General features: G+C 44.9%; 1 protein-coding gene and 1 pseudogene across 1 annotated transcript; both read left to right on the forward strand.

Annotated features, from left to right (window-relative positions):
• Positions 1 to 8,781: 8,781 nt before the first annotated feature.
• Positions 8,782 to 62,763, forward strand: LOC126188816 (WAS/WASL-interacting protein family member 3-like). Its single transcript, XM_049930429.1, has 2 exons — positions 8,782 to 8,982; positions 62,491 to 62,763. The coding sequence occupies exons 1-2, from the start codon at positions 8,782 to 8,784 to the stop codon at positions 62,761 to 62,763; spliced, it is 474 nt and encodes a 157-aa protein (XP_049786386.1).
• Positions 62,346 to 62,463, forward strand: LOC126189760 (5S ribosomal RNA; annotated as a pseudogene).
• Positions 62,764 to 144,179: the final 81,416 nt, after the last annotated feature.

Below are 144,179 nucleotides of genomic sequence, written 5' to 3' on the forward strand. Positions count from 1 at the left end.
AGTCTCGGTCCGGCACACAGTTTTAATCTGCCAGGAAGTTTCACCCCATAGGATCCTTGCACAACTATCGTAGGAAGATAGATCTTCAGTCACACACATGTTACAAATGAAATACCTTAATTAAGAAACTAAACCTGAACGTAATTGGAAAGTACTGAAACAAAAAGAATTCCCGTCAATTACACACTCGCTTAGTCACATTCTAAAGAAGTCTGTTCGTAACCATAGCGGTAAGTGAAACAGAGACAGTGGTGAGAGCGTACTACAATTTTGTAGCGACTGGACAAAAAGCACCCCTAAAATCCAACAAATTACTGTGCCTAATAGAGTGTAGAAAACCACTGATATTCAAAAAAGCTTACAGTCGTCTCAGAATGATAAATATAGATCCTGTATTGTTTCCAAGGCAATCTTGTACCATTCTTCCTGATAAACAATGGCAACTTCAGGTAATGATGATAGAGGTGGATAGCAATCATTCATCCTCCTCTCCAAAACACGTCACAGATCTCAAGACTATGGAGATCTGGTGAGTGTGGTGGCCAAGGGAGCTGCAAACAATTCATGCTCGTCCTTACAAACCCTGTCCTGGAGGAAGAGAGCTGTGTGAACAGGGGCTCTGCCATCTCGGAAAACAGCTTCGCTACTGGGGATTAAACTCTGTACCATGGGATATATGAAGGGCTTATTTCAATAGTGGTACAAGTCCATTACCTCTACTTTTCTGTCTATAATGCTTCTGAAATTAATTATCCAAACAAACGGAAAGGAAGGTTCATCTCTAGCAAGAAGCCATATGCTTGAATATTTCTGGTATCTCAACTGCAGATTTTTCAGCGCTCATTTAACTTTAGGACTCTGTATCCCAAAACGAGCAAAAATGGACTTGTACCACTATTGAAACGAACCCTTCATATCTGATCATCGAAAATGGCCTCATAATGCTTGGCAGTAATGGACCTTTGAATTTCACGATATCGCTTCCCAAATCATCAACGAACTCCCGCCATATTTCACCCATGGGACATGTACTGGTCCAGAAGTTGGAAACTGTAGCAACAAGACTTATCCAACGATTGACTTTATTCCACTGCTCTATAGAGCACGTCTTATGACCCTTGTTGAATGTTTTCCAATTATGGTCTGGGAATTTCAGATCGCCCTGATATTCACTGCTTATGTAGTTCCCTTCGTGTTACTTTGATGCTGTTAGGGGTCGCAACTGCGACATTTAGTTTTGCAGTGACTTTTTCGGCTGTCGTCCCCTTATTTTTCATCACAGTTGCCTTCAGTGAGCGTCCGTCATGATCTCTCAACACACATTTTCGTCAGTGTAGTGACTTAGCAGTTGATGTTTTCCACTTTCACTGTTAACGGTGTAAATATTCGATAAGGTGCGCCCTGAAACAGCAACACATCGGCTCCCTTGGTTACGGAAGCACCCACCACAAGTTTGCCCAGGTGCGAAGTCAGGTAACTCAGGCGTAATGCATTCACAGCGACACAGAAGAATGTTCTGACGACGACTGACGCTTGCAACTTTTAAAGACAATTCACAGCTGCCGCTTGTGTTTGTGGTCAAATACGACAGCGCAACCAGAAAGCTTGGGTACCAAGTGCACATGGGTGAAACATGCATTTCTAGCGGTTTTTCCATATGTTTGTCCAACCCCTGCATATCGTGTAAATTATGTCGTTGTCATAGTTGTGAGAGCTTGTTGGTTTTATGATTTTCAAATAAACAGAACTATTTAGGAACTTCCCAGTTTTTTGCAGAGAATGTTTCTCTAATCCTGTATTGGGTTTCCAGAAATGTGCACTATAAGTTCAAAAAATCATAATTTCAAAATCATTAGAGACAGAGAACCGTGGTTTGTTGTAATCATCCCTCTAAGCTTTTTTTCCTTTGCCCTTTGTTGCAGAATTTATTTGTTGTGCATCAAAATAGCGACAGACCAATAGAAGACGTGATGTATCATTTGGCGTGCAGGATCCAAATCCATGACGAGGGTACTGTGGAATTACACTCCTGGAAATGGAAAAAAGAACACATTGACACCGGTGTGTCAGACCCACCATACTTGCACCGGACACTGCGAGAGGGCTGTACAAGCAATGATCACACGCACGGCACAGCGGACACACCAGGAACCGCGGTGTTGGCCGTCGAATGGCGCTAGCTGCGCAGCATTTGTGCACCGCCGCCGTCAGTGTCAGCCAGTTTGCCGTGGCATACGGAGCTCCATCGCAGTCTTTAACACTGGTAGCAAGCCGCGACAGCGTGGACGTGAACCGTATGTGCAGTTGACGGACTTTGAGCGAGGGCGTATAGTGGGCATGGGGGAGGCCGGGTGGACGTACCGCCGAATTGCTCAACACGTGGGGCGTGAGGTCTCCACAGTACATCGATGTTGTCGCCAGTGGTCGGCGGAAGGTGCACGTGCCCGTCGATCTGGGACCGGACCGCAGCGACGCACGGATGCACGCCAAGACCGTAGGATCCTACGCAGTGCCGTAGGGGACCGCACCGCCACTTCCCAGCAAATTAGGGACACTGTTGCTCCTGGGGTATCGGCGAGGACCATTCGCAACCGTCTCCATGAAGCTGGGCTACGGTCCCGCACACCGTTAGGCCGTCTTCCGCTCACGCCCCAACATCGTGCAGCCCGCCTCCAGTGGTGTCGCGACAGGCGTGAATGGAGGGACGAATGGAGACGTGTCGTCTTCAGCGATGAGAGTCGCTTCTGCCTTGGTGCCAATGATGGTCGTATGCGTGTTTGGCGCCGTGCAGGTGAGCGCCACAATCAGGACTGCATACGACCGAGGCACACAGGGCCAACACCCGGCATCATGGTGTGGGGAGCGATCTCCTACACTGGCCGTACACCACTGGTGATCGTCGAGGGGACACTGAATAGTGCACGGTACATCCAAACCGTCATCGAACCCATCGTTCTACCATTCCTAGACCGGCAAGGGAACTTGCTGTTCCAACAGGACAATGCACGTCTGCATGTATCCCGTGCCACCCAACGTGCTCTAGAAGGTGTAAGTCAACTACCCTGGCCAGCAAGATCTCCGGATCTGTCCCCCATTGAGCATGTTTGGGACTGGATGAAGCGTCGTCTCACGCGGTCTGCACGTCCAGCACGAACGCTGGTCCAACTGAGGCGCCAGGTGGAAATGGCATGGCAAGCCGTTCCACAGGACTACATCCAGCATCTCTACGATCGTCTCCATGGGAGAATAGCAGCCTGCATTGCTGCGAAAGGTGGATATACACTGTACTAGTGCCGACATTGTGCATGCTGTGTTGCCTGTGTCTATGTGCCTGTGGTTCTGTCAGTGTGATCATGTGATGTATCTGACCCCAGGAATGTGTCAATAAAGTTTCCCCTTCCTGGGACAATGAATTCACGGTGTTCTTATTTCAATTTCCAGGAGTGTATGTTGATTTGTTTTGTGAATATTATTTGTATTTATACGCTGGGTCTGGCCTAGGGAAAACTATGCTATCGAACGAATACATCGATAGGTCGTGTAGAGAACAAAAGTGTTTAGGATCTTTGGTAGCGTTAACTCTGTCGCGTGGAGCGCGGGAAGAGGGAGAGTTTGGCTGGAGTAGCGAGTGGAGCAGGTGTGTTGTGTGACGCTCCCGCGAGTTGCCGCGCTTTCGCGGTTGGCAGCATGTAATTGCGCTCGACATGCTACGATAGTTTCTGACACGGTGTCGCGGACGGGAAGCATTAGCTGGCGCACATCAAGAGCCCGTTTCGCCTGGTGACCGTGTCGAGAAGAAGGCACGGCAACATCCAGCTTCTGCAACAGCGACGGCCGACAATGAGTGACTGTCGCCACCTCCTCGATCGACGGCTTCAAACCTTCAATCAAGCAACAATGAAGACTGGAAGCACGTAAAGTTTTAGAACTGTATGGTAGACCTCAGCTTTTCAAACTGATCCATTTTCATAACTAATGATAGCAATGTAGCATGAACCTTTGTTGCTCATTGTCCCAATTGCATTACCAAGCAGGGTCCCTTCCTTTTCCTGAATGAACCCGAGTGTCGTTGAAATTCAAACGCCAGCATCATTCGATTTCACTGCTTTAATTTCAAAGTTCAGTTAAGGTATTCATAGCTGGCTACAATATTTAGATTACACAGTCACAAATTAAGAGTGCGAGTTTTGTTACCGTATTTTAGCTTACCTGTGACTGCAGCTCATCTTGGTACGTACTAAATTTTACTATTGTTAATTGTTCAGAATCATTTAATTCAAGTTCAAAGTTAAATCTCTTATTTCTAAATTGCGTAGATTCAAGTAGCTTTCGAAATGATTGTTGAGGTAGTCCAAGACTAACCGTATTTTACTGAATTTCCATGTGCTTCAGAAAGAAAGCTCACTATTAACTTCAGTCACTAAATTAACTTTCGATTTTCCGGTTTTATTAATTCTTTTGCTAAATTAAGTCAGAGTGTAGCGAAATTTATTACTTCTGACAAACTTTCAGTTTTCACACTACACGTGTCAACCTTCAGTTACCACGCTTCTAGTGATAATTATATGTGTAATAACCTTTCTTTTTCAGTTACTATAGTAATTGTCCATAGGACTGGCGACCATAATTTCCCCCAAATCTCAAATATCTAATTACCGCTAGTTAATTGTTAACGTAACGGCCGCAAATTTACTTTCTTTATTAACTTTACCCCTTTTCAAAATTAATTTCCACCAGTTTCATTTGCATTTTTCCTTTCATTTAGATGTAACCCTTTCCTCCCTCTTTACCGACAAATTAACTTCGGTGACGATTGCTTTTCCCAAATTTCCATTAGGTACACGCGGTTTAATTTTTCAGTGTCATTAAGGTCGATAAGTGAGGGGGAGGTTACACCCTGCATATCGTGTAAATTATGTCGTTGCCATAGTTGTGAGAGCTTGTTGGTTTTATGATTCTCAAATAAACATAACTATTTAGGAACTTCCCAGTTTTTTGCAGAGAATGTTTCTCTAATCCTGTATTGGGTTTCCAGAAATGTGCACTATAAGTTCAAAAAATCATAATTTCAAAATCATTAGAGACAGAGAACCGTGGTTTATTGTAATCATCCCTCTAAGCTTTTTTTCCTTTGCCCTTTGTTGCAGAATTTCTTTGTTGTGCATAAAAACAGCGACAGACCAATAGAAGACGTGATGTATCATTTGGCGTGCAGGATCCAAATCCATGACGAGGGTACTGTGTAATTATCTACACCAAAATGGGAGGACACCACTGTCAAAAACAAGCATAATGAGGTGGTTCAAAAACTTTAAAGATACAGCCAGTGTCAAAGAGCTTCCTCGAAGTGGACGTCGCCTGTGTCTTTTGTACGAGTTAAAAGAGAGTAAGCTGCATTTCAACGCAGCCACCAGAAGACACATACGAATCTGACCCTGTGAGATGTGCTGAACGACATGTTTCCCGAGAAAAATCAATGGGTCGTGATGGTCCCATCAGTTGGTCCACGTGCTCTGCCGATGTTACGTGATTAGCCTTACTTATGTGGAGTTACGTATTGTGTATGTACACAATCCAGTCAATGACATTTCTGCCCTTTGTGCGCGAACCAATGAAGCAATCAGAACTGTTGATGCTGCAGTGCTGGGCAAAAGTCGAATATCACACACAGTAAGACTCATTTGAAAGCGTTGTGTTAACAATTGTGACAGGAAAAATATTACCTGCTAATGAACTACCATGTACTTCAGAAGAGTAACAAAACATGAAGGTCCAGGAGGTGCAGAGATCAACCTTCTGTAGGATGTATGTATTACACTTCACAAAACGGACATTATCGATATCCAAGATGTTCAGAACAAACCGTTAGCTTACAACATAAACACCGAATCTAAAATGGCGAACTCCTTGGGAGTTACAAATCGTGTGGAACGTTCAACTATGTATCCACTCTTAAAGCAAGTATATACGGGGTGTGGCAAATAAAAGAGGGCCGGACGAATGGATACGATTGGACGTGAATGTATGCATATAAACGCACCCCGTGAGGCGTAGACCACGTGTACGCCTGGCCCGTAATCCACACCGGTTAAGAGTGTAGTGCGGGCTGCGTCAGTCAGAGTGGAGCAGCGCAGAGGGGATGATGGTACTCACAGTGGAACAGCAGGTGTTCGTTGTGAAAATTAGGTGACAACAAAGTCGTGGAAACTGCCTAGTCGATTGTTTGCTGAGAAATTTAGTAGTGTCGAAGTGCCAGCAAAGAGTGGCATGCGACACTTAGTCCGAAAATGGAGTCAGACAGGATTTGTTTTGAACAAGTCAGAAAGCATTCTGAAACGTGCCCGCACACCAGAAATTTTGAGTGCAGAAAATGCTTGAGAGTCCTACCCAATGAACCCAACGCCTTTCGCAAGAGACTGGCATATCACGTCGGTCATGCGGACGAATACTCCACCTGGACCTGCACGTGCATCCCTACAGAATGTCTGGTCGCGGCCCTAGCTATCTACCCAGGTCACCCGAACTGAGCTTGCAGCTTAAAATCACATACAGAAAAGGTCTGTATATGACGTAGGAATAACAGTACACTCTTTAAAAAACCTATTACACAGAATATATTTTATTAAAAAAGGAGGGCCAAAATTTAATAGAAAATAACAGTAAAAACCAATTAAAAGTTAAAAACAATTTTTGTAAGACGAGAATCCGCCGCCCCTTAACATCCGCCGTCCTAGGCAGCTGCCTAGTCTGCCTGGGCCTACAGGGTGTTTCAAAAATGACCGGTATATTTGAAACGGCAATAAAAACTAAACGAGCAGCGATAGAAATACACCGTTTGTTGCAATATGCTTGGGACAACAGTACATTTTCAGGCGGACAAACTTTCGAAATTACAGTAGTTACAATTTTCAACAACAGATGGCGCTGCAAGTGATGTGAAAGATATAGAAGACAACACAGTCTGTGGGTACGCCATTCTGTACGTCGTCTTTCTGCTGTAAGCGTGTGCTGTTCACAACGTGCAAGTGTGCTGTAGACAACATGGTTTGTTCCTTAGAACAGAGGATTTTTCTGGTGTTGGAATTCCACCGCCTAGAACACAGTGTTGTTGCAACAAGACGAAGTTTTCAACGGAGGTTTAATGTAACCAAAGGACCGAAAAGCGATACAAAGAAGGATCTGTTTGAAAAATTTCAACGGACTGGGAACGTGACGGATGAACATGCTGGAAAGGTAGGGCGACCGCGTACGGCAACCACAGAGGGTAACGCGCAGCTAGTGCAGCAGGTGATCCGACAGCGGCCTCGGGTTTCCGTTCGCCGTGTTGCAGCTGCGGTCCAAATGACGCCAACGTCCACGTATCGTCTCATGCGCCAGAGTTTACACCTCTATCCATACAAAATTCAAACGCGGCAACCCCTCAGCGCCGCTACCATTGCTGCACGAGAGACATTCGCTAACGATATAGTGCACAGGATTGATGACGGCGATATGCATGTGGGCAGCATTTGGTTTACTGACGAAGCTTATTTTTACCTGGACGGCTTCATCAATAAACAGAACTGGCGCATATGGGGAACCGAAAAGCCCCATGTTGCAGTCCCATCGTCCCTGCATCCTCAAAAAGTACTGGTCTGGGCCGCCATTTCTTCCAAAGAAATCATTGGCCCATTTTTCAGATCCGAAAAGATTTCTGCATCACACTATCTGGACATTCTTCGTGAATTTGTGGCGGTACAAACTGCCTTAGACGACACTGCGAACACCTCGTGGTTTATGCAAGATGGTGCCCGGCCACATCGCACGGCCGACGTCTTTAATTTCCTGAATGAATATTTCGATGATCGTGTGATTGCTTTGGGCTATCCGAAACGTACAGGAGGCGGCGTGGATTGGCCTCCCTATTCGCCAGACATGAACCCCTGTGACTCCTTTCTGTGGGGACACTTGAAAGACCAGGTGTACCGCCAGAATCCAGAAACAATTGAACAGCTGAAGCAGTACATCTCATATGCATGTGAAGCCATTCCGCCAGACACGTTGTCAAAGGTTTCGGGTAATTTCATTCAGAGACTACGCCATATTATTGGTACGCATGGTGGATATGTGGAAAATATCGTACTATAGAGTTTCCCAGACCGCAGCGCCATCTGTTGTTGAAAATTGTAACTGCTGTAATTTCGAAAGTTTGTCTGCCTGAAAATGTACTGTTGTCCCAAGCATATTGCAACAAACGGTGTATTTCTATCGCTGCTCGTTTAGTTTTTATTGCCGTTTCAAATATACCGGTCATTTTTGAAACACCCTGTAAATACGCCTCTGCCTGAGAGCGGGTACCGAAAAAGTAATGGTACCAGAGTTAGTGAGACAGCATATTCACAATTGAGAATATTACACTAAACAGACCACATAATGAAGTATGACGCGGCTTTCTGTCCTTCTTAAAACATAGACAAAATTCCTAATCAGAAGGGCGCCTTGTGCCCACTGATATACAGAACTTGAACACAAAGTCGCGCACTGCAATGTCAAGCATATAAGTGAGACACTTGTTCCAACCCAAGTCGAAACTATTTGCATGCAAACACAACGCTCACCTTTGAATGCACTGAAGTGTTGCATGTTCTCCACCATAAAAATCCATCAGTCTTGTGTTGCGAAACAACCACAGCTCGCAGGTAGTACAGCCACCGCCTGGCGTCTCCACATGATCTGTCCAACCGCACACAAATAACGCCTCTACTAATGGACCGTATTCGCCAACCGTACTTTATGGCTATCATGGCCAGCCCCTTCCAAGTCTCAATGTGTCGACGATCAAACGACAACTGCGTGTCCATCAGCCAGAGCGAAGACGCACAGTCAGCACTACTCTTCCCTCGAAGGGAGACAACAATGGACCAGCCAGAGAAGGCACTCCCAGACAAGCTCCTCGTAGAGAAGGCACTGGAGGACGGGGCTCCCCCTGAGACTCCCCTCTCAGTAGGGCCGTGGGCGACCCTTCATTCCGACTCGGGCTGTTGATGAAGTATCAAAAAAAATGGCTCTTAGCACTATGGGACTCACCATATTAGGTCATAAGTCCCCTAGAACTTAGAACTACTTAAACCTAACTAACCTAAGGACATCACACACACCCATGCCCGAGGCAGGATTCGAACCTGCGACCGTTGCAGTCCCGCGGTTCCGGACTGCAGCGCCAGAACCGCTAGACCACCGCGGCCGGCGATGAAGTATCGGCGATAGCTTTTTCCCCAACGTATCGATGTAACGATATCAAAATGGCAATATGGAGTGCCAGTATTTTTATTTTACATTATAATTTTTGGCAGTTTTCGGTAAATATATGAAATCGTTCTTTTGAAATTGTAGTAGAACATAATTTTACTCTCACTGTGTGAAGGAGCCTTACTACTTTTTGAGCCCCCACCATATCCAGTCTTTCTCTTTGTGTGAAGTAAATATAGGTGGCACAGACAAGCAGTCCGACTGCACTGGGGGCTGGCGATGTGAGTTGAATACCAAGATATCCGAAGTGGAGAAATAGCACACCAGTCGCATTAAAAAACAATTTTTACGCAACTAGTGTGATATTTCTTCACACTGGCATTCTTCAAAATGCAAAATGACAAGATTGGTTTTTGCGGTGGGCGGAGACCTGTGAGGAAATATGCTGACGTAATCGGCGCTCGGCGACGCCAACAGGAGCGGCAACGTTTAACTCCACCACGAAATTTCGACACTACAGCTGCTACGTCACAGACGTTTAGAGAAATGAGAAAACAGGTAAGTAGGCATGAAGTGTTCCAGGCAAATCCGATGTGTGACGAAATCTAGCGGTGGACCCGTCGGACGTCTTTCACTGCGCCACTTACGTGTAGTTACCGTTGTTAGAAAAGTGGTGATCGCCAAGTGTGAACGTGCATCGTTTTCCTTTCTATTCGTGCTCTAAGTGGGATAAGCAGGTAGCTAGCTTGTTGATGTATAGAATACCTAATAATAAGCCAATACTTAAATATACAGATCTATAACCGGCAGTATATTTACGAAATGCAGCCGATATTTTTATAGGCCGATACTTCGATACTTTGTGACCTGATATATTGATACATCGATACTTTTCTCCATATACCGATGGCTGAAAATGATATTTCTTAAATATGGATGTATGGGATACCCGATATTTTTAAAAATGTCAACAGACGTAATAGCGACTCGACCGCTTTGCTGTTTCGAGCGCGGGCGCAGATCTTCGCCTATCGGTAGCGGACCGGCTCACGCAGCACCTTAAGAACAAATTTTTCTTCTTCCATACATTAGACAGCAATACAAATTAAATTTATTGCACTGGGAGCAATACGACATTCTATCATCGTTTAATTACAAGGCAATTTCCACGATAATTACGCTGGCCTCCCTCTTTTACAATTACAGAGGGGTTTATTTTCGCGATAGCCATAAGTCTTCAGAATAGCATTTACAATCGAAATGAAGAACTGTATGTGACTGGCATATTTTTAGGAGCGAGGGACATTATCAGCACCCTTTCAACTTTTTTGCGTTACAGGGATTTGAAATATTAGTAATTCAGTACCATTGAGAAACTGAACAACAAGCTGATTAAATGCAGCTGAAGGCAAGCAAAACTAAGATTCTTCGTTTCCGCAAAGTCCACATAGACATAACGGCGGAGACGTGATGCGAGGTTGTATTAAGAGATTCTGTGTCTGCACCACTGCTCCAGAAGCTATGTGACGGTGTGTCGCTGTGGATACTACTGGATCACTAGCTGATATTCCCTTCCCTGTCCCATTTGCGAATGGCGCGTAGGAAGAATGATTGTCGGTAAGCTTCTGTGTTTAATTTCTCGAATCTTATTGTTATGGCCCTTCGGCAAGCTTTATGAAAAAGAAAGTAGCACGTTGACAGAATGTGTCCAGACCTAATCCGTCAGAATTCCAGTGGTAAACCTCTCCGTGAAGCACAACGCCTGTCTTGCAGCGCGTGCCACTGGGGTTTGCTGAGCGTCAGCGTAACGTTCTCCCGTGACTTCAGGATCCAGTGACGATATGGGCCGCTCTTTGTTCGATCTTATCTAGCTCTTTTACTAGTCCTACCTGGCAAGAGTCCCAAACTGATGAATCGGTCGAACTGTGTGTTATGTAAGCCCCTTTTTCGTAGGTGAGTCACATTTCTTTAAGATTTTTACTATGAATCTCAGTCTAACATCTACTTTTCCTACTGTTAGGTTTATTTTGTCATTCCACTTAAGGTCGCCCCGGATGATTACTTTAAGATATTTTACTATAGATACTGCTTCCAGCAATTTGTGATCGATAATATAGTTGTACAATAGTAGATTTTTGGTCCTATGTACTTACATCCAGGGTCAACTTCCAGTCTCTGCACCATTCATCCATCCTCTGCAGGTTGTCCTGCAAATAACTACAGTGTTCTGGAGTTACTGCCTTGATAACCGCATCACCTGCGGCAACGCTTATTGAGCTTCAAACGTTTCCTGATGGATCATGTATATATATTTACGTAGCTCGTGAACATTTACTTTCAGATATATGCACATGCTAAGCACTCCGGAGGACGTCGCATACTAGAACCTTGAATTTTTGCATAATACCAGTTGATTCATTTACAAGCTTCAAATCTGTTCTAATTGTATATTCTCCTTCGAGAGTTAATTCTTGCACATTTATTTTTTGACATCTGATAAGACAATGTTGATATGCCTATTCTGATTTAATTTAGTGTACTACAACATAATTGAATTTTTTGAAAACGTATTCGGAATACATTTAGAATAATTGCTCAGATGGTACGACACTGCTTAGCGCTCCGGATAGTTATCAATGTCTACGTCCGACAGTCGTCTAGCTTTACATACTCATCTATGTCAAACTGCATACAACTGGTAGAATCGGATAACTTTTTGTTATTTGTATCTTGTAGCTTCTTCGTATTCACCCAGTCAAAGGATTTCTCTGTACAAATGAGTGCTATGTAAGACCTCCGTTTGAGTTATCTTTATAAAATTTTCTTTCATCAGAAACGTGAAAACATTCTGTATGCCAATTTAAATGTCGTCCATTTATTCCTTAATTCTGCTGTGTATAGCTTGATAACCTCCTTGCGACAGGCAAATTTCCAGGAACTTGAATGCCACTGTAACCTTTCTCATTTAATGGTTAATGTATATGCAAAATAGCTTTCCCAAACCAGTGCCGATAACGCGGTGGGCGAGGGGACAATGGTAGTGGTGGGGGATCTATTGTGAATGACGATCATCGCACGATAGGGCACAGTAGGGGAGCAAATTTGATTCTGGTGCAGTCTGCATTGTCGCCAAATTTATCCAATATGGTGGCTCTCTTGGGTGATCGACCCCACCTCCTGTCCCTGGGATGTGTATGAGGAAATGCTACTGTTAAATTGATATGGAAATTAATTAAAATGATATGCAAATTAATTAAATTATACAAGTTCAAAATGTTGGGAAATTCTAAATCCCCACCTCCTCTCCCTGGGCTGCAGATCTGGCAATGCCGCAGTTCATTTGATATTCGGAGAAATTAAATCGATATGCTAATTAATTTAATGAATTATGCAAATTAATCGAATTCAAAATGGCGAGAAATATGAAAATGGTGGGACTTTGAAAAAGAGTGGAATATTAAAAAAACAGTGATAATTTCAGATTTTGGTACCCTAGTTCAAAATACCACAACCAGAGGGCGCTGCTGGACTCTCCCCTTTCCCACTTCCCCTCCCTGACTTTCTCATTAGTGAATTGATGGGAAAAAGACTTAGTGTCTGCTGAGCTGCTGGAGTGGGCGGACGTAAGTCTTTGCTTTGTTGTATGTGCGATATGTGCAGTGGATGAGATTTTGGTAGGTTTGGAGAAGTTTAACAGGTATATATTAGCTGTAATCATACATCTGAGAACTGCATCCATAGCTCCCTGCATGATGCTTGGAAAGCACAAAAACTGTTTGAGTGTAAGAAGTAGAATACATTTCATCAAATAATGATGATGCAGCAAGATGGATTGAAGCTACATTCTGCCACTCCTGCTGATAGATGTCTGTGATAGAACTGTCGACCTTTCCTGAATATTCCAGTCAAAGTGCAAGAGGTGAGATGCTCATCCACTCCAGTGTAGTCATCTTGTTCAAAAAGTGTTCAGTTGAGGAAATGATGTTGACAAGCAGGAAGTATTTCCGTAAGTGTACTACATGTAAGCAGGCAGCTGAGGACTACATCGATAGCTCCCTTCATGAGAACTGGAAAGAAAGATAATGGATGAATATGTGAAAAATACGTTTCAGCAAATAATGGTGATGCATTGTGATGAGTTGAAGATACATTTCCCAATTCATGCTGATAGACGCTTGTGCTGGAACTGTCAATCTTTTTGAAATGTCCTATCAGTATGTCTAGGAGACAAATGCGTGTTCTTCACCAACAGTTGTACATCGATGAGCTACTTGAAAAATCTATCACAGAGGGAGCTTGAGTCACAATTTACTCCCCCCACCTCTTCCCTCAAGAACCATCAGGAATGCAGCATTCCCTCCTCCCCGACCCGAAAGTTGGCAGAAGCTAATAGGGATGTAGGAATGCCACAACTGGTGATGCTATGATTACAACATTGGTGATATAACGCGAATGCAGTACACCACCAGTCTCAGTCAGTGGAGTAGTAGTCATGAAGCGTCACAAATACCAGTAGGAGCCAGGAACATCCAGTGCTTCTCAGCAACAGAACAGGAAGAAGTGGCAAAGTAAGTACTCACCGTATGTCTTTCATACTATTACCAAAACTAGAGGTTCTTTGTCAAGTTCCATTTCTTTGTTCAACTCCATTTCCTTATCTGCAGATGCTTATTGTGTTTCTTCTCCATTGTTCGGTGGTCTCCTCTGTGTCTGTACACACTCCAGTGTGTATGAACTGGTAGTGGCCTCCATCATGCCTGGACTGGCAGCAACCTCCAGCGTTTCTGAACTGGCAGTAATCTACCATGTTGGTAGCTCTAGTGACCTCCCACTTGTCAGGATCTGGAGTGCTGTGGGACCCTGTAGCACACTTGGTCAGCGTGTGGGATCAGGACAACGAGTTGCTTTTTTTTTTTTATCCCACTCATCGATTTAGACAACAAGCTAGCCCTGAATCTCTGGAAAAGTGTGCCATTGGTCCACCACCCCATGGTGCAGGTCAGTATTGGCCTCCAACATACATACCATCTCAGAATATTCCAGTGTTGCTGCAAGGACTGGATCCTTGAGAAGCTGCCGATTATTCCCAGGGATGTAATGGTATTCAATTCAAGATATAATTTAACAGCTAGAGGTTCAAAGGGTTTAAAATTGGTGTAGAAGCATCAGTGGACAGTAACTGGCACGTCATATTAGAGATCGAAAATACACTGAGAAGTATTAAAGTGTGGTTTACGGATTTGTAATGGGATGAAGAGTGTAAAGCAGAGCCCTACAACAGTCAACATATTGCCACACAGTAAAATCTACTCCGTCCTCCTCAAGATATTTTCTGTGTGTGTCTAATGCTATATATAATTTCGCTGTACGATGGCGCTGCACTCATACTTATATTGGGCAACTGGTCTATTTATTTAAAGCACTCCACCATTACAAACTTGGTTGGTCTACTGTTGGTGCTATCTGTTGTGCTGGAAAGACTGAACAGATGGTTGCTTTTGTTCAAATTATATATAAAGACGTAGTGAACTATCTCCATTCATATGGTGTACACGTGGATGATGTAGAACAATACATAAACACATTGCCGAAAGAGGAAGGTAAAGAACTACTCGTCACTTTGAGAGAAATACATGGTCAATTCTGTGCATACAAGAAAGCTTTATTTGCCAAATTCTGTAGCTGTGTGAAGAAAGAGACAATTGATTTAGTTGATGGTATGCACCCTGTGTATGACTATTGAATAATATGTATACTATAGCAGAGAGTGTTTTATTTTTTCTATACCTCTCTTATTAATGCTACTGTTTTCAGTATTTTCAGTGCAGTGTCTAGAATACTGCAGCAGCAACAATCTGTCTGAATCAAGAAAACCTATTGCACACCAATACCTGATGGAGTCAGTATCCTGGCAAGGTGGGTGAAGCATCAAAACTTTGTTGTAAGCCACTGATCCTGTGACGATGAGGAATAAGACCATAAGAAAGAGGAGAATGGGTTACTCCGCCCTGGTAATATACTGACGATAATTGTAGGTCCATCCAGTTGCAGCAAGAAGAATGTTCTCATGACACTGCTAACACACCCAGATGGAGTCCGATTTGAACATGTATGCTTGTTCTCAGGAACTCTGTTTCAGCCCAAGTACCAGTTACTGCCAAAGATACTACATGGTGTTGATGGTGTAACATACATGATATTAAGTCAAACCAGTGAAATTCCACCAGTGGAAAAAGTAAAGCAAAACATCATGTTTGATGATGTTGGTGTGGAAAACCAGGGTCAACCTCTAGGATATTTCTGTTTTGGTCGTCATATGGGTGTTGATGTGTTTCATTAGAGTCAAATATATTCCATAATCTTAAATCAGGGATGATGCAAAGCTATTATAGCCTTCAAACAAGACAATTTGAATTAAAAACACATTTACCAAGTACATGTATGAACTGATATGTTATTCAATGAATTTGTAAAGATATGTGGGGATTGCTGGAATCACATAGTACAGATATCTTGTTATTGGTAAAACAAGAAAACTGAATGATTGTAGATACAGTCACAACTTCCAGGATTTTCTGTATACAGGGTGAAGAAAAATTGACGCCTTCGGACTTCGCAGCTCGGTTCCTCACATACTAGCAATACAAAAATGCCTGTCACAAAATTTCGTCCTGTGCATGCTTCTGGCCGTAAATGGATGTTAAAGACTGGCTATATTGTACACTGTAATCACATGTGGAGCAACTACCTATGACATCAAATAACAACAGTGCTGTGCTGTTGGTGAGCAACTTTTGCTCTTATCTCTTGACTCACTGATGGACTTTCACTTTGTGGCAGCGTCTATGCTGAACTTCCTCGAGACGTGAGCGGGCTAAGCAGATGTTGTGCAGAGGCCAGAAGACGCTAGGCATGCTTTGACGAGTTCCTAATGTGAATCTTTCCCCGGTGTGAAATGGTATGTTATTGGAAGTGGCTGCCTGTGTACATGGCGAGAAAAGAAAGAGAGAGAGAGACAGACAGACAGACAGAGCGAGAGAGACATGAAAGCAAGAGATGGGAGAAATGGGCTTCTCTTGAAGATTATTCTAGATTTTAAGATGACATTTTTCCATACTGACTTGTCGTGATTTATTTTGGTAAGACGTTTTATGTTATAACAGTGTGACCTACGTGATTATGATTCAGTGGGGCAGATTTCTCTTTAGCAACTGCGCTTAGAATGAAATCGGTTTTAGCCTTTTTTAGCCAGTCGGTATTTCATTCACCAAATATAATTTACATTTCCCTTGCCTTTTCAAACGTTTATCACAGAAATGGTGTTTGCATGACACCACTAAGTTCAGCAGGTGTTTCCAGTTACCTTAATCGGATTGAGCAATGTAAGACTTCATACTGAAGTACTAATTTTATCAGACATTCAAGCGGGCAAGCGTGAGATGTAGCACAGTGCCTACGTGGAGGAGGAGGAGGAGAGGGAGGAGATTAGTGTTTAACGTCCCGTCGACAACGAGGTCATTAGAGACGGAGCACAAGCTCGGGTTAGGGAAGGATGGGGAAGGAAGTCGGTCGTGCCCTTTCTAAGGAACCATCCCGGCATTTGCCTGAAGCGATTTAGGGAAATCACGGAAAACCTAAATCAGAATGGCCGGACGCGGGATTGAAGCCTACGTGGAAATAATTAAACTAAATATTCTAGTGCCTAATCAAAATCAGCTTTTTCAGTCAAAACCATTTCTACTCGCAGTAGATCTTCACAGAAGACCCCTCTTTGAGTTAGTCAATTATTTTCAGATCAGTGACGGCAAGTTACTTCGAGAGCTTCGAGAAGTCACCTACTCGACATTTTATTTGCTGAGTTTACGATGCTATTGTGCTGAGAGGTCATTTCAACGAAATATTGAAATTTCATACATGAAATTATAGATTTTGTTTTTCTTTCTTATCAGTCAAATATGAAATATCATTAGGGGGATTCAAGTTCGAATCAGCAACGGGAAGGTTGACAAACAGTCAGTACTAAATTATTACAGATATTAAACTGAAAGCCACCCACAGTTCTTGCCTGTATAAGTACTGGCTGTTAGTTCATTGGTGGGTCAGACTTTCGGCCTATAAAACAAGGTTTTTTAGTAGCGGTGAGCTTCCTATTGAATAAATGGAGTACCTAGCATTCACTGACTACCCGTGAGTGCTAAGTAGTCCAGAAGAATTGAGTGAATCTAGCCCTATTTTAAAGGAAAATGCGCAACGAAATCGAAATACAACACTTCAGATCCACCGATCAGCGACTCAACTTCATTCACTGCTTTCAAGCAAATTTCCCTTACGGGTTGTACGACGTTAGTGATCACAGGACGCGGGATGGCGTCCTAGTATGCACTCTGGTGAATAGGTTCAAGAAAGGAAGCGTACTTCTGATCTGAAATATGGAACACATACAAAATTCTAGAACTGCGGTTCCATAAGGAAAAACTGTATTTATCATAACTATTCACCTGAGAGTAGTCTGGGTGCGGAGCACAACGTAGACGGTCATACACGCAAAGTCTCAGACATTCAGAGAATGACCGAATATACACTACTGCCCATTAAAATTGATATACCACGAAGATGACGTGCTACAGACGCGAAATTTAACCGCCAGGAAGAAGATGCTGTGATATGAAAATAATTAGCTTTTCAGAGCATTCTCACAAGGTTGACGCCGGTGGTGACACCTACAACTTGCTGACATGAGGAAAGTATCGAACCGATTTCTCATACACAAACACCAGTTGACCGGCGTTGCCTGGTGAAACGTGATGCCTCGTGTAAGGAGGAGGAATGCGTACCATCACGTTTCCGACTTTGATAAAGGTCGGATTGTAGCCTATCGCGATTGCGGTTTATCGTATCGCCTGCTCGCGTTGGTCGACATCCAATGACTGTTAGCAGAATACGGAATCGGTGGATTCAGGAGGGCAATACGGAACGCCGAGTTGCATCCCAACGGCCTAGTATCACTAGCAGTCGAGATGACATGCATCTTATCCACATGGCTGTAACGGATCGTGCAGCCACGTCTCGATCCCTGAGTCAACAGATCGGCACGTTTGCAAGACAACAACCATCTGCACGAACAGTTCGACGACGTTTGCAGCAGCATGGACAGTCAGCTCAGAGACCATGCCTGTGGCTACCCTTGACGATGCATCACAGACAGGAGCGCCTCAACGACGAACCCGGGTGCACGAAAGGCAAAACGTCATTTTTTCGGATGAATCCAAGTTCTGTTTACAGCATCATGATGGTCGCATCCGCGTTTGGCGACATCGCGGTGAACGCATATTGGAAATGCGTATTCGTCATCGCCATATTGGCGTATCACCAGGCAAGACGGTATGGGGTGCCATTGGTTACATGTCTCGGTCACCTCTTGTTCGTGTCCGCAACTCGTGGTCGGGCGGTAGCGTTCTCGCTTCCCGCACCCGGGTTCCCGGGTTCGATTCCCGGCAGAGTCAGGGATTTTCTCTGCCTCGTGGTGACTGGGTGTTGTGTGATGTCCTTAGGTTAGTTAGGTTTAAGTAGTTCTAAGTTCTAGGGAACTGTTAAGTCCCATAGTGCTCAGATCCAGTTGAACCATTTGAACCTCTTGTTCGCATTGACGGAACTTTGGACAGTGGACGTTACATTTCAGATGTGTTACAACCCGTGGCTCTACCCTTCATTCGATCCCTGCGAAACCCTACATTTCAGCACAATAATGCACGACCGTATGTTGCAGGTCCTGTTCAGGCCTTTTTGGATACAGAAAATGTTCGGCTGCTGCCTGGCCAGCACATTCTCCAGATCTCTCACCAATTGAAAATGTCTGGTCAATGGTGGCCGAGCAACTGGCTCGTCACAATATGCCAGTCACTACTCTTGATGAACTGTGGTATCGTGTTGAAGCTGCATGGGCAGCTGTACCTGTACACGCCATCCAAGCTCTGTTTGACTCAATGCCCAGGCGTATCAAGGCCGTTATTACGGCCAGAGGTGGTTGTCCTGGATACTGATTTCTCAGGATCCATGCACCCAAATTGCGTGAAAATAAAATCACATGTCAGTTACAATTATATATATATATATATATATATATATATATATATATATATATATATGTGTGTGTGTGTGTGTGTGTGTGTGTGTGTGTGTGTGTGTGTGTGTGTGTCCAATGAATACCCGTTTGTCATCTGAATTTCTTCTTGGTGTAGCAATTTTAATGGCCAGTAGTGTAATATTCACCAAGTTGAGGCGTCAAAACTGGCTTGTGCATCACACCAAAAAGGAAACACGAATCAAATCAGTATCACGATGCATGAAGTGAAACGTGTCTGGGTAAAGTACAAGTTCTGTCCATCTAAATTAACTGAAATGACTGCAAAGTTTACACTCGTACGAAACCCCTAATGCTCCTCACAAATGAGTTTAAAGTTACAGATCGTCCATAACTCGAAAAGCCTGTGCTAGTTCCACTCGAAAACGAGCGTCTAAGAGCCGCACAGAACCAGCGTCACATACTCACCGCCAGTACAACGTCTCTGCCGCGACTACTTGTCAGTGGCTCGACAGTATCCGTCTAACGGCTCCGTCTCGCCTCCGAGTTCAGAGACCGAGAAACTTAGAGGGCGTGAAATAACCAGTTAACACGACGAATTCTTTCGTGATATAAGAAATCTCCTCCAATCGCAGGACAGGATTGACGACGCTTGTTTATGAGTTCTCAAAATCTTCATCGGTTAAACGCCTGAAATATGAACGGATGCGTCCTCTGTGCGTGGCTAACAGCCAATTGCAAGAGAGCTCGTTACAAAAGCCGCGCGGGTAACGCTTCGACGACCCGCCTGAGTGGCACCTCAGGCCATGTGAAACCACTGGCCCTGTCACCGCGACGGATCAAAGCTCCTCTTGTGATTAATTTTTGTTAATTTTGCTGCTGTCAGACTTGAGTACGGGAATGTTATACAGACAACACGCTTAGTTAGGAAATAAACTTAACCATACACCTAATGTGAACACGTGTCTGTTATACTTCTCATATATTAAAGCTATTTGGTTGAAAATGTAAAATCTCACTTTGAATTAACAGTACAAGCGAAATTAATTTCTTTTATTGTCCTTTTGAAATGTAACACACTTCCGAAACAATACCTAAACCCATCCACTCCTGTGTTAACATTTCACATACATACGAGGTGCATTCAAGTTCTAAGGCCTCCGATTTTTTTTTTCTTCGGACTGGAAAGAGATAGAAACATGCGCATTGTTTTAAAATGAGACCGCGTTCGTTGTCAATACGTCCCAGAGATGGCAGCACCGTACGGCAGATGGAATTTTACCGCCAGCGGCGAGAATGAGAACTGTTTTAAATACTTAAAATGACGACGTTTTCCTTACTTGAACAGCGTGCAATCATTCGTTTTCTGAATTTGAGTGGTGTGAAACCAATTGAAATTCATCGACAGTTGAAGGAGACATGTGGTGATGGAGTTATGGATGTGTCGAAAGTGCGTTCGTGGGTGCGACAGTTTAATGAAGGCAGAACATCGTGTGACAACAAACCGAAACAACCTCGGGCTCGCACAAGCCGGTCTGACGACACGATCGAGAAAGTGGAGAGAATTGTTTTGGGGGATCGCCGAATGACTGTTGAACAGATCGCCTCCAGAGTTGGCATTTCTGTGGGTTCTGTGCACACAATCCTGCATGACGACCTGAAAATGCGAAAAGTGTCATCCAGGTGGGTGCCACGAATGGTGACGGACGACCACATGGCTGCCCGTGTGGCATGTTGCCAAGCAATGTTGACGGGCAACGACAGCATGAATGGGACTTTCTTTCGTCGGTTGTGACAATGGATGAGACGTGGATGCCATTTTTCGATCCAGAAACAAAGCGCCAGTCAGCTGAATGGAAGCACACAGATTCACCGCCACCAAAAAAATTTCGGATAACCGCCAGTGCTGAAAAAATGATGGTGTCCATGTTCTGGGACAGCGAGGGCGTAATCGTTACCCATTGCGTTCCAAAGGGCACTACGGTAACAGGTGCATCCTACGAAAATGTTTTAAAGAACAAATTCCTTCCTGCACTGCAACAAAAACGTCCGGGAAGGGCTGCGCGTGTGCTGTTTCACCAAGACAACGAACCCGCACATCGAGCTAACGTTACGCAACAGTTTCTTCGTGATAACAACTTTGAAGTGATTCCTCATGCTCCATACTCACTTGACCTGGCTCCTAGTGACTTTTGGCTTTTTCCAACAATGAGAGACACTCCGCGTGGCCGCACATTCACCAGCCGTGCTGCTATTGCCTCAGCGATTTTCCAGTGGTCAAAACAGACTCCTAAAGAAGCCTTCGTCGCTGCCATGGAATCATGGCGTCAACGTTGTGAAAAATGTGTACGTCTGCAGGGCGATTACGTCGAGAAGTAACGCCAGTTCCATCTATTTCGGGTGAGTAGTTAATTAGAAAAAAAAAATCGGAGGCCTTAGAACTTGAATGCACCTCGTACTGTGTGGGGCATACGTGACTCGAGGTGATGCGTTAGCGAAACAGAGGCACGCAGCGGAGTATAAGTAGGTGTTGTTTTATAACGAGATTCATTCAAGTGTGGCAGCTCTTCTGGACGGCAGGGCGTGTCACATTAGCGGCGACACACGGCAACAGATGGGGTACAGCATCCCAGTCCACGGCGGGTCGTTGGTTTGAGGCCGACGTGGGGTCCACAGCCAGCCACGTCGGGCCACTCTTCGGGTTGCCAACGCAGGCAGTCGTCTCGTCTCCCGACACACGCCAGAGATTTACAAGGTGAGGGCCGCAGATTCGGACGTTGGAACGGGCAGTCGTTGCCACTGCGTTCCCAGCTACGCCAGCCAAGGAAGAAGCAGCAGCGGGGCCAGCCTGTGGCTCCCGGTGGAGCAGCGTTGAGTCAACGAGGATGGTGCCCACTGTGTCGGCTGCTGGTGCAGAAATCCTGAAGTAATCGGAACAAGGCCAACACGACACAGCGTCGCGTTGCACAGGCTGCTGGGGGTACTTCCTCAGCATTGTGGGCCCTGTGACGCGAACCGAGGTGAACAATGCTCTGTATTGGAAACGAATAAGTCATTTGGAAAGTTCACGCAGAGTTCTAATACGGCAACTCCTGCCACCCATCCACTATATTTGGTGTCAATACGCCGCATTTAGCGTCAGATACCACAACATTTGGTGTCAGTATAGCGGACGTTGTCTGTCCAGTATGACGTTCGAGCCCACCGCCTACAGTAGTCACAAGGTATGGTGAGTGATGTCAAAATTGTTCTTTTGAGTGTTGGACGTTTTATTTCTTGTTGGTGTTTTGAGTATGGCTTGCCAGAAGCCACATTTGAGACGTTTTACGTATGCATATTATTTTTTTGTCAGAATAACTGATAGTGTATTTGGGACAGTAAGATGTTGTTTTTTGTGGCATTTCATTACTTTGTATTGGTTTCTGATGTTACTGAGTATGATGATAAGGAGTTATAGGAAGTCAGATTACTCTTGTAGTTAGTCCCGAAACAAAATGACCAACTGAGAACAAAAGCAACACAATGGCAGAGTCAAGGACGCAAGGTGTTTTGGAACCAGAAGCGGTAGGGATTTTAATGGAAAAGATAGCACAGTTGACAGTGGACAATACACAGATGAGAAATGAACATCTAGAAGTGAGTGGGAAACCGCATCTGATCAGTCGTTATTGCCTAGGAAGCAGGAGATTGATCCAGCCGTCGTGAGTTTGATTATTCCGTTTTCTGGCAAGGCATCTGAGGATGTGCGTTCGTTTGTGAAGGACTTGGAAATTTCAGCTGCAACGAATGGTTGGTCTGATGAGCAGTTGTTACATGTAGCCAAGATTAGACTAACGAATGAAGCGAAAATATACGTAAGGTGTTCTGAGGCATTAAGGAAGGCAGGACAGTTTAAGCAATTAAAGGAAGGTCTTTAACAAAGATACAAGAAACAGAATAGCCCTCGGTACTTTAGGGAGAGGTTAAGCACAATGACAAAGAGACAGGGGGAGACGGCGGATAAATTTGCAGACAGGATAAGGGAAATTAATGACTACACTTACGAGTTGGGTCAGAGCAATGAAGCGAATAGTTTTCTGTTGCAGGAGGCGGAGCAAAGGGCACTTGATGTTTTTTTGAGAGGGTTACCGGCGCATATGTCACGGAAAGTGCGTGAAGGGACTCCGAAAGATTTGTATTTGGCCATTCAGCTGGCAATTCAGTGTGAGGAAATAGACGCGGCAACAGGAGTATGCGAGAGGCAAACAGTATTTGCAGTCGGTATAAAACGTTACAAGTGTTTTCGTACGGGACATGTGCAGAGGCAATGTACCCAGTCACCGAGGAATAGAGGAAGGGGTGGAAATCAGCAGCGTGGAGGATGGAGAAATGGAGATAGGTGAGGTGCACAAGCGTTAAAAGACAGAGGGGGCCCAAGACCCACCTATACGAGCTCCCGTTTAATTTCAGTGCTACGAATACGCATGCAGAGGTGGAATGTTCAATGGTAGGATCCGTAGGAATTAAAAAGTTTAAGATTTTGTTAGACACAGGGGCGTAAGTGTTAGTGGCTACTAAGAATATAATGGGACGAAGTAAGTTAGACCCACCACGTTATAGGTTGCCTGGAATGGGGGATAAGGAGGTCACACATTAGGCGTCAGTGACAGTTCACTTTCGCACAGAGAAAGTCCGATTTAATGCATGCATGGAGGTGGTACCATGGGAGAGCGAGGGCTACGACATGATCCTAGGAGTAGATTTCTTGCATCAACATCATGCCAAAATTGACCTTGAAAAAAAATGGCTCAAATGGCTCTGAGCACTATGGGACTTAACTTCTGAGGTCATCAGTCCCCTAGAACTTAGAACTACTTAAACCTAACTAACCTAAGGACACCACACACATTCATGCGTTGGCAGGATTCGAACCTGCGACCGTAGCGGTCTCGCGGTTCCAGACTGTAGCGCCTACAACCGCTCGGCCACTCCGGCCGGCTTGGACAACGAACTGTGGAACTTGTTGGAATGACCGGCCGCGGTGGTCTCGCGGTTCTAGGCGCGCAGTCCGGAACCGCGCGACTGCTACGGTCGCAGGTTCGAATCCTGCCTCGGGCATGGATGTGTTTGATGTCCTTAGGTTAGTTAGGTTTAAGTAGTTCTAAGTTCTAGGGGACTGATGACCACATCTATTAAGTCCCATAGTGCTCAGAGCCATTTGAACCATTTTGTTGGAATGCTATTTCCGCTAGGGGAAACTGTCGCTTTGGTAAGTGTGGAGTCGAATCTACCTGTGGGTGCGGTGTGTGTTATTGAACCATTAGAGGATAATGAAGATTTGGGTTCATTGAGTTGTTTTGTGAAACGTAGTGTTGTACGCATACAGGAGGGGAACGACGGGCGAGTAGTTCCTGTGAGCGTGGATAATTTTAGCGCTGTAGACGCGAAAGGAGTTTTAGTAGCAAATTTGGATGTGCCAGATGTTGAAGACTAGTGTTCGAGAGGTAGGCGAAGCGATCAACCACTATCTGCCGATGGAACTGCATTGTGTGTCGAAATTAAGCATTTGAAAGGAGAAGAAAGGGAGCAGATGGAAGAATTATTGTGGGAGTTTAACATAGGATACCAACAGGGAATGAAGCACCTGTGTACCGTAAACCATACAGAATACCGAGGTATTTGCAGCCGATTGTGGAGGATTTCATTGATCAGCAACTTGCGGACGGTATTATAGAGCATAGCAATAGTTTTCTGGGGAGCGGGCATTGTCGTTGTGCCTAAAAAATCTGCGGATGGAACTAAGAAATTCAGGTTCTGTTGTGACTACCGATACCTCAATAATAAGACAGTAACGGACGCATACCCCATACCAAACATATCGGGGACTTTGGATCACTCAGGACAGTGCCAGTACTTTTCTACTATGGATTTGACAAGTGGTTATCATCAGTTTGAGGTGGCTCCAGAGGATCGTCCAAAAACTGCTCTCTCTACACCTGGAGGCCATTACCAGTACATTAGAATGCCATTCGGTTTGAAAAACGCTCCGGCAGTGTTTCAGAGGTTGCTAGACAGTCTATTGAGGGGTTTGAAACCACGGCAGTGTCTTGTCTATTTGGATGACATTATACTGTTTTCAAGTAGTATGGAGCAACATAGACAGCGGTTAAGGGAAGTCTTTATGAGGTTAAGAGCAGCTCGTTTGACGTTGAGCCTGGAGAAGTCATTTGGCGTTGGAAGAAGTAAAATATTTGGGTTATATTATCAGTCAGGACGGAGTGCGAACAGATCCGAGGTTGGTACAGGCTGTAAGGGATTTTCGGGAACGGAAAACAGTTAAGGAAGTGCAGTCATTCATCAGAATTTGCAATTTCTATCGAAAGTTCGTGAAGGTTTTTGCAGATTTAGCACAGCCGTTGACGCGATTGTAACGGAAGGGTGTGAACTTTGAGTGGACAGAAGAGTGTTGGAAAGCGTTTGACAAACTGAAAGAAGCGTTAACATCAAGTCCAGTTCTTGTGTTTCCAGATTTTGAAAAGGAGTTTATACTAGCATGCAATGCATCGAATCAAGTATTAGGGTGTGTTCTTAGTCAGGAATTTGATGGGAAAGAACATCCTGTAGCCTATGCGTCTAGGCAGTTGAACGCAGCAGAGAAGAATTACTCAACAGCAGAGTGGGATATTCTTAGCGTAATCAATGGAATCACATATTTTAAATGTTATTTATATGGGAGAAGATTTCGGGTAGTGACAGATCATGCTGCATTGAAATGGTTGTTGGGGTTGAAGGATTCGTCGACTAGGCTGTGTTGTTGTTGTTGTGGTCTTCAGTCCTGAGACTGGTTTGATGCAGCTCTCCATGCTACTCTATCCTGTGCAACCTTCTTCATCTCCCAGTATCTACTGCAACCTACATCCTTCTGAATCTGCTTAGTGTATTCATCTCTTGGTCTCCCTCTACGATTTTTACCCTCCACACTGCCCTCCAATGCTAAATTTGTGATCCCTTGATGCCTCAGAACATGTCCTACCAACCGATCCCTTCTTCTAGTCAAGTTGTGCCACAAACTTCTCTTCTCCCCAATCCTATTCAATACCTCCTCATTAGTTACGTGATCTACCCACCTTATCTTCAGCATTCTTCTGTAGCACCACATTTCGAAAGCTTCTATTCTCTTCTTGTCCAAACTAGTTATCGTCCATGTTTCGCTTCCATACATGGCTACACTCCATACAAATACTTTCAGAAACGACTTCCTGACACTTAAATCTATACTCGGTGTTAACAAATTCCTCTTCTTGAGAAACGCTTTCCTTGCCATTGCCAGTCTACATTTTATATCCTCTCTACTTCGACCATCATCGGTTACTTTACTCCCTAAATAGCAAAACTCCTTTACTACTTTAAGTGTCTCATTTCCTAATCTAATTCCCTCAGCATCACCCGACTTAATTTGACTACATTCCATTATCCTCGTTTTGCTTTTGTTGATGTTCATCTTATATCCTCCTTTCAAGACACTGTCCATTCCGTTCAACTGCTCTTCCAAGTCCTTTGCTGTCTCTGACAGAATTACAATGTCATCGGCGAACCTCAAAGTTTTTACTTCTTCTCCATGAATTTTAATACCTACTCCGAATTTTTCTTTTGTTTCCTTTACTGCTTGCTCAATATACAGATTGAATAACATCGGGGAGAGGCTACAACCCTGTCTTACTCCTTTCCCAACCACTGCTTCCCTTTCATGCCCCTCGACTCTTATAACTGCCATCTGGTTTCTATACAAATTGTAAATAGCCTTTCGCTCCCTGTATTTTACCCCTGCCACCTTCAGAATTTGAAAGAGAGTATTCCAGTTAACATTGTCAAAAGCTTTCTCTAAGTCTACAAATGCTAGAAACGTAGGTTTGCCTTTTCTTAATCTTTCTTCTAACATAAGTCGTAAGGTCAGTATTGCCTCACGTGTTCCAATATTTCTACGGAATCCAAACTGATCTTCCCCGAGGTCGGCTTCTACCAGTTTTTCCATTCGTCTGTAAAGAATTCGTGTTAGTATTTTGCAGCTGTGACTTATTAAACTGATAGTTCGGTAATTTTCACATCTGTCAACACCTGCTTTCTTTGGGATTGGAATTATTATATTCTTCTTGAAGTCAGAGGGTATTTCGCCTGTCTCATACATCGTGCTCACCAGATGGTAGAGTTTTGTCATGACTGGCTCTCCCGAGGCCATCAGTAGTTCAAATGGAATGTTGTCTACTCCCGGGGCCTTGTTTCGACTCAGGTCTTTCAGTGCTCTGTCAAACTCTTCACGCAGTATCTTATCTCCCATTTCGTCTTCATCTACATCCTCTTCCATTTCCATAATATTGTCCTCAAGTACATCGCCCTTGTATAAACCCTCTATATACTCCTTCCACCTTTCTGCCTTCCCTTCTTTGCTTAGAACTGGGTTGCCATCTGAGCTCTTGATATTCATACAAGTGGTTCTCTTCTCTCTAAAGGTCTCTTTAATTTTCCTGTAGGCAGTATCTATCTTACCCCTAGTGAGACAAGCCTCTACATCCTTACATTTGTCCTCTAGCCATGCCTGCTTAGCCATTTTGCACTTCCTGTCGATATCATTTTTGAGACGTTTGTATTCCTTTTTGCCTGCTTCATTTACTGCATTTTTGTATTTTCTCCTTTCATCAATTAAATTCAATATTTCTTCTGGTACCCAAGGATTTCTATTAGCCCTCGTCTTTTTACCTACTTGATCCTCTGCTGCCTTCACTACTTCATCCCTCAGAGCTACCCATTCTTCTTCTACTGTATTTCTTTCCCCCATTCCTGTAAATTGTTCCCTTATGCTCTCCCTGAAACTCTCTACAACCTCTGGTTCTTTCAGTTTATCCAGGTCCCATCTCCTTAAATTCCCACCTTTTTGCAGTTTCTTCAGTTTCAATCTGCAGTTCATAACCAATAGATTGTGGTCAGAATCCACATCTGCCCCAGGAAATGTCTTACAATTTAAAACCTGGTTCCTAAATCTCTGTGTTACCATTATATAATCTATCTGATACCTACTAGTATCTCCAGGATTCTTCCAGGTATACAACCTTCTTTTATGATTCTTGAACCAAGTGTTGGCTATGATTAAGTTATGCTCTGTGCAAAATTCTACAAGGCGGCTTCCTCTTTCATTTCTTCCCCCCAATCCATATTCACCTACTATGTTTCCTTCTCTCCCTTTTCCTACTGACGAATTCCAGTCACCCATGACTATTAAATTTTCGTCTCCTTTCACTACCTGAATAATTTCTTTTATCTCGTCATACATTTCATCTATTTCTTCATCATCTGCAGAGGTAGTTGGCATATAAACTTGTACTACTGTAGTAGGCATGGGCTTTGTGTCTATCTTGGCCACAATAATGCGTTCACTATGCTGTTTGTAGTAGCTAACCCGCACTCCTATTTTTTTATTCATTATTAAACCTACTCCTGCATTACCCGTATTTGATTTTGTATTTATAACCCTGTAATCACCTGACCAAAAGTCTTGTTCCTCCTGCCACCGAACTTCACTAATTCCCACTATATCTAACTTTAACCTATCCATTTCCCTTTTTAAATTTTCTAACCTACCTGCCCGATTAAGGGATCTGACATTCCACGCTCCGATCCGTAGAACGCCAGTTTTCTTTCTCCTGATAACGACGTCCTCCTGAGTAGTCCCCGCCCGGAGATCCGAATGGGGGACTATTTTACCTCCGGAATATTTTACCCAAGAGGACGCCATCATCATTTAATCATACAGTAAAGCTGCATGCCCTCGGGAAAAATTACGGCTGTAGTTTCCCCTTGCTTTCAGCCGTTCGCAGTACCAGCACAGCAAGGCCGTTTTGGTTAATGTTACAAGGCCAGATCAGTCAATCATCCAGACTGTTGCCCCTGCAACTACTGAAAAGGCTGCTGCCCCTCTTCAGGAACCACATGTTTGTCTGGCCTCTCAACAGATACCCCTCCGTTGTGGTTGCACCTACGGTACGGCCATCTGTATCGCTGAGGCACGCAAGCCTCCCCACCAGCGGCAAGGTCCATGGTTCATGGGGGGGATTGTGAGGCTTAGTGAATTCGACTACGAGGTGGTGCACAAGCCTGGGAGGAAGCACGGTAATGCGGATGCACTGAGTAGGAAGGTGGCAAAAGTCGAAGTCATAGGTTATGACCTAGCGGTATGGCGAAAGTTACAGGACGCGGGCAACGATTGTAAATTGTATCAGATATAGCCACAGTTTAATGTGTACGACGGTTTTCTGTGCAGGGAAACGAAGTTATTGCCAAGGGTAGTAGTGCCAGCGAAACTGAGGGACGAGGTTTTAAAGGAAGCACATGATCACATTTTATCCGGTCATGGAGGGTGTAGAGCAACGAACAGGAGACTGGCGGAGAGGTATTGGTGGAGAGGTAGGAAAGGAGATGTGGGTCAGTATGTCAAGAAATGCATACCATGTGCGCAGAGGACAGATTTGAGTCGGAAACAGATACAGCTACAATGATTACCGGAAGTAACATGTCCATTCTCTTTGCTCGGAATCGATGTCTTAGGGCCTCTTAGGCGAACACCATCGGGTAACAGATTCGTTCTGACAATAATAGAGCACTTTTCGAGGTATGTGTAGATGGTGGCTATGCCAAATCAACAGACAGCAATGGTCGCGCAAGCGTTAGTAAATAACTGTATTTTGGAGTTTGGTGTACCGGAGACAATAACTACTGACCAAGGGACCAACTTCGTGTCGGATTTAATGAAGGAACTACGTAAATTGTTGAACGTAAAGAAGTTGAGGACGAGCGCATTGCATCCACAGGCCAACGGAAGGACAGAACGGTTACACAGAACAATCGGGAAGATGCTGAGTTTTTATGTAGATTCTCATCACCATCAATTGGACGAGTATTTGAAGCATATTGTATGCGCATATAATTCAAAACTCCATACAAATACCGGTTTGTCTCCGAATGAGGTAGTGTACGGGCGAAAAATGCCGTCACCATTTGATTTTGTGAATCTACAGAAAGGAAGGCCCGGTGAATCTGTATGTCAATTAGCAAGGACAATTCAGGATGTTTGGAAACGAGTACAAAAGGCGAATACAAAGGCTTTGGAAAAGCAGGAAGACGCAGTAAATCAAAAAGGAAATTAGCGCAGTATAAAGTGGTGCAATGGGTAATGCTGTCCAGCCCCTAAACGCAAAAAGGGAAAACGAAGAAGTTCCTCATGAGGTATCAAGGGCCATACCAAGTTATTGAAACCACATCTCCCGTTAATGTTGAGCTTCAGCTGCCAACTAGAACGGCGATAGTACACTTTGGCGGTTACGGCCATTTAAGGGTTGCCCAGATATGATTCCATGCATGTCACAGGAAGGAAAGAGGAAGAAAGAGAGAGTGGAGAGAGGTGCTAAGCACAGAGAAAGCCAGGAAGAAAGAGTACAGCATGAATTACCGTATGCTTTGCGATCCAGAAAGTAGTAGCGTATTTGTAGTTTTCTTTTTTATTTTCTTGTTATGTATCATTGGGTTTGCGTAGAGTAATTGGGCATTGTATTTTTTATGTGTTTTCGAGTATTGTGAGCCTGCTAGGGGCAGAAGTCTTTTTGAAGAGGGACGAAGGGCGATGGTGATCCCTGTCCTGGGAAGTGTAACGTCTGATGTATGTAAAGTGTTGTTGGAGGAGAAATCAAGAAAAATCCATCGGAGTAAATTTTGCGGCAAAGCCGTAATAAATATGTGTTGAAAGATGTCAGAGTCATACGATTTCTCGTTTACATTTTTAGTTATCAACAATGCTGGGTCAGGAAAGTGGTGTTTGGCTGGCTCTGAGCACAATGCGGCTTAACTTCTGAGGTCATCAGTCGCCTAGAACTTAGAACTAATTAAACCTAACTAACCTAAGGACATCACACACATCCATGCCCAAGGCAGGATTCGAACCTGCGACCGTATCGGTCGCTCGGTTCCAGACTGTAGCACCTAGAACCACACGGCCACTCCGGCCGGCGAAAGTGGTGTTTATTGCACCAGTTCATATAATGTAAATTTAAGGATGAAAGTAGTCACACAATCAGTGTTGAGCTTGAATCAAAAATAGTGAATGTTGGTGGAATATCTTTGAAGCTACAAATATGGAACACGTGCACCTTGCAGTTATTTTCAGACAGGGGGAAAGGAATAGCCTGTCCAAGGGACATTGTGGAACCAAAATTGAACTGGCAACAAGTCGAGATGCATTGGCTCTTCTCCACCTACCAGAATTTGGTAGTAGTAGCAAGTTGTTTTGAGCAAGGAGTGTTTACGGAAGCGAAACGTGTAGAGCTCGAAGGAAGTGGAATTTCAATCAATGGAACCAAGTGTAACATAATAGGACCAACCTTCCATCTGCCAGCGTCAATTTCAGGAGTCACACAACTGAATGTTACACAGCCACAGCTGTACTTGCCAGAAACCACTATAGAGATTTTGCCAAGGCAGAATCTGACCTTTTTAAATAATACTGCCGGCCGGAGTGGCCATGTGGTTCTAGGCGCTACAGTCTGGAACCGAGCGACCGCTACGGTCGCAGGTTCGAATACTGCCTTGGGCATGGATGTGTGTGATGTCCTTAGGTTAGTTAGGTTCCAGGCGACTGATGACCTGAGAAGTTAAGACGCATAGTGCTCAGAGCCATTTGAACCATTTTAAATCATACTCTGGAGCCAGGTCTGTTAAGATCGGTAAACCAGTTCGTTATAGAGCAAGAAGGGTGCATATCAGCAGCACAGCTTGTTCAACATGTCGCGCAGTATAGGGAAAGGCAACGGAAAATAACGATCCTTTTGAGCACCTCTGTGCCAAGTGTCATCGCAGCCTTAACTTTGTTATGTGTTGTTTTCTTTCTGATCAGGCGGAGAGCTAATTCCAAAAGGGAACCAAGGGTAGTCCAAGTCCCAGTGGATTGGATACCGAGGGCGTGAGACGAGTAGGTAAGAGGTTGATCAAGCAGTGGTCATCCAGTAAGGAATTTTTACACTTTGTTTTATGTCACGGTTTTAAGGGGGCAGTAGACCACATTTAAGTTTTCTTGTAGCAAGTAAGCATATCATAAGTGTCAATCCAAACAAATTTAAGAGTTAGTTAAAGGACGACCCAGGGACCGGGTCCTTCCAAAGAGGGGAATAATGTAGCGGCACCACCGATTAGGATAGGGAAAGTTAGTTTTGTGCGATATTCTGAGCACAAGTTACAGCCAGGTGCATTCCGGATTGCAGTAAGTTACGTTGACCAGTCGTTGCGAAGTGGAATGGAGGCCACAGGGGCCATCGAACCACTGAAAAGTGTAAACGCAGTGGTTCGCATGTCACAAGATATAGGCGGAATGGGCCCACTTGCGCAACTGGGGTGTGGGGCGTACGTGACTAGGAGCGATGCGTTAGCGAAACAGAGCCGCACAGCTCAGTGTAAATAGGTGTTGTTTTCTAACGAGATCCATTCAAGTGTGGCAGCTCTCCTGGACGGTGGGGTGTGTCACACTACAAGGCGAGGGCCTCAGGTTTGGACGCCGGAACAGGGGGCCATCGATGCCGCCGCGTTCCCAGCTACGCCAGCCGAGGAAGAAGCAGCAGCGGGGCTGGCCTACGGCTTCCATCAGAGCAGCGCGGAGTCAATGGGGATGGTGGCCGCAGAGGCCATCCTGACCTAATCGGATCTCTACAGCTGGCGAACAGGGCCAGCACGACCCATCGTTGCGTTGCACGGGCTGCTGGGGGTATTTCCTCAGCAATGCGGGGCCTGTGACGCAGACCGAGGCGAACGAAGCTCTGTAGTGGAAATGAATAAAACAATTGGAAAGTTCACGCCGAGTTTTAATACAGAAACTCCTGCCACCCATCCACAGCATTTGGTGTCAATACGCCACATTTTGCGTCTGATACCACAACAATACTGAAGAAGCAATTGCTAAATTGGGTATTCACATTAATTAAACAGGCAATCAGCCACTGATCAAGGAAACCTTTTCATTTGTGTTCTACTGTCAGTATTTACCCGAATGAAAACTAATGATTAATATACACGGTATTGTTTCAACCATAAATTTTATAAATAGTGCCGCACACCTTCCCATGAAGTAACTACAGGGTGTTTCAAAAATGACCGGTATATTTGAAACGGCAATAAAAACTAAACGAGCAGCGATAGAAATACACCGTTTGTTGCAATATGCATGAGACAACAGTACATTTTCAGGCAGACAAACTTTCGAAATTACAGTAGTTACAATTTTCAACAACAGATGGCGCTGCGGTCTGGGAAACTCTATAGTACGATATTTTCCACATATCCACCATGCGTAGCAATAATATGGCGTAGTCTCTGAATGAAATTACCCGAAACCTTTGACAACGTGTCTGGCGGAATTGCTTCACATGCAGATGAGATGTACTGCTTCAGCTGTTCAATTGTTTCTGGATTCTGGCGGTACACCTGGTCTTTCAAGTGTCCCCACAGAAAGAAGTCACAGGGGTTCATGTCTGGCGAATAGGGAGGCCAATCCACGCCGCCTCCTGTATGTTTCGGATAGCCCACAGCAATCACACGATCATCGAAATATTCATTCAGGAAATTAAAGACGTCGGCCGCGCGATGTGGCCGGGCACCATCTTGCATAAACCACGAGGTGTTCGCAGTGTCGTCTAAGGCAGTTTGTACCGCCACAAATTCACGAAGGATGTCCAGATAGCGTGATGCAGTAATCGTTTCGGATCTGAAAAATGGGCCAATGATTCCTTTGGAAGAAATGGCGGCCCAGACCAGTACTTTTTGAGGATGCAGGGACGATGGGACTGCAACATGGGGCTTTTCGGTTCCCCATATGCGCCAGTTCTGTTTATTGACGAAGCCGTCCAGGTAAAAATAAGCTTCGTCAGTAAACCAAATGCTGCCCACATGCATATCGTCATCATCAATCCTGTGCACTATATCGTTAGCGAATGTCTCTCGTGCAGCAATGGTAGCGGCGCTGAGGGGTTGCCGCGTTTGAATTTTGTATGGATAGAGGTGTAAACTCTGGCGCATGAGACGATACGTGGACGTTGGCGTCATTTGGACCGCAGCTGCAACATGGCGAACGGAAACCCGAGGCCGCTGTCGGATCACCTGCTGCACTAGCTGCGCGTTGCCCTCTGTGGTTGCCGTACGCGGTCGCCCTACCTTTCCACCACGTTGATCCGTCACGTTCCCAGTCCGTTGAAATTTTTCAAACAGATCCTTTATTGTATCGCTTTTCGGTCCTTTGGTTACATTAAACCTCCGTTGAAAACTTCGTCTTGTTGCAACAACGCTGTGTTCTAGGCGGTGGAATTCCAACACCAGAAAAATCCTCTTTTCTAAGGAATAAACCATATTGTCTACAGCACACTTGCACGTTGTGAACAGCACGTGTTTACAGCAGAAAGACGACGTACAGAATGGCGCACCCAAAGACTGCGTTGTCTTCTATATCTTTCACATCATTTGCAGCGCCATCTGTTGTTGAAAATTGTAACTACTGTAATTTCGAAAGTTTATCCGCCTGAAAATGTACTGTTGTCCCAAGCATATTGCAACAAACGGTGTATTTCTATCGCTGCTCGTTTAGTTTTTATTGCCGTTTCAAATATACCGGTCATTTTTGAAACACCCTGTAAATTACTCAAACACTTTTCTCCTAACAATAGACGAAACACTTGTAAGTCTTATTGTACTTTCTAGCAAATTCTTTGTCTATCCGAGACCTGGGTGAGTGCATCCGCCTACGGCTGAAGCCCAGCTACGATCCTCTGAGCACAAAAAGAAGACACGTTACCACTACTGGTGGGACGTTACGCAGCAAGACAATATTTCCTCCACAGGAAAAGTGCGTTTAGCTTCGAGAGCTCCAGATGCCAGCGATAAGTGAAGAGGACAACATAACTGCACCATAATATCAAAGATAACAACATTCCTTACAGCCTGCATTGAAATTTCAGCTGCTCTTTCCAGACATACGCTGCAAAGCTAAACGAAGAACGTCGTTTAAATTTATCCTCTTGTGTACGTTTGTAGTTACAACTACATTGATTCAGTCCACTGATCATCTATGTCTGGGACAGGTGGTTGCCCAGTACATATTATGCTGAACGCCAAATATACAATCCCACGTCCGGCCATCCTGATTTAGGTTTTCAGTGATATCCCTAAATCGCTCCAGGCAAATGCCGGGATGGTTCCTTTGAAAGGGCACGGCCGACTTCCTTCCCTAATCCAATAAGACCGATGACCACGCCGTTTGGTCTCCTCCCCCAAACAACCCCCCACCAAATATAGTAAAAATGAGAACAAAGCACAAAAATACGAGATAATAGAGGCAAAGAGAAGAGACCGTGCACAGTTTGATAAAACCACAAAATTGTAATGCCGCAAAATTGTAGGAAAGGGATACTGAGTGCCACCTTTCAAAGAAAACTTTTACTTTGCGCAATATAATTAATGGTGTCTATAGAACCATAACTGAGAATAATCAGATTACATTTTGTTAAATTTAGCGTTTTTCAGTTTTGGCGGGAGGGTCTTAGTGACCAGAAATTGTTGCCGCTGAAATCAGGAGTAAGACGCCATATAAACTTTATAAACGTTCGCTGGAGAGATAAGACAGTGGGTGACATATGAACGGGAATCGTGCTGTGTCATGCGTCCAGGGACTGCTGTCCAAATGGGAAAGCCTTTGCGATCCCGAGATACGTCCCTCACGCACGCGTAACACGCCAGAAGGCCGACAGCGCTGATCTCCCCCCCCCCCCCCCCCTTCCAGAGGCGAGCACGCACGCTTTCGGCTCGCTGGCCTGTTAGGCCCGCCCTGGAGACCCGTCACGTCGCCCGCCGGCTGGAGGCGGGCAGCCTGGAGCTGACGACACGACACGTACGTAGCCTACGCAGCAGTCGTTTGGGAGATCTTTGTCTGGACCGGGCGGGGTCGACAGCCACTCCTGCGCGCCGGCTACTGGTCACACGCGAGGATATTTATAGGCGGACCTTGTCTGACGCCTGCATCTCCGCGGTGTCGGCTCATGTCTCGCATGCTGTAACACGCGTCACAGCGGTCTCCGCCCATTGGACGCGTATTATCCGAACTTTAAGCCACTATAGAGACACTTTAGTCGTCATTCAACCGCAAAATACATTACTGGCCATTAAAATTCCTACACCGCGAACAGGACGTGCTACACATGCGAAATTTAACCGACAGGAAGAACATGCTGTGATATGCAAATGACTAGCTTTTCAGAGCAATCACACAAGGTTGGTGCCGGTGGCGACGCCTACAACGTGCTGACATGAGGAAAGTTTCCAACTGATTCCTCATACACAAACAGCAGTTGACCGGCGTTGCCTGGTGAAAGGTTGTTGTGATGCCTAGTGTAAGGAGGAGAAATGCGTACCATCACGTTTCTGACTTTGATAAAGGTCGGATTGTAGCCTATCGCGATTGCGGTTTATCGCATCGCCTGCTCGCGTTGGTCGAGATCCAATGACTGTTAGCAGAATATGGAATCGGTGGATTCAGGAGGGTAATACGGAACGCCGAGCTGCATCCCAACGGCCTCGTATCACTAGCGGTCGAGATGACAGGCATCTTATCTGCATGGCTGTAACGTATCGTGTAGCCACGCCTCGATCCCTGTGTCAACAGATGGGGACGTTCGCAAGACAACAACCATCTGCACGAACAGTTCGACGACGTTTGCACCAGCATGGACTATCAGCTCAGAGACCATGGCTGTGGTTACCCTTGACGCTGCATCACAGACAGGAACGCATGCGATGGTCTACTCAACGACGAACCTGGGTGCACGTATGACAAATCCTCATATTTCGGATGAATCCAGGTTCTGTTTACAGTATCGTGATGGTCGCATCCGTGTTTCGCGACATCGCGGTGGACGCACATTGGAAACGTGCATTCGTCATCGCCATACTGGCATTTCACCCGGCGTGATGGTATGGGGTGCAATTGGTTACACCTCTCAGTCACCTCTTGTTCGCATTGACGGCACTTTGAACAGTGGACGTTACATTTCAGATGTGTTACGACCCGTGGCTCTACCCTTCATTCGACCCCTGCGAAACCCTACATTTCAACAGGATAATGCACGACCGCATGTTGCAGGTCCTGTACGGGCCTTTCTGGATACAGAAAACGTTCGACTGCTGCCTCGGCCAGCACATTCTCCAGATCTCTCACCAATTGAAAATGTCTGGTCAATGGTGACCGAGCAACTGCCTCGTCATTATACGCCAGTCACTACTCTTGATGAACTGTGGTATCGTGTTGACCTGCATGGGCAGTTGTACCTGTACACGCAATCCAAGCTCTGTTTGATTTAATGCCCAGGCACATCAAGGCCGTTATTACGGCCAGAGGTGGTTGTTCTGGGTACTGATTTCTCAGGATCTATGTACCCAAATTGCGTGAAAATGTAATCACATGTCAGTTCTAGTATAATATATTTGTCCAATGAATACCTGTTTATCATCTGCATTTCTTCTTGTTGTAGCAATTTCAATGGCCAGTAGTGTAGCTCCCATGCACATCTGCGCTGCAAGGGAACAAGAAATCGCGGTATTTAGTACCACTTTATGACATGGATTATTAGCAACATCAGTTATAAACTTAATGTACTTCGTCTACATCTACATCTACATTTATACTCCGCAAGCCACCCAACGGTGTGTGGCGGAGGGCACTTTCCGTGCCACTGTCATTACCTCCCTTTTCTGTTCCAGTCGCGTATGGTTCGCGGGAAAAACGACTGTCTGAAAGCCTCCGTGCGCGCTCGAATCTCTCTAATTTTACATTCGTGATCTCCTCGGGTTGTATAAGTAGGGGGAAGCAATATATTCGATACCTCATCCAGAAACGCACCCTCTCGAAACCTGGCGAGCAAGCTACACCGCGATGCAGAGCGCCTCTCTTGCAGAGTCTGCCACTTGAGTTTGCTAAACATCTCCTTAACGCTATCACGGTTACCAAATAACCCTGTGACGAAAGGCGCCACTCTTCTTTGGATCTTCTCTATCTCCTCTGTCAACCCGATCTGATACGGATCCCACACTGATGAGCAATATTCAAGTATAGGTCGAATGAATGTTTTGTAAGCCACCTCCTTTGTTGATGGATTACATTTTCTAAGGACTCTCCTAATGAATCTCAACCTGGTACCCGCCTTACCAACAATTAATTTTATATGATCATTCCACTTCAGATCGTTCCACACGCATACTCCCAGATATTTTACAGAAGCAACTGCTACCAGTGTTTGTTTCACTATCATATAATCATACAATAAAGGATCCTTCTTTCTATGTATTCGCAATACATTACACTTGTCTATGTTAAGGGTCAGTTGCCACTCCCTGCACCAAGTGCCTATCCGCTGCAGATCTTCCTGCATTTGGCTACAATTTTCTAATGCTGCAACTTCTCTGTATACTACAGCATCATCCGCGAAAAGCCGGATGATGCTATCCTTTGGGACGAAAGCATGACGAAAGTGGCGGCTGAGCACACGATCATCACCAAACAACGCGCGCAAGTCAGTGATTTTCATACAGAGCGCTACGTGGCGTTACTAATATAAAAACCTAAACAGCCTACTTACGTCTTCCCTTTCATGTGGTGTGTTTTCCCTCGGCGCGATGGAAACTACCAGCAGGACAATGCAGCGTGTCACACAGCTTGCAGTACGTGTGCGTGGTTCGAAGCGGATCGGGATGAGTTTAGCGTTCTCCGCTGAGCACCAGACTCCCCAGATTTAAACCCAATCGAGAATCTGTGGGCCGTCTTGACAGGGTTGTTCGCGCCACTGATTCTCAACCGAGAAACCATGGTACTGGAGTTGTCATGGCTCCGCATTCCTGTCGGCACCTTCCACGACCTCACTGGCTCTCTTCCTACATGTCTGGAAGCGGTCCGCACTGCAAGAGATGTTTATTCAGGCTTTTGTCCTCCCCGATAGCTGAGTGGTCAGCGTGACGAATTGTGGTCCTACGGGCTTGGTTTCGATTCCCGGCTGGGTCGGAGATTTTCTCCGCTCAGAGACTGGGTGTTGTGTTGTCTTCACCACCATTTCATCCCCACCCGGCGCGCAGGTCGCCCAATGTGGCTTCGTATGTAATACGGCCTGCACCAAGGCGGCCGGATCTGCCCTGTAAGGGGCGTCCCGGCCAATGACGCCAAACGCTCATTTTCATTTCCATTCAGGCTTTTGACGGGTGATGACATTAATGTGTCTACATAGTGTAGTTGAGAATTTATACTTTACTTTTGGCGCAGAAGAAGGGTCCCCCCGAAATTTGCATCCTGCCTGAACTCGGTACCAACAACTTGTTGCTACGTGTCGTACAAACCGAAGCCAAACCTATATCCCTGCATGAAAGTGCGTTCGATGTTACACGGCCGTTGCCAGCAGAAGCCGAAACGTTCAGTCGCACATGTGCTTTTCAAGCAGAGTAGACAGTATAGACATGTTTCCTTGACAGACAGTGTGTCCCGCAGAAAAAATGAATGGAGGATCAAGAAGGAAAAAAGAAGTAATTTTGTCCAAAGAACACGTGAATATTTTAATTGATAGATGTAAAACGAATCTGTGGCTTTATGACTCTACAGGAACAAACGTGATAAATCATCAAACGAAGTTTGCTGTGTGAAGAAGAGTAGTGGCCGCAGTAACAGTGAAGAAATTAACAGGTAAAGAAAAAAGTTTGCTTTAAAATTACTTTGAGAAAGAGACGCCACTGAGGCCTTGTAGAGAACTAGTGTTGGCAGTGAGGATGTCTACACGTTAAAAGTACGGTTTTTGATACGCTTCATTTTGTGGACAAGCGCTTTACAGATAGGAGCAGCAAATATAATTTAAGACAGCATTTCTGAATGAACACCGTTGATTATTAACCCGTAATGAAATTTGATATTGTTCTTACGTTCAATGAAACGTCCTCATAAAGAAATTATTTTTATGGAAATTGTAAGCCTCCCTTCTCCACTCGTCCGTTCGTCCACTTTTTTGACGTTAATTACCGTTTTCGTCTTTTCGTTCACTGCCACAGCATACTGTCCAGCAGCAGCCGAGAAAGCACGAGATGCCTATTTCTTTTTAGCAGTTGATGCTGTGACAGCTTGCTTGCTATCTGCACATGCAATGCTGATCTGCACTTTGTGGCCTGTCTAAGCCCACAGGGCGTTTCCCGTTCGCTTTAGCATGTGCTTTGTTGTTCGCTTTATCGAACATGTAACTAGGTACTAAGAGAGTATGTTCGCAGTGCTGTAGATTGTACTCTGTTACGATGGACTTGACTCGGTGACCTCCAACAGTGGAAGCAGCGGTCGTCTGGGGTTGGAGGTGCAGTGAGGAGAAGTTCTTGTATACTGAGCGTAAAATTGTTTCCCACCAATGAAATTACGCTACTTTAATAGCCGATGACCGGTGTCTCAGCCAAAGAGCTTCTGTAGCGAGAGAAGTTTACGAGGTGCATTCAAGTTCTAAGGCCTCCGATTTTTTTTCTAATTAACTACTCACCCGAAATACACTCCTGGAAATTGAAATAAGAACACCGTGAATTCATTGTCCCAGAAAGGGGAAACTTTATTGACACATTCCTGGGGTCAGATACATCACATGATCACACTGACAGAACCACAGGCACATAGACACAGGCAACAGAGCATGCACAATGTCGGCACTAGTACAGTGTATATCCACCTTTCGCAGCAATGCAGGCTGCTATTCTCCCATGGAGACGATCGTAGAGATGCTGGATGTAGTCCTGTGGAACGGCTTGCCATGCCATTTCCACCTGGCGCCTCAGTTGGACCAGCGTTCGTGGTGGACGTGCAGACCGCGTGAGACGACGCTTCATCCAGTCCCAAACATGCTCAATGGGGGACAGATCCGGAGATCTTGCTGGCCAGGGTAGTTGACTTACACCTTCTAGAGCACGTTGGGTGGCACGGGATACATGCGGACGTGCATTGTCCTGTTGGAACAGCAAGTTCCCTTGCCGATCTAGGAATGGTAGAACGATGGGTTCGATGACGGTTTGGATGTACCGTGCACTATTCAGTGTCCCCTCGACGATCACCAGTGGTATACGGCCAGTGTAGGAGATCGCTCCCCACACCATGATGCCGGGTGTTGGCCCTGTGTGCCTCGGTCGTATGCAGTCCTGATTGTGGCGCTCACCTGCACGGCGCCAAACACGCATACGACCATCATTGGCACCAAGGCAGAAGCGACTCTCATCGCTGAAGACGACACGTCTCCATTCGTCCCTCCATTCACGCCTGTCGCGACACCACTGGAGGCGGGCTGCACGATGTTGGGGCGTGAGCGGAAGACGGCCTAACGGTGTGCGGGACGGTAGCCCAGCTTCATGGAGACGGTTGCGAATGGTCCTCGCCGATACCCCAGGAGCAACAGTGTCCCTAATTTGCTGGGAAGTGGCGGTGCGGTCCCCTACGGCACTGCGTAGGATCCTACGGTCCTGGCGTGCATCCGTGCGTCGCTGCGGTCCGGTCCCAGGTCGACGGGCACGTGCACCTTCCGCCGACCACTGGCGACAACATCGATGTACTGTGGAGACCTCACGCCCCACGTGTTGAGCAATTCGGCGGTACGTCCACCCGGCCTCCCGCATGCCCACTATACGCCCTCGCTCAAAGTCCGTCAACTGCACATACGGTTCACGTCCACGCTGTCGCGGCATGCTACCAGTGTTAAAGACTGCGATGGAGCTCCGTATGCCACGGCAAACTGGCTGACACTGACGGCGGCGGTGCACAAATGCTGCGCAGCTAGCGCCATTCGACGGCCAACACCGCGGTTCCTGGTGTGTCCGCTGTGCCGTGCGTGTGATCATTGCTTGTACAGCCCTCTCGCAGTATCCGGAGCAAGTATGGTGGGTCTGACACACCGGTGTCAATGTGTTCTTTTTTCCATTTCCAGGAGTGTAGATGAAACTGGCGTTACTTCTCGACGTAATCGCCCTGCAGACGTACACATTTTTCACAACGCTAACGCCATGATTCCATGGCAGCGGCTAAGGCTTCTTTGGGAGTCTGTTTTGACCACTGCAAAATCGCTGAGGCAATAACAGCACGGCTGGTGAATGTGCGGCCACGGAGAGCGTCTTTCATTGTTGGAAAAAGCCAAAAGTCACTAGGAGCCAGGTCAGGTGAGTAGGGAGCATGAAGAATCACTTCAAAGTTGTTATCACGAAGAAACTGTTGCGTAACGTTAGCTCGATGTGCGGGTGCGTTGTCTTGGTGAAACAGCACACGCGCAGCCCTTCCCGGACGTTTTGTTGCAGTGCAGGAAGGAATTTGTTCTTCAAAACATTTTCGTAGGATGCATCTGTTACCGTAGTGCCCTTTGGAACGCAATGGGTAAGGATTACGCCCTCGCTGTCCCAGAACATGGACACCATCATTTTTTCAGCACTGGCGGTTACCCGAAATTTCTTTGGTGGCAGTGAATCTGTATGCTTCCATTGAGCTGACCGGCGCTTTGTTTCTGGACTGAAAAATGGCATCCACGTCTCATCCATTGTCACAACCGACGAAAAGAAAGTCCCATTCATGCTGTCGTTGCTCGTCAACATTGTTTGGCAACGTGCCACACGGGCAGCCATGTGGTCGTCCGTTAGCATTCGTGGCACCCACCTGGATGACACTTTTCGCATTTTCAGGTCGTCATGCAGGATTGTGTGCACAGAAGCCACAGAAATGCCAACTCTGGAGGCGATCTGTTCAACAGTTATTCGGCGATCCCCCCAAAAAATTCTCTCCACTTTCTCGATCATGTCGTCAGACCGGCTTGTGCGAGCCCGAGGTTGTTTCAGTTTGTTGTCACACGATGTTCTGCCTTCATTAAACTATCGTACCCACGAACGCACTTTCGACACATCCATAACTCCATCGCCACATGTCTCCTTCAACTGTCGATGAATTTCAATTGGTTTCACACCACGCAAATGCAGAAAACGAATGATTGCACGCTGTTCAAGTAAGGAAAACGTCGCCATTTTAAGTATTTAAAACAGTTCTCATTCTCACCGCTGGCGGTAAAATTCCATCTGCCGTACGGTGCTACCATCTCTGGGACGTATTGACAATGAACGCGGCCTCATTTTAAAACAATGCGCATGTTTCTATCTCTTTCCAGTCCGGAGAAAAAAAAAATCGGAGGCCTTAGAACTTGAATGCACCTCATACTACGAAGGGACGTCAAAATGTATCACTCGATGCGTCCTTGCGATACAGACTATATTAATACGACGTATTTCGATGTTTTGGTATTACAACATGCAGTATGCCCTTCCAAGGCAACGGCACATTGCAGATTGATTACAGAAACATCACTCTAGGTTCGATTTCTTGTAATTAAAAGTCAGTGATGATGCCTCAGCGATAGTAGCATCAGGGGGCTTCAGCGTAGCGTAGTGTATTACATCGTTGACTATGGGATGCACGGAAGCAGGTTCGTGTACCATACACTCGGAAATCGCGGCATATTAGGGAAAAAATATTTGTGACAGGCAAGAATAGGGATATTATTGCTGGTCGTTTCGTCAGAAATATAGTCTTTGGTTTTTTAGGCAGACAGAAGTCACAAAACCCAAAATATTCATTCCTGAGAGAGTGCATCGAATATTGCAGAACATAGTTCGAGTACATGAATACGAAAGCCCCAGAATATATTGTAAACGCTAAGATGATATGGCCGTGTGGCCCAGAACCAATAATCGATCCTCTGCAAGCCATCCTGTATTTTGCTACAGTCTTCTCCTGTTGCAACCTTCCTGTAGAGTTCATTGTCAGCGAAGAGTCTCACAGAATCTCGTCTTCGAATAGATTATCTAAATGTAAATAGTAACAACCCTGTAACACTCAAGAGAGGGTTTCTTGAAATCACTTACTATATTTAGACGTGTTAAGTATACATTTCGTTTTAATTACCTAGAGAGTATGGCATAGGGGATGCCCTACACAACAACTTTCTTTAATTGGAATGTATCTGGTACTCTGACACACACTGAAAACTAGAACTATTACTTAGGTCTAAACTGTCAAACGGTTTCTGAATCCATTACTTGGGCCATACAGTATCTACCACCCAGGTCATATATAGCCCCACAGGAAGACGTTCATCCATTTAATTCCAAGTGAACGTAATAAAATACAAGTAGCAAAACGACTACCGGTTGAGTATGTCGATGTGGTAGAACAATGTATACTTGGAAAAGACCGGGTGATACTGGAAAACTTCAGATAGGTTACATCATGGTCAGGCCGAGATTTCGAAATTGTATACTGGATTGTAAGGCGTAGCCAGGAGCACATATAGACTCAGATCACAACATAGTAGTGATGAAGCATAGTAGTGATGAAGAGTAGGCTGAAGTTTAAGACATTAGTCAGGAAGAATCAATACGCAAAGCAGTGGGATACGGAAGTACTAGGGAATGACGTCATACGTTTGAAGTTCTCTAAGCTTATAGATACAGCAGTAATGAATAGCTCAGTTGCCAGTACAGTTGAAGATGAATGGACATTCCTAAAAAGGGCGGTAACAAAAGTTGGGAAGGAAAACATAGGTACAAGGAAGGTAACTGCGAAGAAACCATGGGTAACAGAAGAAATACTTCAGTTGATTGATGAAATAAGGAAGTACAATAATGTTCCGGAAAACTCAGGAATACAGAAATACCAGTCGCTGAGGAATTAAATAAATAGGAAATTCAGGGAAGCTAAGACAAAATGATTCCATGAAAAACGTGAAGAAACTGTAAAAGTAATGACTGTCGGTAGGAGTGGCTCAGCATACAGGAAAGTTAAAACAACCTTCGGTGACATTAAAAGCAAGGGTGATAACATTAAGAGTGCAACGGGAATTCCAGTGTTAAATGTAGACGAGAGAGCGGATAGGTGGAAAGAGTACATTCAAAGCCTCTATGAGGGGAAAGATTTGTCTGGTGTGATGGAAGAAGAAACAGGAGGCGATTTAGAACAGATATGGGACCTGGTACTAGAAACAGAATTTAAAAGAGCTTTGGAGGACCTAAGATCAAATGAGGCAGAAGGCATAGATAAAACTTCATCACAATTTCTAAAATCGTTGGGGGGAGTGGCAGAAAAACGACTATTCATGTTGGTGTGTAGAATGTATGAGTCTGGCGACATACCATCTGACTTTCGAAAAACGTCATCCACACAATTCCGAAGACGGCAAGAGCTGACAAATTCGAGAATTATCGCACAATCAAATTAACAGCTCATGAACCCAAGTTGCTGACAAGAATAATATACAGAAGAACGGAAAAGAAAATTGAGGATGCACTAGATGACGATCAGTTTGGCTTTAGGAAAGGTAAAGGCACGAGAGAGGCAATTCTGTTGTTGTGGGTAATAATGGAAGCAAGACTAAAGAAACATAAGGACACGTTATAGGATTTGTCGACCCGGAAAAAGCGTTAGACAGTAAAATGGTGCAAGATGTTCTAAATTCTGAGACAATAGGGGTAAGCTACAGGGAGAGGCGGGTCATATACAATATGCACAACAGCCAAGAGGGAATAATAAGAGTGGACGACCAAGAACGAAGTGCTCGTATTAAAAGGGGTGGAAGACAAGGATGTAGTCTTTCGCCCCTACTGTTCAATCTGTACATCGAGGAAGCAATGATGGAAGTAAAAGAAAGGTTCAGGAGTGAAGTAAAAATTTCATGGTGAAAGGGTATCAATGATACGATTCGCTGATGACATTGCTATGCTGAGTGAAATTGAAGAAGAATTGTTTGATCTCTTGAATGGAATGAACAGTCTAATGAGTAGAGAATATGGATTGACAGTAAATCGAAGAAAGACGAAGGTAATGAGAACTAGGAGAAATGAGAACAGCGAGAAACTTAATATTACTATCACCTGGGCAGTAAAATAATGAATGACGGACGGAACAAGGGGGACGTCAAAAGAAGACTGGCAATAACAAAAAGGGCATTTCTGGGAATTGTACTAATATCAAATATCGGCCTTAATTTGAGGACCTCGGGCATGGATGTGTGTGATGTCATTAGTGTGGTGTCACCGCCAGACACCACACTTGCTAGGCGGTAGCCTTTAAATCGGCTTCAGTCCGTTAGTATACGTCGGACCCGCGTGTCGCCACTATCAGTGATTGCAGACCGAGCGCCGCCACACGGCAGGTCCAGTCTAGAGAGACTTCCTAGCACTCGCCCCAGTTGTACAGCCGACTTTGCTAGCGATTGTTCACATACGCTTTCATTTGCAGAGACGACAGTTTAGCATAGCCTTCAGCTACGTCATTTGCTACGACCTAGCAAGGCGCCATATTCAGTTACTATAATTACTTCAAGAATGTATTCTGAACAGATAATATTGTGAATCATGTACCGTCAAGAGCGACGTTCATCATTAATGGATAAAAATTAAGTATCAAACTAATTACGTCCGCTTTCTGAATTCTCATTCCTTGTCATGTTCCAGACCTCACGTCAGTATAGTCTTGCCTCCTCACGCCAGCCTGCGTGAGCTAAAACGCGTGCATTTCGGTCTCCACTCATAATACGGTGTTGGTTCTTCTGCCAACACAAAACTTAGGTTAATTAGGTTTAAGTAGTTCTAAGTTCTAGGGGACTGATGACCTCAAATGTCAAGTCCCATAGTGCTCAGAGCCATTTGAATCTTAATTTGAGGAAGAAATTTCTGAGAATGGTCGTCTGGAGTACAGCAGTGAAACATGGTCTGTGGAAAAACAGGAGCAGAAGAGAATCGCATCATTTCAGATGTGGTGCTACAGACGAATGTTGAAAATTAAGTGGACTGATAACGTAAGGAATGAGGAGATTCTGTGCAGAATCGGAGAAGAAAGCAGTATGTGGAAAACACTGACAAGGAGAAGCGACAGGATGATAGGACATCTGTTAAGACATAAGGGAATGACTTCCGTGGTACTAGAGGGAGCTGTAGACGAAAAAAACTGTAGAGAAAGACAGAGATTGGAATACATGCAGCAAATAATTGAGAACGTAGGTTGCTACTCTGAGATGAAGAGGTTAGCACAGGAGAAGAATTCGTGGCGGGCCGCATGAAACCAGTCAGAAGACTGATGACCCCCCCCCCCCAAAAAAAAATATTTTCCAAAATTTCATAGTGAGAGGAAGCTCCATCGTGATGCATGCGCATTCGTTCAGAGTTGTCAGTATGCATTACGACTGCGTGTTTCTTTAATGTTACTTTCGAAAGAGTTGATTCCATTAATTTACATTAAGATTATTTTCTGGTTCGTCTTCCGACTCACCTGATGCGACCAGCGACGAACTCTTCTCTTGTGCCTGCCTCCTCGCATCTGAGTATCATTTCTACCCTAACACCTCAATTACTTGTTGAATGCTTGCGAGTCCGTGTCTTTCCCTACAGTTTTTACCCTCTACAGCTCCATATGGTACCGTGGAAGTTATTCAGTGATGTCTTAGGGGTCTCCTATTATCATCTCTCTTCTTATTGTTGTGTTTTCCATGTGTGACTTCCTTCACTATTCGGTGGGGAGCCTCCTCATTTCTTATTGGTCCAACTAATTTTCAACATCCTCCTGCAGCACCAAATCTCAAACACTTCGAGTCTCTTCTCTTCCTGTTATCGCATACTCCATGATTCGCTACTATATAATGCTGTCTCCAAGAGAGCATTATCAGAAATTTCTTCGTGAGTTTAAGACCAATGTTTGGTTCTGTTAGTCTCTCAGGCCAGGAATACCCTCCTTGCCTATGTTCTTCCAAATTATCAGAAATCCTTAATTTCGTCTACTTCGTGGTCCCCAGCTACGTTTATCGCTAATCTCGTTTCTGCCACCTCTCATGACTTTCATCACTCTTTATTTTACTCTCGATCCACGTTCTATATTCATCAGATTGTTTGTTACATTCAACAGGTTCTGCAGTTCCTTCTCCTTTTCACTGAGGGTATATCATCAACAAGTCCTATAAATTATATACTTTCGTCCTGAAGACATTAATTGCCAAACATCTGCATTTGGTAGTTTCAGCTCCTGATCAAAAAGAACACGTTGATATCTGATTACCAGTCAGCAACACCTGTCAACAAACACAAATGTAAAACTGGGTAACTGAAAAGGATGAGCTCGGTGTGTGACAAGCACAATGACATTCAAGCCCAAATTAATAGTTTTTTTTTTCTACTGCACAAATTCAACAAGCCATACCAGACAATGCCTTTATGGGCTGATGCAACCGATCAGTTGTCTGCGTTATTTGGTAAAATGATCAGAAGAATAGGAAAATGAAAGGTGTCGATGGAAGAGGCGACGGAGCCGCATACTTACCAAAAGTTACATTACAATAACACTCGCTAAATGTAAAGCAGTTCTCATTTATTGTTCTGTCTCAGTTGTCCGTTTTTATTTACACTATGTGTTTCGATCACCCTGGATCGTCTCCAGATCTAAGTAGTTGCTTCAGCAACAATTCTAGTCAGAACCAAATCTGGATCTGAAGATGATCCAGAATGATCAAAATGTATACTCTAGTTAAAAATGTGCAACTGAGACAGAACAATAAATGAGAATTATCTTAAATATCTATACAGCTGCTGAATATATGAAAACAATTATGATGACTAAAGTGACGCTCGCTAAAATTGGAACACCCAGATGTAAATGAGCCGTGTGGAACCAAACACAAACAATGTGCCAACAGCTACTGAGTCAGCTCGCAACAAAAAAGTTATGTTATGTGCACCAAGAAGCGCTCTTACTTGCAACCGTTAAGATAAGTGTAACAGCGAACTCTTATGGTGAAGAGCCGTCAAACGAAATCGAAATGTGAAAGTAAGTGTCAGCATCAGTTGTTGAAATGGAATATAAAATTACTGACTCTGGGAAATCGTTTCTTCACACTGTGAAATTCTAGTTCTTGTAGGGTGCGCCCAGGCCAGGATTTGGCTGGCGCCACGGCGGGTATCGCGGCATTGTTCTGCCAGAGACCTGTCTTGACAAGGGGCTGCCCTGTCTGCCCTGTACGGCTGTGGACCTGTCCAGCAAGATTTGCTGAGGGATGCGCTCACCGCCAATTGCTTTCAATGTCCAACATGCCGTTTCTCCGAGCTAAGGATCATAAAAGCACCTCATACTTTTAGCGGCCTACCAGGCTCCATCAATATCTGCTCAGGCCATTAACATTTCTACAGTCTCGGTCAAGGTGCGTCAGGTTGTAATAAAATCTTTAATAATTTCCAGCATGCAAAATGTAGGCGAGAGAATAACTTGTCCTCTCTCACTGCCCTGTACCTGCCATTGATTTCTACATGGGTAGTGTCTCACTTCAATATTGTTTAGTGTGACATGTACCAGAGGAAACCATTGAAAATAGTAGGAGAATCTCATTCTTATAACCGATGTGTATGTGGAAAAGGTGACTTTGCCGATCAGGATTGCCCATGGCTAAAACACATCCTAGCTTGACTTCATTCATTCCAGGGGTCATTCACTCACATGAAGCTACAAGCCAGCAAGAGCACATGAAGACAGTGCTGTGAGTAGTATGAATTACGTTACACTCAGGGGTCATTGCTACGTCACAGATTTCCATTAAACATTTGATATGTGGTTAAAAGCCCTTGCAGCAGACAAATATACCCATTCACACCATATCCTAAGGTCAGAGATGTCTAATGTCCCTAATCATTTAAACTGTCCTGGAGTGTGTACTGTTCTCTGCTCATTTATTTACCCCTGCTCTATCACTCATTTTGTCTCAATCATCAAACACATACATTCTCAAATTCTCAATGAACAAGGAAATCACGTGTGTAATCTGTCTGTCTTATTACCTAAGTTGTGTACATTTGTGTATTATTTTCTGTGACCTGAAAGCAAATACAGGCACTTAATCAGAGCATTAATAAATGTGCAGAACAAAGATAGACCTCAGAATCAAGACAATTCAATTGATACAAAACACAAAAAGATATTACGTAATTATGTAATTATGTTACAGAAAGGTATGCTATCACTCCTTCTAAAAGGGTCCATGGGCAGACAAATTTTACAATTGAAAATATCACACAAATTGAGAACATGGCACTTAACATATGCATAAACTGTGACTGGAAGGACTGAAGAACAGCAGTTTGTGCCAGAGTGAAATGGTCTCTCTCTCAGCACATGTCGTGGCAGAAATGGCGGAAGGCGTCTCTGGCTTTTCCTCTCATCTCAGGTAGGTTCTGGCATCTTGGTGGCAACCAGCAACTTGGGCACACTACAGACCGCAACAGGACACTTGGCCTCATCCTGGTCAGGTCGCAGTCAGCCGTCAGGGACTGGCGCGACAGCGTTGCATTTGATGTGCAACCTGCCCCCTGGCATAGAAATCCATTCAGCGTTAGTGGGACGTGGGACAGCTCTAAACTTCCAGTTCGCCTCTGCATCGGAATGTGCCTACCTGACTCTTGTGGATGGGACACGTCCGTCTCGCCACCCTGCTGAGTTGGTTAGGATTGGCACGCGTGTTGACTGTGTTGCCACACAACTCGCTTGTCCCTCGATTAGTGGCCTGGTGGGTCATTAGCCGCTAGGGGCTGCTGTCGGCAAGTGGTGGCGTCCCACATTCTGCACTGGCTTGAGTCGTGCCACCTGCATTGGTAGACGACCGGGCTGCTTGATGGAGGTGCGTCAGCTGGCAATGGCCCAGTTCTGTCACAGCGGGCTGCTACAAGTGACACATCATGGCAGCCTGCTTTGCTCGCCTTTAACTGGCTGGCGTGGGCCGTGACATCCAGTCTGCCGTGTTGGTTCTGGAGTCTACACAATCCTCAAGTGTGGTCAAGTGCCATATTTTCTCACAAATATCATTACATCGATGTAATCAACTTACAGAAAAGAAAAAAAAGGTGAATAAATTTTTTTGTAATATTACTAAGACTGCAATATTGAAAAATAAATTTAATGACTGCAGGACATATGGACGTAAATTATGTGGTGTGAGGTGTCTTTGTTTGTGTGTGCACGTGTTTTTGTTAGTTTTTGGTTAGTCCTACTCCTGTCCTGGCGCTAGCTCTATAACTCCACCAAACGTGCAGACTTCTCCCAGTACTAAATACTAACTTATTTTACTACCCTATCCCTTTGATAATACTACTGAAGCGAATTTTCATGCATTGTATTCCTTGTATACTACTCTTTTCTTTTTCGATGTCCGGCAGTGTTGTCTGCTGATGTTGAAGAGGCCAGGAAGTGCATCTACTCACTCAGGTGCTGGTGATTTGCCTGAAATCTTCATAGTGGCATTTTATGATTGTGTACACGTAGTTGTACGTAGTTGAAGGATGCCTCCTGTCTCCTCTGTCAGGATCGCTAACCTAAGGACATCACACACATCCATGCCCGTGGCAGGATTCGAACCTGCGACCGTAGCAGCTGCTCGGATCCAGACTGAAGCGCCTAGAACTGCTTGGCCACAGTGAACAACTAAGTCTCATCCATCGTCCATCATTTCGTTTCTGCTTCCTATTTCTGGGTCTGGGTTCGCCACTCTACTGTGACTTGCACTTGTCCGTGCTAATTCCCCGTGTACAATATTTCGTTGACGGCGCTCACATGGCGCTGCCAAATTCCACCACGAGACAGACTACACCGCACTACACCGAGTTTTAGCGTCGACATCCGCCCAATGAGTGGACCGTTAAAACCATACGAAACACATCCGAAAATCGAGACACTTATGCTCATAACACACTGAGTCTTAGCGTCAACTCGCACCCAAAGCGTGGACCGCTGACACCATACGAAACACATTCGAAGTCTAGACGCACATGCTCTGTGGCACGATTTACCGTCTTGACACTACGAAAAACAAAAAGTGACGTACATCTGTCCCATAGGCAGTATACAAGAAACGACGGAAAGTAAACAGAAACAATTTCAGTGGGTATGGTGATATTTGTGAAGGCTCTTCTACGAGAATGCTATGACAGTTGCGGAACTTACAACAGGTCTCCTTGCTTTCCTCGGAGTGGAAATTGGACAACAATTGTGAGGTCCAAAGAAATAATAGCAGTACTCACTTATTTGGTGTACTCAGTATTGCAAAGTGCCTGGTCTGGTACGCCACAAAAAGTGCTAGTATTTGATGAGATATAATTAGCAATGGAATTATAATTCAATCTAGCACTTTCCATTGAACGTTGGCGTGAAGATGTCACAAATACGCAACTAATTTTACCACATTCAACAAGGACTTATGCTGAAATCTAATGGAAATGACAAACAAAGAAAATAACACTGAAATAGAACAACTGGAAAATTATGCTAAGCAACATAATATCAACATTAAATTACATTAAACGGTTTATCCATGGAGCCTATTTACATACTGCACCTTCTCCTCCCGTTGCAGTTCCCCGTGTATCTTCGTACTCTGACAGGTTTATATCGCTCGTTGCGTTAGTTTCTGCGGCACTGTTTTGAGCTGAGTCCGCAGCAGCTGTGTGTCAATTCCTGACTGAATTTTCTCTGTGGGACCGCTGCAATGGGTTAGGTGGCTTAAGTTCCACATATTCGCTACGTTGGTCATTCCATTGGTCTTGACCGTTGTATGTCCTGCTATTGCTTTGCTGTTGGTCCCCAGAATCCTGTTGGCTTTGGTACGAGTTCAAAATGGTTCAAATGGCTCTGAGCACTATGGGACTTAACATCTATGGTCATCAGTCCCCTAGAACTTAGAACTACTTAAACCTAACTAACCTAAGGACAGCACACAACACCCAGCCATCACGAGGCAGAGAAAATCCCTGACCCCGCCGGGAATCGAACCCGGGAACCCGGGCGTGGGAAGCGAGAACGCTACCGCACGACCACGAGATGCGGGCGGTACGAGTTCTGTTGCTCTCTCCAGTTTCCGTTTCGTCGTAGTAGTAGTTGTTGTTATGGTTATAGTTTCCTCGTCTTTTTCTATTTTCATATGATGACTGGTTATTCCCCTTGAAGTTTGAATTTTGGTTTCGATTCGATCATTCGATCAATGTTTTCCCCCATTTCATCCATCGCCATTACTCTCTGGCCAATCTGGCCAGTTACGGGTATTATTTCTACTTCTTTCCCGCGAGTTGTGAATTTCATTCACGTAATCGAGTTCGCACAGCGCACCCTTAAAAACTCCGATTGAATCGCTGCATTTACCGATGAGCAGTTGCTGGTAACGCAAAGGTAATTTAATTTAGCAGTGCCTTAAAATTTCCTTGGGACTGTACGGTTGATCCAGAGTCTGTTCTTCTTGACCAGGGATTCGAAGAATTTGACAGGACTGCGGAATCCTGAAGCTTTTAAGTCCTTTCCTAACATGAAATGTTTTACGCTCTCCTGTGTGTCTTGCGCCCAATATGTGCTAAGGAATGCGTCCTTAAATTCTTGGTAGAAGCGACAACTCTCTGCAACTCCGTGCATATGTTCTGCAATCGACTCTTCTAAGAAACCACAGATAAATTGGAGCTTGTACTTCAGTGGCCAAGATTCTGGTAGCACGTGATGGTACTGCGCCATCTAGGTCTTCGGATGTAATGCCTTATTTGCCTCCTTGTAGACTTGAAAATTCTGGATGGTCAAGAAAAGTTTGTTGTCGAAAGGTTCCACGTATCCGCTGTAAGCATTTTTCCCTCGTCTATAGTGCGTGATTCCATGTACCCGTGCCCAAGCGATCCTCGTGCACTGTTGTGGTGTCTCCTCGTGTTGTCAGATTCATGTAATAAAGTTTCTGGCCTCCGTAGACGCGTACAATAGTTTTCGGGCTCGGTCTCTGACATGCTGCGTGTTACCGACGGAGCGTGTTCTATTACGTGTTTCGCATTTCCCATGTACAGGGGGTGTGTCCTCATATAGCGGTTCGGGGAGTCGCAAAACATTTACTTCACTTCTGTGATGCCCTCGATAGCGCTCTGCGGGACGAGATTGTGTCTGCAATTGTGCGACCCGCTCGTTTGCCTGCCGAACGTCCGGAACCAACTCGTTTCGTTGCGAGGCGACTCGGGTCAGCTGATCTTTAACTTCAGAGATTTCGGTCTGTTTGATTTCTATCCATTCGATTCGCTTCGCAGCCTCACTCATTTTCTCATGCGTTTCTTGAACTACTTTTTTGCCTTGCCTTGGAAGCGTTGCAAGTGCCTTTTTTGTCTTACACACCTCATTTCTTGCCAGTTTAACTTGTTCTTTGGGCAGTGATGAGTTCTTTCGTGCTACTTGCGCTACCAATCGTGCTGTTTTGGCATCGGGCTTCGCCTGGTCCGTCACCTCACGCGTTTCTGCTGTCGTTTTCTTGATATTCTCTAGCTCTTCTTGGATTCTTACGATCTCTTCATTCACTCCATCTATACCGTCTATGACTGTTATTATGACTGATTTGTGTCTTTTCTTCTCTTCCTCCCGTCTCTTCACTATGGGACTTAAGATATGAGGCCATCAGTCACCTAGGCTTAGAACTACTTGAACCTAACCAACCTAAGGACAACACACACATCCATGCCCGAGGCAGGATTCAAACCTGCGACCGTAGCAGCAGCGCGGTTCCGGACTGAATCGCCTAGAACCGCTCGGTCACAGCGGCCGGCCTCCCGTCTCTTTTTCTCTGTCTCTTGTCTCTTCCTTTCTGCCTCTTGTATGAATTACATGAGAGCCTAAAACTGAGATCAACCGCTAACACTTTCCGGACTAGATAAACGAGATCTCATCATTCTGTGACGTTTCGTTCGTGATTCTGGTCTGCCAGTATCACTGATGGTGCGTCTTGTACCAGCAGCGCCTACATTTAGTTCCGCTGCGGTCTCCCGTTCACTTTCGTCATCTGACTGGGACAAAAAATGGCTCTGAGCACTATGGGACTCTACATCTTAGCTCATAAGTCCCCTAGAACTTAGAACTACTTAAACCTAACTAACCTAAGGACATCACACACAGCCATGCCCGAGGCAGGATTCGAACCTGCGACCGTAGCAGTCCCGCGGTTCCGGACTGCAGCGCCAGAACCGCTAGACCACCGCGGCCGGCTGACTGGGACATGTCGTCATACTCTGCAGGTTCTACGTTCGGCATTTCTGCCCGGTCGGCAGCTGCATTTACTTCAGAATCCCGTGTTGTATCTGCCTGGTCACCGCAAATAATCTGACGTGGATCCATGGTTAACAAAACACAATTACTTCCTCTACTCTGTAACAAATGTGCCTTGCTTGTTATAAGCATGCACTATAATTCTGTCCCAAACGAATTTAAACACTACACATTCCTATGCCACACAGATTCTACTCTAAATTACGCTCGCGCGAGCTACTGATTCCTAGTCCCTCACAACGAATTAAAATAGCAGCACCCTTGTCTATGCTAACAAACAAAAATCTCAATCTATCCTTGTTGTGGATTGGCAAGAGAGCCAACCCGGTTTTGAGAGGAAGCCGAAAGGCACGCGTTTTAGCTCACGCAGGCTGGCGTGAGGTCTGGAACAGGACAATGAAATTAGACAAGCAAAAAAAGGACGTAGCTGTGGAATACTTAACGTTAATTCATAAATGGTGAACATCGCTCTTAACGGTACATGTTTTACAGCATCAATAGTAACTGGTAATGGCGCCTTGCTAGGTCGTAGCAAATGACGTAGCTGAAGGCTATGCTAACTATCGTCTCGGCAAATGAGAGCGTATTTTGTCAGTGGACCATCGCTAGCAAAGTCGGTTGTACAACAGGGGCGAGTGCTAGGAAGTCTCTCTAGACCTGCCGTGTGGCGGCGCTCGGTCTGCAATCACTGATAGTGGCGAAACGTGGGTCCGACGTATACTAACGGACCGCGACAGATTTAAAGGCTACCACCTAGCAAGTGTGGTGTCTGGCGGTGACACCACAATCCTAACACATCAGCACAACGCCGTTCGCCGTCAGAAACAATCAAGTGAGACAGAAGTCACAACCAAAACATGAAAATACTCACAATAATTAAATATTAGTACTATGTCTAGGCGACAGCAACGCGAATCTATTTTACTCAGTGCATCACATTAAACATGGGGAATAGAAACTTCACTATGCAACAGCAACTGCTATCTGACGGTCACAAAAGGTGCCATCAATGCAAAATTCTCCGCAAGGGACGTAAAATAGATTGACTACGCTAGGTAACACTATCTGACGGTCACAGAAGGTGCCATTAATCAGAGATGCTGGCATGGTACGCCACAATGAAAGTGAACTTTAATGGGACTGTATAAATTGATTGAGAAAGTTGTCATAATTTTAGTGTTCTAACAACATTTATTTTTTCTTTAAAACAGACATAAATTATACTAAACTAGTTACTGATTGAATACCGTAAACAACTAACACATCATTCTAGACTACACTGGACAATGATCCTGGGTGGCAGAGACTGTATAACTAATGGAGTGGGTCAAATACTCTGGCCCTAAAAATGTGGATCACGCAATCTGAATGGATATGGCGCTGAGCAGACCTTGATTGATCAAATCTACTGTACTTTCTCTAAATATGTGCAGCTGAGAGCAAGTGGCGATTGAGATCTGTACGCCATGACAATACCGGAATGGCAGTACGTTACCCTGTTTACTTCTTGCGGCAACATACATTGCAGCTGGCAAGATGTGTGCGGCGGAGGTGACGCGTGGAGGCGGCACCTGTGAATCGATCGCGGGCACGAAAAACAATGCAAAAATCTCACGGTCTAGAGATCAGGCAGACGGGTCTCAATTTACTCTCTACCAGAGCCCTGAAATCACAGTAGATTTCAGTGTGTGACACACCCATTCGCTGGTCGTACCAAGGACCAATTTGGCTCACTTATACGACAGATTGCACAAGGATATCAAACGTTAAGACTGGTAAACCAAAAACGAGTAAGTGTTCCCTCGGCAATCGAGTAGTCCGAGACGTTTGAAGTCATACTGTCGGTACAGTAAGAACTTCACCACAGACTCCCCAGTCTAAACTACTCGCCAGTGAAGTCAGTCTTAGCACAGGTCCCAAGTACCAACAACACATGCCACAGCTTCGACCAGAAGTTGCTTCCAGACCAAAGTCCCGCTCCCGAGTGCCTCGAACCTCTCCAGAAAAAGATTTCGGTTTTCCCTTAAAGTGCATCAACGACACCGCCTTCACCCTGTCTTGAGCCAATCACAGGGCTCTAGAGGCGCTAAATCTTCCCTCCCACACGACAGCACAAACTCATGTCGAACCAGGACAAGAGTTAAGAAAACTGCGTCTCTGGAAAAAAAGAAACAGCCAATTACTGGCCTTTTTATGTTTCCGCAGAGGGGAAAGAGACGATTTTCTCCAAAGTCGTGTCACTTCCCATAGCAACAAGCAAACAGATACAATCTTAAAGATCTTTATCAAAATCGCCTGTGCAGTAGAGCTTGTTAGAGTTAGCTATGATGCAGTAAATATTCAATCTCTAAACGTTTCTCAGACGCCACAGTTTCTTACACAACTGAGACAGCCGATGGAAGTGGTTCACAGGCATATTTGCATATCAGTGAATACTAAAACTTGTGAGCTTTTATTATGTGTAGTTCTACACACAATCCAGAATGTGATTTTCACTCTGCAGTGGAGTGTGCGCTGATATGAAACTTCCTGGCGGAGTAAAACTGTGTGCCCGACCGAGACTCGAACTCGGGACCTTTGACTTTCGCGGGCAAGTGCTCTACTATCTGTGCTACCGAAGCACGACTCACGCGGTACTCACAGCTTTACTTCTGCCAGTATCTCGTCTCCTACCTTCCAAATTTTACAGCTCTCCTGCGAACCTTGCAGAACTAGGGCTTCTGTAAGGTTTGGAAGGTAGGAGACGAGATACTGGCAGAAGTAAAGCTGTGAGTACCAGGCGTGAGTCATGCTTCGGTAGCTCAGATGGTAGAGCACTTGCCCGCAAAAGGCAAAGGTCCCGAGTTCGAGTCTCGGTCGGGCACACAGTTTTAATCTACACACAATGCCTGAATTATGATACCACTGTGTAGACACGTTCCTTCAGACTGTCGCGCCCAGCCCAAGCTTCAGCTAGTGCCATGGCAGGTATCGTGGCATTGTTCTGCTGGAGGCCTGTTTCGAAAAGGGGCTGGCATATCTGGCCTGTAAATCTGTGGACCTCTCCGTCAAGATTTGCTGAGTGATGGGCTCGCCGCCAATTGCTTCAGCTCCCAACATGCCATTTCTGTGAGCAAAGAATCATAAAAATACCTCATACTTTTAGCACCCTACCAGGCTCCATCATCGTCTCCTTAGGCCATTAACTTTTCTAGAGCCTAACTCAACGTGCGTCGGGTCATAATAAAATCTAATAATTTTCCTTATGTGAAAATAGGAGAATAACTTGTCCTCTCTCAAGGAGCACGACACTTCTATGTTAATTTAAAGAGTCTGTATACTGGCGCAGGTGGCGACTATTTGGAGGTGTGGCAGATGGAGCTAGTATCAGAAGGCACTCTTCCAGTTCACCACTTGCTGGTTCCTCAGGAAAGAGGGGGTGGTTGTAACCTGTGTACACAGCAAAAGAAAAGTGACTTTTAACCATTTCTTTCTGCAAATGCATCTCTCCTTTAGCGATGCTACAGCAGTCCTCTGCCGCTGCTTGTCTGGGTGCACTGCGAGTGCCTGACAGCCACTCCAGAAGTGGATGCTGCTTCTCCACCCTCCGCACTCGAAGAATGTGGCGTGTGTGTAGGTGGCTTACAAATGTCCTCCTAGGAGGACCTCCATCCCCTCCCATAACTGTGGCTCTTCCTGCTCTCTGAACCGTGATGACAGTTGTCATATGGTCTAGGAGTGCACAGGCCCTGACCTGCTGTGCTGGTAGGCCTCGTTGCTCTACTGAAGTATTAGGAGTGATGGTGTCCAGGCCCACGTCTACACGGAAGACCCCCAGGCCTTCCCATCTGCGTTGGAAGCTGTCAGCAGCGCCGCGCTCGTGACTGGTGCTTACGAAGAGGAAGATATGTCTCTGGCGGCTGTTGGCGGTGTTCAGTACGAGCAGGAAATCTACAACAGACTTCATCTACATCTACATGGATACTCTGCAAATCACACTTAAGTGCCTGGCAGAGGGTTCATCGAACCAACTTCACAATTCTCTATTACTCCAATCCCGTATAGCGCGCGGAAAGAATGAACACCTGTATCTTTCCGTACGAGCTCTGATTTCCCTTATTTTATCGTGGTGATGGCTCCGTCCTATGTAGGTCGGTGTCGACAAAATATTTTCAATCGGAGGAGAAAGTTGGTGAATGGAAATTCGCGAGAAGATTCCATCGCAACGAAAAACGCCTTTCTTTTAATGATTTCCAGCCCAAATGCTGTATCATTTCTGTGACACTCTCTCCCATATTTAGCGATAATACAAAACGTCCTGCCTTTCTTTGAACTTTTTCGATGTACTCCGTCAGTCCTACCTGGTAAGGATCCCACACCGCGCAGCAGTATTCTAAAAGAGGACGGACAAGCGTAGTGTAGGCAGTCTCCTTAGTAGGTCTGTTACATTTTCCTGCCAATAAAACGCAGCCTTTGGTTAGCCTTCCCCACAACATTTTCTATGTGTTCTTTCCAATTTCAGTTGTTCGTAATTGTAATACCTAAGTATTTAGTTGAATTTACGGCTTTTAGATTAGCCTGATTTATCGTGTAACCGAAGTTTAAAGAGTTCCTTTTAGCACTCATGTGGATGACCTTCCACTTTTCGTTACTTAGGGTCAACTGCCACATTTAGCACCATTCAGATATTTTTTTCTAAATCGTTTTGTAGTTTGTTTTGAATTTCTGATGACTTTATTAGTCGATAAACGACAGCGTCATCTGCAAACAACCGAAAACGGCTGCTCAGATTTTCTCCCGAATCGTTTATATAGATAAGTAACAGCAAAGGGCCTATAACATTACCTTGGGGAACGCCTCAAATCACTTCTGTTTTACTTGATGACTTTCTGTCAATTACTACAAACTTTAACCTCTCGGTCAGGAAATCGCAAATCCAGTCACATAACTGAGACGATATTCCATAAGGACGTAATTTTACTACGAGCCGCTTGTGTGGTACAGTGTCAAAAGCCTTCCGGAAATCCAGGAATACGGAATCGATCTGAAATCCCTTGTCAATAGCACTCAGCACTTCATGTGAATAAAGAGCTAGTAGTGTTTCACAGGAATGATGTTTCCTAAACCCATGTTGACTGTGTGTCAATAGACCGTTTTCTTCGAGGTAATTCACAGTGTTCGAACACAGTATATGTTCTAAAACCCTGCTGCATATCGACGTTAACGATATGGGTCTGTAATTTAGTGGATTACTCTTACTACCTTTCTTGGTGTGACGTGTGCAACTTTCCAGTCTTTGGGTATGGATCTTTCGTCGGGCGAACGGTTGTATATGATTGTTGAGTATGGAGCTAATGCATCAGCATACTCCAAAAGGAACCTAATCGGTATACAGTCTGGACCAGAAGACTTGCTTTTATTAAGTGCTATACCTAGCGCTAATATCGTGTGAGGAAATCGAGTACGTGTACGCCATCGATCCTTCTGACCAACAGCTACCTTTTGAACTCAAATGTTGCAGCATTTATAGTGTGAAATACCGGCTGGTGTCGACCCAAGGTCACTCGTAATGACCGTATACGGTTTCGTAATACGAATGTATCAGCGATTTATATCGAGCCCTATTTGCTTAACGCATCTGTTATACCAACGGACTAAAAGTAAACTCCGTCCGAACAGGCCATGAAGGCCGCCGCGGCATCCTAAGCCCACAGGTGTCGCTCGATGCGGATATGGGGGGGAGGAGGGGGGTGGCACGAGGCCAACATTTTGTGTTAGTGTGTGTTGCGAGTGGAGGCCGAAATGCACGCGTTTTAGCTGACGCAGGCTAGCGTGAGGAGGGAAGAACTATACTGACGTGAGGTCTGGAACATGACAAGGAATGAGAATTCAGAATGCGGACGTAATTAGTTCGAGTCTCGGTCCCTCACACAGTTTTAATCTGCCAGGAAGTTTCATATCAACGCACACTCCGCTGCAGAGTGAAAATCTCATTCTAGAAACATCCCCCAGGCTGTGGCTAAGCCATGTCTCCGCAATATCCTTTCCTTCAGGTGTGTTAGTTCTGCAAGGTTCGCAGGAGAGCTTCTGTAAGCGAGCAATGAGAACACGGAAGTGTGTTGTGTATACATAGAGAAGCTGTATCCAGTTAGAGAAGAAGCAATACTTAAGCCAACGATCATTAATCAGTATTTATGAACTTGGTGTGACTTGAATAGAGAAAAAGTTTCAGAAATGAAGAAAATATGTTGGGAGTTACTACAATTAGCAGTTCCCTGCTCTGAGGTAAATTTTAAGACAATAATTTTAACTACCATTGGTGAACGATACTCTTCTAAATGACCATTCGCTGTGGAGATACGTTTCCCAGTGTTACGTACCAACGCTGTATCTGGCAGCTAGCCACAGAATTTCGTAATTGAGAGAACTCGTTCACTTTGTGTTCCTAGAGGGAGTGTCAACTAGCACGACACAAAGCAACAGCGTTTCATCACGTTACCAGGTCGTCGGAAAGCGACGGGTAGCTAGCATCAGTAGGAGCTTAGTGGAAATGACATCACTGGCCGGGAGGCCCCTTACGGGGCAGGTCCGGCCGCCTTGGTGCAGGTCTTAATACAATCGACGCCACATTGATCGACCTGCGCGCCGGATGGGGATGAAATAATGATGAAGACAACACAAGACCCAGTCCCTGAGCAGAGAAAATCCCCGACCCGGCCGGAAATCGAACCGGGCCCGTAGGACGGCAATACTACTGTGAAGTATCACGTCAACTTGTTACGCAATGTAAGAAGCAGCGTTGCTAACGCAAGAAGCGGTACTCAATATTATCAAGGACCAGTCCGTTGTATAGCCAACAGCCTTGCCGCAGTGGTAACATCGGTTCCCGTCAGATCACCGAAGTTAAGCGCTGTTGGGCTGGGCTAGTACTTGGATGGGTGACCAACCGGTCTGCCGAGCGCTGTTGGCAATCGGGGTGCACTCAGTCTACCGGCAGACGTTCCAGAACTATCTGCAGATCGCGCTGGACGCCGCCTTCAAAGACGCCCTCCGTCCCCACACGCTGCGACCGCCGCCGCCGCCGCCGCCGTCGCCACCGCCGCCGCCGCCGCCGCCTCTACCACCCCGACACACGACGCCGACACACCATGCCGACACACGACGCCGACACACCACGCCCTCCCATAGCCCCTCAAGACCCACCGTTTTGCTGACGCAGACACCCTCCCATCCTCCAACATCCTCAAAGTGCGTGATAAATGAGTGTTGATTGTGCTTGTGTGTCAAGTGGCAGTGCATCATCAGCGTTCTCACATGTGAAAGAGTGCGATACAGCAATCATATCGTCACACAGCTAGGCAAAGTGCTAAAATATTGGTGATCTCCTGCGTGTCCAAAAGTGATTATGTAAGTACTGCACAATTAACATTCATTTTAATAATGGTGGCAACCATAAACAGTTCTGACTAAATGCAAAATGACGATTCGCAATGATATACTATCATCTATCAAATGATTTCCTCTCACTTTCTCTCCATCTCTCTCTCTCTCTCTCTCTCTCTCTCTCTCTCTCTCTCTCTCTCTCTCTCTCTCTCCCTCCCAATCTCTCTCTCAACAAACCACAATCAAATAACTCTCTCTAAATTTACTAACCATATATATGTATATACATTGTTTTGTTGAGTGTACCATAGAAATAAGTCATAGTCAATAGGTTCAAACAAATTTAAAGGACGCCATCTTTTGGCGACAACCAAATTAATCTCATTAAATGCCATTAAATATTCATAAAAAAAAATACAGCACTAATAAGTTAATAAGTGCACACAGAACTGAGCTGAAAAAAAGACTAGAAAACAGACAATTATAAAAATAAATAAAATAAAATAAAATAAAGAGTACATACTTAGAAACAAAATTCGCTTAATAGAGAGAACTAAATCATAAAGAAAATACAAGAAAGACCATAGGAAAAGATACGATTACTGTATGTGTAAAACCTAAACGTACCTTTGATCATGCAATGTATTTGTTAATTTGTAAATAAAAGTTTATTAGGTTACAAAAAAAAAGTCCCTGTGAGGCAAACTGAGGAGCTACTTGATTGAGAAGTAGCGGCTCCGGTCTCCGATTTCCTGGAGACGAGGTACTGGCAGAAGTATAGCTGTGAGGACGAGCCGTGAGTCGTGCTCGGGTAGCTCAGTCGGTAGAGCACTTGCCCACGAAAGGAGAAGGTCCCGAGTTCGAGTCTCGGTCCGGCACACAGTTTTAATCTGCCAGGAAGTTTCGGACGTAATTAGTTTAATACTTAACTTTAGTCCATTAACGATGAACGTCGCTCTTGACGGTACATTATTCACAATATTATCTGTTCAGAATACATTCTTGAAGAATGTGGCGCCTTGCTAGGTCGTAGTAAATGACGTAGCTGAAGGCTATGCTAAACTGTCGTCTCTGCAAATGCGAGCTATGTAGACAGTGATCCATTGCTAGCAAAGTCGGCTGTACAATTGGGACGAGTGCTAGGGAGTCTCTCTAGACTAGACCTGCCGTGTGGCGGCGCTCGGTCTGCAATCACTGATAGTGGCGACACGCGGGTGCGACGTACACTAACGGACCGCGGCTGATTTAAAGGCTACCACCTAGCAAGTGTGGTGTCTGGCGGTGACACCACACACCTACCCGTTTCTGCTTTCCGACGACCTGGTAACGTGATGAAACGCTGTCGCTTTGTGTCGTGCTAGTTGACACTCCCACCAGGAACACAAAGTGAACGAGTTCTCGCAATTATGAAATTCTGTGGCTAGCTGCCAGATACAGCGTTGGTACATAACACTGGGAAACGTATCTCCACAGCGAATGGTCATTTAGAAGAGTATCGTTCACCAATGGTGGTTATAATTATTTTCTTAAAGTTTACCTCAGAGCAGGGAACTGCAAATTGTAGTAACTCTTCAACATATTTTCTTCATTTCTGAAACTTTTTCTCTATTCAAGTCACATCAAGTTCATAAATACTGATTACTGATCGTTGGCTTAAATATTGCTTCTTCTCTAACTAGATACAGCTTCTTTATGTATACACAACACACTTCCGTGTTCTCATTGCTTGCAGTCTCTGTGATAGTGTCCCTATTGAAGTTATTTGATTCTTATACGCAAACTAGCAAACGAACCTCTAAACAAGAAATCAATTTTAAAATATCCGCCTTCCCAACTATGTATTATTTCAGTGTGTGTACAAGGAGAAGACAAAAAAAATCCCGGATTTTTCCCTGATTTTCCAGTCAAAAAAGCATATTTTCCTACGTGACTATACACTTCTTCCAAGGAGAAAATACACTTTTTCCATGATAAGTGACAGTATACATTCCCTCGGAGCTGTAAAAATATCAATCCCGTGAATGGTAGAGATTTTATACACGAGAGTAGAACTTCCAGGAACTTCAGAGAACGAAAACACCTCGGCAAAAATGCTTTGGTAAGCTCTTTGACGTGTAGTAACATTTAAGCTGAATATTTTCGTATTCGTTTTACCAAAAAAATAGATTCGAATTCCAACAAACACAGCACGTTAGTTTCCGAATAATTGAAATCGAGACTTAAGTGCGCTTTTGTAAGTCAATCATAGCTCATGTCACGTGACCTCGTGAGCCAATGAGAGCAGATATTCAGAGCACAGGACACGTGATGTAGTCAGCCAATAGCGACATCACTGTAAGGTAGCGTGAACACACAAATAGGAAAGGTTGGTTGGTTGGTTGGTTGTTTGGGGAAGGAGACCAGACAGCGTGGTCATCGGTCTCGTCCGATTAGGGAAGGATGGGGAAGGAAGTCGGCCGTGCCCTTTCAGAGGAACCATCCCGGCATTTGCCTGGAGTGATTTAGGGAAATCACGGAAAACCTAAATCAGGATGGCCGGACCCGGGATTGAACCGTCGTCCTCCCGAATGCGAGTCCAGTATCTAACCACTGCGCCACCTCACTCGGTGGAAAGGTTAATGGTTTAAGTTAATGTACGTATTGCACCTATAAGAAAAGCTGAGCTTTCACATATAATTTTCGTCTTTTGCATGTGTTAAACTTTAAGATACAGCACACAAATCTGCCAGTAAAATTTTAAATGATGACATTGACGTTTGGTCTTCTGGTCTCGAAATTCTTCGAAGTGGCAGTTCCTCAATGTGTAAGTTGTAAATGAGAGTCAAACGCTGTGTGATTTAAGAAATTCATTGCAAATTCTCACACATAACGTAATTCATCTTCTGTAAAAGGAAATTTATTTTGAAATTAATGCTCTTCAAAGCACCATTCACAATATTTTCCGTTACATGATGTCATTAAAAAAACAGAACAAAAAAGGATACTGGAGCATAGGAATCTCGTAAACCATACTAAAATGCATAATTCAGGTTAAAGTGCACAACCATATGTCCAGATTCACTATGAAGTAGGCGCAAACTGATATTAAGCTTTTCAGTACGGTTTTCGAGATGCAAATTTTATTGGCAGTACTAACTTGTACTGTATTATCTCATCTTTGCTTCTTCATTATGGCATAAAGCCATACGTGCCAGAAGATGAAAATGTGCAGTTGAAATATAGTGAACAGTTGAGACTATCCAATACTGTGAAATGAAACACTTCGATTCTAATGAATTGACTGCCTCCGCGGAAAAGATTAATAAAAGCCACATTTATTTAGCGAACCGACAAAAATAACTTCATTGTTATGCAAGGCGATTAATGCTTGAGTGCCAAAAACGTGGAAATTAAATCAAATCAGAAAACTGAAACTTATAACATATTTTAGCCCTCTGTAATTAAGTGAATGTATTTCAATTCGCTTGACAGCTCCCGCCACAGAAATACAGAAATCCGTTTTGTTTTCATTTGCTGCATGGGGTATGTTGCCACAGTTCGCGCGGCGCCCCCCATCGGAGGTCCGAGTCCTTCCTAGAGCATGGGTGACTGTGTGAGCTTGTGGGTGCTATTCTGTCATTCTGCCCAACGGATTAATCTGAGATGTACCCTTTACCCTGTGGCTCCTGCAAGATGCAATTTCCACCCCCACACTACTACAGAAGTCAGACAGATGCTCCTAACGTTCTAAAGAGAAATGCCTGAAAAACTTTCAGCAATAAATATCTTCTGGAGTCGTCCGCTGCAAGGAAATGACACAAAAATTCACAATATTTCTTACGTAACTAGTGGGATACTTGGGTACTGGAGTAGTGCTAGTTAGTGTAAGAAAAACATGAAACTAACGAAAATTATTATTTACTTTTGCAAAAATTCTGAGAAATCACAATGGCACTTTTAGTTATGAACTTAACAAGTTATTTCCGGGTTCTTCTCGGAATGTGAAGTAACCTCTTAAGGATAGGATTCGCTAATGAAATTTCTATACAAAGTTTAAGATTGTTATTGACTTGGCAGAATGGCTGAGAGCCGCGCCTACTCAACTTGAATAATTATCCGTTAGAATGTTGCTAGGTACGGTCGAGGCTGTCGTGTGTGAAATGCAGTGAAGTGTATTGTGGAGGATATATGGGGCTCGCAAGTGCTGTAGCACACAATACCGTAAGCTGCGATGACTGCTGTCTGCGCCGCTCGCTGCTGACAAATAAGGTAACTCTCGTTCTATCTGGATTGACCTTTGCCAATCAAACTCTCCCTACACCTTGATGAAGTCAAGGACTCCTATTCGCCCCTAGTCTAACTATTGGCGTAGTACACCGGTCAGATAACCAGTCCACCGCGATGCCACTCAAAAATTCGCTCCTAGGCGATTAACTATAACTCTCTCCATTCACACCGCACAATAAGTAGTGTGGTGGCCAACACAGTGAACAACGCTTAATCACAAGGACTCAATATAGAGTCGCACTCCGATTCGCTGTCGACAGAGGTGCTCTCCCAGTGAAGTACTGAGGAGAGACTGGTTCCTCGCTCTTTGAGTACATGTAAGAGCGCACATGCTCTACGTGTTCTCGCCCCAAGAGGGACAACGGAACGGCCCCTCTCCACCCCAGACGTGATGGGGTATATCTTTCGGTCTCTTCCATTACTCCTTCAGCTCAAGGCGTCAGAAATATTGTCTGCCAATCAGCATTGGTCTTCTAAAACGGGAGAATGACGTTTCGTTTAAGGCGACCAATCCAGAAATATGTAGCATCGGCGTTTGGCGTTTGCTGTCTCCCTGTGCAAATCTCTGAAACTGCGTGCTATGTGTAAAGAATACATAGGATAGCCATTCCCACACAATGTAGCAGAATTTGCTTTTAAGCCGAACACGGGGTCATTCCTCCTTTCCCTTTGGCAAACGCTGTCCACTCCAAGGGTGGCCGCCGGCCGACGTAGATAGCTCCCTGCGAAAGCCTCTGAAGGGACCGGCGTCCTGGCATGCAGTGTTTGCCTCTTCCGAACTAAAAGCTTTTGTGACTGTCTTGTCTTGAATGTGTGTGTGTACGCCAGCCTCGAGTATTTCGACCACGGTGTGCTTACTTGATATTTACATATAGTTTACATGAATTCATATAACATTGGCTTTATCTTATCGAGTTTCGGTTCGAATGAAGCGTCTTGATGTGCGGAATATGATTCTGAGGGCGGAATATGTAATCAATGATGGTCAGGAGACCACGACGTCTTACAAGCGTTGTCGTTAGTGTGAAGTAGTTTAAGTTAGATTAAGTAGTGTGTAAGCCTAGAAACCGCAGCAGTTTGGTCCCAAAAGAATTTACCACAAATTTCCAAAAATTTTTTCCTTTTGAAGTGAGAACTGTAAACGAGGAGGAAACAGTAAAATCACTAAACGTAAACATGGCTCACGTGGAGACTAGCCCTCCTCCACACTACAACCTAGACTGCTTTGCGCATGCATGAATCTGGTAGCTTGTGTGCGCCAAAATACTTTTGCGGATAGCTTCTGGCTGCTTGTTACTGCCGCTGATAGCTGACAGCCACACTTCAAGTAGCCAGAAGCCCCTACGCAACTCAACTGGGCATGCTGGGTAGCAACTGATCCCATCGTGAAGTTGATCTATTTTACAATCCGGATGGTCACAAACAAAATAAAGATTCCTGTATCATATTGTACCTGTTATACCCGAGAGTGACCGGCGAGCGGCTCACAGCAGGGAACGGAGATGCGAAGCCGCCAGGTGGGGTAGTCGCTGGAAGTATTGCTAACAACAAACAGACAGGACAGACGAGCGAGTAGGGGACGACAGACACTACGACTGACCAGGAAACAAGGGAAGCAAGCAAGAACTGAGGCGATAAACACGGCGAGACAACAACAATGAAGGGACACTCCAAACAACGACAGTATGTATCTCCACACACAGAACTGAAAGGCAGTACGGCCGAGATGCACACCACCGGAAGGAGGTGGAGTATTGGGGGATGTGAGGTGATGCAAAATGGTACGAGGCTGGCGTTGGTTATGGTAGCGGCTCTCGAGCCCTTTCCGTGTCTGTATCGATGTCACATGCCACCCATGGGTCGCGGTTACCGTGGCAGGAGTCCAACCAGCCTTGTCCCAACATGAGCAGGCCCATACGGCCGTGCCTGGGGTGTAGCGCTGAGAGGTGTGGAAGTGGGGCTCAGAAGGCGTCAGGGTCAGCAGATGGAGCAGAGTCCGTGATTGCCGCCTATGGAGGAGTTTGGATGGACTATGGCCGTCAATAGCCATAGTGCAATAAGTGCTCAGGAATAAGGTTAGGGACAACATGGTGGCAGAGGATTCGACCGCTTGTGTCAGCTGTTGTTTAAATGTCCTGAAAAGTCATTCTGATGTGGCACTAAAGAATGGATAGAATGGAGGGGTGTAGATGTGGTTGATACCGTTGGCCTCACAGAAAGGCGGCTGCCATGAACTGGAACACATTATGGGAGACCAAGGTATGATGCAGACCTTCAATGGCAAGAACCTGAGCCAAAGCCATGAGTGTCGCAGCAGTCGTGGTGGGTGCCACGTGCCCCACATGCAGGTAACTGGAGTATGCATCCACAATGAGTAATCACATTGATCCCAGGAACAGGCCCGCAAAATCGAGATGGGTGTGTTCCCACGGATAGTGAGGTGTGGGCCAGGTTTCAAAGGACTGTGGTGGGCTGGCCTAGTGTCGCACACACACCATGCATACACCGACCAAGTGTTGAATATAGCCATCGATGCCAGGCCAATACATATACTGGCGAGTCAACACCTTCATAAGGGAGATCTCGCAGTGTCCAAGGTGTAGGAAACACAAAACATAGGACTCGGTGGTGCAAATCAGGTGGGATGATCACCTGATGGGTGTCAGTCTCCGCAGCCAACAGAAGGTCAGCCGCCATAGCCGAGAGCCTGTGTGAGAGGTGTCACCAGGAGATGAATTTAGTTTTCAACTGGCAAGTCAGATAGGTGAGCCTACCATGGCTCATGTAACGGAGAACCTGAAGCAGAATGGGGTCCTGGTGTGTGGCACAGGTGACCTGTGCCGTTGTGATAGGATGCCCATCCAGTGTATCATGGTGGGCCGTATATGTGTGAAAATAGAGGACTTCCTGCTGGTTGAACTCGGGATCAGGGCCCGAGGGGAGACGTCACAAGGCATCAGCATTGGAGTGTTGAGAGGTTGACCTATATCAGGAAATGGAAGTGTAACTGCGTAAGAACAACACCCAGCACTGGAGATGTTGAGCAGTTTGCTCTTGGAGGTGTTTGTGTGGGCCTAACAGGGTAACCAAAGACTGGTATCAGTTAGGACAGTGAACATCATCCGAAAGAGGTAGATGTGAAACTATAGAACGACAAACGCAGTTGCCAGAGCCTCTTTCTCAATCAGAGAATAGTACCTCTGTGCTGCGGATAGCGTCTTGGGTACATACACTGTTCTGAGCCATCCTCATTTCTCTGAGCAAGGTCTGCCCCAATACCATAGGCTGAGGTATCGGCTGACACAAGCAAGGGGCAGTCTGGAGAGAAGAGACTCAGGCAAGGGGCGACTTGAGCATGGGTTTGAAGTGGAGAAAATCTTGATCACATGCAGGAGTCCCGTTGAAGGCACCCCTTTGCGACCCAAGTGATTGTGGGATCGTGCAACGTCAGTAGCCTGGTGTGTAAATTTTAAGTAGTGGTTAACCTTGCCCAAAAAAAATCCTTCAGGCGGGGAAGGGAGTTGATGGCCACAACGTTGCTATCCGATGGACGAATGCCGTCTTTACTGAGCCAGTGTCTCAGGTATGACTTCCCATTGAAAGAAACTACACTTTTACAGCCGACAGCGTAAGCCTGTGGCCTGCAGGCGTGAAATAAGGTACCGAGGTTTTGCAAATGCTCATGGTGTGTACGGCTGGTGACCAAAATGTCATTGAGATCATGGACACAAGGCTGTGTGAGCTGCTCCATGTACCTCTGGAAAATGGCCAGCGCCAAAGAAATAACAAATGGAAGGCCCTCGTATCTATATAATCCGAAAGGCGTGTTGATGACAACGATATTCTGGGATTCCTCATCTAAGGGTAATTGGTAGTAAGCCTCCGCCAGGTCGATCTGAGAAAAGTACTCGCCACGCGCAAGTTTGGTCAGGTCTTTCTGCCCAGGAAATGGGATAAGTTTCAACCAGGGACTGTGCATTTACTGTGACTCCAAAATCCGTGGCATAGGCCAAGAGAGCCATTAGGTTCCCCGACTATCTCTAATGGGGTCGCCCAAGCACTCGCTTTCATGGGTTCCATGACGCCAGCAGCCTGTATTCGATCGAGATCTTGCTTGACTGCTGGATGTAAGGACACCAGAATGGCTCGAGCCCGGAAGAACCGCGGCTGAGCATCTGGCCAGAGAGCAATGTTCGCCTGGAAGTCCAAAGCACACGCTACGTCACACTGAGAGAGGCATAGGCCGTGCACAGATCGTCGAGGGCATGGAAAGGGACAGCAGTGGAAACGATCTTAACTTCGACATAATTCGAAAAGCCAAACAGTGTGAAAGCATCGAGTTCGAAAATGGTTAAAGCCGAGGGATAATCAACCGCCAGTAGGGTCAGGTGCAGGGGAACGTGTTTACAGGGAATCCAGGCGCCAGATTGATCAAGGAGACGATGACCCACGAAGCCACAGAGACCTCGGACAAGGATGAGTCTTGACGGCGCGAGGTTGGCGCCCGTGGGCAGGACTTTACCGCTGCCACCCATGGCCTCGCCATGGGACTCTCGTTCGCCGCTTGTGCGATTTCAAAGGAGTGGGCTATGCACAGAATATCTTCCTGTGAGGGATTATCGAGTTTCGACGCAGCCATGTGGACCTCTGGATCGGGTGCCAGGTACGTAAAACATTAATCAGTTGCAAATCTGGAGCAGTCAGCCTCTCGTGGGTAGTACTTCAGTAAACCCATACAAAATCTTTAATTGAAACCGTCCCTTTGCCCATTTTTCTTAGACAAACACTTTTCTATTTCTACTGACAAAACACCAATTATGTTCTTTTATAAGCTTAATAAGCTTATGCTAAGCAGCTTCCTTATGTGTCGGCTTTGCGACTAGTTATCTCACTAATCCAAACTCTCAAAATCAACGATCAAACAAAATTATGACGCCCAAAAACCCAAATTCCCTCCAAAAATGATATCCAGTGTTTCTGCTCGACAAACATGCATCGAGGTAGCCTACCTAAGGGTTCTATAAGGGTTCCAAAATTCCCGTTAGAAACTTCTAGGACTTGTAGAGAGGAGGGAGTTGATAACATTTTGAACTGGAACCCATGTCCGTAAGACCGTAAACGTGCCGATTCGATTTTACAACCGTTTCAGAACGTGTTCGTAACGCTATCACTTTTACCAGTTCATCAATTGTCTTCCACTTCAACTCACTAACAGCCAAAGAAGTTGCTCGTGTACTCGTAGGCTGGTTGTTGCCAACGTGACATGGTAGGGCCTACTTCAATACGGGTTTGCGGCGTCTCCTTATAGTCACACCTGCTGATGCTGAAGGTACCCTTTCTCGAGGCCGCTACGTAATTGTGGCGATAAGGACGTACAACGAAGTTGGACGTTGTCGAGAACGATCCTGACAAAAGCGACAAGCAGAATGACCTCGATAGGCGACGAATAGCTCTTCCATTACCATTAGCTTCGCCACTCAGAAGTGTTCAAAAATGGTTCAAATGGCTCTGAGCACTATGGGACTAAACATCTGAGGTCATCAGTCCCCTAGAACTTAGAACTACTTAAACCTAACTAACCTAAGGACATCACACACATCCATGTCCGAGGCAGGATTCGAACCTGCGACCGTAGCGGTCGCGCGGTTCCAGACTGAAGCGCCTTTAACCGCGTGGCCACACTGGCCGGCTCAGAAGTGTTCTCTGCAAACTTGTACTCACCCTCGTTACTCTAATACACCCAAACATGAGAATGAGGCTCTAACTAGGTTAAAGTGGTGGAACGGATGTCGTATGACATCAACCGATCCGACGTAACCCCTGCCCTCCCTGCTCCCCTCCCCATCCCCCCCCCCCCCCACCATGAATACTACCATTTGCATACCTACCTGGCAAACGTCTTTTCAAACGGATTTAGCATGTACTCACTCAGTCCCCCCTACAAGTCATATAAGTCTGTAACAGGAATTTCCGAACTTCCTGTACACTGCAGCTGCAACCTTACACACACTAACAGTCGCTCCTTTTCGTACCATTGTTAAAACCAGACTACAATTTAACGCGTATGACACCATCTGGAACTATTTATGCTAGTAAATGAACAGCGTCAACCACACTTGTCTCGTTGCCGACTCGCCATAGGATAACGGTCCGCTCATTGATTGCACCTCAGCATCTTTCCCGTACGGCCGTGTGGCTCGTGATCACCTTTGGTCTCAAGCAACACTGAGGATATTCAGCGTAGTTGCCATTCATGTGATTTTTGCTGCAACATGTTTAGATACAACATTATCCCAATTCTAAGTGCTAAAAACATGGAAACCAGATAAAACAGTCCTCCTTATACCGACAGTCGTATAAGAATTACAGACGGCCTGAGATACAATCTACCCTTAAAAAAATTTAGGTACAGGTTAGAATTACTTTCAAGAGTGCAAACAAAGTACGACACAGGCTGAGTCGTAAGATCGACACAGGTCAGAATTGGATGAGGAAATCGGAAGTTGATGAAGTGAAGTGTTAGGATTGTGAAGCGAGATATGTGGGGCAGACAGGACGGAATTTTAAAGCTAGATTTAGAGAGTATAATAATATAGAGAACGGCTCGTCAGCTGTGCCAAAGCATCTCAACAATGAGCAGCATTCATTGGGGGATATAAAGGAATGCATGTGGGTGTAGCACGTTCAGCGAAAAGGTTGGTTGATATCAAATTTCGAGAGGTAGGGATTTATTGTGCCTTGAAACAGGGGTCCATGGCCATTTAAATTAAAGCACGAAAGTGTCTGAAGTGCATTTCTGGGCACAGTTTAGCGATATCCTCCTTATGAAATAACCACCAACATATTTTACCTAGTGAAATGGGATTTACACATGCTATTTCCGTTCAGGTTGCAGCGTAGAGGTAGTTTTAAGTTAGAATAGGCTAGGACCAGACAGGTATTTCCCAAAGATTTTATGACAGACAGCAGTATCGCTGGCGCTGATCCTTAGACTTTAAGTAAATATCATCGTTGGTAGATGATGACAGCGGCCATCAGTTTGTAATTGTACCTCGGGAAAGGTGGATGTTTTATGGCTTGAGTTGATAATACACAAGTGCAGCTTGGTTTTAAGTTGTGACGAGGTCTAATTTTTTTTTTTAAAGAAAGATTATAACTCAGGACGCCTGTCATCCTTATATGTCTGTCGGTAAAAGGAGGATTGTTTTATCTGGTTTCCTTGTTTTTAGCACTTGAAAATGGGATAACGTTGTCCCGAAACATGGTGTGGCAATAATCACACGATTGACAACTAAATATTCTCAATATTGCTTGAATAGAAGTTGTATGATGGCTTCACACCACGGATCTTTGGTCTCGCCCACTGTCGCGACGTAATCTTTCTTAAAAAGGCGTGGTTACCCACGCTGTAACCTAGGTAAACACCAGGTAGTTTGTACAATCGAGGCGGATTTTTCATAATGATTTTCGTGATTATTTTAATCTTTCACAACTTATTCTTTCTACAACATCATAAATACAACAAACTTATAACATATTTGAAACGCCCGCAAAACCCGCTGGACAGAACAGGTGGCTAGAATTGTGGAAAGGGCCAAATAAGGGCCGGCCGCGGTGGCCGTGCGGTTCTGGCGCTGCAGTCCGGAACCGCGGGACTGCTACGGTCGCAGGTTTGAATTCTGCCTCGGGCATGGGTGTGTGTGATGTCCTTAGGTTAGTTAGGTTTAAGTAGTTCTAGGGGACTTATGACCTCAGATGTTGAGTCCCATAGTGCTCAGAGCCATTTGAACCATTTTTTGAACCAAATAAGGTGTTGATCAGGTTCACTCAAAATTGTAATTTAATGACACCTTGAAACCAAAACGGCACATAGCCGAACCCTTAGAACCTCGAGTTTCAAAAAGGCAATTATTTCACGTCTGAAGGCCTGCAAACAAGAAATCTTAAAGCAACAAGATAAATCTCAAGTGGTAAAAACATGCAGTTAAAATTTCAAATAAAATAATTAACATATTTATATATACACAGCGAGGCTGAGGGCCTCAAGGCAAAGGTGAATATCCAACATAAACAAGATGCAATAAAAAAGGCTGAAGGCCCACAACAAAACTTTCAAGATTTTAAAATAAATTAACATAACCTTTCAAATGCAGAAGGCCGCAATGTTTTATTTTTTTCAAAAATACATAAAATCCAGTAAAAGCTATAATTTTTTTAAAATCATTGGCTATGGTACATTATAAACAGACAATTAAATACCGGGAGAAGGAAAGAAAACGGTCCTCAGAAGCCTCCAGGGAGCTTGGTCTGCCCTCATTCACTTAGGTAAGACAGGTGGTGAGCCCAACTATGCTTGATCCGTCGTAACCTAACCAGGGGATATCCACGAACCGACCAACAAAACGACTTGCCTCTCACCAATAGGTACACGAGAACTTAAACATCAAAAGTTACGAACGTGATAATCCACAATGAAATACACTCCTGGAAATTGAAATAAGAACACCGTGAATTCATTGTCCCAGGAAGGGGAAACTTTATTGACACATTCCTGGGGTCAGATACATCACATGATCACACTGACAGAACCACAGGAACATAGACACAGGCAACAGAGCATGCACAATGTCGGCACTAGTACAGTGTATATCCACCTTTCGCAGCAATGCAGGCTGCTATTCTCCCATGGAGACGATCGTAGAGATGCTGGATGCAGTCCTGTGGAACGGCTTGCCATGCCATTTCCACCTGGCGCCTCAGTTGGACCAGCGTTCGTGCTGGACGTGCAGACCGCGTGAGACGACGCTTCATCCAGTCCCAAACATGCTCAATGGGGGACAGATCCGGAGATCTTGCTGGCCAGGGTAGTTGACTTACACCTTCTAGAGCACGTTGGGTGGCACGGGATACATGCGGACGTGCATTGTCCTGTTGGAACAGCAAGTTCCCTTGCCGGTCTAGGAATGGTAGAACGATGGGTTCGATGACGGTTTGGATGTACCGTGCACTATTCAGTGTCCCCTCGACGATCACCAGTGGTGTACAGCCAGTGAAGGAGATCGCTCCCCACACCATGATGCCGGGTGTTGGCCCTGTGTGCCTCGGTCGTATGCAGTCCTGATTGTGGCGCTCACCTGCACGGCGCCAAACACGCATACGACCATTATTGGCACCAAGGCAGAAGCGACTCTCATCGCTGAAGACGACACGTCTCCATTCGTCCCTCCATTCACGCCTGTCGCGACACCACTGGAGGCGGGCTGCACGATGTTGGGGCGTGAGCGGAAGACGGCCTAACGGTGTGCGGGACCGTAGCCCAGCTTCATGGAGACGGTTGCGAATGGTACTCGCCGATACCCCAGGAGCAACAGTGTCCCTAATTTGCTGGGAAGTGGCGGTGCGGTCACCTACGGCACTGCGTAGGATCCTACAGTCTTGGCGTGCATCCGTGCGTCGCAGCGGTCCGGTCCCAGATCGACGGGCACGTGCACCTTCCGCCGACCACTGGTGACAACATCGATGTACTGTGGGACCTCACGCCCCACGTGTTGAGCAATTCGGCGGTACGTCCACCCGGCCTCCCGCATGCCCACTATACGCCCTCGCTCAAAGTCCGTCAACTGCACGTACGGTTCACGTCCACGCTGTCGCGGCATGCTACCAGTGTTAAAGACTGCGATGGAGCTCCGTATGCCACGGCAAACTGGCTGACACTGACGGCGGCGGTGCACAAATGCTGCGCAGCTAGCGCCATTCGACGGCCAACACCGCGGTTCCTGGTGTGTCCGCTGTGCCGTGCGTGTGATCATTGCTTGTACAGCCCTCTCGCAGTGTCCGGAGCAAGTATGGTGGGTCTGATGGCTCTGAGCACTATGGGACTCAACTGCTGTGGTCAGAAGTCCTCTAGAACTTAGAACTACTTAAATCTAACTAACCTAAGGACAGCACACAACACCCAGCCATCACGAGGCAGAGAAAATCCCTGACCCAGCCGGGAATCGAACCCGGGAACCCGTGCGTGGGAAGCGAGAACGCTACTGCACGACCACGAGATGCGGGCATGGTGGGTCTGACACACCGGTGTCAATGTGTTCTTTTTTCCATTTCCAGGAGTGTATGTATGAAGCAGTCAAAACTACACACCATGTTGGACAGCGACAACAGGTGAGGAAAGGACGCTGCCTGAAATTATGTTAGTGGCCAGGTCTGGCAACCGGAACACTAACGGCCACAAGGCAGAAAATTCCGCTGCTGCACTTGGATTGTAGTCAATCAGTATAGTTAAATGCACTGCATGGCGGCTAAATTTCAGCAATAGAAACACTCAGTGTTGCTCACAGGAAAAACTCCCCGACAGCGAATCACCGAAACGAACCACACAACATGAGTGGACGTGGCTTGGGTAGTTGAAACCACTACTCAACTTTGGCGTCCTGGGTCAGTGGACCACAAAGCTCGTAGTGATCGGACAGCTCCACACACGCTCCGACACTGTGCAGGCACCGCCAGCTGACCCAGCCGACTGCACCGCGCAGTCTGCAGCAGCCGACCGACATCTCTCAGAATGCCAACAACATCTAAAACAGTCGCCAGTGGAAATAACAAATGGCCCTGAGCACTATGGGACTTAACATCTCAGGTCATCAGTCCCCTAGAACTTAGAACTACTTAAACCTAACTAACCTAAGGACATCACACACATCCATGCCCGGGGCAGGATTCGAACCTGCGACCGTAGCACTCCCGCGGTTCCGGACTGAAGCGCCTAGAACCGCACGGCCACCGCGGCCGGCTGTAAATAACACCAAATACACACACAACCTAATAAACACTTGCACGAAGACCTGAACGATACCCGACAGCAACCAAGCACTGACGAATACAAATCGGAAGTCGATACACACACACACACACACACACACACACACACACACACACACACACACAGCTGACTCACGAACGATCTGCGAGCCAAAACGCGCCGTCCGGTAGGACGACCGACCGACGATCCACCAAGACTGTGGCCCGGCTCAAGTGATGCGTGGTGGCAATGGTAGGGCGAGCCACGTCGACGCAGACCTCACTGCTGCTCCAACCCGACTGCCCTAGTGCCGCATTGCAACTCCCCGACTGGCAGGTCCGGACTCCGCTCCAGGCTCGTTCCAACTGACTGGCATACCCGAACTCACGACTCGAACGACCATGACCGGGAAGTAACAGCAGTCGAGCGAAGCTACTACGAGAGGGGTTTTATCGATACGCGCTGCTAACGTCGCTCAGGCACAGCAGCAACTCAGTGACAGCAGTAATTTAAATTAACGTAGTGAGGTGGAAGTACGTTAAAAACAGGGTGTAAAATACATGGTGACTGGAACACGAGCCACGAACGGCTCAATATTAACACTAATACAGGGCTATTACAAATGATTGAAGCGATTTCATAAATTCACTATAGCTCCATTCACTGACATATGGTCACGACACACTACAGATACGTAGAAAAACTCATAAAGTTTTGTTTGGCTGAAGCCGCACTTCAGGTTTCTGCCACCAGAGCACTTGAGACGCAGTGAGACAAAATGGCGACAGGAGCCGAGAAAGTGTATGTCGTGCTTGAAATGCACTAACATCAGTCACTCATAACAGTGCAACGACACTTCAGGACGAAGTTCAACAAAGATCCAACAACTGCTAACTCCATTCGGCGATGGTATGCGCAGTTTAAAGCTTCTGGATGCCTCTGTAAGGGGAAATCAACGGGTCGACCTGCAGTGAGCGAAGAAACGGTTGAACGCGTGCGGGCAAGTTTCATGCGTAGCCCGCGGAAGTCGACGAATAAAGCAAGCAGGGAGCTAAACGTACCACAGCCGACGGTTTGGAAAATCTTACGGAAAAGGCTAAAGCAGAAGCCTTACCGTTTACAATTGCTACAGGCCCTGACACCCGATGACAAAGTCAAACGCTTTGAATTTTCGGCGCGGTTGCAACAGCTCATGGAAGAGGATGCGTTCAGTGCGAAACTTGTTTTCAGTGATGAAGCAACATTTTTTCTTAATGGTGAAGTGAACAGACACAATTTGCGAATCTGGGCGGTAGAGAATTCTCATGCATTCGTGCAGCAAATTCGCAATTCACCAAAAGTTAACGTGTTTTGTGCAAACTCACGGTTTAAAGTTTACGGCCCCTTTTTCTTCTGCGAAAAAAACGTTACAGGTCACATGTATCTGGACATGCTGGAAAATTGGCTCATGCCACAACTGGAGACCGACAGCGCCGACTTCATCTTTCAACAGGATGGTGCTCCACCGCACTTCCATCATGATGTTCGGTATTTCTTAAACAGGAGATTGGAAAACCGATGGATCGGTCGTGGTGGAGATCATGATCAGCAATTCATGTCATGGCCTCCACGCTCTCCCGACTTAACCCCATGCGATTTCTTTCTGTGGGGTTATGTGAAAGATTCAGTGTTTAAACCTCCTCTACCAAGAAACGTGCCAAAACTGCGAGCTCGCATTAACAATGCTTTCGAACTCATTGATGGGGACATGCTGCCCCGAGTGTGGGAGGAAATTGATTATCGGCTTGATGTCTGCCGAATCACTAAAGGGGCACATATCAAACATTTGTGAATGCCTAAAAAAACTTTTTGAGTTTTTGTATGTGTGTGCAAAGCATTGTGAAAATATCTCAAGTAGTAAAGTTATTGTAGAGCTGTGAAATCGCTAGAATCATTTGTAATAACCCTGTACTTACTCTTCCGCACATTGATAAAACATTATAAGTACTATTTTCTCATACTATAATAAATTGAAGCGAGATTATATCTGTAATGCACCCTACGTTTCAAACTAGCACGTTACAGCATCACGCATACAATTCCTAGAGACGTGTGTCATGACTAGACGCGGATTATCCTGCTGACAAATCGCACTTCGATACTGTGGCGTGAGAGGTAACATAGGAGGACGGAGGAGTCCGTGGTGTACCGCGGTTCCGTCACACATCCCTCAACCAATACCAGTGATAACCTGAGGTAGTACCGGATTGCTCCCTACAACTATGATGCCAGGTGTAACAATGCGGTGCCTTTCCAAAACGATGGAAAAATGGGACCTCTCCCCAGATGGCCGCAGTACTCGCCATCGATGCTCATCCAGGGCATTGCAGAACTCTGTTTCAATACATCATTCATCAGCAGGCTATGCTTCGTGGTAACGGCAACAATTCAGACGCAGCCTGTTGTGGTGTGCTGTCAACGATAGCCTATGCGTGGGACGGCAGTTAAATAGCCTGGCTGCTGCTACTGTCCGACCAACTGTGCAAAATGACACAAAATGTTGGAGGGAGTCCATAGCATGTCCACTGATGACAGGCTGCACATGTGAAGAGGTTACCTTGAGCATGGCGCACAATATGGCGCTCTTCCGTTGTTGTAATAAGGAACGGTCGGCCACAACCTTGACGACCAGTATGCCTTGTTATGAGGTCAAGTATCGGGTCACTGACACAGCGGAAGGTCCCAAAACTCTGGATGTTGCAAATGGAGACCTACATTGAACCCCCTTTCATTCTCTATCAGGTGGTCGTAACAACGTCTCTCAAGAGTGTGCGAGCTTGTCCATCAAGTGATCACTCAACATCAGATGCTGTTCCCGTCCCTTTATATCTTACCAGGCCTGGTAGCAACTCTAGTTGTGAACGCGGACAGTATAAATGCATGATTGTGGCTATTCTACATGCGACAAAGAACTGCAGTCTGATCATTTACATACCCGCCTGTGGTGTATACGTGTACGAAATTTATTGTAATTCCTCCACGTCTTTTAGGTACTTCAAATTTTTTAGTACACAGTGTACATTTAAACGACGGACGTCAATGTATTCTCCTACACAGGATGGCTGTGATGTTATGAGTAAGCACTTGATAAAAATTTTTGCCGAAATAATATGATAATGTGAAGTAAATGACAGTGACCTTCAAACAGCCGGGGTGGAACGTGGAATTGTCTTTTCATAAATTTGTGGCTCTGGCACTCGATATGAAAAGAAAGAAATGTTTTATTACTGCTGCTATCTGGTGATGCGTGGTCGTTATGGTTACAATTAATAAAACGTTCCGGTCTATGATGCGGTGGTTGAATGGATATCACTTTCAAACCCAAGTTTCGTCCCCATCTGCGGAGGACATTTTCAAGAGGGATCGTAACTTTGTTGAATGTCCGATTCACACCCTGGCTCGCTACTGACTACAGCAAAACTCCGCTTCCGTGAGCTTCCGCGCGGTTGCGTGACGTCACATGTTTTGAATACGCGAGCGCAATTGGCCGTTGTCGACTGCTGTCGTTCTTTGTTGCTATCATCCCATGTTGGAAGACTGGTACACATCTTCTTCAGCACCACAATCCCAATATCATTCAGTTTCACGTCCACCTCTTTCCTATTGAAATTCCTGGTGTGTTTTGTAATCTGCTTGGCCTCTCTGTATAGGTTCTCATGGCATCCGCTTGGAGCTGCCGGTACTTGAGTCCTACCAAAATGAATGTGGTGGTCTCGTGGCTGTAAGTCATGTTCCGCAACAGCTGATCTGCCAGCCTCCCCTCTGCTGCGCATATCGTGCGGATATAATTGGTTACGTCGAGAGGGCTGGTGGGCGGCAGTTCGAAACCCATTGTGATCAACAATTTTTTTGTTGCGTTAGTATATCTAAATCATTTAAATATGAAATTTATCAATATGTGGTTATTAACTCAACTATCATTTGTTCAAGAGAAATGCAACTCTTCTGATCTACAGGGTGTTACAATAAGGTACGGCCAAACTTTCAGGAAACATTCCTCACACACAAATAAAGAAGAGATGTTATGTGGACATGTGTCCGGAAACGCTTAATTTCCATGTTAGAGCTCATTTTAGTTTCGTCAGTATGTACTGTACTTCCTCGTTTCACCGCCATGATTTCATACGGGATACTCAACCTGTGCTGCTAGAAGATGTGCCTTTACGACACAACATGTGGTTCATGCACGATGGAGCTCCTGCACATTTCAGTCGAAGTGTGAGAGGTGGCATGAGCCCCCTCTCATATTTCTATCTTACGATTCTCCTCTCTAATTGCATGCGGTGGAAAGTTGCTATTCCTTCACACGTGGACTTCCCACGCAGCGTCTCTCGTCACCCGGGTGGTCCGGTGACAGGTGGGCTCTGCTGATCTGGAAAGCTTTAAGCCGACGGGTGTGAGGAAGTCGAGTGAATGCTTTGCAGACACCGACATTGTCAAGAGGCACGCCCGCAGAGCCTGAAGTAGCGGCTGGGCTAGAGGTTCCGTTACTTCGCAGAAACTTAGCGAAAACACTTTCTGGCGGGCTACCAGCGAGGTGTGGGAATGACTTGTGTACCCAGGCAGCTGTGGCGGGAAAATTCCCGCACTTTCTGCAAAATAGTAACTGTGATTGGCTTGCTCAGGGCATAGCTCCGTGACGTAGCAAGATCGGCGCAGAAATTGGCGCCAAGAATCTCCATTGGTGGAATGGTAGTGTTCCGGCAATGGAGTGGAATTTTCCGCCGGTTTTCGAGTTGCTGATTGGAACGTTTAACCACGGCCACTGTCGTGGAGGCGGGAATGTTCTGTGTTCGGTTTTTGGTACGGGTGCTCTTGTAAGTAGTCGGCTCTCGCCTCTCGGTCGAGGACGTCGAAGCATCCAGCCAACAGCTCCGGTACGCCAGATCGTGTCCTGGCAGTCAAGAAGACAGTTTGGTAATGTATGTCCGCAGCACCAGCAGATAGGGATTTTCCTAGGTGATAATCAGAGCTCAGCAGAGCGCGCCTGTTCGTCTTTTTTCTAACCTTGTTCTGTCATGGGTAGCAGCAATTAATGTTGGGTTGGCTATGTGTTTTCTCTAAGATTTGAGTTGGAAGGAATTGGCTGCACATACCACTTCGTCATAATCCTCGCAACCTAGTTTAGGGACAACTTCACATTCACAGCGTTTGTTTGAGTATCCAATTTGAGCCAATTTGATGAATTGTTTCATGTGTTTTTGTTTATTATTTTGTGTTTAGTCTTAATAAATCATATTGAACTCTCATTCTGTTAATCAGTAGAGCAACCCCACCATTCCTCACTATGTTAATGAAACCTTCGTTTATTTAACTTATTTATCAAATTAAATTATTGCAGGTGCCAAACTCTCTTCTACTCCACTGGCAGGGTTGATTAGAGTCAGTTCGCGTATTTTTTTTATCCTTGTGCAACAGCAAAAGTCGGAGTTAGAATAGAGGGGGGCTTAGAGCATCATGTACACATGTAGATTCTAGAAGAATTGAGTGTTAAATACACTGCTAGCCCCGGCACCTCGCATAAAATTGCGACCCTTAGCCTCGGATCTTTCCTGGGATCTTCTGATAAGCAAGTATTATTAGTAGTAGGGACACTCAGAATTTTTTTTGCTTAATTTTTTTTTATTGATTAATACCCAAGTTTTTTCTGGTAGTTCCGCGTTTAGTTTTAAGTAGCGGCGCATGATTACTGTTTTTGTTTTCAGTGTATATATTTTTTTTTGTCATTGTTTTTGTGCTCCTTTGATGGTGTGTCCGTATCACATCACACTTTGTTGGGTTTGTGTGCGGTTTCTGTACCACAACAAATCGTGCGTATAACTACAGCGTTGGAGCGGCGTTGTTGAAACTTTATGTCTATGTGTAAAAATATATGGAGTAGATTAATTTTATTGTGCATTTTAGATAAATTTGTTTTTCATGAATGATAACGAGAAGTAAGGCACGACTATTATCGAGCGACGCTAAAACAAAAGAGGATAGCATAATGGATAAGGGGCAGTTTACCGACGGGAATAGGTTCGGAGATGAGATGGGCACATTTTTAGCAGAACAGGACGCCAGGGTCATTGATGAGGAAGGTGATTTGGACGCGATCTTAGAGCAGCGTTGCGGCCGTGATTATGATAGTGAGGTAGAGGATGAAACAGAGACAGTCACACAGGTCGAGACGGTAGCAGAAGTTTATAATCAAACGAACGAGAGCTGACAGGGGCCAGCTCGGCCACGTCAGAGCTCTAGCGCCCAGGTGTCCAGAGTTACATCACCCATGGGTGACGAGGATCAAAATGATGACATTAACCCAATACTGAGCTTCCTACGATCAATGAAAGAAGAAGCTGACGAACAGCGTAAGAAGGACACTGAGGCAATAATTTCGCATATAGGGGAAATTCGTGGGGAATTACTAACAATAAAGAAAGAATGTGAAGAAGCAAAACAAATGTCAATGGTAGCACAAAAAGTAGCAGGCCTAGCCAAAACGGCAGCAACAGGGGCAATGAAAATCGTAAAAGTAACTTCTAAACTCGCAGGGCGCTTGCGACGTGCGACACAAGTGCACTCAAAATCCCTAGCGGCCTTAAAGACTCAAGGTAATATTGCGGTTACGAACATCACGAAACGAATGAAAGAAGTAGAGAGTCGGATAGCAAAACTAGAGCGAAACGGGCACACGAGCACTGCGCGTTCGGATACCAATGATGGAGTACACAGAACTGTGTCTCCGAGGAAAAGTCCGCCGTGCTCTAGCCCAGTGACAGAGTGCGGAACTAACAATGCACACGCAGAAACAGAGAGTAATAGCTCCAATAATTGCAGCCCACTTAGAAGAGTGAATGCTGAATGCCACTTCCACTGTGATACAGACGTAGCACATCACAGTTATCAGCAAAATAGATCAGGACACTCAGCAGACGTGCAAGTATCGGAAACGAGTGACAACACCAGTGCGAGGATCAGAACGGATTTTGATCACAATCACTTCCTGTCAATACTAAAATTCCAGAAATTCAAAGATAATGGAGGGTCGATGCATCCGAAGAGCTGGGTGATGCAATTTACAAATTCATTACCGTCGTCATGGCCAACCCAGGCCAAATTAGAATTCATGTGTGGACACATCGAAGGCCAGGCTGCGGAAAAGATGCGGGGCGTGGCAGCGACGTGTCGGACTTATCAGGAATTTGTTGGTGCATTCCTGCGGACCTACTGGTCAAAGGAAACGCAGGACAGGATTAAAGAGGAAATAATATTTTGTCCTGAACTGGAAGTGTCCGGGTATAGGAGCGCAACCAAATTTCTTGATGAGTTACTCAAGAAGAATCAATTTTTAGATAGTCCATATAGCAACGGAGAAATCATTAAATTTTGCTTTTCCAAATTGCCAGTTAGGTACCAACAGACACTTGTCGGCAAGTGTGGATCTGACATAGAAGCATTCAAGAGTCTATTGCGCGAACTCGAAGTAGTCTTCGATAAACAAGACGCAAAGGACAGGAAGAAGGCGCAAAACAACAAATACCACGGGCCAGCAAGGGAACACGACAACAGATCGCATAATAGCACTCGTCAGTTAGGAAACCAGGGTTACGGAAATCAAGGTTACGCTTTTCAAGGTTATGGAAACCAGAGACACGGAAACCAGAACGTCAGGGAACAGGGTCAATCTAGACAAGGAATCTGGGACAGGAGGAATAACGAACGGCAAAGCGACCGTAATTGGAGAGAACGAAATCAAGGACAACAGGAGAACCAGGAGATTGAAATTAGACCTGCAAATCCTAATGCACGTCAGAGGAGGGGGAGTCAAACAAGGGATTGGCGCTAGTTCATAGGATTCCACCACATCTCTCACACAAAGAAGTTCGTGGAATAATAGTAGCTTAAGTGGTGTACATAGTAGAATAGGCAAAGATATGAACTTTTCTTCGGGGAACAATACTCGTGGCATTAATAGATTAAGATTGTTAATTAAAGTAATAACACGCTGCGTTTTCTCGCATAAGAATTTACTGCTGTTAATTTTTTTTGTCTCTGTTCGGGATCTCCTCTGTCGTTGCGATAAGAGGCACTACCTTTCCTTTCCTATCTGGTGTCCATGTTAAGGGATAAAGATGCGTGACGAGACGTCGCACAAACGGGCGCATACAAGAACGTGCTCTTAGAAGCGTTCTGAGAAGTCGTGATACGCTCCATAGCGGCCACAGCCAGTTCGTGAGACGTTCATACCAATGCTTGCAGGCACGCGTCAGTGCACTGCAAGATTGTGGTATATTGCGAGATTTCGAGGATGAATATTGGCAGTATAGTTTTTGCAGAGCTGCGCCAGCATCGTTGTCTTGCAAGTCAGGGTGAACCTGTGAGCGTTTGACTCCAATGGTGCCCTAGACGGTAGAAACGCGGGCATAAAGCCTACCATGCCAATGTGCTGATTGGGGATTTAGCATGCTGCTTGCGACTGTCACAGATGAATAACCAGTGACTCATACTAGGATATTCGTGACATACTGTGTAGCTGGCGTGTGGTGGGCGACTGAATCCTCAACAGGAACCAGACTTGGCTGGGTCAAATTACATTGCCTCTGGAAAGGTGCGCTTTCATTGCTAAGACTGCATCACATACAAAATTAAGCTCAACTATAAATTTATTGTCTTGTATAGCCATGGCTAACCCAGTCTCCGGAGTTTCAGTGAGGCGTAATGAAAACTTGGAGGCCATGTCGTACGGCGCGCACATCACTGTCGTCAATAGCGGCGAGCAGCGAGACATCTCAACGTAACAGGAATTATGTATGAGTATTGTATAAGGTAAAAAAAAAAATAAAATAAATAAATAAATAAAAGGGAAAGTACGTTATACTAGGATAAGTTAAACTGTAGGATTTAACAATAACTAGATCCTTAATAGTGTGGCGGTTTTCTACCACTAGTGTTCAGCACAGCGCGCCTGTTGAGATGCTATTTTTCAGGTCACCAAACCACAGACCCGAGATGGAGGGAAGACTGGCGAGCGAAAGCAGCATAGTTGCATGTTCTTTATAGCACAGTAAAACTTAGACCTGCGTAACAACATAATTTAATTAAAAGACATTGAATGTAGATCGTTGGCAAATGGTAGTTAATTCTTGAGCATGTCTACTGTTGATCTGTATAATTAATAGTAATATTAGTGCGGGCCCGCACATTTAGTTCTTCATCCAATATAGCGTCACACACCATGTACAATAATGAGATCGGTCTCTACACAAATATCAAGATAAATTATTTCCATTTTTTGTTATGATAGCTACAGATAAATAACTATAAAATTAAAATTACAGTGTCTGAAATGACAGACCATCGATGTATCGTTATGTAAATTTATTATAACATAGAAGGTCATGGGGAAAAGTTAGGCATAGGATTTTTGTAAGAATTGTGCAGATGACGGAGATCGTGGCAATGCAGAGGCCAGCCGGAGGTCATCGGCTACCTGCAGGAGGAGAGCATCGGCGTGCTACCTGACGTGAGGGGCGCGAGGGCGTCCGGTCCTACAAGCTGACAGTCACCGGGCCGTGTACCTGAGGGATTAGGCGGGATCCTCGCCGGGCCACAAGCAAAAGTGAGGCTGGCCGTTGACACTGACACGCGACCCACGCGCGACAGCCCGTTAGCTCTCCGGACGCGGCGTCCGTTTGGAGGGATTCCCTGTGGCAGGCCACGTTGTCGTGAGTACACGAAGAAGATCACATATCGTGTCAGAACCTGCGCCTCATGTGCCTCAGGACAGAAAGGGACACTATATACTCACCTGTTTGGGTTTTTACAACTCACTAGCATAGGCCGATCTGCATACACAAAGCAGTATCGTGCCACACTAACGAATGTATGGTCTCATTTCTAACTTATCCTCTCTATTAGAGAGCAGTTTTAGCAATCGTCGCTCCTAGTTCGATCCTGTATGGATGACCTCACACACTTGTGGAGTCACTCCACGTGCCATCATCCCTCGTCGAACTGCAATATTGGGAAACATAAAGTACTGTCCAGCGAGAGAAGAGAAATAGACTAGTGATGTATCCCAACAAGTAGACCTCAGAGACAATTAATCGACGTGAGGAGGGCCTATCACTGTGTCTTCCTACCGTACTGCCGTGATCATATGCGTGGGTCTGACTACAATCTCAACAGCGTACTGCAGACGCTCCAGCACTCCCTATTGCTGTTGCAACAATGTAGCAACAACACCCGACGTTTAGCCCTATGTGATGTCAGTACTGTGGCCCCATCCCAAAAGCCCCCCTCCAATGCTCAAGACATGGAACCACGTGCATCAATGCATATGACTCAACATGCCAACCCCCTCAGAGAAACTAATGAATTTGTGAAGTGCTTCGAACATTTCTAACAATGTGATTTAGTGCCTCATTCTCAGCACAGTCGTGAACAGTGTGGAATGTGCACGCACAACTTAAGGTCCCATGAACCTTGTTTTTTTAAATTTCTTTCTCTAGTGTTGTTTTTGTAATGTATGTGATACCTTTTATGTGTTTGTTTTACACTGTAATTCTTATTACAAATTACTGTATTGTTCTCCACACCACATTTCAGTCGAAGTGTGAGAGGTGGCATGAGCCCCCTCTCATATTTCTATCTTACGATTCTCCTCTCTAATTGCATGCGGTGGAAAGTTGCTATTCCTTCACACGTGGACTTCCCACGCAGCGTCTCTCGTCACCCGGGTGGTCCGGTGACAGGTGGGCTCTGCTGATCTGGAAAGCTTTAAGCCGACGGGTGTGAGGAAGTCGAGTGAATGCTTTGCAGACACCGACATTGTCAAGAGGCACGCCCGCAGAGCCTGAAGTAGCGGCTGGGCTAGAGGTTCCGTTACTTCGCAGAAACTTAGCGAAAACACTTTCTGGCGGGCTACCAGCGAGGCGTGGGAATGACTTGTGTACCCAGGCAGCTGTGGCGGGAAAATTCCCGCACTTTCTGCAAAATAGTAGCTGTGATTGGCTTGCTCAGGGCATAGCTCCGTGACGTAGCAAGATCGGCGCAGAAATTGGCGCCAAGAATCTCCATTGGTGGAATGGTAGCGTTCCGGCAATGGAGTGGAATTTTCCGCCGGTTTTCGAGTTGCTGATTGGAACGTTTAACCACGGCCACTGTCGTGGGGGCGGGAATGTTCTGTGTTCGGTTTTTGGTACGGGTGCTCTTGTAAGTAGTCGGCTCTCGCCTCTCGGTCGAGGACGTCGAAGCAACCAGCCAACAGCTCCGGTACGCCAGATCGTGTCCTGGCAGTCAAGAAGACAGTTTGGTAATGTATGTCCGCAGCACCGGCAGATAGGGATTTTCCTAGGTGATAATCAGAGCTCAGCAGAGCGCGCCTGTTCGTCTTTTTTCTAACCTTGTTCTGTCATGGGTAGCAGCAATTAATGTTGGGTTGGCTATGTGTTTTCTCTAAGATTTGAGTTGGAAGGAATTGGCTGCACATACCACTTCGTCATAATCCTCGCAATCTAGTTTAGGGACAACTTCACATTCACAGCGTTTGTTTGAGTATCCAATTTGAGCCAATTTGATGAATTGTTTCATGTGTTTTTGTTTATTATTTTGTGTTTAGTCTTAATAAATCATATTGAACTCTCATTCTGTTAATCAGTAGAGCAACCCCATCATTCCTCACTATGTTAATGAAACCTTCGTTTCTTTAACTTATTTATCAAATTAAATTATTGCAGGTGCCAAACTCTCTTCTACTCCACTGGCAGGGTTGATTAGAGTCAGTTCGCGTATTTTTTTTTATCCTTGTGCAACAGCAAAAGTTGGAGTTAGAATAGGGGGGGGGGGGGCTTAGAGCATCATGTACACATGTAGATTCTAGAAGAACTGAGTGTTAAATACACTGCTAGCCCCGGCACCTCGCAAGTGTTTGTACGCTTCTCAACAACACATTCGGTGACCGATGGATTGATAGAGGCGGACTAATTCCATGGCCTCCACGCTCTCCTGACCTCAACCCTCTTGACTTTCATTTATGGGGGCATTTGAAAGCTCTTGTCTACGCAACCCCGGTACCAAATGTAGAGACTCTTCGTGCTCGTATTGTGGACGGCTGTGATACAATACGCCATTCTCCAGGGCTGCATCAGCGCATCAGGCATTCCATGCGACGGAGGGTGGATGCATGTATCCTCCCTGACGGAGGACATCTTGAACATTTCCTGTAACAAAGTGTTTGAAGTCACGCTGGTACGTTCTGTTGCTGTGTGTTTCCATTCCATGATTAACGTGATTTGAAGAGAAGTAATAAAATGAGCTCTAACATGGAAAGTAAGCGTTTCCGGACACATGTCCACATAACATATTTTCTTTCTTTGTGTGTGAGGAATGTTCCCTGAAAGTTTGGCCGTACCTTTTTGTAACAGCCTGTATATTTACATACCACACACAGAATTCTGGTTTTCATTGCACATACACATTCTTAATTATCGATATATTACAAAAGATTGTTACATATTTTGAAGTTAAAACAACGTTACACAATTAAATTTTTTGGAGAAAAATGAAAAATCAAATACTCTTTGTTTGAATATTGTAAAGTATGTACGTAAAACTGTAAACGGATCCTAGCCAAGGCTGGACATACGTTACATACCAAGTGTTGCGGCCACATGTAGTAAGCGTTGCTTCATGCAGTGGAGAACGGCAAAACAGAGGCAGCCGGCGATCGTGGCATTGCGAAGTAGGCGCGGCACAGATAGCCTTGCTGACAGTTGCAGTCTAACAACCGGCTGACGCAAGGACGCACGCAGACGGAGCGCCGAGCGAAGCCTGGAGAGTGCTGAGTAAGGGAAGTGAGGCCAGCACGCTAAGTTACGCTGCAATATACTGCGGGAGTAATGGCAAGAAGCTGCCACCGAGGGTAAAAAAACGTCCTACTGCCGGATATAAATAGTGGAGCGCAGGCAGCAACGGACAGAAGCCATTAGGAAGCAGTTCGGATCTGAGGACGGACGTGGTCCGTGTCCGAATTCCAGCTCGCAGGAGACATCCGTTCGCCGCCAGATGTCTACTTCAGCTCTGGGGGTCGGCCCGAGGCACCACGGCTGACTGACTACAGCGAGACCTTCCAGCAGGACCGGCCGCAGCGCTGTCTCGGGCACAGGCGCCGCCGGGGACTGACGCCCGGACTGCACGGCAACCCGGCCCCACGGCGCGTGGTCCGTCCATGACGGGAGCTCGCGGACATGGCGACTGACGGCTTCCCAGCCGCCGGTGTAGCAGGCAGCGGCAGCTGACCTCGCGGCGACGCGGCTCCGTGGGGCTGCCGTAATGGGCTGCCGAGCGGCGACGAGTTCATCTCAGCCACAGGGCATCCCGGCTTCAGCGGAGCACTGGTGGCGGGCGTTGCGCGCATCGTCGTAGAATCTACACAGCAGCAGCCAGGCGGAAGGATGCGCAGGGCTGGGCAGCGACGACGAGGGAGAAATTGTAAAGAAAGCTCAATAAATAATTTTGAAACGCCACGCCGTCTCAGTCTTTGGCGCAGCCACTGTGTCTGCTGCTAACGAGTACTGCAGAAGTCGTAACAAGTAGCAAACGGCCATAAAAAGTACTGCAGGAGTCGTAACAAGTGGCCATCTGACGTATTGTTGTTGTTGTGGTCTTCAGTCCTGAGACTGGTTTGATGCAGCTCTCCATGCTACTCTATCCTGTGCAAGCTTAGGAATGATTTAAAATGGAATGATCATATAATGCTGATTGTCGGTAAAGCAGATGCCAGACTGAGATTCATTGGAAGAATCCTAAGGAAATGGAATCCAAAAACAAAAAAAATAGGTTACAGTACGCTTGTTCGCCCACTGCTTGAATACTGCTCAGCAGTGTGGGATCCGTACCAGATAGGGTTGATACAAGACATAGAGAAGATCCAACGGAGAGCAGCGCGCTTCGTTACAGGATCATTTAGTAATCGCGAAAGCGTTACGGAGATGATAGATAAACTCCAGTGGAAGACTCTGCAGGAGAGACGCTCAGTAGCTCGGTACGGGCTTTTGTCAAAGTTTCGAGAACATACCTTCACCGAAGAGTCAAGCAGTATATTGCTCCCTCCTACGTATATCTCGCGAAGAGACCATGAGGATAAAATCAGAGAGATTAGAGCCCACACAGAGGCATACCGACAATCCTTCTTTCCACGAACAATACGAGACTGGAATAGAAGGGAGAACCGATAGAGGTACTGAAGGTACCCTCCGCCACACACCGTCAGGTGGCTTGCGGAGTATGGATGTAGATGTAGATGTAGATCTCCCAGTACCTACTACAACCTACATCCTTCTGAATCTGCTTAGTGTATTCATCTCTTGGTCTCCCCCTACGATTTTTACCCTCCACGCTGCCCTCCAATACTGAATTGGTGATCCCTTGATGCCTCAGAACATGTCCTACCAACCGATCCCTTCTTCCAGTCAAGTTGTGCCACAAACTTCTCTTCTCCCCAATCCTATTCAATACTTCCTCATTAGTTACGTGATCTACCCATCTAATCTTCAGCATTCTTCTGTAGCACCACATTTCAAAAGCTTCTATTCTCTTCTTGTCCAAACTATTTACCGTCCATGTTTCACTTCCATACATGGCTACACTCCATACAAATACTTTCAGAAATGACTTCCTGACACTTAAATCTATACTCGATGTTAACAAATTTCTCTTCTTCAGAAACGCTTTCCTTGCCATTGCCAGTCTACATTTAATATCCTCTCTACTTCGACCATCATCAGTTATTTTGCTCCCCAAATAGCAAAACTCCTTTACTACTTGAAGTGTCTCATTTTCTAATCTAATTCCCTCAGCATCACCCGACTTAATTCGACTACATTCCATTATCCTTGTTTTGCTTTTGTTGATGTTCATCTTATATCCTCCCTTCAAGACACCATCCATTCCGTTCAACTGCTCTTCCAAGTCCTTTGCTGTCTCTGACAGAATCACAATGTCATCGGCGAACCTCAAAGTTTTTATTTCTTCTCCATGGATTTTAATACCTACTCCAAATTTTTCTTCTGTTTCCTTTGCTGCTTGCTCAATATACAGATTGAATAACATCGGGGAGAGGCTACAACCCTGTCTTACTCCCTTCCCAACCACTGCTTCCCTTTCATGTCCCTCGACAATTATAACTGCTATCTGGTTTCGGTACAAATTGTAAATAGCCTTTCGCTCCCTGTATTTTACCCCTGCCACCTTCAGAATTTGAAAGAGAGTATTCCAGTCAACATTGTCAAAAGCTTTCTCTAAGTCACCAAACGCTAGAAACGTAGGTGTGCCTTTCCTTAATCTAGCTTCTAAAATACGTCGTAAGGTCAGTATTGCCTCACGTGTTCCAACATTTCTACGGAATCCAAACTGATCTTCCCCGAGGTCGGCTTCTACTAGTTTTTCCATTCGTCTGTAAAGAATTCGTGTTAGTACTTTGCAGCTGTGGCTTATTAAGCTGATTGTTCGGTAATTTTCACATCTGTCAACACCTGCTTTCTTTGGGATTGGAATTATTATATTCTTCTTGAAGTCTGAGGGTATTTCGCCTGTCTCATACATCTTGCTCACCATATGGTAGAGTTTTGTCAGGACTGGCTCTCCCAAGGCCGTCAGTAGTTCCAATGGAATGTTGTCTACTCCGGGGGCCTTGTTTCGACTCAGGTCTTTCAGTGCTCTGTCAAACTCTTCACGCAGTATCGTATCGCCCATTTCATCTTCATCTACATCCTCTTCCATTTCCATAATGTTGTCCTCAAGTGCATCGCCCTTGTATAGACCCTCTATATACTCCTTCCACCTTTCTGTTTCCCTTCTTTGCTTAGAACTGGGTTTCCATCTGAGCTCTTGATGTTCATACAAGTGGTTCTCTTATCTCCAAAGGTCTCTTTAATTTTCCTGTAGGCAGTATCTATCTTACCCCTAGTGAGATAAGCCTCTACATCCTTACATTTGTCCTCTAGCCATTCCTGCTTAGCCATTTTGCACTTCCTGTCGATCTCATTTTTGAGACGTTTGTATTCTTTTTGCCTGCTTCATTTACTGCATTTTTACATTTTCTCCTTTCATCAATTAAATTCAATATTTCTTCTGTTACCCAAGGATTTCTACTAGCCCTCGTCTTTTTACCTACTTGATCCTCTGCTGCCTTCACTACTTCATCCCTCAAAGCTACCCATTCTTCTTCTACTGTATTTCTTTCCCCCATTCCTGTCAATTGTTCCCTTATGCTCTCCCTGAAACTCTGTACAACCTCTGGTTCTTTCAGTTTATCCAGGTCCCATCTCCTTAAATTCCTACCTTTTTGCAGTTTCTTCAGTTTTAATCTACAGGTCGTAACCAATAAATTGTGGTCAGAGTCCACATCTGCCCCTGGAAATGTCTTACAATTTAAAACCTGGTTCCTAAATCTCTGTCTTACCATTATATAATCTATCTGAAACCTTTTAGTATCTCCAGGCTTCTTCCATGTATACAACCTTCTATCATGGTTCTTAAACCAAGTGTTAGCTATGATTAAGTTGTGCTCTGTGCAAAATTCTACCAGGCGGATTCCTCTTTCATTTCTTAGCCCCAATCCATATTCACCTACTACGTTTCCTTCTCTCCCTTTTCCTACTGACGAATTCCAGTCACCCATGACTATTAAATTTTCGTCTCCCTTCACTATCTGAATAATTTCTTTTATTTCATCATACATTTCTTCAATTTCTTCGTCATCTGCAGAGCTAGTTGGCATATAAACTTGTACTACTGTAGTAGGTGTGGGCTTCGTATCTATCTTGGCCACAATAATGCGTTCACTGTGCTGTTTGTAGTAGCTTACCCGCATTCCTATTTTCCTATTCATTATTAAACCTACTCCTGCATTACCCCTATTTGACTTTGTGTTTATAACCCTGTAGTCACCTGACCAGAAGTCTTGTTCCTCCTGCTACCGAACTTCACTAATTCCCACTATATCTAACTTTAACCTATCCATTTCTCTTTTTAAATTTTCTAACCTACCTGCCCGATTAAGGGATCTGACATTCCACGCTCCGATCTGTAGAACGCCAGTTTTCTTTCTCCTGATAACGACATCCTCTTGAGTAGTCCCTGCCCGGAGATCCGAATGGGGGACTGTTTTACCTCCGGAATATTTTACCCAAGAGGACGCCATCATCATTTAATCATACAGTAAAGCTGCATGCCCTCGGGAAAAATTACGGCCGTAGTTTCCCCTTGCTTTCAGCCGTTCGCAGTACCAGCACAGCAAGGCCGTTTTGGTTATTGTTACAAGACCAGATCAGTCAATCATCCAGACTGTTGCTTTTGCAACTACTGAAAAGGCTGCTGCCCCTCTTCAGGAACCACACGTTTGTCTGGCCTCTCAACAGATACCCCTCCGTTGTGGTTGTACCTACGGTACGGCTATCTGTATCGCTGAGACACGCAAGCCTCTCCACCAACGGCAAGGTCCATGGTTCATGGGGAGGCATCTGACGTAACACAAGACTAATGGTGATGTAACCCGTGAAACGTTTCTGTGAAGTCGTTTCATAAGACGCTTGTCGAATTCGGTGGAACTTATTCACTTTACTACCTGATTTTAGCTCAATTCATGAACTCTTCCAGAAAGACTGAGCACTCAAATAAGGCCTGTTGCATATTATACGTGTGTTTTAATGAGGTGTTTTGGTTTTGTTTGCTGAGTTGGTCATCGTCTGCTGGGAAACTTTATTGTGGGCCTTCAACCGTTTGTACTGCATCTTGTTTATGTTTGTCTATTCAACTTTTCCTTGAGGCTCTCAGCCTCGCTATGTATGTATATATGTTTATGTTAATTATTTTATTTGCAATTTTAACTGTATGTTTTTAGCACTAACAAATGGTTCAAATGGCTCTGAGCACTATGGGACTCAACATCTTAGGTCATAAGTCCCCTAGAACTTAGAACTACTTAAACCTAACTAACCTAAGCACATCACACACACCCATGCCCGAGGCAGGATTCGAACCTGCGACCGTAGCAGTCCCGCGGTTCCGGACTGCAGCGCCAGAACCGCACGGCCACCGCGGCCGGCTTTACTACTAACAGATTGATTTCGACGGAGAGTACAGGATGACCATTTTAGGTTTCCAATACCTGAACAGAGAGGTTTACCCATCTTAGTCGTAGGCTGTGTCGAAGGCTGTTTTTGTGTGTGAGGTTGGTGACGGACGGCTACCCCTCTGGTAGCTTCCGCTGCACGAGGAGCTAGGTAACCTGGAAAGAGAAAGGGTCACTCTTCGGTGAACGCTTGGTGAGTACGAATCGTAGCTATTAAGGGCGGTTTCAGATGAGAGGAAGCAGGTTGAGTTAGGACTTCATTATGTTTAACTGGTGAAATACTTAAGAACTTCAGCTTAACTGAAGCGTGTGAAGCCAGTTATTTTTCCGAATGTGCCATAATTATATTTCTTTAAATAGGTCACTTTTGGGTGTTAGAGTTAAAAGTGTGGAAGTTACTTTGAACAACGATGAAGTAGAATTTCAAACGGTAAATCTGATTAGGAAAAGCTGGTTAGGATCACTTCAACCGTATGTGGGTGTAATACTGTGTCGAAGCGAGTATGATTTTTAATCTTATATTTTGTGGAAGTTACATTCGTCTTTGTGTGTCGATTTTGTGCCACGTGTTTGGTAATCAATGACCCTTCTGGTCAACCACGGCACCACAATAGACTTTATTTTAACAGTTTGCTTGTTTAATGAGCTATAATTTCTGCAAGAATATTTGTTTTTTCGTGCGCTTTCTACAAAGCACCACTGCTCTAGTTCGGCCGTTTGCAAGCAGCAGACGCAGTTAGTATGTTGAATAATTATCGCACAGCCTCGTGCATTGGTTAAACCTCTGTCCAGAATAGTGCATGCGTAGAATCGTAATGCGAATTTCACTGAGATATGTTTATGGTATGAATGCAAAGGAGATTATAGTATCATTGTCACCCACCCCCGTTTTCCATGTTTCCGTGTTTCTTCTTGCTACAGTTAAATTGTGCTCCGTTACATTCTCACGTAATTCTTACTTAAATATTTCTAGTCAGGCACCAGTTATGATTAGTTAGGATGTGCAACCAAATACTTAGGTACAATAAATAACCTACGTGAAACATAAAATCTGTGGTATTGATCTTACCCAGTTACTCCGATTTCCAATCCTGAATTAATGAAGTTGCTTCATGCACGACATGGAGTGCTATTTATCTGGCTACTTAAAGAAATTTGCATACTTGTAATTAAATTATTAAAGAAATTAAACTAATAATTTTTCAGCTCCGTTTTTTTCTAAATGGTTAGGAAGGGCTTGGGCTGGTGGCGACCCTGAATTTCTGAATTTTTATCAGCAATTGTGTGAGAGAAACAGCTAGAAATGCGAGATAACGTATATGGCTCGATGAGAAACGTCGTAAAGATAGTAATACGGTACACTCTTGTGCACAATTTCTGGTTAAGCCACCTCACAAGGACAATTATCATTTTAAAAATTACAGGGTCGCCACCAAACTGGAAATTATCAGTTCAATTAAATTAAGAATTTAATTATAAGAATGCAATTTTTTAAAGAAACTAACAAGATGAACAGCTTTGTATGTTGTATATCAATTATCTTAATTAAATATGCTAATTTCTTAATTTTGAGACGGTACACCATTCACTTTGATTTTTTCCCCGTTTTTATTCATCACAAGCAAGCAGATTAACTTAAAAAATCAGGGAATAGAGAATTAATTTGAAAACTGGCATCAATGAGAAGGGACGCAGATTTATCTTTTACGTAGCACATTTATTTCATTACCGAATTTGATGCACATCCTATGAATACACATGACTGGTGCCTGAATAAAAAAGTTTAACTAAATAATTCGCAAACAATTGTAGAATCGCGCAAGTAAAAAAGAAAAACACACAAAAGGGAAGTGGAACACAATAATTCAATCAATCCATCTACATCAATCTGTCCGAAAGGAACAAAGCAACTTCCACGCTTTCAATTTGAACCACCACTTCGCCGATTTTTAACAAAATAATTATGCCACATTCCGAAAATACATAACTACACACGCTTCAGCTAAGCCGAAGTACTTAAATATGCCATGAATTTAACATAGGGAAGTTCTAATTCGACCTACTTTCTATAAGCAGAAACCCTCTCTAGGAGCTCCGAACTGTACTCACCAACCGCTAGATGCAGAGTGTACTTTCTCCACCGAGCTTCGCCTAACTACCGGTGAAACGGAAGCTACCAGAGGCGTAGGCTTCCGCCACCAACCTGACAGACAAACCAACCTCAGAGTAAAAGGGGTAAACCTCTCTGTCCAGGTACTGGGATCCGAAATTGGTCATCCTGTGCTACCCTCCAAACGAGAAGCAAACATCAGCTGCTCCTAGCAGACGACAACCAACTCAGCGTCCCCCACAAAAGAAACCCGAAATCACACGTAAAAACACTCATTCAGTCACATTCACGCACACAAAGGGTAGGGTGAAGGGAAAAACGTAATAAATAAAAGTCATGACTTCCTATGGAACACAAAAAAATCAAACATAATATCATTTAATAAACCTTAGTTTGTTTGCTCAGTCTTTCTGGGAGAGTTTGAAAGGGTACAGTACCACCTGACATTGAAAATAGGTACAACATACTTCATAATTTTTGTCAGAACAACACATTTTTTTTGTAAAATAACTCAATTTCAATTAATACAGCGAAGCCGGATACCAGTGTGCGAAAGAATGACAATTTATTTATTTAATTGATCACATGTGCACTCCCACAAAATAAATCCCTACATCCAGTTTGGTGAGATCTGTGAAATGAATGAATGTATGGTTGTCTGCTAACCGCAGATAGTGAATGTGAATATATGATCATCTTTGAGACGATCCTTTGGCCACCTTTGGTGGGACCAAAGAGATGAAACTTACCTGAGCTCTGAGTGCCTGAAATGTGGCTGACCAATACGGTAGCAAGGTGCTCCCCCACTTCAGCAGAGGTGCGAGAGGACCTGAAGAACGGCCATGTTTCAGCACTCAGCCGCTGTATCTTGTGCTGTTAAGACCTGTCTTAGTTGTGCTCCGTAAAGACAAAAGAGTGGAGACATGATATGCATGTGGAATATTTAAGAGTAGTTTGAAATAATAATTTTTCTATTTCAGGAACTTTTGTGGGGAGAATTAAATGTCAGACAGGTAATATTAATGGGATCATAGTAATCTTTGGAAGTGACCAACGGTCACAATGAAACCACGTGTAGCAATAAGTTGAAATACTTCCGTGTGCTTAAGTTAAGCTGAATTACTAGCGTGTGTAGTATAAGTTAAAATATTTAAGAAATAGCGTGTGCAGGACTTGAAATTAGAGGCGAGTACTTCCACGTGGTGAGTACTGTGTGAGTCTCAATCTCTGAATGAGACAAAGGATAAAGAGAAGTACTCGTCCATGGTATCAGTTAAAGATTCGTGTGTGTGATGAATGTGTTCTTAATATTACTTAGCGAGATATGTTTCCGTGTGACGCTTGATTTAAACTACAACACTCTGAGAGAGAAACAAGGTGAGTCAGCCGTCTATCCAGCAACGCCACTTGGCTTGCATTGCACAGGAAGACGTGCATATATCTCCAGAGTTCATAGTGGGAAAGTAGAATTACGAAGTGGGGCAGTGTCGTGTGAAAGTGGGATAAATATTAATTGAAGTGGGAAAGCTGAAAGTGATAATGTTGTGACTATTCCCTGTGTAGTATTTCATATTGTAGTGTGGTGTATGTCATGTAATTTAAGTATGTGTGGTTTGCATGGGAGAGTAGCGAGGTAGTTTCAAAAGATTAGTGGGTTATGCGTGTTCCTTTTGTACCGCTCGGTCTGGAGGAAAGTTTCGTGATGATGGTTGTGAGAGTCGAAGTGTGAGATATAGAAAAAGATCCACCATCCTATCCAGAAAGTGGACTGTAGCTTTGAATAATTACGAGACCATAAGATAGAGAATCACCAATGTAAAGCCATGCCCACTGGGCGGAATTTCTCATGTGTTATTGTTATAGGTTATAGAATTTGTGTGTTTAGGTTATAGAATTTATCGGAATAAATAAGATAGTGAAAATAAAAAGATTGGTGGCCTTTTCCTTCGAATTGTATGTTGTCATGATATCCAGAATTTATAATGTGTGCGCCATTCATATTCAGTGCGATGGCCACATGTTGATAAAAGCCGTTAAATAAAAAAAGAAAATGTGGTATTGCCAGTGCGTAGTGAACAGTCAGAGTTCCGTAAATTACTGATAGTCAGATGAGCGTTTCCGTTGCGCATTATTCATACAGGAGGATAATTTGTAACTTAATTGTGAGTACTAGAGTTCATGTTACTCGACAGATAAGAATGAATCCACTCGCTTGGCAGACCACTCATCTTGCAGGCCTGACTGCTTGATGCCACAGTATGAGCAAGGCATGTGGGTGCCTCTCAAGTTAATAAATTAAACCGCAATCAGGCGGTGGACAGAATAGGATGCACAGAATCCAGTGAGACAAGCGTCTATGAAACGACTCCAAAGAGACGTTTCAATATACCTACTGTTTTGTAGGAAAGATGTGGTCTCACACGAGCCAAAGTGACAAAGCGTCGTAGAAATCGGAAAATAATTTTCACCGCGTCGAGCACACTGTACAAATGCTGCATTTTTACGGTTTTTGCTGTACCACTGCTATCTGAACCCAATAGAATTGATTTGGAGCCAAGGTACGGGATTTGTCGCGAGAAATAACAAGACACTTAAGCGGCCAGACTTACTGGAACTAATGCATTGAGCTTTGTGACACGTCACTGCCGAATGATGGAGAAACGCAGAACAACCCGTCATAAAAGAGGAGGAGGAGGAAATGTGGACTTTTTGGTAGCTTGGGATTCTGTTGTTGATAGCCCCGTTATTAGCGTTGCAGTACTGAAATGTACCGCATTCTTCGGAGTCCGATATGGAAGAAGTTCAGAGATTACTAGACGACTGACAGTAAGTAATACCGTCAATGATTTCAATATTTAATTACATGGTGAAATCCCAGCAGTGAGCTTTTACGCCACACATAGCTTATGCAGAAAAATTATCCTTCTTAAGGTCAGAGCTTTTCATCACTCTCGTTTTTAATTGCAATATTACGTTAGCTAAGATCGAGAGCACATTTTCCTTCAGATCACCTAAGGAGCGTTTCGTCTGAGTTTTACCATTATGTCCTTTTGTGCGAAAATTAAATGACATTCAAGGCTATATTGCTCTCATATCGTCGCTTTTTACACCTTTACTACAACTGTTCACATCACTGCATGTTAGAATGGATCAGGTGGCTGGCCAGTGCTTTCCAAGTTAAACGCGCGGGCAAAGCTGTTGTCCCGTATCTTCGCTGAGTCAATGTACGCGTAACGCACAGCATAAAACGTATCCCCATTGTCGTTTTCGACTGTACTCGAGACAGATCGGCTTTTGCTCATCTGAAACAAAATCCAATGAGGTTCCAGCAAACGCAGACGAATGCATACGAGGTGCATTCAAGTTCTAAGACCTCCGATTTTTTTTCTCCGGACTGGAAAGAGATAGAAACATGCGCATTGTTTTAAAATGAGGCCGCGTTCATTGTCAATACGTCCCAGAGATGGCAGCACCGTACGGCAGATGGAATTTTACCGCCAGCGGCGAGAATAAGAACTGTTTTAAATACTTAAAATGGCGACGTTTTCCTTACTTGAACAGCGTGCAATCATTCGTTTTCTGAATTTGCGTGGTGTGAAACCAATTGAAATTCATCGACAGTTGAAGGATACATGTGGTGATGGAGTTATGGATGTGTCGAAAGTGCGTTTGTGGGTGCGACAGTTTAATGAAGGCAGAACATCGTGTGACAACAAACCGAAACGACCTCGGGCTTGCACAAGCCGGTCTGACGACATGATTGAGAAAGTGGAGAGAATTGTTTTGCGGGATCGCCGAATGACTGTTGAACAGATCGCCTCCAGAGTTGGCATTTCTGTGGGTTATGTGCACACAATCCTGCATGACGACCTGAAAATGCGAAAAGTGTCATCGGCTAACGGACGACCACATGGCTGCCCGTGTGGCATGTTGACAAACAATGTTGACGCGCAACGACAGCATGAATGGGACTTTCTTTTCGTCGGTTGTGACAATGGATGAGACGTGGATGCCATTTTTCAATCCAGAAACAAAGCGCCAGTCAGCTCAATGGAAGCACACAGATTCACCGCCACCAAAAAATTTCGGGTAACCACCAGTGCTGAAAAATGATGGTGTCCATGTTCTGGGACAGCGAGGGCGTAATCCTTACCCATTGCGTTCCAAAGGGCACTACGGTAACAGGTGCATCCTACGAAAATGTTTTGAAGAAGAAATTCCTTCCTGCACTGTAACAAAAAGTCCGGGAAGGGCTGCGCGTGTGCTGTTTCACCAAAGAACGCACCCGCACATCGAGCTAACGTTACGCAACAGTTTCTTCGTGATAACAACTTTGAAGTGATTCCTCATGCTCCCTACTCACATGACCTGGCTCCTAGTGACTTTTGGATTTTTCCAACAATGAAAGACACTCTCCGTCGCCGCACATTCACCAGCCGTGCTGCTATTGCCTCTGCGATTTTCCAGTGGTCAAAACAGACTCCTAAAGAAGCCTTCGCCGCTGCCATGGAATCATGGCGTCAACGTTGTGAAAAATGTGTACGTCTGCAGGGCGATTACGTCGAGAAGTAACGCCAGTTTCATCGATTTCGGGTGAGTAGTTAATTAGAAAAAAAATCGGAGGTCTTAGAACTTGAATGCACCTCGTAAAGCTGTGAGGCTGGCGTCTTGCCGGCACTGCAGCTCAGCGTGTTCGGTCAGAGGGTTAGCTGCCCTCTGTAATAAAAAAACTAAGTTAATGGATCAACGACGAACTGAAACGGGTGTCTCGCGCCGTCCACCCCACCCAGAGCAGATACAAAGAACGAAGACGGGCAAAATGAGATTTAAAAAAATGAAAAAAGGTTGGTAGAGCACTTGCTCGCGAAAGGCAAAGGTCCCGAGTTCGAGTCTCGCTCCGGCACACAGTTTTAATATGCCAGGAAGTTTCATATCAGCGTACACTGCTGTAGAGTGATAATTTCATTCTAGAAACATACTATAATGTTTACACAAGATTTATTCTTACGATGAACAGAGTATAGTGAGACTTCACATCTTTTTGTGGAATTCGAATGGGGATTATAAAGGTCTTTTTGCTGGTACTGCACACCAGGCACTATGAATTATTTTGCAGTTGCCTCACCAGAGATGCACGGGAGATCAATGTTTTGGTATGTTCAGACATTACAGGCGAGCTACATTTCAAGTTGTCTTGTTTCTTTTTATTAATGCAGTTTGTGACCTGTGCAGTAATAAACATTTTGTGTACTATTTGGGACCGATATTTCCACATTTATTCGGGAGGAGAGAGAGGTAGATTAAAAACGGAGTCTAGCATCGAAAATTACTTATTTTGAGAATCTGCATTAAAGATGGAGCTACTGTGGGTGTTTTCGTAACACTGTGGAGCGAGTATTACAGCTTCCCTCGCCGCCTTTCTTTACGGGTCCTCCCCCAGAGTCGCACGTCTGGAGGACATATGCAAATGTGACATGGACGTCGAGCGGCAGTCTGTGCGGGGTTCCCTCTCCACCGCTATAACACTACATTATTCGTCTAACACGCGAAGGGCGCCCTACATAAATATCGCCGCAACTCTCCCGCCCACCTTATCGAATGCATTTGAAGTATTTTTCGGTGGGAATGTGCTCAGATGGTTGTTATATATCACGTGGGAAGGTCGCGTTCACTCGCCCCCGCCCCATAGCGGCGCGACGGTGGCGCCGCGGCGGCGGGGCGCGCAAGTTTTATGGCCCCACGCCGGTGCCAGCGCAGAGGGTCTACGGGTCCGCGCTATGCGCAAACACGCGACCAGGGCACAGCGCGGCGGGCGCAGCCTGCGGTGCTAACGACCCGTGCAAAACCGATTCCGCAGGAAACTCTCGCTGCAAGTCCCGGCAGCGCGTCCTGTAGTTCTTCTCGCCGTTCCGGGAAGCTATCTCATACGTCATTAAATTCCTCACACTGTGTTGCGCATTGCGTTGCAGAGAACAGAGTTGTTCCGCTCCGACCGAAGTCTTCCTCGAAAGATTTTCGTTCAGAGTGGCTTCAGGAGAATCTAAGGAAAATTAGTCGTCGACTGTGCGATCGGTTGGAGACAGAGCACGAACACGGCCGTTGCCTGTATGGAGTAGTCATCTGGTCATTCGCCTTAGACGGAAATTTTGGGAGTAGAAGCGAACTGTAACGTCTACAGAGTGCTATACACCAGGGGATCCCAACAAAATTTTCTCAAGGACCCCCTCATCGGGTATGATTGGTACCTTGTCATATCACAGTATCAAGTACCTAAAAAAGCCAAATTAAGAGTCTTTTTATATGTTTTCTATTTTTGGTGTTTAGAAAAAACATTGACATATTCCTTATTGAAAAACAACGCTTTACAGACACTACTGTTTTAATACAGAATATTGAATATGTAAACAACACGGTCTGTGAAAGCACTGGCAATAAATTAACAATGGCCGATTTTCGTCTGATATGCGAGTTTCTGTGTCAAGTGACTGTCAGCTGTCAGCTGCAAAGAGGCAGCGCGCGCACTCTAATGGCATACAGCAGAAATATTTGCCTCTAGCTAATTCTAGTTTTGCGCTAGAGTGTGCTAGTGTCAGTTGGCTGTAGGAAGACGCTAGACGGAGAAGTCTTGCAGGAAGCGGCCAAAACAACAAATCTGTTATCATACGAAATATATTTAATATATTTTTTATTCTAATAGCATCTTGCGGAGCCTTCTGGTATAGGTCGCGGACCACCGGAGGTCCGCGGACCACCTGCTGGGAACCACTGCTCTACACAAATCTGTTTACATCAGATACAAATATGGCGCCCACAGTTGTAACACTTCTAGCCCCTGCATGATTAATTTATTGTGACTCAAAGTATCCTGTCTGTTGCAACCAGACATTAGTATAAAACGTCCAAGTCTCTGCTTAGCTGGTCGTCACTTTCTCTTGGAGGTCTACAGCCACTTAATTCAGTTGCTGGCCTACGACACTGATATCCACAAACATGTCTTATCTATTCACTACGAGACCACACAAGCGGTCGGATTTTTTTCATTTTTTAAATATTTATTTATTTATTTATTTATTTACTAGCACCGTAGTTCTCTGCCTGCATGCTCTGCTGCCACGTGGGAGGGGGTGGGGTGGGGGGTGAGGGAGGGCGGCCTTGGTTCGATTCGCAGTGGATTCGAATTATTAAACAACGAGCATTCTGTGCAGCGTAAAATACATAAAGTTTTCAAAAAAATTTATTCGTATTTCTTTAATTTAAACAATCTACGTTTTATATAAAACATCAGCTAGGAAGGATTTATATTTTCTGTGAAAAATGTATTTCTGTCCCTGATACGAAATTAGAAATAAGAAGACGTGGATTACCCACAAAAAAGACAGTTATATGAGCCAATTAGCATACATTTCATGAATTTTATAGCTAAATGACGTAGGTATTAGAACTGAGCGGAAAAAACGAAAAAATTATGACCAAAACAAGACTCGATCCAGCGACTACCAGTCTCGAGTGCTATCGATCTCTTCCCGTCATTATATACGAGGGACGTTGAATAAGTACCGCAAGACTTTTTATTTCTCAGCCAATTTCGGTTGAAAAAATGAGGATTTTGTTTTGGCACATCTAGAAATATTCCCGCTTCATCTTTCATAGTTTATGAACTTCGTATTAGTGACGGCGCTATATGTAACGGTCAGAGAGCTGTCAGTGAGTTTCTTTTGACGGAAAACAAGAGCATCGCAGGTATTCATAGGCGCTTGCTGAACGTCTACGGAGACGTGGACGTGAACAAAAGCAAGGTGAGTCGTTGGACGAGGCGTTTGTTATCAACGAATAATATCGTGCAAACCTGTCCTATGCCTCGCATTCCTGCCTGCCGGACACAGCTGTGACTCCTACAGTACTCTATTTTGAGGTGATGGAACGGATGACAAACGCTTCGCTGCTCAACTAGACGTATCTGTTGGTAGCGCTGACACACTCGTCCATTAGGTTGTGGTACTCAAAGGTGTGAGTCCGCTGGGTTCCTCGCACCCTAAAAGAAGACCAATGAAGGATGGCCCAATGAGGGATGCATTTCACAGGAAGCATTACGTGGATGCTGGGAAGATTACTGAGGCAGCAAGACAGTGGCTTCGACGTCGACCAGTCGAGTGGTACCATGCAGTCATACATGGCCCCACGGTAAGGTGGAGTAAGGTCGTCGTTTTGGGCGGAGACTATGTTGTAAAACAGGGTCTTGTAGCCAAAATAATGGGGAATAATATGGTGTATTGGAATCTGCTTTCAGAAAAAAAAGTGTTGCATTTTTTATCGAAAGACCTTCGTACTTCACGCTTCACGGAAATGTCCGTAGAACACGCACCTTCATTTTAATATCTGAATACCCAGGGAATAGAACCCAGACCCCATCCCCCACACCCCCTTCGGCAGGAGAGCCTATTACCACACAGCTATGCTGCTTGTACAAAAACTGCGCTTATATTAGTTTGTTAAAAATAGTCTGCAAACTTGTGAAGTTGGCTTTCTTGAAAGTTTTTAAGTGTTGCATTGAACTACTCAACGAGACTGATATTTGAGTTCTGAACTGTGTGTATCATACATATAAAAAAATTAAAAAAATCCGATAGACGTGTGGTCTCCTTCTCAGATGCATATCGTGTTCCCACGTGCACTTTAGTGTCCAGTTGCTGGGATATAGCGGGATTTTCGTAGGACGATACTAAATATTTCTACTCTGTACTGAACTGCTTGTTGGGTTCTGCTGCTTAGAGACTTTTGTAGATTTCCAATTGTTCAGCTGCTACAGTTACTGCACATGCCTATCTACAGTGGCAGCACATACTGTTGTAAATGATACCTGAAAAATACTGGGAGAAACAGTGTCCTCATGCCATTTCCTCCCGTAGGCTCCTTTCAGGTATGTTGCCTGAAAAGTGAATCTTTTTCGTGGCAGCAGCTCTGTAACACACATTCGTAGTAGGTATGTGTGTGATATTCTCTGACCACCTGAAAAATAATATCAAAAACAATATCCCCACACGGCTTTTTTGATGATGTCCCTTTCCTGTACATCGCCTGAAAATGGCATATTCTCCATCAGAGCAACACAATTTTAACACTAGGAGTGGAAATACAATGCTGGGTACGCCTAAAGATGTGAGACACAGCTATACATATGCAGAAAGGGCGCCATGCGTCAAGTCTAAGCTCTATGCAAATAGTTTAGGTCAGACGCCATAGTGGGTGCACATAACACTAACTCTGTTATGCTTCCGCCTTACGTCATATACAAATTGCGGTCCTGCCCATTAGTCTTGAGCCGGCCGGGGTGGCCGAGCGGTTGTAGGCGCTGCAGTCTGAAACCGCGCGACCGCTACGGTCGCAGGTTCGAATTCTGCCTCGGGCATGGATGTGTGTGATGTCCATAGGTTAGTTAGGTTTAAGTAGTTCTAAGTTCTAGGGGACTGATGACCTCAGAAGTTAAGTCCCGTAGTGCTCACAGTCATTTGAACCATTAGTCTTGTGGTGTGACCGCAAGGCACCACATTGGCTAGATTGTAGGTTTTCAAAACGGCCGCAGTCCGTCAGTACACATCGGACCCGCGAGTCGCCACTGTCGACGCCAGCAGACCGAGCGCCGCTACTCGGCTGGTCCTACGAGACAAGCTGGCGCACTGGCCAGTTCTGCAGCCGACTTTAATAGAAATGGTTCACTTGTTACAGCTTCAGAGATCTCATTTTCGGAGACGCTAGTTAGTATAGCCTTCAGCTAAGTCAGTAGCTACGACCTAGCCAGGCGCCACATACAGTTTATGCATTGCCAATTGATCTGTATGTGTGAAGCAATCAGAACTGTAAAGCAGTATTCGCAGATTAGTCTATAAATGCACTTGTAATTATTATTGTACAAAGTCAAGATCGACGTTCACCGCTCATGCTGAATTAAAGGTAAGTATTTAATTTTATTCCAGTCTACTAACTTCAAATCACCTAGGATGTTCCAGATACATCCCGTCAAGTATAGTTCATTGATCCTCACGTCAGCCCACGTGATCAATGCGTGCAGTAATGGCCATCCCTTGTGATCAGACTAAGAGTCAAATCGTGTGACTCAGCCGGGTCACTATTTTTCCGTGAGGCCCATAGTTCCGCCTCATACATAACAAGTCTCTTATAGGCTGCCTAAAGAATGCTGCTTTCTCGGATAGCTATACTACAATTGAAGCAAATCACATTAATGGTTTCTATTACAACAAAGTTGATTGACAATTCTTAACTTTGGTTTACAAGAACGTCTTGCAAGCGTTCAGTGTCCTTCGCTATGGCTCTGAGAACTATGGGACTTAACATCTATGGTCATCAGTCCACTAGAACTTAGAACTACTTAAACCTAACTAACCTAAGGACATCACACAACACCCAGTCATCACGAGGCAGAGAAAATCCCTGACCCCGCCGGTAATCGAACCCGGGAACCCGGGCGTGGGAAGCGAGAACGCTACCGCACGACCACGAGCTGCGGACGTCCTTCGCTATAAACAATGTCAATACAATCAGTGGATACTCATCACCAGTAACATCTCTACTAGAGTCTGTCTTCTACTGTCCGCCCGAGGCTGGCAGAGACGGCGCTTATGTTCTCTTCTTATGGAGGCCGCTGCTGTCGTGGTGCCGTCCTAGTCAGCGAACTATTGGCTGACTGAAGTGATATCAGGCGTTCCCCAGGGAAGCGTCCTGGGACCTCTGCTGTTCCTGGTCTATATAAATGACCTGGGTGACAATCTGAGTAGCTCTCTTAGGTTGTTCGCAGATGATGCTGTAATTTATCGTCTAGTAAGGTCATCCGAAGACGAGTATCAGTTGCAAAGCGATTTAGAAAAGATGGCTGTATGGTGTGGCAGGTGGAATTTGACGCTAAATAACGAAAAGTGTGAGGTGACCCACATGAGTTCCGAAAGAAATCTATTGGAATTCGATTCCTCGATAATTAGTATAATTCTCAAGGCTGTCAATTCAACTAAGTACCTGGGTGTTGAAATTACGAACAACTTCAGTTGGAAAGACCACATAAATAATATTGTGGGGAAGGCGAGCCAAATGTTGCGTTTCACTGGCAGGACACTTAGAAGATGCAACAAGTCCACTAAAGAGGCAGCTTACACTACACTCTTTCGTCCTCTGTTAGAATATACTGCGCGGTGTGGGATCCTTGCCAGGTGGGATTGACGAAGGACATCGAAAGGGTGCAAAAAAGGGCAGCTCGTTTTGTATTAGCACGTAATAAGGGAGAGAGTGTGGCAGATATGATACGCGAGTCGGGAAGGAAGTCCTTGTGTTTTTCGTCGCGGCGAGGTCTGTTTACGAAATTTCAGTCACCAACTTTCCGAATGCGAAAATATTTTGTTGAGCCCAACCTACATAGGTAGGAATGATCATCAAAATAAAATAAGAGAAATCAGAGCTCGAACAGAAAGGTTTAGGTGTTCGTTTTTCCCGCGCGCTGTTCGGGAGTGGAATGGTAGGGAGATAGTATGATTGTGGTTCGATGAACCCTCTGCCAAGCACTTAAATGTGAATTGCAGAGTAATCATGTAGATGCATATGTAGACGTCTTCTCACAGCCTCCTCTGCTCTTGCGTTCTCCATCTTCCTACCGTATCTTGTTGTTATGCTGGAACACAAATAGTTCCCGAAGCCCATAAGAAAGACATATCGTGGCTTGTACATCACAGTGTGTGACGCTGCAGATTTTGCGAGTGACGACACCTGTCTTCGGCGCTGAGCGAGGAACTGTTTCAGATGGGGTTAATGATTACTGACTGCTCGTTTAAACCCATACAAGCCCACGATAACACACAACAAAGTTACGACCTTTACTGGGTAACCTTACAGTTACGTACTGATTTCACGCCGGCCCTTGGAAACTAGCCACGTGTTTGCTATCGTGAGACGCTTACCTGACATGCAAGTTAGGGGAGCAGAATCATTGTGTTACGCAAATCACACCCAAGTGGATTTTTATTGAATCTGTTCAAGGCGTGTAACGCAATCTTATAATGGCCTTGATATATCTCGTATTTGGGGTAGCTAGCCTCTACATAATCTATTAAGTAAATTAATTGATCGAAGTTGCCATGCAAAAATTTGGGTGGGAAAGGATTCTGGTGTGTGTGACTGTTTAAGAGATAAATGCCGTCCTAAAAATCTACGATTACATTTATTTTTTTAAAATAGAACACAAAACTGATCATGGATTTGTACAGGGAGCAATCATGTATATTAACCTAGACCAAACACGTAAATAGCCATCGCTTGACAGAGGTGTTGGCCACAGCCTAGTGCAAACGAAGGGGCAGCAAAGAGAAGAGGTGAAGTGAATAATATCGATAAACAAGTGGGTTATCGGATGCAGTACCACGATATAACTTAAGGAGGCAAAGTGGTTCTATGGATACCACAGGTGAGAAAGCTACTTTCGAATTTTGGGTTGCCGAAAAATCAGCTGTAACACTGCAGGCCGGAGCTGCTTATACAGGGTGTTACAAAAAGGTACGGTCAAACTTTCAGGAAACATTCCTCACACACAAATAAAGAAAAGATGTTATGTGGACATGTGTCCGGAAACGCTTAATTTCCATGTTAGAGCTCATTTTAGTTTCGTCAGTATGTTCTTCCACCTACGCTCAATGGAGCACGTTATCATGATTTCATACGGGATACTCTACCTGTGCTGCTAGAACATGTGCCTTTACAAGTACGACACAACATGTGGTTCATGCACGATGGAGCTCCTGCACATTTCAGTCGAATTGTTCGTACGCTTCTCAGCAACAGATTCGGTGACCGATGGATTGGTAGAGGCGGACCAATTCCATGGCCTCCACGCTCTCCTGACCTCAACCTTCTTGACTTTCATTTATGGGGGCATTTGAAAGCTCTTGTCTACGCAACCCCGGTACCAAATGTAGAGACTCTTCGTGTTCGTATTGTGGTCGGCTGTGATACAATACGCCATTCTCCAGGGCTGCATCAGCGCATCAGGGATTCCATGCGACGGAGGGTGGATGCATGTATCCTCGCTAACGGAGGACATTTTGAACATTTGCTGTAACAAAGTGTTTGAAGTCACGCTGGTACATTCTGTTGCTGTGTGTTTCCATTCCGTAATTAACGTGATTTGAAGAGAAGTAATAAAATGAGCTGTAACATGGAAAGTAAGCGTTTCCGGACGTATGTCCACATAACATATTTTCTTTCTTTGTGTGTGAAGAATGTTTCCTGAAAGTTTGGCCGTACCTTTTTGTAACACCCTGTATTACCGGCGGCGTGCTGATGGCGGCTGATACTCGTTAACTGCTCCATTGCCTGTAGATCGGCTCCATCTTGGAGACCGATACAAACGGATGCACGAAAAAAAGAACTGATTTTTGGGTGGCCGGACAAGTGAAACTGTGAATTAAATTACTTTGTAGCAAGGGCGACAAAAGTACGTGACCGACTCCTGCGTGGGCCAGGAACCAACTCCCTCAAATTCACTTCCGCCCCACAGACCGAGAGGGGCGGCTCTGCTGTACCAGAACTCGGACAATAATAGCAAATAAAGCAAGATTTAGCCGACTTTGACCTCACAGCAAATTCGTCTAGACTTGCTACTCCATCAGCCTGGACGCCAATGTCGTCCCTTCCCGCCAATTCCCGACGGTGACTGAGAGCCCGTGCTGATGTAACAGCCGAGCAGCATATCGCAGCCTTCGCCAAGACTTTAATCGGGGAGATTTTTGCCAATGGGTGCCAGTGGATTATGATATCTGGGGCCCTTTGTGTGACGCTATTCTGTTGCCCGTCTCCTGACGTTAGGCGACTATTTCTCGGAAACGTCCCAGAAAATAGCACAACCGTGGCTTTTCTGCTCAAAAAATGAGGCTTTCACTAGAAAACTGCACCAAACCACTGCAAAAATAAGAAGTGTCTGTCGCTTTGGAATCTGAGACCCGACGTCTAAAGAGAAAGCTGCCAGCAAGGGGCCGGGACTCTTTGCTATTTCCAGTGACCAGATGCCCCCTTCCCCACCTCCTGTTATTCAGAGTTGTTGGTCGCCTCACAGTCCAAAAGCTCCCGTTCGTCTCAGACGTGAAATGAACAGATTTAAGCCGTCGGCACACGGACCGTGCATCGGAACTTTGAGCGTTGAGCGTGCCGAGTTTCTGACGTCACAGCGTGGAATAGCACGCTCGGGAGTCTTTCCGAACGTGCAGAGCAATATCTGGCATGTCAGATATTCTGAGCGTGCGTCTGAGTGTTGACCAATGAGATGGCACAACACCACCTACGTCACAAGCACGCCGTCTCCCTTCAGTACAGAGGTGTGAGGCGCCATATTGGCGTTCATTTCAAGCCTATATGGAATTTTGCCGTTCCGAGCACCAGCAAATTGAGAATCACTGCAAAACCCATTGTTAACTGTGTGATTCGTTCCGATAAAATAATCAGAAACATCATATTCGTGGCAAAAGAATTATTGTAACTTGCGTATAATGAGAGTAGGCTATTTGAAGGCAGCGACACACTGAATATCCACCCAAAACGCATTATTCTTGGTACAATTTGTTATAATTAAATTTTAGTTAGTAACATATCTACGATTAATGTTTTTAGCAAGTGCTAAGAATCAGGAACTAACGCTGTGGTGTTGGTCTACCGAAAAAAAAAGCGTAATGATTAGCGTCGCTGACCAAGATATGGTTTTTGTTGGGGCGGAGGTTCGCGACCTGGCACAACCAATTTATTTTCCTAACATTCGCGTTTTTATTAGGTTCTGGTACTTTATTATTAGTTTAATATAAGTATAGACTATAATATTTGATGTTATGTAAATATAAGTTAACCCTTTCCTTTTTAGGGGTGACTTTGTCCGATTGGCTTAATCTAAAGGACAGCTTGCGCTACTTCTTCATTTACGCTTCGTAATTCACATGTTGCAAAGATTCTGCTACTGGTTAGGAACAGTGATCCAGTAAGACCGACCTTGGGGATTTACTAAAATGTGGGAATGATGAAATTATATTTATCTTATGCAGAGAAGTATTCCAAATTTGTAACGTACTGTTTGTAATGGAACTTTTATAAGCCTGTGTCCTTATTGATTGGACATGGTACTTTCCTTTTCGTGGACGATGGAAGAAATGTGCGTTTTAATAGAGCTAACGTGGGAATTTTATGCTCGCCCGTTGGATATACAGCGTGATTTACGAACCAGAAACATCCCTCAACTGTCGCTGTAGTGCGTTGCGATCGCGTATACCACGTTGGGGCCCACGTACCGTATGAACAAGTCGCATCGTTCCTGAGCGTTCAGCAGCACGTTGAACTTGGCACGCTCAACGTTAACGTTCGACAGCACGGTCCGTGTGCCGACGGCTTTACGATATGCATGTCTCCTATTTCAATCATGTACGAGGGATGGAACTTAAATAGTGGCAACTATTTATTCACAACCGATACAAATGAGTTACATGTTTGCACCTGTTACTGTCCTTCAAAGTAGTCACCAGCGTTGTGTACAACCTGTTGCCAGCAACAGCTGTTGATGGTGCGAATGGAGTGGTCAACTGCCTGTCAAATCTCTGGAACAGCTCTGAAGCGAATGCCACGAAGTGGTTCATCTTCGGAATCAAATCAAAGTCACAAGGACTTACGTCGTATTACTGTTCGTATTTGGAGCGTCACCTGCGACCAGCTTTGCGAAAGCGGCGACACATTCTGCGCAACTCATCCATCATTTTGCACGACAATGCGCGGGCGGATACAGCGCAAGCTGTGGCTGCTCTGTTCGGTCGATGGGACTGGGAAGTACTGTACCATCCACCATACTCCCCGGACTTACGTCCTTGTGACTCATATTTGATTAGGAATGCGAAGGCACCACTTCGTGGCATTCGCTTCAGAACTGTTCCAGAGATTCGACAGGCAATAGACCGCTCCATTCGCACCATCAACAGAACAGGCTCTGCTAACTGTATACTACGTCTTCCACATCGCTGGCAACTGGTCCTACACAACGCTGGTGACTACTTTGAAGGACAGTAATAGGTGAAAACATGTAACTCTTTTGTATTGGTTGTGAATAAATAGTTGCTACTATTTAAGTCCAACCCTCGTACATACTGTTACACAGCCATCCGATTATCTACTTTGCATTGCATTTGATACGGTAGTAAAATGACATTAATTTGCAGGTTTGGAAATTCAGATTTTAGGAGTCCGAGATAGGCTAATTTTGTGGCCCTTAATAAATGTATGAAGAACACAGAGGGTCCTCCATCGTGCACCCTCAACAGAGCCGAGCGTTCGCGAAGTGTGGCGCACAAGCTCACTAGCGTGACGTCACAAATACGTTGCGGGGCCCGTATTTCTCGCGGGCTCCGAGTGATTCCCCCGTGAACTTCAGATATAAACGGACACGCGCCTCCATTCAGCCAGTAATGGTAGCTGTTGTGGAAGCCGAAAGGCACGCGTTTAGCTCACGCAGGCTGGCGTGAGGTCTGGAACAGGTCAAGGAAATTAGACTAGCGAAAAAGGACGTAGCTGGTGGAATACTTAACTTTCATCCATAAATGGTGAACGTCGCTCTTGATGGTACATGTTTTACAGCATCAATAGTAACTGGTAATGGCGCCTTGCTAGGTCGTAGCAAATGACGTAGCTGAAGGCTATGCTAACTATCGAATCGGCAAATGAGAGCGTAATTTGTCAGTGAACCATCGCTAGCAAAGTCGGTTGTACCACTGGGGCGAGTGCTAGGAAGTCTCTCTAGACCTGCCGTGTGGCGGCGCTCGGTCTGCAATCACTGATAGTGGCGACACGTGGGTCCCACGTATACTAACGGACCGCGGCCGATTTAAAGGCTAGCACCTAGCAAGTGTGGTGTCTGGCGGTGACACCACAGTAGCCATATGTAATGACCATATAGAAAACGTGCAAGAAGACTTAAGGTAAAACAAGAAGTTTTAAAATTCATCTTCAACTAGAAGTTTAGAGTTTCCTCTACTGCAGCTCGTTGGGAGCACTCATGCGAGGTGGCCAGGAAGGGTGTGGTCAAAATTAGTTCGACGGTTACAACTTGTGTCTCATGATAGCCTTAGAACTTCTACAGTCACCGGCTAGAAGCGTCCATTTGGACACTCTACTGTTTAGATTGATCATGGTTCACTAGGTTTAGCATTAGACATGTGTTCTAAGATTAGGACAGTGCAAGCAAATATTTTAGTGCATTGCTATGCATCAATTTGAAACTCAAATTAACTAGTTCACATTAGCAAACAGCTGCTAATTTGTACTGTCATAATTTATGCTGTAGTTTGCGTAAACCTATTTGGCTCTGTAAGAAAGCTCTGTACTTGCTGCGTGCAAGCAGACCACCTTCTAACACCAACTACTTTTCGTGGTAAGGAGGTTCTCTTCCTGCCACCTTATTATATTTGACACCAAGCACATTTAGTGAATGCAACATACTATCATCTTTTGAAAACTCAACACATTTTTTTATTACAATGGGATTATATTACTTAATCGATAATATTACACTCACTACCACGAAATTCTCTACACTTGCTAAATGATTTAAAAGAGTGTTAACACAAACATTCCTTGCTAACAATGGTATTTCAGGGCTCGCAATCGTTACTTTCCGCATAACGCAGAAAAGTTACCTGGTAGCTGCTGTCGATAAATTTCAGTCATCAAAGGTTCTAGCCCTAAGTAGCGATTATCAATCAACTATTATAAATTCGCTACATCACACCCCCTTTCCCCATGATGATAAACACAAATAGCATTGCAGAAGACAGTCAATAACAAGCACGCGCCAACTCCTTCATCATTCTAATACGGAAGTTCAAGACAAATAACTCCTCATCAAAGTGTAACACATCCGACGCAGAGGGGGGAGAGACTTGGAGACGTGTCCTTGTCTGGCTGTCCATAGTGGCAAATTTCGTGCACCGAGGAGCACGGTGTTTACAAGGGAACCTCCCCATCTAACCCCCCTCAGATTTAGCTATAAGTTGGCACAGTGGATAGGCCTTGAAAAACTCAACATAGATCAATCGAGAAAACAGGAAGAAGTTGTGTGGGACTATGAAAAAAAAGCAAAATATGCAAACTGAGTAGTCCATGTGCAACATAAGCAACATCAAGGATAATTTTAGCGCAGGAGCGCCGTGGTCCCGTGGTTACTGTGAGCACCTGCGGAACGAGAGGTCCTTGGTTCAAGTCTTCCCTCAAGTGAAAATTTTAATTCTTTATTTTCGTAAAGTTATGATCTGTCCTTTCGTTCATTGACGTCTCCGTTCACTGTAATAAGTTTAGTGTCTGTGTTTTCGCGACCGCACCGAAAAACCGTGCGATTAGTAGACGAAAGGACGTCCCTCTCCAATGGGAACCGAAAACATTTGATCGCAAGGTCATAGGTCGACCGATTCCTCCACAGGAAAACACGTCTGATATATTCTATACGACACTGGTGACGGCATGTGCTTCACATTACAGGAATATGTTGTCGACCCACGTAACTTGTACACTTGGCGAATCGGTAAAAAGATTCTTCTACCTTGCCCGATTTAGGTTTTCTTGTGGATGTGATAATCACTCCCAAAAAGTGATGAAAACGTAAGAGTTTGTCACATAAACTGCAACAAATGAATGCAACAGTTTCACAGTCGCAGTTTTCCCTGTGCTCTGTCAAAACATATGTTTTTAACGTTTTCAAATTTTTCCGTGTGTAGACCGTCAAATCCTGCATATGTGCAAGCAAATCTGAACATGTCCTGGAATTTTGGAGAGCGATGTTGATTATGAGTGAGTGCATGAACTTTGATAATTATCTGAAAACAAAAAATTACAGTTTTCACTCAAGGGTAGACTTGAAGCAAGTACCTCTCGTTCCGTAGGTGCTCACGCTAACCACGGGACCACGGCGCTCCTAAGCTCACGTTGTCCTTGATGTTGCGTATCTTGCGCATGGACTACTCAGTTTGTATATTTTGCTTTTTTTTTCATAGTTCCACACAACTTCTTTCTGTTTTCTCGATTGATCTGTGTTCAGTTTTTCGAGGCCTATCCACTGTGCCAACTTATAACTAAATCTGAGTGGGGTGCGATGGGGAGGTTCCCTTGTTAGAATCACCCTGCTCTGAACAGCTCATGACAGTAGCTTCCCCTTCTGATCGTTAAACTGATCTTTACTTAGGCATTTGGGACTTCTCAGTACTCAGATTATATTTTTACTGAAAGGGAATCTTTTTGAAACAAAGCTCAATAATATGGATCAACTTATCTAAATTTACACTAACGGAAGTTATTTACACGTGGCACGAATGACTGTAGGTTCTGAGGGATCCCTTCCAATGCTGACTGCAGCTAAAATGTACTGTAACAATTCTGATACTAAATGTAGCACTTCTGCTACTAAATGTAACTGGGTTTTCTCTTTCTATGCAAGTCAATTGTCAGGATGAGCATTCTAAAGCATTATGTCAGGGTGAAAATACTAGATAAATTAATTTGTCTCTCTCAACAACATGTGGGCAGGATGGGTTCTTCCTTGGCTCGGGTATGAGGTAGAATGAAACAGAATTTTTACATAAGATAACTTTTATTGAAAGTTTCGTACAACTGTATCTTACTGGATGTTCTGGTTCGGAGAACGGCAGCTGTGTCGTTTGCGTAGCCTTCTGCTGCGGCAGCGGCGGCGGCGGCGGCGTCTGATTACACGTAGCGGTGTGTATCTTGTGTCGCCGTCTCGCCCAAATTGAGAAACACGTGAGCCGATCGGGCGATGCCCTGATGGCTGAATCGACAGAGCCCGCTTATGTGGAACTTGCTGACTTCACAGTCATTGTCTCTTCTGTTCTGCTGTTCTGCCCGCTGTTTGCCAGTATGTAACTCTCTAAACTAAACCAAGTTTTTCATTTATATTCTAATTTATACTTCACTTTGATTTCACTAATTAAGTACCACTCAACAGTACAAGTTTAAATGCTCAAAAGCCACACCACGTTGTTAAGGTCTTTAGTCTCCGACAAACTACAGTTAAATTTGTCAGTTGAAATCAAAAGGTAGTTACCAGACTCGGCGTATCAATAGTTTTTACTGAATTTCCTTGTTTTAATTGTATACCGAGTGGAGATTACACCTGAAACGGAGTAATCATTTTGCTTGCCAGTTTCATTAATGATTAGAAAAAATTTCTCATTCTGAAGTTGACAACAGGGAAACTCGGTACGGAAAATGTCGTTGATATCACAAAACATGGTGACTGGCAGTAGGGTGCCCTGTGTAATTTGCATGTCGCCCGCTATTAGCTCGGTCACAGATTTTAATGTGTTATGAATGTCAGGGGTTGCGTGCAGATGTGCAGAGAATTCGAGACAGAGCGACAGGAAACGCTTCGGTCATGCGGGTCGATGACCCGTGTGCGGACCCCAGACTGGGTGGCGTCAGATTCTGGCAAGTGATGTCACGGCCGAACTTACAGGGAGCGGCAAGCATCGTCCTCCCACAACGACTGCTGGCGGCTAAGACCTGCCTCGGGCGCTACGGCCTCGCGTGCAGCAGTCGGAGGCGACTTTCCCACGTTTTTCTGACTGCTTACGAAGATTGGTACCCACCGCTTGTAGAGAGCATAGGCCACTGGAAACAAACTCCAGCCTCGTAGCGGTACTCTCTGAATTTTTCGAACCCAGTTGCGATCCTATGGACATTGGCAGGAGAACGTGTGACTGGCGTAAAGAAGTGCGACGTCAGATCGCAGCGTTAAAATGGATACTTCTTGATAGTAGGGGAGAGTTTCATGTTCTCACTGAAAGCTGGAAAAGAATCATTATTTTTTGGCCGCATTTCCTATTGGAGAGATTCCTCATGGTTGGACCGCAGTGGTTCCTAATTATGCGACATGCGATTGGCACTGTTTTGGCGGCGAGGAATACGCAGGGGGGGGGGGGGGGGGTAAGTAAGCGCAGCATGGGAGTCACTTGTCGGTAAGATGTGAGAGTGTCCGCATCGGAGAAGTTATGGCCCGAAGGACACGAACGTGTCCGCATCGGAGAAGCACTTGCGGCTAGGACACCAAAGTATCCGCATCGCCCGGACATAGCAGCGCCGTAGAGGGTGTCGCATCTTAGAGACCAGCTCAGGTGCTGACGATTCTGTGGTGTCACCGCCAGACACCACACTTGCTAGGTGGTAGCTTTTAAATCGGCCGCGGTCCGCTAGTATACGACGGACCCGCGTGTCGTCACTGTCAGTAATTGCAGACCGAGCGCCACCACACGGCAGGTCTAGAGAGACGTACTAGCACTCGCCCCAGTTGTACAGCCGACGTTGCTAGCCATGGTTCACTGAGAATTACGCTCTCATTTGCCGACACGATAGTTAGCATAGCCTTCAGCTACATTTGCTACGACCTAGCAAGGCGCCGTATTCAATTGCTATAATACTTCTGTATCATCAAGAGCAATGTTCTACAAATGTGGACTAAAGTTAAGTATTCCAGAAGCTACGTACTTTTCTTTATAGCATTCATTACGTATCCTGTTTCAGACCTCACGCCAGCCTGCGTGAGCTTATAGCGCGCATTTCGGCCTCCTCTCAAAACAGTGTTGGCACGTCTGCCGACACTTCAGATTCCGTCTTCGCATAGGGGCATCCATGTCTGGGCCGCAGAGCTCGGCGCGTCACAGTCTTACGCTGACCGCAAGTAGCAATACCGGCACAGAAGTTAAACTGATTTCACACTTGCGGAATTCACGACGATCACCTGTCTTATCTCCTTTGCACTGATAAAGAATGTGTGAGTTTCTGGATTTTTTATCGGCAATTTTGGATAGAGATAACTATCACTATTTTTGATTAATCGTTACTGTCTTGAGTTCACAAATGTGTTAATGAGTAAATGCGTGTATTGAGTTTAGTGATTGTTTCAGTTCGACACCTTCACATACACTACCGACCATTAAAATTGCTTCACTAAGAAGAAATGCAGATGATAAACAGGTATTCATTGAACAAATATATTATACTAGAACTGACATGTGATTACATTTTCAAGCAGTTTGGGTGCATAGATCCTGAGAAATCAGTACCCAGAACAACCACCTCCGGCCGTAATAACGGCATTGATACGCCTAGGCATTGAGTCAAACAGAGCTTGGATGGCGTGTACAGGTACAGCTGCCCATGCAGCTTCAACACGATACCACAGTTCATCAAGAGCAGTGACTGGCGTATTGTGACGAGCCAGTTGCTCGGCCACCATTGACCAGACGTTTTCAGTTGGGGAGAGATCTGGAGAATGTGCTGACCAGGGCAGCAGTCGAACATTTTCTGTATCCAGAAAGGCCCGTACAGGACCTGCAACATGCGCTCGTGCATTATCTTGCTGAAATGTAGGGTTTCGCAGGGATCGAATGAAGGGTAGAACCACTGGTCGTAACACATCTGAAATGTAACGTCCACTGTTCAAAGTGCCGTCAATGCGAACAAGAGGTGATCGAGACGTGTAACCAATGGCAACCCACAGAATCAAGCCGGGTGATACGCCAGTATGGCGATTACGAATACAAGCTTCCAATGTGCGTTCACCGCGACGTCGCCAAACACGGATGAGACCATCATGATGCTGTAAACAGAACCTGGATTCATCCGAAAAAAATGACGTTTTGCCATTCGTGCGACCAGGTTCATCGTTGAGTACACCATCGCAAGCGCTCCTGTCTGTGATGCAGCGTCAAGTGTAACCGCAGCCACGGTCTCCGAGCTGATAGTCCATGCTGCTGCAAACGTCGTCTAACTGTTCGTGCAGATGCTTGTTGTCTTTTCCTAACGACCCCATCTGTTGAGTCAGGGATCGAGACGTGGGTGCACGATCCGCTACAGCCATGCGGATAAGATACCTGTCGTCTCGACTGCTAGTGATACGAGGCCGTTGGGACCCAGCTCGCCGTTCCGTATTACCCTCCTGAACCCACCGATTCCATATTCTGCTGACAGTCATTGGATCTCGACCAATGCGAGCAGTAATGTCGCGATACGATAAACTGCAATCGCGATAGGCTACAATCTGACCTTTATCAAAGTCGGAAACGTGATGGTACGCATTTCTCCTCCTTACACGAGGCATCACAACAACGCTGCACCAGGAATGGCCGGTCAACTGCTGTTTGTGTATGAGAAATCGATTGGAATCTTTTCTCCTGTCAGCACGTTGTAGGTGTTGCCACCGGCGCTATCCTTTTGTGAATGCTCTGAAAACTTAATCATTTGCATATCACAGCATCCTCTTCCTGTCGGTTAAATTTCGCTTCTGTAGCACGTCATCTTCGTGGTGTCACAATTTTAATGGCCAGTAGTGTACATCAAGTAGTAGGTTTGTAATGTATGTCGTGGAAGATCTTAGTAATCAGCTCAAAATCTTCACCAAAGTATTAGTCAAATCAGAGAGAATCAGTCAGAGTGAGCTATTTGTTTCACAAATCCCCACCTCAAGAGCTGTACCAGCGCCGTAATTTTCGCGTTATTGCACACAAACATTTAGAGATTAGTTCTTAAAGAGGGGCCTGCCCACAATTAGTTTTGGAGAATTAAGGAAAATTCATCACATGGGGTTTTACACATTTCTTTTATCGAGCGCTGATGACTTCGATGTTGAGCGCCCATAAGCCCCCCCCCCACCCCCTCTTTTATCGACTTTTTACCTTTCCACCGCAATTTCCATAAGAAACACTGACAAACGTCTAAAGCTCCTATCTATCATTGTCTATCGTTACTTCTCTTCATCTAAAACTTCTTAGTGACAGAAAAGTTGCAGTAACATGTGGACAAGAATTATGACGCCACGAAGTTGCGCTAGGCGGACACGGCATTAGGGAAGAAGTACCGTCGTAGCCAAAACCTTTCGGACCCGTGAATGGAAAAACAAGAGCGCTATATGAATACCAGAGAGTAAGGTACGAAAAGCTATGCTTCTTCCCCACACATTCGCTATCTTTGCTATGTTTGATGTTCTAGATTCTAGTAAGGAGAAGCGTCCATGTCAATGTGAAAGCCTTTCCGTGTGACAGACAGTAATTGGTAATGACAGTACAGCCATCGCCTGTACACCAACGGCCCTCGGCCGACCCCCCACCTGACAAACTGGCGCCGCTTCAGGCAGCGAAGCCGTGCAGAGGGGGCGGCAGACTGGAGGAAACAATGGCCAGTGGTGGCGGGAAAAGCGAACAGGGCTCGGTGGCGGCTGCGGCTGCGGCCATTACTCAGCCGGTGGGAGCGAACAATTGCCGTGGCCAACATGTGGAGGGGGAGGGCTGTAATGGCCGGCGAAACCCGACTCCTCTCCCTGCGAGGGGCGTGTGGGGGTGAGGGCGAGTGGCGGGCACAACCCCCGAGACCACTTGCCCGTCATCGCACTGGCGCCCTTCTACTCGAACGCCAGAGGGCTCTCGATCTGCACAATTTAGCTTACACCGGAAAGCTATCGCCGGACTTGAAGCTGGAATGGATTCTTAGGAGAAAGAAGTCGTCGGTACCGACTGCTACAAAAGCAACTAGACACGGGAGCACGAGATCCGCCCCGTCTGTGATGGCTTATTACACTTTTTTGTAATCTCCTTCATACATTGAGCTCTGAGTTAAATATTACTTCTAATTCTGCTCAGACGTCGCCTGCAATTAGGTTACGGTAAAGAAGACTGAAATTGTTATTTAAACAGTGAAACTGAACAGTTAAAAAAATTGTATTTTATGTGGATGTTGCTTTATTTGCTTGGAAACGAAATGTATACGGGTGGCCGGTTGGCTTGTGATTGGTATTAAGGCTACGATGAAACAAGAGCCACCCTAATATTACACTAGACCAGGAGCTCCCAGACGGTGGTAAGCGGACCGCTGGTGATAAGCAAGGACATTTAAGGTGGTGCGCTCACAAGTAAGCGAAACACGTGCTAATATAGCTAAAATTGTTCTCTTACTGCAGTTTATTTTTTAAGTAAAATGACAGTGAGGAACCAGTTGATAAAACGGCAGCTAAATAATGTTAAAGAAAATGGATTTACCCTAGAATGATTGTTTCAGACTGCATACAGGGCACGGTAGGGTTGCACTGTACTTTCCCCACACTTACATTCGTTAATCGTCAGCGCCTTGGCCGCGAATGATTCATATTGTTCTGACACTGATGGTATTTTGATCGGTGCTAGTCAGTGGTTATTCGAAAGTTTCTTGCCACTTTGCATCTCCTGCGATCTCATGCAGTTTACCAATGTGTGACGCTGTAATAATTATTACGCAGTGCTCCGTTTAGTGTTGTTACTGTCGCTTTGTTAGACTGTGAGTTAAATGGCACCATGATGTGAAGAAAGCTTGTGTCCGGAAACTGATATGTCGAATTTTTTGACTATTGATTAACAACACTGGCTTTTTAGCTAATATCTTTGACATATTTCACATTCTGATTATGAGTCTACAAGAACGAGACACAGCAGCTTTATCAGCAGATAGCAAAATATCGTTTACCAAAAGAAGGTTGACTCTTTTTAGTTCACAAGTACTGTACAACTTTTTAGCTAATATCTTTGACGCATTTCACATTCTGAATACGCTCTTACGAGACACAACAGCTTTCTTTGTAATCAAAGAGTGTCCACTTGACAGCTGTACTTCTGATGTGAAGCTGTACTGGCTACAAACTCCAACATGGTGAGGGCTCTCATTTCACGACTATTCATGTTGTTGTGTGGAGATACGAGAGGTAAAAGTTTGCTATTCCGTTATGAAATAAGATGGCTCTTCCGTGGCAAGATTTTAAACAGCGGTAAGAGATTTTTAAGTCTCTCAGTGACGAAAACACTGATATGTCGAATTTTTTGACTATTGATTAACAACACTGGCTTTTTAGCTAATATCTTTGACATATTTCACATTCTGATTATGAGTCTACAAGAACGAGACACAGCAGCTTTATCAGCAGATAGCAAAATATCGTTTACCAAAAGAAGGTTGACTCTTTTTAGTTCACAAGTACTGTACAACTTTCCTGACTGTACATTAAATATTCTTTGGTGTTGCGATTTTCTTTCCTGTCAGTGTTGTTGCTTGTCCAGCATTTTACTCAGCAGAAATGGCTTTCTGCAAAGAACGTCGGTTCAACTTGCCTAAAATTTCCAGGTCTAGAAACGAGAAGCGACAATGGAACTTGAGGGCCTGTAGACGACGGCAGCGGTTCAGCTTCTGATCCGTGCCCTATGAAGGCGACTGGCGGAAAATGCACATCACACTCCGTATTGAAGGCTCTTGCTACTTGCTGAGAACACGAGTTCTCAGTAATAGACTTCCACCAACATGGCTCATAGCAAGAGGTTCACCACGGCAGACCCATATCACATGATGTATACTATAGTTACTGGCCTCGTCTCAAAAGCCAGCTTAAGTGATATTCCATTTTAAACTTGCCAGATAGCGTTCTCAAGTCTTTTGGAAGTTGGAGACGGCCGCGTGTTGTCAGTGGGAATGAAAAGTGGTCCTGAAAGCACGTTATGTCAGCAGTGGCATAGGCAACGATGGCGCCACTATTCAATTTCTTTTACATACCTATCGTTTCTGTACCGCGTAAATATAATTTATGTGTCAACAAATTCCAGTTTTCTTAGGTGCCAGACCAAGATATCAACACCATCGTCTCTGTGAATGACAATCTCTGTTCAGCGTTCAGATTAGCAAATAAGCTTAGACTTAAACTGTTATTGTTGTGGTCTCTTGTCCGAAGACTGGTTTGATGCAGCTCTCCTTGCTACTATATTCTGTGCTTACCTCTTCATCTCCGGATAACTACTGCATCCTACTTAATCTGCTTCATTTCTTGGTCTCCCTCTACAATATTCTCCCCTCCCACCCGCACCGCCACCCCCCAACACACACACACACACACATCCCTCCAGTACTAAACTGGTGGCACTTTGACGTCTGAGAATATGTCCTATCACCGGATTTCTTCTTCCAGAAAGGCTGTGACACAAATTTCGCCCGTCGTTGTGGCCGAGCGGTTCTAGGCGCTTCAGCCCGGAACCGCGCTGCTGTTACGATCGCAGGTTCGAATCCTGCCTCGGGCATGGATGTGTGTGATGTCCTTAGGTTTAAGTAGTTCTAAGTCTAGGGGACTGATGACCTCAGAAGACAAATTTCTTTTGTCTGCAATTCTACTCACTACCTCATCAATAATTACGTGACCTACCCGCCTAATCTTGAGCAGTATACTGTAGAATGACAGATCAAAAACTTCTATTGTCTTCTTGTCTAAACTGTGTCGTCCATGTTTCACTTCCATGCATCGCTGTATTCCATACAAGACTTCCTAACACTTAGAGCTATATTCGATGTTAACAAATTTCTTTTCTTTAGAAACGTTATCCTTGCCATTGCTTGTCTACTTCGACCATCGTCAGTTATTCTGCAGCTCAAATAACAAAACTCATCTACTACTTTGAGTGTCTAGTTTCCTAATGCAATTCTGTCAGCATCATCTGATTTAATTCGACTACTCTTTCAAGACCTTTGCTATCTCTAACAGAATTACAGTGTCAGTGGCAAACCTCAAAGTTTTTATTTCTTCTCCCTTAACTTGAGTTTCTACTTCAGGTCAGTCCTTTTGTTTCCTTTACTGCTTGCTTAATGTACAGATTGAATAATATTGGTGATAAGCTACAACCCTGTCTCACTTCCTTCTCAACCACTGCTCCTCGGGTGTGGTGACTGCCGTCTGGTTCTGTACAAGCTGTAAATAGACTTTCTATCCCTATATTTTGCCCCAGTTACCTTCAAAATTTCAAAGAAAGTATTCCAGCAAACATTCTAAAAAGTTTTCTCTTACAGATAACAGTAGTTTGGCGTTTCCTTAACCTATCTTCCAAGAGAAGTTGAAGGGTCATTATTGTGTCACGCGTTTCTGCATATCCCCGGAATCCAAACTGAACTTCCCCGAGGTCGGCTTCTACGTTTTTCGATTCTTCTGTAAGGAATCCGTGTTAGTGTTTTGCAGCCATGACTTTTTAAACTGATAGTTCGATAATATTCACACCGACAGCACCTGCTTTATTTGGAATTGGAAATATTACATCCTTCTTCTTCTGAGACTTAAACTAAAGACGAGGATTCCGGAGGTACTGTCACTGTCCCATCCTAGATTACATCTGAATTTCTTGATCAGGGGACCTCCATTTTTCTCGATGGCACCCTCAAATCATATCATAAATTACTCAAAAATAAAGGTAATTGGTGCACGAGCCGGATGTGAAACGTTTGCTCTGTGCTGCAGGATGTAACAAATCAATACTCTGCTACTCTGCTACATAACTGCGTTGCAGAACGTTGTGCCAGCATATCGTAGCGCCCAGTTGCAAAATTGTGCAGGTGGCTGTCCTGCATAACCTACGGCTGGCTGCCGTGGCCTGTCTAAGACGGAGCCGCAACAGTGACTTCACTCTCGGCCAGCGCTGTAATCGTTCTCTCGCTGGATGTAACTACAGAGACAGCAGTCTCCTCCTGAAACGAGGTTCTTCTCCCTTCCCGATGAAAAGCAACATGCAACTGGACAGAGAACTTGGGTCACGGCATTCAAGAGAAATACAGCAGATGGTAAGCAATGGACTCCTGCTAAGCATTCTTGCGTTTCTAGTCGTCAGTTTTTGATTTATCGTGGCTTTCCTGTCTGGTTTGAAAATGTCAGGAAACAAATGGTTCAAATGGCTCTGAGCACTATGGGACTTAACTTCTGATGTCATCAGTCCCCTAGAACTTGGAACTAGTTAAACCTAACTAACCTAAGAACATCACACACATTTATGCGCGAGGCAGGATTCGAACCTGCGACCGTAGCGTTCGCGCGGTTCCAGAATGTAGCGCTTAGAACCGCTCGGCCACCCACGCCGGCGTCAGAGAACAGAAAAATAATAATAAGTAATGATAATAGTATGTGATCGGTTTATACAAACTTTGTGCGCTTGACTATGGCTTCTTGCATAAGTTTGATCGTGGATGATTTTTCTGGAAATAGATGTTTATCGGACTTCGCGGACTGGACCTTCGACAATATTTGGAACAACAGCTTGCAACATAAAAGAAACACAAGATTAAATAATATCACTGTATTCACAAAATATACTAAATTTAATTACATAGATACTTACATTAATTTCGTTGCTGTGTGCAACTATGAGTACGCCTAGTGAGATTGCGTCTCAATAAAATATAATAATGGCGGTGCGCCAAATAATTATCTGCAGTGATGCCAGATATGCGTCCGACCAGGACGGCTTCCGGAACAAAAAAGGTGGCGTCTTCTCGGCAAGACAACTGAACTGCGTAATTATTCTAATGTTTCAGCGGTTGCACACCACAATCGATACAACCGCTTGTACTAATTAATATCTTAAGTAATTCCTTATTTATATTCTGAACATATACCTACTTTTTTTGTAATAACCACGCCCATTCTGCAAATGTGTGTTTAAAAGTTCATCAATGATGTCTCACAAGAGATCCTGAGAGTTCAGGATTAGTACTGAAAGATTGTACGTGATACCACAGTTTTCTGGGCTGGACGTTTCAAAAAATGATATTACTACGACAATTAAAAGAAGAAAAGGGAAAGACAACAGGAAAAAAGAGTATGCAGGGAACTACAACGATGTACTTCTCTGCAAATCTAATACGTCCCAAACAAGTACTAAGACCGAGTGCAGTGATTTAAATCCTTCTAACAGTATAAAAGGCAACAGTGAGGTAGAAGTTCGAAAAAATTTGCAGCTGCAGCCGGTGGATAAACTGTGGATGACTGAGTGTTGTGTAGCGACTGGTTCTGGTGTTTTGAGTTAATAAATCCTTACACTTTTCAAGGATACGTGTCTACAAAAATATAAGATATTGTGAGTGATTTTTGCAGTGAAACAATTCTTAAGCTGTTTTAGCACTGAAGTACAAAATGCAGTACGAACGACCTCGATTTCCCATTGTTGTAAAAGATTGTTTCAGAAAAATCACTTTCATTATTAATGAAGCAGCACATTGTAGCAATATGCTTGCACCGTCCAGACGGAACTGTTCTAAACTCACGTTTACCTTGGGTGACCTTTCTGGCAAATCCTAGCTGAAATAAATAGAGACTGTACATGCCGTTTTCTTTTCCATTCCGTCTTACACAATGAAAAGAAACATGTTTATGCGCATTACTTTGATTTTAACCGCTTAAGGTCGCTGACTTCACTTAAACCTGCTGGACACATCGTCGCCAAATATTTCAATAATTTCAGGAGCATGTTTACGTAGAAGACATGAAATGCGAACAGTCCCATTTTACATTCTGGGAGCCAAAATAAATTAGGCCTGCTGTATCGGACACCGTACGAAAGACATGCAGCTCACCTCTGGGTTTCTCATTCGTGTTTTCCGTTCGTGCTGCTGGAGGCGCCGGCTGTCACAATTACTACAGCGTTCTTGTGCTCCCTAATGCGTACATTGTGGCAGCTGTCAATGTTGTTGGCCGAGCATCTCCATGACGCTGTAGCTCATACTGAACAAACCCGTGATGAAACGCGATGCTGCTCTCTGGATGCTCTCTACTTCCTTTACTGATGCTACGTGAAAGGGACCCAAACTGAAGAGCAACGCTCAAGAAGTGGACTAACACGTGTTTTTCAAGAACCTCTTCCGTGAGGTGTAATTAGGATTTCCTTTGTTTTTTTCCCCCAAATAGTCCCCGTTTGGTTGCCACCTTTCCTGCAGCTAGTTACGTGGTTCTCTAATTTCACCGTTGTAATTGTGATCAGTGATTTATCACCAGTCGTTTAATAACATAATAGTGAGCGTTTCTGCTTCGTACACACAGACCATTACATTTAATTATGTTGACTATCAACTCCCAATCCCCATGTGGCGTTTTTACCACGTCTCTGGCAACATTTTATTACATTTGGGTATGAGGATTTAACCTACAGTATAGAAATATTGACATCGCTGTAAGGTAGCAAGCAGTTACGATCATTAGACCTGACCATCCCACAATTAGGCTGTGAGAACGACTAGTGACTAGGAGCCGTGTCGTTTTGAAACTACAGAGACAGACGTGATTCACCTACGTGGCTTGGCACCAAGAAGCTTTCACTCACCTTCATAGGAACTGGGCGAGTTAAATTGACAAGAAATTTACGGATCAAAAGGTACTAGAACACAAAACATTATTCCCTCGGAATCATTGGTTCGGCTTCTTATTTCCGCAACCGTGTCACTTCGGAATATTTCAAGTGCGATAATTTAATTCACCCTGGGCAGTCGGAATTACGTTTAATTAAATGAAGAACAGATTCTAAACATTTAGTACAATCCTTAGTTGTCTCGCTGAGATGGCCGCAATGGCGGGTCTGCATACTGCACCCAAACCGGTTATTGCGATTTTTATAACAACACTCACTCACGTTTTTACTCGATAATCTTTAATAAAATAAGAAAGAGATTAATGTTAAAGAATAATAAATCAAGTATCATTACTAGTACAAAATAGACAATTATTCGCACCAACACATCTACGACACATTCATCCTAACATACCAAGGCCAGGAGGAGGAAAGGAATCGAAATAAGTGAAATAGTAAGGACGACAGACAAATGATGAACATTGTTTTAAAGATGTAAACTCGACATCTTCCTTTTGAAACAGTGATTTATAGACTCCTGGAAATTGAAATAAGAACACCGTGAATTCATTGTCCCAGGAAGGGGAAACTTTATTGACACATTCCTGTGGTCAGATACATCACATGATCACACTGACAGAACCACAGGCACACAGACACAGGCAACAGAGCATGCACAATGTCGGCACTAGTACAGTGTATATCCACCTTTCGCAGCAATGCAGGCTGCTATTCTCCCATGGAGACGATCGTAGAGATGCTGGATGTAGTCCTGTGGAACGGCTTGCCATGCCATTTCCACCTGGCGCCTCAGTTGGACCAGCGTTCGTGCTGGACGTGCAGACCGCGTGAGACGACGCTTCATCCAGTCCCAAACATGCTCAATGGAGGACAGATCCGGAGATCTTGCTGGCCAGGGTAGCTGACTTACACCTTCTAGAGCACGTTGGGTGGCACGGAATACATGCGGACGTGCATTGTCCTGTTGGAACAGCAAGTTCCCTTGCCGGTCTAGGAATGGTAGAACGATGGGTTCGATGACGGTTTGGATGTACCGTGCACTATTCAGTGTCCCCTCGACGATCACCAGTGGTGTATGGCCAGTGTAGGAGATCGCTCCCCACACCATGATGCCGGGTGTTGGCCCTGTGTGCCTCGGTCGTATGCAGTCCTGATTGTGGCGCTCACCTGCACGGCGCCAAACACGCATACGACCATCATTGGCACCAAGGCAGAAGCGACTCTCATCGCTGAAGACGACACGTCTCCATTCGTCCCTCCATTCACGCCTGTCGCGACACCACTGGAGGCGGGCTGCACGATGTTGGGGCGTGAGCGGAAGACGGCCTAACGGTGTGCGGGACCGTAGCCCAGCTTCATGGAGACGGTTGCGAATGGTCCTCGCCGATACCCCAGGAGCAACAGTGTCCCTAATTTGCTGGGAAGTGGCGGTGCGGTCCCCTACGGCACTGCGTAGGATCCTACGGTCTTGGCGTGCATCCGTGCGTCGCTGCGGTCCGGTCCCAGGTCGATGGGCACGTGCACCTTCCGCCGACCACTGGCGACAACATCGATGTACTGTGGAGACCTCACGCCCCACGTGTTGAGCAATTCGGCGGTACGTCCACCCGGCCTCCCGCATGCCCACTATACGCCCTCGCTCAAAGTCCGTCAACTGCACATACGGTTCACGTCCACGCTGTCGCGGCATGCTACCAGTGTTAAAGACTGCGATGGAGCTCCGTATGCCACTGCAAACTGGCTGACACTGACGGCGGCGGTGCACAAATACTGCGCAGCTAGCGCCATTCGACGGCCAACACCGTGGTTCCTGGTGTGTCCGCTGTGCCGTGCGTGTGATCATTGCTTGTACAGCCCTCTCGCAGTGTCCGGAGCAAGTATGGTGGGTCTGACACACCGGTGTCAATGTGTTCTTTTTTCCATTTCCAGGAGTGTATTTTAAAAATAAGACTCCTTTCTTCGTCATTAATTACGCAGCGTACAATCAGTTCGCGATATTTACCAAAGTAATCTTACTAACAAAGAAAAAGCAAGAAAAAATAGTTATCTCGTTATAAAGCGCACCTTTCACTATAGAAATTTATTCTTTAGGCTTTGATACACGTGTGCTGACGTTATCCACACTGTAAACTTGTTAACAATAATTTCAAGAACTCTAAATTCAGATTCCGAAACTGGTGTACGGGATCAACCAATCACAAGGGCGCCCTGAGCGGGGATGGGACAAGACAAACAGTTAAGCTAGCTCACAAGGAGGGTGGTGGGTGGGAGTGGGGGGGAGGGCATCACGTGATTTCCTGTTGTAAGTGCGACATCGCGTATAAAGGGAACTACCTGTTAAAATTTCCGTCGGGAAACGCACATGTGCGATCTCATGTAGATCTTAAGATCATGTGATGTATATTCTACGACATTTTTTTATTTTGCTGTGAAAATTAATTTCAGACTGGCTCTGGAAATCGTTTTCGTGATTTTGTGACTTCACAAATAAAAAGAATATCACCGGGCATCCCAATATTTCGGAATTCTCATTATAGTAACGTTCAGATTTTTCTATTTCCCATTATGTTACGCACTGTTTATTGCATTTGCGTTAGAATAACGGCCGGCGGAGAAGGATCCAACTGGAATAAAGACAACTAATCAGTTTTACGAAATAGGATATAAGCAAAATGCTCCATTTATGCTGGGAGAACTGGGCGTGGGTGCTGCGTTCAGAATCCATCATATTTCTTGCAAGTGACATCTTCTGTTGGTGGAAAGTGCTACATTTGGCATTCCCACTTGTACGAGTCTTACGCTTGTAACAAAGCCCTATACCAAGGGTCGAACCTCTGTTAATTTTCCTGCTTTTTGCCACAAATGCCTGGCATTGTGACTTTTGTTTGTTCAACAGCATTATCGCTAATTGCTTTCTGGAGCTTCCTATGTAATCTACTAGATGGATTTTATGTATTATGAACACTAATGGTACTACAACACTTGCTGTGGACACGTCCGGAATTGTTTTGGCGTCTGAAGATTCCAATCCGTTAAGAACAAGTCCTGAATTCCTTCTGATAAGAATTCTTCAGGTCAGTGGCAAAAATTACCGTAAGACTGTGTTTTGTTTCTCAAGGCGTCACTGTGTAACGGCATCTAAGTCCTCCCGCAAGCTATTTTTACACAGTCAAATAACGTCCGCCTTCCGAAAGTCAAGGAAGTCGGCACCAGCTTGACTGCCACTCAGTACTACCCTACCTCTTGGGCTGACAGAGAAATCTCTGTGTGCAAAATTCCCGTTGATTTCCGTACAGAAGGTTTTTCTCGCTAAGAAGGTTATAATAGCCAGTTTGCTAGTTGTTTGTATAATTACGACAACTGACTTCAGCGGTATAGGAATATACGTAGCGATACATACCTATGAGATGTGTCTACTTAAAAATGAGAAACAGCTTGTGCCTTTTCTCAGTCGCCTAGAACGCTTCATTACGACAGCGATGAGGTGCTACAGCAAGAGGAGCTAGTTGTTTCGCCTCAGCCATGTAGCACTGAATTTGTATGCCATTATGTGCTTTGAGGGCCTCCTATTGTGTTTACAGACAGATAGCTATTTCAGGACAGAATCGTCCATATCCGAAATAATATTTTTCCTCGACTTTAAAGACCATGTTTTCTACCAGGGTCGTTCAATAAGTAAAGCAATACTTTTTTTTTCTCGTAGAATTTTGGTTAAAAAGTATGAGGATTTGTGTTGTGGGACATGGTCGAATATTCCTTCAGCCCCTATAGTTTCATGAAGTTCCGATACGCGGCTTCACCACACCTAGCCTTCAAATTGGCATCTGTAACACAGGTGCATTCCAAGCACAAAGCTGACAATGAGTTTTTTTTTTTTTTTTTTTTTTTTTTTACAGGAAAAGGCTGGTTGTTTGGTTAGTTGGTTGATTTGAGTGAGGCGAACAAACAGCGAGGACATCGGTTCCATTGGATGACAGAAGGATGGGGAAGGGAGTCGGCTGTGCTCTTTGAAAGGAATCATCCGCGAAATTGCGTGAAGCGATTTAGGAAAAATCACGGAAACCCTAAAGCAGCATGGCGGGACGCGGGTTTGAACCGTCGTGCTCCCGAATGCGAATCCAGTTTCCTAACCATTGCGTCACCTCGCTCGGTTTAGAGGAAAACCAGAGCATCTCAGACATTCATACGCGCTTGAAGAATGTCTACGGAGACGTGGCCTTGAACAAAAGCACAGAGATCCGTTGGGAGAGGCGTCTCTCATCATCGCAAGAAGGTCGCGCAAACCGGTCTGATCTCCAGTACGCCTGCGGGCCGCATACAGCTGTTACTCCTGAAAGCTTGGAACGTGTGGACACACTCATTCGGGGCGATCGATCACAGTTAAACACGTCTCTTGCCAACTGGACATCTCTGTTGCTGCTGACACACTCGTCCACCGTTGGGGTAGTCATGGTTGTGTGCCCACTGGTTTCGACGCTGCCTAACAGAAGGCCATAAAGAACAACGAAGGCCCATCTGTGCGGAATTGGTAACTTGTTACGAGGCTAACTGTGACAATTTTTGTCAAATATCTCCACATGCGTTCGTCCGGAAAGAAAACGGCAATCTGTTGAGTGGCGCCACGCCATGTCATCCTAAGACAAGGTACAAAGTCGCACTCTCACAAGGGAACCTCCCCGTCGCACCCCCCTCAGATTTAGTTATAAGTTGGCACAGTGGATAGGCCGTGAAAAACTGAACACAGATCAATCGAGAAAACAGGAAGAAGTAGTGTGGAACTATGAAAAAAATAAGCAAAATATACAAACTGAGTAGTCCATGCGCAAGGTGGGTAACATTGAGGAGTATTTGAGCTAAGGTTAGCGTGGTTAGCGTGAGCAGCTGCGGAATGAGAGGTCCATGGTTCAAGTCTCCCCTTGAGCGAAAATTTTAATTTTTTATTTTGACACAATTATCAAAGTTCAACTTCGCTCTCCAAGATTATAGGACATGTTCAGATTTGCTTGGACATATGCAGGATTTGACGGTCTACACAAGGAAAAATTTGATAACGTTAAAAACATATGTTTCGACAGAGCACAGGGAAAACTGTGCGACTGTGAAACTGTTGCATTCATTTGTTGCAGTTTATGTGACAAACTCTTATGTTTTCATCACTTTTTTGGGAGTGATTATCACATCCACAAGAACACCTAAATGGGGCAAGGTAGAAGAATCTTTTTACCCATTCGCCAAGTGTACAAGTTAGGTGGGTCGACAACATATTCCTGTCATGTGACGCACATGCCATCATCAGTATCGTATAGAATATATCAGACATGTTTTCCTGTGGAAGAATCGGTTGACATATCACCTTGCGATCAAATGTTCTCGGTTCCCATTGGAGCGGCACGTCCTTTCGTGTACTAATCGCACGGTTTTGCGGTGAGGTCGCAAAACACAGACACTAAACTCATTACAGTGAACAAAGACGTCAATGAACGAACGGACAGATAATAACTTTACGAAAATAAAGAAAGTAAACTTTTCACTCGAGGGAAGACTTGAACTATGGACCTCTGATTCCGCAGCTGCTCACGCTAACCATGACACCATGGCGCTCCTTAGCTCAAATACTCCTTAATGTTACCTACCTTGCGCATGGACTACTCACTTTGTATATTTCGCTTATTTTTTTCATAGTTCCACACAACTTCTTCCTGTTTTCTCGATTGATCTGTGTTCAGTTTTTCAAGGCCTATCCACTGTGCCAACTTATAACTAAATCTGAGGGGGGTGCGATGGGGAGGTTCCCTTGTCAGCATGTAAACTCAGGGCGATGGTCTTACAGGACTCTTAACGGGTTATTCTGGTTGATGTCCTCCCTCGAGGCACTACGATCAAGTGCGAGGAGCATTGTGGTGCCCTCTGAATGTGAAACAAACGGCTTCACTGTGTTCGTCACCACAAAAATGACATCTCAAGGGCTCACACATTCAGCACACCAGAGAGGAGCTCACAAAACGTCATTGGACTCTTCTTTCTCATCCACCCTAGTGCTCGTGTCTCGCACTTTCCATCTGCCTAGCCCGAGGAAGGATACACTCCACGGGAAGCAGTTCGTGGATGATGGAGAGGTTATTGATGCTCCGACGTTGACCAGTAGAGCGGTACCACACGGGCAGGCAGGCCCTCCCAGTAAGGTGGCGTAAAGACAGCCCGATAAGCAGTGCGTTCTAAAGCACTGCTTTCTGGGTGGAAATGCGTGCCGGTCCCCGGCACGGGCTGCGTGGGGTTTCCTATCGTGGGGTTTCCTACAAGGGTGCAGCCGTTTCCCTAACGAGGTGTTTGCGAATTGAGCCTCCCCCACTGGTTGTCTACCCCAGTCGCTCACCCTCAGTTCAGGTGTTGTCACCGTTTCTCAGACAGTCTCGTCGTCGACAGCTTTTGTTCCGTGCGTTTTCCTATACGACTTCTGTTCTATGCAGTGTACACGGTGGAGGTGATAACAACAACGAAAGGGAGGCCGTGTCTTTACCAAGGATGGCCATCGCTACCGTATTTATAGGAAAAATGAAGAATGTACGAACTGGATGTACGTCAATTATGAACAGAGTAGGTGCAAAGGCAGTTTAAAAATTGCAAGTGGTGAAATCGTTGCTCAACAGCAACATTGTCTACCTGACGAGACAGATGTGGAGATAAAGAAAAGACTACATAATTGGAGAAAAAGAGTTCGTGAAGAAAAGACAGTGCCTGTAGCCCAAAGTTTTAAGCAGGAATTTCAAGATTTGAAAGATAGAGGTGTGGTGTCACCGCCAGGCACCACACTTGCTAGGTGGTAGCTTTTAAATCGGCCGCGGTCCGCTAGTATACGACGGACCCGCGTGTCGCCACTGTCAGTGATTGCAGACCGGGCGCCACCACACGGCAGGTCTAGAGACAGATCCTAGCACTCGCCCCAGATGTACAGCAGACGTTGCTAGCGATGCTACACTGACATATACGCTCTCATTTGCCGAGACGATAGTTAGCATAGCCTTCAGCTACGTCATTTGCTATGACCTAGCAAGGCGCAATACCAGTTTATATTGAGATTATATAATGTATCAACAAGAGCGATGTTCTCCAATTATGGATTAAAGTTAAATATTTCACCATCTGCGTCCGTTTTTCTAAGTTCTAATTTCCTTGTCATTTTCCAGACCTCACGCCAGCCTGCGTGAGCTTAAATGCGTGCCTTTCGGCTTCCTCCAAACCCCGTGAATTGGCTCCTGCCAATTCACAACAAAAGCATTATAATTCATGGCATATATTCCGAATTATGACAGCTCCAAGACTCTGCAAGGCGAGAAGAGGAGCTGCTGTGTGGTGAGGAGGGTGGGAGGGGGCAGCAAGGGGAGCCTCAATTTGTTTTGCCGGCCCGGGTCTCTGACCGGTTTACTGCGCCACTACTCGTAGGAAATCCCACGGTAGGAAACCCCACGACACCCCGGCACGAATCCGCCCGGCGGATTAGTGTCGAGTTCCGGTGTGTCGGCCAGTCTGTGGATGGTTTTTAAGGCGGTTTTCCATCTGCCTCGTCGAATGCCGGCTGGTTCCCCTTATTCCGCCTCAGATACACTATGTCGGCGATTGCTGCGCAAACACTGTCTCCACGTACGCGTACACTATAATTACTCTACCACACAAACATTGGCCACTCGCCAGGTGTGAGACGTTCCCGGGAAGGGGTGGGGGGGCGGGGGAGGGTGTCCACGGGGGCGGAACCGCACAATAAACCTGTAGCCTGTTGTGGAGTTGTGAACCACTGATGAGGGCTCCGGCGGGGACGAAGCCTCTCCATCGTTTCTAGGTCCCCAGTTCCATACAATACAGAACAAGGTGGCGTAATGCCATCGAACTGAACAGAGATTATATTGAAAATACAGTAGCCAAAAGAGTGGGGAATAATGTTGTGTACTGGAGTCTAGAATAAAAAAGCAACTCGGTTTCAGAGAAAAATGTGTTGCATAACTTACGTAACGCTCCTCGTGGTTTTGAATGGTGCTGTCTCCTTTGAGAGTGTGTACGTCAACACTCCACGAACAAATGTCAAATGCATTACAGACGATACCCAAGTATCAGGGTTTTCTTTCTAGTATGATTGTTTAGTTGCCTCTGTGCTTACTATAATTAGTCAAGTCTTGGCTCTGGGGATCCTACTGGAGTGATACGTAGAGCGCTGTACAATGTGCTTAGATCCCTGAATTAATAATAGATATTGAAATTTTGTTAGTAAGCATTCATTGAGTAGCTCCCTTCCACCTACAAGTGTCTGGCAGTTCGGTTCCTTCAGCGCACTCCTGACCCTCTCCGTGGGCCAAACAAACGTGTGACTATTCGTGCTTCTTTCGCTTGTCTACGTTCAATAATAAGCCACTGTTAGACCTGTTTGTTAGGTATCCCACATATGTCAGCAATATTGTAAAACTGCACGCACGACTGTTTTGTAAGCAGTTTCCTTTGTATACTGACTGAATTTTTCCAGTGTCTTTAACAATGACTCGAAGCCTTTCGCCTATTTTCCCTGTGACTAAGTGTGTGATGATTTCAAAATGTTTCTCTCAGCTACTTGGAAGATCTGATTAATTCAAGGTACTACTTACTGATGTTGGAGTCATAGGATTCTACATCTTTGCGTTTTGTGAATTGCAGATGTTTGCACTTCTTGACATTTAAATCAAGTTTTCAAACCTTACTTTATGTGTAAATCTTTCAAAAATCTGATTGAATATTTGTGCCGCTCTCTTTTAGGTAGTGATTCATTGCATATATGTGCATCATGTGCAAACGTGTGAGGTTACTATAAACACGGTCTTCTTGGTCATCAATATCCAACATTGACAGGAACAATTCGAACACACTTACTAGTACGTCCTTCGATTATTCGTCGCGCAAGGAAACATGTTGCGTCATACCTACCAAGAAATCCCATATAATAGCACTTTTAAGGTTTCCATATATCAGTCCGTAAAAACGCACTCTTATAAGATTTAGTTATCCCTTTGCCTGTCTGTCCAAATGTTAAAACTGAAATGTATGCCAAATATTAAGATCTATGGTCCCTTGGCGATGTAAAAAATTGATGCGTCTAAGGCAAAGCAGTCAAAAGACACGGCATTTTTCTCACATATTTTGATATTTGCAAACTCACTCATCAAAGCTCGCATGCTACTTCCCATTGACATAGAAACATAAAATTTGTCGAGAAGCAACGTTTCACGCTACAACTAAAAGAAAATGTCCGAAGACTGTGGATTTCCAAATATATCAGACGGGGAAAATTTTTTTATCATTTTTTATCAGGCTATCTGCCTGTCCGTATGTTAAGCCTCCTTTTTCTCACGTACGGGTAAAAACGCATCAACTTGAAATTTACGTCGCACACTAAGGTCTATCGTGACTTGGCGGTATAACAAACGTTAGCCTTCAAGTCTACGCAATAAAAAGATACGGCCATATATGTCACATATTTTGATACTCACGAACTCACTCATCGAGACATCTAGGGTACTTCCCTTTGTTCTACAATCATGAAATTTGACAAGAAGGAAGATTTCAAAAAAAAACAAGTAAAGGATAAGGATCAGAAAAGTGTTAATTTGTGACTAATGATGATAATGAAGTTCCATACTCCGGGACAGAGCGTAGGGAAACGAAGCGGGAGACCCGTACCGCCATACTAGGCAAAGTCATAGTAGAGGTGCTTTGCCATTGCCTTCCTCCGACCGTAATGGGGATGAATGATGATGATGAAGACGACACAACAACACCCAGTCATCTCGAGGAAGGGAGAATCCCTGACCCCGCCGGGAATCGAACCCGGAACCCCGTGCTCGGGAAGCGAGACTATCGCAAAAAAGAAGTCTTTTTTGTCATTTGAAATTGAAACTTTCTCGAAAGCCTTTGCATCCCTGGGACGAATATTTTACCGGTATCACCGTCGATAACAGGCAAAAATCTTCGAGAGCCTCGGTTCCCTGAATGGATGGTCTACATACATAATTGAATTTGTATTGAACCCTTATTGTGCAAGTTCTACTCGCATCTGGCCAGTTGCTTCAATAAACGTTTGGTAGTGAATCAAAGACTTTTCGGGACTCCAAAAATACTAATCGATTGCCTTCATCTATGATTTTCAATAAGAGACGCATTTTTATTAATCGTTGTCTGTCACGAACGTTGTCAGTCTTGACTTTCGTTCCCTTTGGTACCAAGGTCGTAGTGAATTCTTTGCTCGTACGTGGCGATAACGTTGTCATTGAAAGGACCGTCACAGTGTTTGCGGATGGGAATTTACAGTAGGTGGGGAAGGGAGTAGGAACGCAATCTTCGTGCAGAGTGAAGCTGATCCAGTCCTCCCAACGGCGTCGCACTGCCTGCCCGCGTGCTAGCGCGCGTGTATTAAGAAGAATTACTCAAAGCGGGCCCCTCCATCGCTTACGCCTCCCGCGGCCCTGGCGAGCGGCCAGTAAGCCACGTGATTACTGTCATTACTCGGCTGTAATTAACGTACGCAGGCGGGGCCGCTGCGCTGCACACGGCTGCTCTAATGTGAAATTAGCGTCAGGCGAGTTTTACCCTAATGGAGGCGAGTATGTGCTCAGCCGTTCCGCCCCCGGTCGGCGGTAAGGAACGATGGTGTGTGGGCAGCCGGCGGACACGGCCCAGGACTGCGTCGGCGACATGGGTGGGCCGCGCTTAAGTCACCGCCAGTTTACCTGCTCGGGTGCCACCCCCTTAAATGTCCAGATGTCACTAGCTCGCTGTAGCTTTCACTGATCTATCCCTGTTTACGCCCGGAGCACCATTCTTCTGGATCTGCGCGAGATTTGGTTCAAAATGTTCAAGTGTGTGTGAATTTCTAAGGGACCAAACTGCTGAGGTCATCGGTCCCTATACTTACACACTACTTAAACTAACATATGCTAAGAAGAACACACACACCCATGCCCGAGGAAGCACTCGAGATTTGGTATGCAGGTCATCTGCAGAGGCGTGGAAAAATTTCCAAACTGTGCGAGATCAGGCAGCGCAGGCACAGGTCGAAGTGAGCGCAACCAGAAAGGCTGTTTCTGCTCTTAAGGGGGGTAGGACGTCAAACGGGCCGACTTGGAGCAGGAGAGGCACCACAGGATATTTTAAATTCCACTGTCTATACTTTTACAAGTAAATTCATAAAACTTTGTCAGTATGACCAGGAAGGAATCAGGATTCACACTCATAACAACGGAAGTTCAAAAACATAACAAAATAAATTTTTTTACGTGTGAAATTTGATCATTTTTTCACTTACTATTGGCTGTAATTGTTGCTATAGGTACACTTTTCTTCATAAGTAAGAGAGACTGTTCGATGAATTTTGCACCGCATACAAACCATACTCACAGGTGTCTGAAACTCCAGAATCTATTTAATTTATGAAAAAATGAATGAGCTCTTACGTTTTAAGCTTTATGTTTAGAAAAAAAATAAAATGTTGTAGTTAATTATCTCAGTTTTTACCATAGTTGTTAATAGATTTGGAAAATTCTAGATTTTCATACACCTGTAAGTATGGTTTGTATGCTGTGCAAAATTCATCAAAGAATCTCTCTTACTTGTGAAGAAAAATGTACCTATAGCAACAAATGCAGCCAATGGTAAGCGAAAAAATGATGAAATTTCACATGTAAAAACAATTATTTTGTTATGTTTTTGAACTTCCACTGCTATGAGTGTGAATCTTGAATCCATCCTGGTCTTGTTGACAAAGTTTCATGAATTTATTTGTAAAAGTATAGTCACTGGAAATTAAAATGTCCTGTGGTTTCTCTCCTGCTCCAAGTCGGCTTGTTTGACGTCCTACCCCCCTTAAAGAACAGGGACAGAGAGTAGCTAAAAAGACACAGGAAGAAATGTTAGAAATCAAAGACGAGAAAACGCGTCTCATTACCCAGCAGAATGAGCTGGCGGATGAGATGAGATAAATGTGCGAACGGGTCGCTCGTATAGAAATTCATGCAGAAGCAACAGCTCGTCGCCGTGAGCTTGTCGGTCACCAGGAATGTCAAAGAGAAAATTTTGCAACACAATCTGAAGGCACATCCACGGTTCAGGCCGATATACGGCAGGAGTGCTCGCTTAAAGGGGGACAAAAATTCATTAAAGCCGTATTTATTAATGTACAAATCTAAAATTTTGTGTGCATAAAGAAAAAGAGCTTCGTTTTAATGGAAAAATATAATAAAATATCCAGGATTAATATTTTGCCAGCAATTTTAATTTTTAATTTTTTATTGTCGTTTTTATAAAAATCGTAACTCAAATTGTAATCATGCAATTAATCTGAAAATTTTATCGTAGTTTCCTGAGAAAATTATAAGAGCGCTGAACTACAGTTATTAATTTATGGTACACATTGTATCATTAACAGAGTTTTTAATTTTGCACATTTAAAATTAACTTTTTTGTCTGCATACAGTCGTCTAAAAATAGAATATAATTGCAGGATCTCGTATTTTTTAGAACCAGGGAGAAAGAAACACTTTGCGAACAGTTCCTTGAAAATTTCATAGCATTGGCGCATATACCTTTTGAGACAAGCCTTCTAATAACGTAAGTAATGTAAAACAGAGAAAATGAGATTCCAAGATTTTCTTCTCATACTTCTACGTGTAATAAGCTTACCTCAATTTTAAAATCTTCGATACTGTTACTCCTGATCCTTCAGGTTTCTCCTCTTTCCTCTTAGAATCTGCCTGGCCTGTATTTGCAGGTAAGACGCTGATCTGTTAGCTTTCTTCGCCCTGCTCTCGCCGACGGTGTGAAATGATTTTGTTGTAAACACACCACCATCTACACCAACTGTCTTCAGGACTTCAATCCTGGCATTATTTCCATTATTGTAACGTAAAACTGCATCATAGACACCCATTTTGAGTACTTCAGGTCCACAGAATGTCCTTTTTTATTATCTAATCCAAATTAAATTATTGAGGCTTTCATTTGCATTTTGTGGCTCTCCATGAAGACTCTTCCTTAATAAATCAGGGTTTCGAAGAAAACTGAATGTGGGCTTAATTGCGTTCATAACAGGCTCTGGTGATGAGAGGTAATGTGGATACGTCTCATTTTTGTTGTTGAACTTGCACCAATCGTCTTTCGGACACAGATTCTGCATTGGTGTTTGGTCAGTGTATAATTTTTGGAAAAAAATTGCCCACATAGTACGCCTCATTGCCTCTAAATTATGTGTGTTTTTCCTGATAGTTCTCCCATAAAATAACTGAAAAGAATCAATTGCCGGCCTTTGTGACCGAGCGGTTCTAGGTGCTTCAGTCCGGAACCGCGCTGCTACTCTGGTCGTAGGTTCGAATCCTGCCTCGGGCATGGATGTGTGTGATACCCTTAGGTTAGTTAGGTTTAAGTAGTTCTAAGTTCTAGGGGACTGATGACAAAAAAAAAAAATGGTTCAAATGGCTCCGAGCACCATGGGACTTAACTTCTAAGGTCATCAGTCCCGGACTGATGACCTCAGATGTTAAGTCTCATAGTGCTCAGAGCCATTTGAACCATTTTTTGAAGAATCAATTTCAGAGTAATCCTGCCTTTTCCTCCTAGTGGTTTTCCATCCTCAAATACTTCACCTTCCTTCTCTTTCAGCAAGCGACGAAGTCTACCACCAAGCCCCTTTTGGATGTGGCCAACACATTCCAAATTTTCTATTGTTGTATTGTACCGATTTTTATCTGTTACAGCTTTGAACGAAGAGGAATCCCCATCACCAAGGTATTTAGTATATCTAACACCATACTGGTCCTCAGATCTGGAGAACATCCTCACAAGTGCAGCAGCCTCCATGCCCCAACTTGACCCACTGTAATTCTTAGAGCATACTACTGCATGTTTTTCGTGCCACAGTTTCTCACTGTGTTCATTGTTGGACATTTTCCTTGTTGCACACTGGTGGCAATATTTAGACATAATCTCTACATCTAAAACTTTAGCTAAGTCAATACCAATAACAGATGCAACGCCATGCAGAGATGTGTGACCCCTTTTCGTCCAGGTTCCATCTACAGACACACCCAGGTCAGCAACATTTGTGGGCGATTCACTCCCATCAGTATCTACCCCAGGATCTATTTCTTTTCGGTTTATTTCCACCAATTCCTGTACTGCTTTCTTCATAGAAACTTTGGCAGTATCGCATACTGCATCAGACATTTCTTTACTTATTTTTTCAAACCTTGCACAAGGTAGAGGCATGTTCAGAAAACCACACATTGAATTAGCTCCTTCACTGCCTCATCCAAGGCGTCTCAGAGCATACCTAAAATTGCTTTCATAGGGACCAGTGTCAGTTTTTTTTTCTTTTTTGGAGGAGAAAAATGAAAATTCATAGCCACACGAATTACAAATTAATTTAAAATCACAAGGTATGCCCGCTCTTCTTTCTTCAAAAATAATCATGCATTCCGTAATTTGCTAACACGAAAACTTTATAGCCTGCCACAGAATCTCTAAATCAATAAGTCTGAATCCAGTGGAATCCAGATCGACATCATTCACGCATCTGTCCAATTGTCCTGTGCCAAGTTTCGCTGATGAAGCTGATAGCATATGTTCTTCATTTCGAGCTGTTTCCTCTTTTTTGTTGGTAAACCGATTTCTACGAAACCTCCGTTTCCTAAAACAGTTTTCCTCCACCCTTTAT

Source organism: Schistocerca cancellata, chromosome 5 (genome assembly GCF_023864275.1).
Source record: "Schistocerca cancellata isolate TAMUIC-IGC-003103 chromosome 5, iqSchCanc2.1, whole genome shotgun sequence".
Lineage (NCBI taxonomy): Eukaryota > Metazoa > Arthropoda > Insecta > Orthoptera > Acrididae > Schistocerca > Schistocerca cancellata.

Bases quoted from the DNA above. Each gene is read 5' to 3' on its own strand.
- LOC126188816 (XM_049930429.1), top strand. From the start codon at position 8,782: ATGGCCAGCCCCTTCCAAGTCTCAATGTGTCGACGATCAAACGACAAC. The intron at 8,983-62,490 runs GTAGGGCCGTGG...GTCTACCGGCAG, and splicing joins CCCCTGAGACTCCCCTCTCA to ACGTTCCAGAACTATCTGCA.